This window comes from Anoplolepis gracilipes, chromosome 1, assembly GCF_047496725.1.
Source record: "Anoplolepis gracilipes chromosome 1, ASM4749672v1, whole genome shotgun sequence".
NCBI classification, from domain to species: Eukaryota; Metazoa; Arthropoda; class Insecta; order Hymenoptera; family Formicidae; genus Anoplolepis; species Anoplolepis gracilipes.
The window spans coordinates 4,516,939-4,661,117 of NC_132970.1; the positions used below are offsets into that span (position 1 = coordinate 4,516,939).

The 144,179-nt window shown below is 33.6% G+C and overlaps 6 protein-coding genes and 1 long non-coding RNA gene across 14 annotated transcripts; 4 read left to right on the forward strand and 3 right to left on the reverse strand.

Moving 5' to 3' along the window:
* The first annotated feature begins 308 nt into the window (after positions 1-308).
* Positions 309-21,484, forward strand: Tsl (membrane-attack complex domain containing protein torso-like). Of its 5 annotated transcripts, none has more exons than XM_072886641.1 (5): positions 309-1,117; positions 16,353-16,388; positions 18,070-18,400; positions 18,617-18,956; positions 20,505-21,484. In XM_072886641.1, exons 3-5 carry the CDS (start codon positions 18,099-18,101, stop codon positions 20,898-20,900), a joined length of 1,038 nt encoding a protein of 345 aa, XP_072742742.1. In that variant the 5' UTR covers positions 309-1,117; positions 16,353-16,388; positions 18,070-18,098; the 3' UTR covers positions 20,901-21,484. The 5 variants fall into 5 exon arrangements, with proteins under 5 accessions (XP_072742742.1, XP_072742771.1, XP_072742761.1 ...); XM_072886660.1 differs by lacking the exon at positions 16,353-16,388 and having other exon boundaries at positions 310-813; positions 949-1,117; XM_072886649.1 differs by lacking the exon at positions 16,353-16,388 and having other exon boundaries at positions 310-813; positions 958-1,117.
* Positions 21,485-28,800: 7,316 nt separating this feature from the next.
* Positions 28,801-33,284, forward strand: LOC140665899 (F-box only protein 21-like). Its single transcript, XM_072892490.1, has 8 exons — positions 28,801-29,099; positions 30,082-30,402; positions 30,482-30,932; positions 31,077-31,213; positions 31,312-31,423; positions 31,646-31,804; positions 31,999-32,281; positions 32,529-33,284. Exons 1-8 carry the CDS (start codon positions 28,942-28,944, stop codon positions 32,678-32,680), a joined length of 1,773 nt encoding a protein of 590 aa, XP_072748591.1. The 5' UTR covers positions 28,801-28,941; the 3' UTR covers positions 32,681-33,284.
* A 2,029-nt stretch (positions 33,285-35,313) lies between these two features.
* LOC140667773 (tetratricopeptide repeat protein 5) lies at positions 35,314-38,664 on the reverse strand. Its single transcript, XM_072896010.1, has 8 exons — positions 38,334-38,664; positions 37,893-38,243; positions 37,561-37,803; positions 37,386-37,439; positions 37,115-37,300; positions 36,844-37,016; positions 36,605-36,749; positions 35,314-36,529 (listed from the first exon to the last, which is right to left on the reverse strand). The coding sequence occupies exons 1-8, from the start codon at positions 38,415-38,417 to the stop codon at positions 36,410-36,412; spliced, it is 1,356 nt and encodes a 451-aa protein (XP_072752111.1). The 5' UTR covers positions 38,418-38,664; the 3' UTR covers positions 35,314-36,409.
* Positions 38,665-38,910: 246 nt separating this feature from the next.
* On the forward strand, positions 38,911-39,775 carry LOC140666000 (uncharacterized). Its single transcript, XR_012046687.1, has 2 exons — positions 38,911-38,990; positions 39,540-39,775. It is a non-coding gene; the product is annotated as an uncharacterized lncRNA (long non-coding RNA).
* Positions 39,776-40,352: 577 nt separating this feature from the next.
* LOC140665979 (A disintegrin and metalloproteinase with thrombospondin motifs 7) lies at positions 40,353-84,091 on the reverse strand. Of its 4 annotated transcripts, none has more exons than XM_072892670.1 (17): positions 83,547-84,091; positions 76,327-76,492; positions 63,255-63,589; positions 48,139-48,430; positions 46,730-47,031; positions 46,350-46,624; positions 45,995-46,141; positions 45,735-45,885; positions 45,547-45,636; positions 45,030-45,345; positions 44,578-44,705; positions 44,209-44,456; positions 43,832-43,949; positions 43,350-43,612; positions 42,564-43,078; positions 41,894-42,067; positions 40,353-40,884 (listed from the first exon to the last, which is right to left on the reverse strand). In XM_072892670.1, exons 2-17 carry the CDS (start codon positions 76,412-76,414, stop codon positions 40,739-40,741), a joined length of 3,588 nt encoding a protein of 1,195 aa, XP_072748771.1. In that variant the 5' UTR covers positions 76,415-76,492; positions 83,547-84,091; the 3' UTR covers positions 40,353-40,738. The 4 variants fall into 4 exon arrangements, with proteins under 4 accessions (XP_072748771.1, XP_072748745.1, XP_072748762.1 ...); XM_072892644.1 differs by having other exon boundaries at positions 46,730-47,049; XM_072892661.1 differs by lacking the exon at positions 83,547-84,091 and adding an exon at positions 79,285-79,335 and having other exon boundaries at positions 46,730-47,049.
* A 6,361-nt stretch (positions 84,092-90,452) lies between these two features.
* Positions 90,453-102,825, forward strand: LOC140666017 (A disintegrin and metalloproteinase with thrombospondin motifs 7). Its single transcript, XM_072892718.1, has 18 exons — positions 90,453-90,721; positions 90,921-91,296; positions 94,117-94,282; positions 94,536-94,840; positions 95,246-95,370; positions 95,438-95,584; positions 95,809-95,955; positions 96,378-96,525; positions 96,991-97,086; positions 97,665-97,874; positions 98,415-98,651; positions 99,379-99,502; positions 99,589-99,715; positions 99,949-100,069; positions 100,480-100,623; positions 100,712-100,830; positions 101,953-102,122; positions 102,219-102,825. Exons 1-18 carry the CDS (start codon positions 90,621-90,623, stop codon positions 102,806-102,808), a joined length of 3,453 nt encoding a protein of 1,150 aa, XP_072748819.1. The 5' UTR covers positions 90,453-90,620; the 3' UTR covers positions 102,809-102,825.
* Positions 102,826-104,065: 1,240 nt separating this feature from the next.
* Positions 104,066-117,516, reverse strand: LOC140669937 (A disintegrin and metalloproteinase with thrombospondin motifs 7). Its single transcript, XM_072900171.1, has 16 exons — positions 117,429-117,516; positions 114,109-114,476; positions 113,526-113,861; positions 113,364-113,453; positions 113,096-113,220; positions 112,863-113,009; positions 112,091-112,249; positions 111,491-111,635; positions 111,048-111,140; positions 107,979-108,188; positions 107,564-107,678; positions 107,254-107,514; positions 106,196-106,316; positions 105,867-105,981; positions 105,193-105,443; positions 104,066-104,828 (listed from the first exon to the last, which is right to left on the reverse strand). The coding sequence occupies exons 1-16, from the start codon at positions 117,514-117,516 to the stop codon at positions 104,066-104,068; spliced, it is 3,387 nt and encodes a 1,128-aa protein (XP_072756272.1).
* Positions 117,517-144,179: the final 26,663 nt, after the last annotated feature.

Here is a 144,179-nt window from a genome sequence, read left to right on the forward strand (position 1 = left end):
TGCAATTACTAGCTATAAAAAAATGTCAAAAATCATCAAGCAATGCTAATCAAATTTAGAGAGATGACACGCCAGTATTCGGGAGTCTGCAAGGCCCGCAGGAAGCGAGCTCCTTCTTATCTGATGTACCACCCACAGCGAAGTAAAATCGCTCCCCTCCATCGCCGGCTCACGCGTGCACACATTTGGCGCACGCACACGCACATGATGCGTGCGTATCTATATAGTGCATTAAGTCACGCTTGCACACGCCGTGCGCTCTCTCGCGGGCGCTCGCTCGCTCGCTCTTTTACTCGCTTGCCGCGAATAGGTTCGAGATTTCAGCCGCAGTCGCAGACGCTCGGTGCCCACGGCCAGATCGGGGGGCCCAGCGCGAGAAAGACTCTCGAGTAGAACACCGCGAGTCGATCGCGCTCGAGATCGATCGATCGGCGAGATTGCCAAAGTGTCCTCTTATCTCGTCAACCGAGAAAACCCCCTTCGGAGTGGATTCATGCCCAAAGCTAAGGACGGACGTGGTGGGTGTCCGTTGAGTCGATCGATCGAACGATCGATCGATCCACGATCTAACGCGTCGCCGCGCGCGAAACTTTGGCATCTGCCTCCTGCAAGAGAGAAAGAGAGAGAGAGAGAGAGAGAGAGAGAGAGAAATATTAAAAATCAGGGCGAGCGAGGGGGAAGAAAAACGCTTGATGCCCGGTTCGTGTTATCGATCGACCGAAAACTGACAGGTCGAGAGATGGATGCAGTCGTGAAAGATCACCGACAAGATTTCATCCCGGCATAGATCGATCGGTGTACGTGATCGATTTTGTGAGTAATGTAATATATTAACCGGATAATTATATATAGAACGATCGGGGTTATATTACGCGGTTTGGTTAATTTCAAAATGCAATGATGTTTTTGCCGATTGATGTTTATAAGTGTCGGATAACACATTAACAGTGATCGTAGGGAGAAATTGTTAAACTTGCAAACACGTCCGTGTTTGAAGAGCCAGTAATGATGATCATTGATGTTTCAAATTATTTCGCATGACACTTGACTGCTACAAAGTTCCGGATAAACAAATTCAAGTGACGGAGATGGGGAAAACTTAACTTAAAGAGCTTAGGTAAGATTCTGATTAATCACGATTTTATAATTAAATAAATGTTAAGATTATTAAATACATAGTTCCAAAATCATAATTTTAATTTATAGCGTAAATTTATTGGTTTTATTATTAATCCATAATTAAATTATTTACGATAATGAATATACATTTTTTTTGCAATAAGAGTAAAAGAATAAATTAATAAACTATATAAAACTATATAATTATAGTATAATATTAATTGTTTATAATGTATATTAATGAGATATTAATTGCTCTTTTACAATTGTCAATAATATTATGGCTATTTATGTAAATGACTATCTACGTAAAGAGACAATCGCAAAATAAGAATACGTAGAGAGACAATTGCGAAATAAGTAATCTTTATGTAAATAAGAATGTTTTTTGTTCCTTGGCCAAATCAACTTTTATTTTCTACTCACGTCTTGATTCTGAATCCCAAAACGTTTTCACTCTGATCATATTATACGAAACTTTAGATTCCCAGTCAAAGTAAATGCGTCAAAGTAAGAAATTTACTAATACAATTTTTTATTTTAAATCTTTTAAATTTTTTACACGTATAAAAATAAGAAATCTGTAAATTTTTTAAAAATAAGTTTTCTTTATATCACAATTGTGAAACGATGCGTATTGATAAAAGAAAACCGGATTTTATATAATATAGGTTAGTCAATTTACGTAAAAGATATAGTTTTGATAAATATTTACGATATTTCGTCGATAAAATGTTTTGAATTCGACATAAATTGTCATCGGGCGCCAATAGAGGTAGACTGATTTGTCACAAACTGGTATAGTAGGCTTCAGGAAGAGAACTTATCGTTGATAATAAATATGCATGTGTGTATGAGTGTGAACTCGCTGCTCCACATTGCATATCAACTTATTCAACGCGTTATTTAACATTGCATTCATTCAAACGCTTACATGGCACTCTAAAATTAATCGAAATTCTATCCGGATTATTTATACTAATCGCAATTTAATTCGCTCCGTTTGTTTCATCGGTCGATGAGCAGCTTGTTCGTATATTTGTGATTATGCGATTGTAACTCACTAAAACCTAATGCAATTTGTGTAATATATATACATATATATATATTTTAAAATGTACATAAAATATAAAAATTTATCAAAATGACATATTAAAAAATAAAAGTACAAATGATATAATTAAGTAGTTATAAAAAGAAGGTTTATAAAATGTTAAAAATGAAAACTTGAATGATTGTACTTATTGTTAGTTATGTTATGACTTTTCGCTTCGCAATTAACGTAGGAATTTAATAAAGATAAGTTGAAAATACGATGTAATGTGTGAAGAAGTCTCACGATGCAGCAAATTGCAATTTTAAGTGATGACTGTTTATCTATTTGCACAACCGTGTAATAAGTATGGCATATAAATTTAGGTCAACAGAGACTAGATTTTCTCGTGTATAATTTAATGATGATTTTTCTAAACAAGAAAACATAATTAATTATAAACATATCATATCGAGACATATAATCAATATAAAACATATAAATTATAGACAATACATTTTTTTCGATAAACAAATAGATATTTTTGTAATTGTTTTTATAATTTATAGTTATTTATTTATATAGAGATAAATTTGGAAGAAAAAAATGATATCAATATTATCTCTATTTTTATACATAACATTATTTCATTAATAAAAGAATATTTGAAAAAAAAATCATATTAAATTTTCATCGTAAAGTATACTGCGTTAGAGGAGAAATTGAAGCAAAAATATGAAGAAAATATTTAGCAATCAGTGTCTGACCGAAGAGGACAGGCAGTCTCGGCAGAAAGTTGGATTGCGGCATAGCAGCCTTGGACTCATTGTACTTAGGGAGTCGAAGAAGTTTGTCCTAGTCATCTGCATAATTTGCTTCGATCTCAAAAGAATTTTAATGCGTTACATCTTCGCACTATGTAAACATTGACCTTCGGTCAGTTGTTCAGTATTTTTTATCGAATTGCTTTTTATCAAACAATCTCAAGTAACAAGAACGTGCATCGTATTAATCACGATCGATGATTACAATAGACTCATCAAACCCGCTTTGAAAAACTTCAAAAGAACGATATATCGAACACAGAAATCAAGAAGTAAATAAAAATGCTAAACGGATTAGCGGCTCCATCTAATTATGAATACAACCTTCAACGTGAAAGCAGTACGATTATCTGCTACGGCGCACTCTCACACGCACATTTATGCGTCAGACTAATAAAATGATCCAGACAGGATTACTAAGCGATTTATTTATAAACTCGCGCAAAAAGCTTCGCGTCGTAGATTTTTATTGCAATCAATTACGACGAAGGGATATCCCCCTTATCGTTCAGCATATGCTGAACACATGTGAATGCTCGGGTTTTGATTTGTGATACGATACATAGTATATTCGAGTATATTCGAGTGAACACCCAAAGTAGACTTTATTGCTTACACATCGATGCGTATAATTAATTGGTTATGATTTAACAGCATCTTCTTCAAAAAGTAACATTATATAAATTACCGCGATATGGCATATTTTTGCTTGTATATTCGTCGCACATTTAATGTTAAATGCAGCTTTAATATGCATAATAGATTTGTATAATAAATAAAGAAAATTAATTTTATGTTATTATAAAGTAATATATAAACATTGTTTATTTGTTATACACAATATGCCGTTAGAATTACACAATAATCACTTTCAACTCTTTATGTTTTTGACTCTTGCTGCAATCAGTAATCTACATAGTAATGTGAAAAAGTATATGAAAAAGATCGATTTGTTGCACTTGATTCGCTTCAGAAGTTACTGAACTACTTTCGATGATGCCGAAACGAATGATTCATTTGCTCGCGTACAGTGAACGTCAAGAAATGAATTGCGTGTTAATAACTTTTGCCACGTGGTTAGTGTTCCATTTTATTACATAAATTCAATAAGAGTATCTTCTCAAACGATTACTTTTGATAAATGAGCTAATCGCTGATATCGTTGAACTACAGTTTAGTTATACCATCGAGGGTCGCGTTTCATTAGACTGATGTTCGCTATAATCGCATGAAATGATTTCATTTTGATGAACTTTCTATTACACATATAAAAAATATGTAAATAATATACATCATACCGTAGATAACGTAAATCATATCTTGCATAATTGATAATTGAAAAGATATAATAGAGTATTATGTGTTGTTCACATTTTATTATTAGAAAATTTGATTATTGTTAAATGTATATGTATAATCCTTTTATGTTATTTTTCACATTAACATTCTGCTATTGATTTCCATTGAATTTAATTAAACTCATTAAAACACTATTATTGAAATAACGTATCATAAAAATATAATATGATCGACTTGTTTTATACAGAATTTTTTAGATTTGATAAATGCTCAAATATTTTCAATAACCTGTAAAATAGTAGAAATTTGATCTTTTTTGCATTATATAAGTGTTAAAGGAATATTTAGGTCATGGTATTGATGCTGCTCACCTGATTACAGTCAATTAACAACAGCTCCGTTGAGTCCTTGATGATAACCTTCAGACATAAGGATGCATGTCACTAAAAAAAGTACATGAATTATTACTAAATTATAAAAAAAGGGTAATAAATTTACCTTATGTATTTTTAAATGTAAGTGATGTCATAGGTCTTTTTTCATTTTATAATAAAAGGACATTGAAGAATAAAATGGATAATAAATATATAAATGTGACAACTAAAAGCTGAAAGAATATTGAAACTTCTATTTCTTAACTCTTTTATTTTTAATAATATTAAGTTAATAACGAACATATTTACGATTATATTATACACTTAATTTTCCGTCCGATATAATCTACTGACAATGTAATGTGAAACCTAGATTAGATTAACGGTGAGATAGTTAACGGTAAGATATTATGTATACTCTTGCCTTTCTTTTATTTCGCATTAACTGTTTTTTTTTTATTTGTATTTTTTGTGTTGTTATTACTGAATTATACGTTGTTATTACTGAAATTACACTTAATATTAGAATGTATCTCACTACTTGCGCGAGAATTTCGAATAGCGTTTATTCATATGTACGATCGCGCAATCATATGCGTTATAATCACCTTCAATAATAGACTTCACCCAACGTTAAAAGTACAGTAATATTTCAGCTATTTATCAGATTGAAGTCAGTGAAAATTAGGACACCAGAAAACCATTGCTATTGATCATGATCTTTATGCTTTTTTGTAAATTATTCTTAATCAATTTTTTAAATGTTGTCTTTAATAACAAATTTAACATTCAAAATTCTCATTAGCATCTGAATCAAATCCTCCTTCAGCTGTACAATAACAAAGTATCGATGACGAATGACGAAACTGAGCTTGCTAAGAGTCCTATATCCAGTTATTATGAGCAATCTTATTATTCATAGGCTTAATCGATCATTTCGCAGGTGCGAGGAGTGAATTCTACGCGGACAAAAGCGCACGACCGAATACGTCATTTAGAGCCGTTGGTTTTCACCACGTTTATCACTCATATCATGCACACACTTTCACACTCTACCGAGGCCAAGCACGCGATATCATGCCAGTATACCCGGAATAAAAAGCGACTGTCAGACTCGCGGTTGTATCATAACACACGTGCGCGGGTGACCGTCCTTATGCCAGTTACCCATATTTTCCAGGAATAAGACTTATAATAGTATTATAAGTCTGATTGTGAGGGTTACAAGGCTTTGCAATCGGAATAACTGCCGTACATAAACTTTCAAGTTATTGAAGTAAATTATTCTTAGATTACACTTAACTTACTGACTGTAACGTGCAGCTCGCCTTCGTCTGTTCTGACTTTATCATTATTTTAATTACCCGGTATTAGGCACGCAATCTACACCGATATATAATCGCGATTATATTAAAATATTAAAAAGTCTCGTCAAAGAAATAAATATGTCTATTCTGATAGGTTGTCAGAGGTAAATCTACACTGGTACTGTATAATACGTGTGTATGTGATATATGTATGATATTATCTCAAGTATTAAAACGTTTGAGGGGAATAAAAAATGATTAGTTTTCAGGCCCGCTGAGCATGAATATTATCATTTTATATTGCGTCAGTTATAAATTATTTTGTTTCTACCTTAATGTTAAGGACATGCACGGACATATGGCACCGTGTAGGAAATGCAAAATAGTTAGCGTCCATCAAGGCAAATACGCTACTAAATATCTACCAGGAAATCGCGAATTACGTTATGCAGATTGCAGATATTTTTTATTAATCATAAAGATAATAAGAGATAATATGTGAATTGTCACCATGTTGAAGTGACATGTTACACTCGTGTGCACATTGTACTTTTCCTGTCACATTAACTGACCAAAGTCAAGATAATGGAATATTCATGAATATGATAATTATACTTTATAACATTTATATTTGCAGTGAAAGCGATTACTAACAAATATATCGTAATACTAACGGACAGGCAGATCTAAAAATATCTTATAGAAGAGTTTCTGCCATTCAAGTCTGGTCCATTTACTTTAAAAAGATTTAGCTATGTCATCGTGTTTTCCTATCAATGTGTCGCGCGTTATAGAGTACTATAAAATCTTAAAAGAGAAAGCATAAATCAAGCTATTGATATTTGTGACAACTTGCATCGCGTAATTGTATTAATTATACATTTTCTTAACAACTGGTCAGTAATATTATAATTAATTTTTTTTTAACATGATGAAATGGTTAAGAACAGTTCACATTTTTTGTAAGAATTAAATCGATATGTATAAAATATATTTCCAAGAAATACGAGTCTTTGTTTCTGTGAAAACTATTGCGATCTTATCAATATTATATATTGTAGCACAAACGTAACATTTCTTGAATAATAACAATAGAGAATTTTGATTTAAGCAAAATTTTAAGCCTTACTTCATCGAAAATAGTTGTTGATTTATGCCTGAACTATTCTGCATTGTCAGCGTTCGCGTTTTGGACGAATCAAGCAGTAAAATTGTTTCTCGTGACTTGAGGTTAATGTCTCAAAGATATTCTTGTCTCAAATTTCATAACATTCAAAAAGGAATGTAATTCTTATACTCTGGCAATATGATAAACCTATGGAAACGACAAGATTAGTTCAAGAATTTTCTTTCAGCAACTCGTCAACTGTTATCAGATCTGTTATCAAATAATTAAATTTATAATTACATATGATTACATTTTATTTGTGTATAATTATGAAAAAAATGATATATCTTTAATTTACATAAATTAATCTTTTCTTTCTTTTTTCTTTAAAAAACAATTAAAAATATTATTTATGATATTAATATATACATACTCGAGAGAAAGTGATATCGATGACATCCTTGCGAATAATTTTCTATGTTGTACAGAATCCTTTCGTTACCTTCTGATTTTGTGTCGTAACCAGAAGCATCGCTTGAGAAGATGCATTCCGCCAGTTGGTAGAACATTGTAACGCGAAGATGCAGTCGCCGTTTCTGGCATAAATGTCACGGGAAATTCTATGTAAGGTTAGGTATATGATTCGTTGGCGCGGTATAAACTCATAATATTTTTCTCTTGGGATAATAATAGATGGAAAGTATTCTTAGAGAAACATTTGTAATCAACTTAACATCTTGCGAACAATATACAAAAACAAAAAAATTTTAATGCTCGATACGTAAAATATAGTATAGTCATGGTAATTAAAAAAAGAGAGAAAGAGACAGAGAAAATATAAGAAAAATTTAAAAAAATAGAAGAAAACTCAGATAGAGAGAGATTTAAAAATATAACAAATATAAATCTTGAAATATTTATTTGCAATGCATTTGATTAACATTATAATTTTAAATTGTGATTAATATATAAGTTTGTAAATAATTTTATTAGTTAGCATCGTGAAGGAAAGATAAAAAATGTCCTTGCAAAAAAAAAAGAAAATGAATATGAATACATTTGTGCAAACGCATGTAGATGTAAAAAAAAAAAATATTTTATTTTGATAAAAAAAAATGTGGGAAGGTGAAAAACGAGTTATTTTGCAACATACAACAGATAGGGAGATAATAACAGTGCAAGTAATGTAGTCGATTTACATAAGAAGTATAATCTAAATATACAAATCACTTTTTTGATTGAGATATCGCGTGAAGGTGATTATTGTAGATTTCAATTCGTATTTTCTTGATATAAGGAACGTCTTTGTTTCAAGTTGTTGATAGATTCAATTTATGTATTATAATAATTCAGTCATTATCTACACTCGTTCTATACTCAAATCTTGCGCTTAAAGAGCAGTGTTTTACGGAAAAATATTATACAATTGTATAGTATTATTACCATCTCAGGTTCGTGAATATTCTCTATATTATATTTTATATATATATATATATATAGATGAGATATAGTCAGGTATATGAAGTCCACGGGAACGCAATGCTCTTAGTATCTCATCTACGTGCGATCCAACAGCGCATTTAACATACCTATGCAAATGTCAGGAGGAATCTTAAAAGAAAGGATATAAAAGAAAGACTTTTTCATATATTCGATGGTAATAACATCTCGTGGCGAGAAATAACAACCTTCGATCACGCAGGTTGTCATAAAAATCTGGTTTTACTCGTTCTGACTTTTTGTCAAAACAAAGAAAATGCAAGTTAGATGAAACGAAGTTTTGATATGACCAAATTCTTTAATCATACGATGTACGTTTACGCATACAAATCTGAAAATTAAAAATCCATCAATTTTTATCTCTCATGAATAATTTTGATAGAATAAAGAAAAATTGTTAATAGGAAATACGTTCACAGGATTTGAAGTGCAATTAATATCTTTTTTATACAGCTTACCATATTCACTATGTTGTTCACAATGATAGATTATAATTGTACAAAAATCTTAAAAATATTTAATAGTGTTTAAAAAAACTTTTTTTGATTAAATCATATTTTAAAAAGAGGATGATAATATTTATACCTGGAACAGGTATTAATGCTTTATATTGTATCTATTAATGCACTTTTAAGATAACGTTTGCTTTGAAGAACTATATGAGACAACGAGATTAATTTACATTCGTGCGTCAGTCGAGTGAATGACCTCGATCGCGACGGACACAGAATTGGTTTTGTGCAAAAAGAAGGCTAACGTACTTGCGTTAAAAGTCAGACTGTCGTTGACCGTGTAATTGACCGCATCCGCGAGTCAGACGATCATATTGCGTAATACATATTGATGATATGATAGTAAGACAGTAGCACGATATTTCCAGGTTTACTTGTACGAAGCAAATTTTCAATTACTGTTGCACTGCTTTTTAATTAAAAAAGGCATCAGAATTAAATAGCAATTATGTTCGTCAAATTCGAATATCATCGCTAATCATGATGTCATGTTAAACGCAAACAGGATACACGCTAAACCAGTTTATACATTCACGAATGGATAGTCACTTATATATAAGTCCAAAATAGTAATTATCAAGATTTCCGACTTGTATACACATTACTCGGTATAATAATAATTAAGCATGACACGCAGTTATTGTTTTTATTATGTTATGTTTGATGACTATGCAAGATAATATCTATGTAAAGATATGTAAATTAATGTGATCATACCTGTAAAATAACATCGATGATTTATAGCATAGGATTTACTTACATCCTGGTAATATTTTTTTCTGGAAATTCAATAATCGGAAACGCAATTTCATTAAATCTTATTCGCGGAAATGCTTACATGTACATACATCTACATTACAGATAAATTATAAATTGCGAAATGAGCTGCGTCGGGTAAATTGTTTTTGTTGACTGCAGCTCATGCGAGGATACTTATCGATATCACGTAGCAGCGAAAAATCATACGTTTGATTAAATTGAAGTTATTCTGTAAGCGTGGCAAAATTACACAAGTATAAAAATTTACGTTTGATAAAAGAGTCCACAAGCTGTGATTTACGACATTCGCATTTACTATATGCAAATCCTGTTATATTAAAATTATCGATTACGTGTTAACGTAAATTAAAAACGTAATCAGTTGTTCAAAAATCGTAAAAAATTTTTCGATTCTCTGTCAATCTTAATTTTTATACCAATTCAAAATAAAAAAAACAAGTATATAAAAAATTCAATTAATTAAAATGAAGAAATATGGTGCAATCAATGTATAATCGCAACAAGTGATGGAATGGCAACATTAAAAAGTGAAGTTATCTTCTAGTGTCTTGTAACAAGCATATAGTCAGTGACCCGTAACAATTAGCGTCATAGGGAGGGAACCTTTACTATATAGAGGGGAAAGCCGATCAGCGGAAATGGAATAAACTTATATAATCTAATAGGATATGTTGTTTACGTTTTGTTATTTCAGTATAGATTTTTTTCAATAACAAGCTTTCTAGAATTTTTTTTTTTGCTTTTGATCTTTATATATGTATATAGTACATAATATATATTTTCTACATTACACACGTCCATTAATTTTTAATATTTTATTAGTATGCAAAAGATGTACAACTATAGTTAAAATTAATAGTTGTAAAAAGATGTAAAAAGGGAAACTGGAAATAAATTTTTGAACTTTTTATATTATAATAAGCGATTAACAATGAATCCGTGAAAGTTCTGCGCAATTATAATTTGAATTCGTCGCAATGATCTTGTGATGGTTTTATCACAATATGTTTTTGAGATCTTGATTCACGTTCATATGTAAATGATAGTACTTAACAGAATTACGCAACTACGACGTGACTGCTTGCCAAAATATGATAAGTAAGAAACAACCTGATAACTACAAAATATCTGAAATAATATTTTATACAGAAGAATGCAGAAAATCAATACACAAATTCTACAAGTCACATACATGTTGCAGATTGAATTATATAAATTTCATTCTAAATAAAATCGACTCGATATAGTTTAGCTTTTGCATGAAGAAATTGCATATATATATATATATATATATATATTATGGTAAATAAATTTTAATATATTAAATTCAAAATCCAATTAAAAGTTAAATAAAAAAATAAATTTGCAATGATATTAATCATTTTATAAGAAATGTACATAAAAATTGTAAATTAAAATTGCAATTGAAATGAGAAGTTTCCTGATTTATTTAGCAAATAATGCGTTGTTCTGTTTGCATGCATTTCGCAATCGTATATTTTGATCTCATCAGTATTTTAAATGTAAAAATATTATTTCTGCTTCTCAAAATGGTATAGAACTGGTTTTGCTAACAAGCAAATGGACATATTTACTTCAGTATACGTGAAGTTTTCCAGTATTTGTAGTTTTACCATAACAGCTGCGCGAAATTAAATTCAGATTCTAAATTTTGCAATGTATTTTTTTGCTCAACGATGCTTTCTATCGTTGCATTCGATCGCTTTGAAATTTTCTGTTGCCACGTTAATCGTTGCTAGTTAGTCTATTTGTGTCGGTTTACTTCAATTAGATTCAAAGCGGTTCCTTGTGTACCATTCCGTGATCGCGTTTCCTGCGTTTAATAGGACGACGTAACGTGCCCCTTTTAAATTACGCACCGTGAGGCTACTTAAATAATTCTTCCCCATTGACTTCTGCACTGCTGTATATCACCGGACAAGCGAATGACAACCGGCCATACGCTCAATTATTATCTTCTAACCGAGATTTTTCTAGTCACAGCAATTCACTATGGACATAATGGTAGTAATAGTAATATGCTAATAAGAAACTTAGACAAGTGGACCATTTAACTCCTTATCGACCTCGTGTCTTCAGTCTGCATCTTGAGTTTTATCGATTTCTCGAAAAGGTACCGCAGTAGAAATTTTATACATATAGCTTCTTATTTCTCGTGAGAATTATATATAACCTCTTTGTTATATTATGATTAGATTTATCTTTTGCGTTTGCAATAACAGATGCAACGTTTATCTCATTACTATAAAGCTCTTTTCGTCAACGATGTGAATACATCATTGCAATATACGACTAAAGACGTATGTACATATGCACACGCAAACATGAACGTTTAGCATCAAAGAAAATATTCTTTGTTGCATAAATTTCTTGAGAGAATTATTCACTAGCTTGCTGATAATGTCAATTTTTATGTATCAATAAATCGCATGTTTCGTGGATGTATGTCTTATCATGAGATTAAAATCTGAATTTAATTTCGTGCAGCTGTTATGGTAAAACTACGAACACTGGAAAACTTCACGTATACTGAAGTAAATATGTTTATTTGCTTATTAGCAAAACCAGTTCTATACCATTTTAAGAGGCAGAAATCACATTTTTACATTTAAAGTACTGATGAGATCAATCTCATAATTTGCATTAAATGTTTTTAAATTAATAGTTTTCCTAATACTGTTGCATTGCGAGAATATATATATTTTAATATCTAATATATATATAAATTAATATATAGTAATATGATATATATTATGTAATTTATTTTAAAAAATATATTTTTTTAATATTAAAAAATAAATATATTTTTGTAAACATTTTATTTATATTAATTATTTTAATTAATATTTTGATTGTTGTATTAAAAATATTACATATATATAATTTTTATTATATTTCATTTATTTTATTTTATATATAAATACAGATTTTTTTTTAAGAGTTAAATTCTGTGGAAGCATGTCTTTATTACTTAAAAGATATAAGATATTGTCCACAAATCTTACAGGTACTCATGTATTGTATATTACACAATGCTTATTTACTATTCGATGCAGCAATTGATTGTACAGAACGCCATTTTACAATGATGAAGTCATATTAAATTTCATATAACTTTCTATTTAATACAATTAATAATAAGTATTCGTTACTGTAAAAACGTATTTTACTTTGAAACATATCTAAATGTAAAATAAATAATCGCCGTGATCTGCAACCAATAATGTTATAATTTACAACTATCGTTTAATTTTTATTTATTTTAATTCAGGTTAGCTAAAATTGTTGGTAATTATACAGAGATAAGGAGTCACTCCTGATTTCAATAATTTTCAAATATATTATCAAGATCACTCTGAGCAATTTTATATTTTCAGGTTAGCTAAAATCGTTGGTAATTATACAGAGATAAGGAATCACTCTCGATTTCAATAATTTTCAAATATATTATCGAGATTACTCTGAGCAATTTTGTATTTTAATCAGCCTCATGTTTCTTAAAAAATTATCAAAATGTACTTATTCATATTTGGAAAAGTCAAGTAATATTTTATAATATATGTATAATGATCCCACAGGAAACGCGTCAAAGGGGTCAAGAGGTTGTTTCTTCTCTTGCACCCCTATCTCAAAAAAATTTTAATCTCACAATCCAAATCTAATTTTAATTTAAAATTAGAAATCGGGAATGGCTTCCTATATCTGTATAATTATCAAATTGTTTTATATTGAAAGTAAAAGTATTTAAATTGAAAGTAGTTCATTATTAAGGAAATCTATTTCACACAAGTTCTATCATTGAGTTGATAAACCACTCTCACATACTTGAAAGTAACGGCGAAAGCGGAACTCATTTCTTCTGTTTTACTAATTTGGTAACTTAGTTTTTCTTAATGCCTTGTTATTGTAGACTTTTTCAAAATTGCTAGATGATATATTATTAGAGTGCTGATTTTTTTAAGATTTAAAATTGATATGCATAGTTTCTAAAATCTCTAGTATTACAAAAACCTCTAATAAAATACATTTAAATACATTTATCAAGACAAAGTATTGATCTGATAAATTATAATAAAAGAAAAACTGCATTTATGCATCGCATCAAAATGGTTCTTAAAAAACAAACATTCATAAAAGCACTTTTATATATTGTATAAAATATTTTATTATTATATTTAATTTAAGATCAAATTTGCCAAAAAATTGTTTTATTCACTACTTTTACAAACTTATGTCTTTAGTACAATAATTGACGAACACAATAATAGTAAATGAAACACTTAAAACATATTCTTTGTTTCGTTGCTTTTATCGTAATCTCATGAATATGTATGTGATTACTTTCATTCGTGGTTAGCAACACTTTGAATCTAGGTATATAGGGCGATCTTCCTTTGCGTTAAACCGATCTTCCTTTTGCGATAAACTGATAAACAACTTCCTATTACACATGAGTTACCGCAGATTTGTACATTTCATCTGGTGCCGATAGCATGAAATCATTTAAACTCGAAATAAAACTTCGCCTATTGTTACGGAAATAACACACAACAGGGATAATAGCTTCACGTTGGAATCGTGTTACTCCAATAATGGAACAAAATATGTGCGCTAAATAACTCACACACGTGACTTAGTTTCACTGTGTTGACCTAGAAAAGTTTAATCGTACAGAAAATACGCAGAAAAAATTGTGTAATTTAAAGAAATTGTGTAATTTGGAGGTCAGTAATACATATATCAAAAGCTATCAGATCTTATGCCTATAAAAATGTATATCTTTCAATGGAAACTTTACTATTTTTTACAAACATATTTATGATAAAGTCTATCTGTCAAGTAGCAATGAAAAATTTAATCAATACTTCTTAATAACATATCTCTACATTAAAAACATTTTGAAATAGAAAATAACATTTTTAAAAAAGTTATTGAAATGCCACTTATATGAAACTGGTATTTATAAGGAGCAATCAAAAATAAATTAGTTGAGAAATAATCATATAATTATAATATTTTGTATATTTAATTAAGTAAAAATTATTTTAAAAAATGTTTATAAATAATTATTATGTTAAATATTTTACGTTTATATATACTATATAAAATATAAATAATAATAAAATAATAAGCAGTAATTAAGATACTCGACTACATAAATAGTGCGCGCTTAGCATGCGCATATGTTAATATTGTTATAAAATTAATGAAATAATCAATCTTGGAGCACCCACGCAAAACTATTTTTTTCATGTGAAAATAAAAGTCACCTGAGCCCTATTATGTAATTATAACTTCATACTAAACGGTTCGATGGTATTCTCATAAGTTTCAAAGGCCACTGGGGACAAAGAAGACAGGAATGTATAGGAATGTCAAAGTTTACCAGAGTATGCGATTAAGCAGTTTGACAAACTGTAGAGCGAACGCAATAGAAATGCGATGTGATCCATTGACCATGGGGATTAATTTAAATCGAATTGCCGAGCGGCGCACATTGTGCAGAACTGCAATCGCTTCAATCCCTAGTAACAACGAGGAAGACGAATTGGGGCGTGTATGCGTGTCGTTTGAGAGATAAAAACCGCGGTTTAATCGGGCTATCGCGTACTCGTTATGTCAGTTAAACGTCGATGTAATGCGCGTTCAATTGCACGTGCTCGTGCAATCGCACGATAAACGTCATTTAACTTCACGGTTTCCGTTAATTATTACCGATGGTTGATTAATTTTATATATATATATATATATACACGTGTGTGTGTGTGTGTGTGTGTGTGTGTGTGTGCATATATATATATATATATATATATATAGTATATTATGCGCTCCCACGAAGCTTCATTAAACGTTAAATTAATTTCTATCACGATCATCTATTATATTTACTATACCGCATTTCACGATCCGTTACAAATACAACATTATTCACAAATAGACATTCATAAATGCAGCGCGTTGTCAAGGTTGAATAATTCTCATCACGAACAAATAATTTATAAATTATAGAGAAATATCACGTATTTTTCTGCTTGAAAAGTCGGAAAATGTTTCAATGTTCCTCAAAAATCTTTGATTGTTTGATAATATAGAAGCAATGTGATTGAGAGCTAACTTTGTTGCTTCTGCCAAACCTAATCCATCAGATTCGTTCCCTTTGCGGGGACAAGTAATTTCATCTCTTCGATTAAACGACAGAAAACTTAATTACTACCGCGTGTCGGCGTATCCCTGCGGGCAAAACAAGAGTTCTAACCGTCCCGAGAGTTCTGACCATCCTTGATAAGATTTCTAAAGCAAGTTACGCTTCTATTGAACCACATCATTCTCCTCTTCCGCTTCGATAAACATCGATAGCATACCACATGTTTATCTATTCTTATATTCTCTGCTATTAAGGGTTAGTTTTAATTTTTAATGCTTTTTGTAAGAAGAAGCACATTACGTCTGTAACTATATGAATTTCTTTTTTTAGAGTTGTATCTGCAAAGAAGAAGTATCCACTCGAATGGTAGGCGTTTAATTTTACTTTCACTCGCTTGCACTTTGGACGTTTGGCGACTGAAAACGCAAAGTGAATGTGTATGTGTGTGTGTGTGTGTGTGTCGATGCATCTCTCATATGTTACAAGTGAATATGCTAAATTGAGTGAAAATATTAAGAGACACGAATTAATACATTTGCCGTGAGAAGTACAGGAAGAAACCATTATTTGTCATTTCTCATCTAATAACTCTTTATTTGATATGTAATCTAACTTTCTCTAATTATAATATGTATTTTGCACCTTTATTAATAATAATAATATATCGAATATTCTTGAAAATAGAAGTTATTAAATTATCATATTTTAAAATATCAATACTTCATGCATTATTCAAACAGTTTGCGGTTCTTATTGATCAAAAAGCTATTCTCTTGAGACAAAAAGAGGTAATTTTTATATTCTCCAAAGATCCATATTATATCAAGTATAATATGCGATGTGGCTATAAAAGTTAGATTTTAATACATATATTATTTCGATGAAATTATATATATTTTTAAACTGTATTGTTGTTTTGTACGAATTAAAAATTCTGCTAAATTATACGCGCTGAGTTTTATCGCGTAAAAGTGCACTCTTGCAAAATTTGAAGCGCTTCATGGCGTTGTTGCTAATTATAACCGTCAGCGCGTTTTTACAATCCTCCAGGTATTATGTTACATTCATGAAACTCGTGCAACTCTGCACACACATTTTCTATTCAAATTTAAATTGCGGAGTAAGCAGTATTAGTCACGCAAATTCTAACTACAGAAAAATAAAATGCATCAATGCATCACTATTATAATAAGCATTATTTAATATGCGATACCACGTCATACAGCTGTCTTTATCTCTCTATTTGCTATTCATTCTAAAAGCTAATAATTCAAAATCGTTGACGTGTCAAGGTTTGGATATTCACAACAATTGTTCACATCATTATAATGTCAATGCAAAGCGTCCGTTTCCGTTGTGAGATACGATAAAGCGAAACGGATGCGGGATGATAGTCCGTTCGTTGTTGACTCCACGAAAGAAATTCACGTGCGTTCATCGTTCTGTTTGATTGGTGAGAAGAAGCAAATCATACGTGGAGGGTAGGAGAGAGAACGAGACGATTCAAAACACCGGTATACACGCAACACCGGTGTCAGGTAGACCAAGGTGCTCGTCCGGTATGAGCCAAGTGGGGATGAAGGCCATGGACTTCACTCGTGCAAGCACCTCGGTGACGCGTACCTAGACCTACATAGCAAGATAGCACGCTGCAACACGATTTCTTGCGTCGAGACGTGCACGTGCGGTCGGAAACCGGTAGTCGCAGCTTCCTCTCACAACTAAGATAGGCTTCTCAGTATCTCAGAGTTTGCAAGATACGGACGTTGTTTCATGGTGTAAGATTGAATAATTTAAAAGAAATTTCTCTGGTATATCTCTACGATATTGAATTGAAAATGAATACTATCGTTACAAAGAAATGTCTTCATTCATGGAGATACGGTACAAAGGTAACCAGTAAAATAAAATCAACTCTTCAGATATGAAACGAATGTCAAGAATATCATTTTTAAATATCTTATGAAAAGATAAATATTATACATTTTGCTCAATATTTGCTTATAATTTAATTACATTTTATATCTATTTGTGATCTATGTTTCAGGTATCACTGACCTAGGCAGCTGCCCAGAAATGTGGTCACGCACGCGGCTTTTTTTCTTGGCATCTTGGTTCGCGCTGCTGATCGGCCACCACGTTACCAGATCGCAGCGACCGCGGCTTGGTGGTGCTGTAAATGTTTTCAGCCGTTACGGCTACCTGAGTATTAGTATGCGAGTAGTACCGCGTAACGATTCTGAAACTTGGATATTCCGCGAGCCCACCCTCGACGTTTTCAAGAATGCTACGCCGTTGTCACCCAAGCAGCGTCAGGCAAAAATAAATACCGCCGTCTTCGACGGCGACTTCCACATGGAATTCTGCGATAATATCAGGCACGTGATTATATTCGATGTCCTTTTAAAAGAAGAGATAAGAGAGGAAGTTAGAGTTAATTATCAAATTAAAAACCAATTTTTTAAACTTTTATGACATCTACTTGCGATCTGTACAGCTAAATTAATATAAAAATTATTTTTAATATTCATCATTTATTTATTCTCTTTGAGCAGAAGATTGAAAGATTTGTATAAATGTATTTGTGTTTACAGACAACTTCTGCAGGCATACTTCCGTGACTTCACTTTCGAAAGACTGGAGAGGCCATGGCGCGCCTTCACTGGAAGCTGGTCGAAGGCGGCAATAGCCAGACACCTCGGCATAAACTCGTCCTTCATCACGGGCGATCACTGTTACGTTCTAGTGCGCGTCGCCAGATTCCGTGATAATCAACGACTCGCTGGCACCGCCGAGACCCTTGTCCTCGATGATTCCGTGTTGCGGCAGACAGAGAACGTCACGGTCGGTGACACTGCGAGTGTTGTGCGATTCATCAGAAACTTCGGTTCGCACTACATAGCTTCTTACATCACCGGCAATTCGCTCTATCAGGTAAAGCGATCAAACATATTAAAATGACAGATAAATAATATAATGATTAAAATTAAAACTTTCTGTTTTAAATAAAATAATACTATAATACAAAATAGGGCCTTATATGAACAAATAATACGTTAATAAAACTGGCAGATAAGAGCCAAGGATAAGAATTAAATAGCGTAAAAAAAGAGAAATCTTCATGTAATAATTAAAAACAATTTAATGTACGTTCAATCCCTTTTTGGATCATCAACACAAAAATACAAAATACAAATTATATGTCATACAGAACAAGTTCTAAGAAATTAAATTTTAAAAAATAGGAATACGCACAAAGATACTACACATATATCGCGCGTTATCTATCGACTCTCAAAAATATGTAAGATGGTAACTACCCAGATAGCATATGTCCCTAAAAGATAACTAAAAGACGACTTAAAGATGTCTCATTGTCTCTTTTTAGATATCTTTTGATCTTTCTGTGTTGTATGCATTCAAAATATGATACAACATTTTTGAATTTCTTTAGTGTTATGGATGTGTCCCTGCTTCTCCACCTTTATGTGGATTCCAAAGTGAGTATTATCGTAAATACGTACACAATACTCGATACGTATATGTTATTGTACTTTAAATAGCAACCGTTTTGACTTTGTTCAGTTCTCTTATCATGTGCGAGACGTTGGTGAGTCTTTAATTAATTTTCTTTTTCGTCGCATTCCTTTATTTTAATTTTCTATTTTATCTATGTTTAGTATCGGTATTTTACACGATACCATGCAGTTGTACTCGAAAGCACATTGGAATGTTTGCTCTGCCGTTTTATCTTTAACGGCTGATACCGTTAGAGAACTCATCATTGCGTTACATGTTTTTGAAAGTCAATGAGAGATAACGCATAGTAATGTTATATCTATTATATTCATATTTTTAATTTAATTTCTTAGAGCAAAAAACAGAATTAATAAATATTTTCACTAATATTAAAAAAATGTTTTTCTTTAAAAGTAAAAAGTCTCACTCTCTATCGTGTTACTCAGGCATTTATATAAAATTATTTAAATAAAATTACAATTAAACAATTCAACATTGCAATAATAATAAAAATGATATTTGTCTCTTTGCATCGATGCATCCTCCTTAATTATGCGGTCGGTTGATTGTTGTCGCAATCAGCTCGCCGTAAGAAGAATGCAGTCTCGGTTAGATAAAAGTGAAACAAACCTCATTTATCATACGCTCTCTCGCGCAATGGAAAGAGAAAGAGACGCGCGGCATTTTTATTTCCATTTAGGCGTAAAAACTGTACAGAAACGCCTCATTATGCCGAACCTAGTTCTCACTAGTAGACTTTACGTCATCGCGTCAATGTCAGTAAAAGTAAAATTACGAAATTTTCTGCTTGAAATACGCGATTCCGCAACCTGGAGATTCAATCTCTGATCTTCGTTAATTGGAAACGACCAAAATATGAATCATCTCGTTGTCGTAAATATATAAATGCGAAATGTCATTTGAGAAAAGTGACGAAATACCCAAAATATTTTTTTCTTTCAGGTTTTCGTGTACACTCCTCAGGTGTATTCGCGAATAAAGGAACGGCTGAAAACGCGAGGAGTTGGAGAATTGTCGGCTCTCGAGCTGAGTAACTATTTCTCGCCTTGGTACGCTGAGCACATGGGTTCCATACAATCGGCGAGTGGCAATCGTAGCGTAGAAGCATGGGCTGTGCAACGTCTTCGAGTGCAATATTATATCTTCACTTACGCCAGCTTGTTGAAATTGCATGGCGATACGACATTGCTTAGGCAACTGAACGGACTGTTGGGCGACGAGGCGCTGCTGCAATTGCAATTGCGGACATTAGCACCCGCTTTCAAAGATCCTAAAAGACGTGAATGGTTTATGGAAGTGATTGATAACTATTTCAAACTCTGGGAAGTGAATATGTGATAGTGTAATATGCGCCGATTTTGGCGGGTAAATTCATTTAGAAACATTTAGAATATTTGTCGCGCGCATGTCAAATGACACATCGGCGCAGCGTGAAAATATGAATAATATTGTTAATTTCAGCATGTAGAATCTACAATGTCTTTGGATCAGCTGAACCGATCGCAATGATTTAGCGGCCATGACTAATAAACAAAAACTTTATAGGTTTTTGTTGAACGGAGATTTATTTTTCCATATATATATTATACAATATAATGATATAAACTTGCGTAATTGTTATAAATAAGTATTTATTATTGTAATCCTATTAGAAAAAGTCTTTATATGCAAATATTTTTAATATAAACATTATTCGTACAATCTGACTGATAAATATTGTAAGTTCTTTACTCAAAATTAATCTATCGATATGTAAAACAATGTATTTTAGATATACAGATTTACGTGCGTTTTGTATTTGTTTAACGTGATATCTTTTTCAGATAAATTGATAAGGAACGACGAACAAATATATTTACAAACGAATTTATACTGTGACTGTGAATCAATATTATAAAAAAGATTATATATATTATAACAAATTCATCTATGGCATTACAAAATAGTTGATCGTACCATATTAACAATTCCTTTTCATTTCGTTTGTCTTTTTTTTTTTAAACTCATGATGTAAATAAAATTAAAACAAGCAAAACGCATAGACTCCAATGATATACATACATACATATAATCAAAATAATATGTAATCAAACAACTTATATAAGGGTGAGCAAGTATATATTTAAATTAAAAATCATATATATTACAATATAAAACGTTTTGATCTTTCGCTTTAGGATCTTTTTCAATAGTACGCAAACAAAATAATTAAAATATTACTAACAAAGTTTATATCATATCGGTGGAAAGTCAAAGTAAATAAAAATCAACATAATATAAAATTAAAAATGTAATAATAAAAATCGATTGTTAAAGTCATATCAATGGAAACCATGTACAATCTTATATCATTCTGTAGATTGAAGATTGAATCCATTATACTGCTGCCTAATATGAATCATCTATGAGATATTGCAACGAAGGCAAAAAGACTCTTTCATCCAAAATGCGTACATCTTTCCAATCAAAGTCATGGTTATAATTCGATGTTCTGAGTAGTAACCGAGTGCTAATTACTATTGTGTTTAATATGATAGCGATGTTTCGATATTCTTGTAAATAAGATTCTTTATTTTATAATTTTGCATAAAAAATTAATGTGAAATCTTTTAACATATTATTATTCAGTTATATCCAGATAAAATATCTTTTCTATGAATTTCAAAGATAAAACATCTTTTTATAATACAATCAATAAGATGCAAAATCGAATCTTATAAAATGCCATAATACTAATATATAAATTTTAATCTATTGAAATAGCATATGAACTTTTGATACACAACAATCTTTATTCTACTTTAAAGATCAGTAAAATTATGAAGACCTCCATCTATTGATTGTGAATTACAAATTCGTAATTTTATTATTAAGGTCAAAATACAAAGAAAATCGTATTAAGATTATCATATTAAATAGCATGATAATTAGTAAAATTGTGGGTTAGAACAATTTTTTGAAAAAAAATTAAAATAAAATTTTAGGTGCAGTTGGCCACGAAAGTGCGTTTTATTTAGGTATAATAAATTTTTAAAAGTAAATTACAAAATCCAATTTTATAGTGCAAAATCTAACTATAACTATACAAATATGTATATATGTATGTATGTGTATTACTCTGTTCGAGATTCGGTCCGAAAATGCTTTTAGCTTTATCTTATGTAAACTGATGGATTTTTTAATATTTTACATAAATAGTTCATTTTTTGTTTTTTTTCATTACTTAAAAACTAATTATATACATAATTTATTTATTTTTTTAAAGTATAATTTTTTAACGCATTCTTAATTTAAACTTCAATATTACATAAAATCACACCTACGAAAAATTTTTTTATATTAATGATTACATATTAATCAACACAATATGTATTTTTAACTTATTTTCCAAATAAATATTATCAGAATTCATCGAAACGGTGAGGTCTAAAATCCTTACAAAACGCAAAATACAAAGACGACCCGGGAAAAAATGAAAAAGATCTTATTATATATGCGTCGATAACATTATATCTATTTATATCTTATGAGATCTATTTTTATATCTTATCAGATCTTCAAAGATCTAGTGTTAATTTTGAATAATCAAAATTATATTCATTAAGATCCAACTAGATGACCTAAAATCTAATTGTTTATTTTATTAAATATAAAGAAACTAGATTTAAAATCTACAAAAATATAACTATATCTACGAACATCTACTTTGATATTAACAAAATTAAAATATTTAAATATTAGATCTACAGAGGTATAATAATGTAAAAATATATCTATATATACATATCAAAAAGTTTTTACTTAAATTGACTTGAGATCTATAGAGATATAATTATATCAAAATAGATCTACTAGAATAAAGTAATATGAAAAATTTTAATATTATGAACAAGACTTAAAAAAATGAGCTCAAAACGTTCGTTATTATAATTTTATTTTTATTTATAACTTGATTATTTATTTTATAAATTTGTAATAAATCACTTATATTACTATATTTAAACTTTTATATTCTTACAATTTATATTAGCTTCAGTTACGTCATAAATTTTTGCGATATATACTTTGCTCTCTACTGTCATTATTATTATTAGTTTATTAAAAAATTATAGTTATTTATAATTTAACTAGCTGTAATGTAATTTCCTACAAATGTTTATATAAGAATTACTTGACAAGAAATATCAATTAAAGCTGAAATATACATTTTTCAGTTCACCCTAAGCATAGTAAAATTTGAAATGCTAAATGCAAGATCAGAAGATGTAAAATTTGCAGTTGGAATGATCGTAACACATGGTGATCAATCTACAGACTGTCCTGCAGGCATAATAATTGGATGGCATCGATATAAAGATAGAAACTTTGTTAAAATCTCCGTAGGAGATAGAAGAGTTGATCCTCTTGCTATTCCATTAAAGATCTGTAGTGACATAAAGCAACAAACACATTACATAATTCTTACCGAAAATAATGAAATGTGTTATGTGGGAGAAGGTATGAATATAATTATTTTGACATACCTCTATATCTTAAATTACAATTTTTTCTTTATTTGTCTCATCTCTCTATACGTCTTGCAAAATAATATTTTATTTTATTTTAATTTTTCTTGTTCTCTTTTTTTTAAATTCAAATATTTAATTTATTTTTAGTATTATTTATTATCGTATTTCCTTAATTATTATTTAATTATACTTATCGGTAAATGATTTTTTCTCTGTGTTTTTTAATTTTTATTATAGACGCTATAACTTTAACAACGCCGAAATAGATAGAAAATAGTGAGATAGGTCATTACTTTAACAAATTCGGAGGCACTCATTACGTACCAAACAAAGCGTTGGAAAAATGTTACCCGCATGATGCCGCTGTAACTGCTTGAAAAACAATATCGGAGACTTTATACTATAAACTTAAATATAAATTATATAATGTAATATTAAAAATATCCCAAGCTTTAGTTAGAAAAATTTTAAATATATTATAAAATCTTTTTAAATATTATTTTATAAACTTTCATGTATTTGATAGATTGTAAAAACAATTAAATTAAGAAAAAGTTAAAAAGATGAAGTTAAACAAGGAAGAAAAAGAAATGTAGGACTAATAAAAGAAGATATGTTTACCATATACACATATACGTTGTACATGCTGTATATATATGTCTTCCGTATTATATTATATATTCAATGCGTAATTATTTATATCGAGAAAGAAGGAATAAAATAAAAGAAAATAAAGGAAATAATATAAAGTTATGTAAAAGTATTCTGAATTTATCATAGAATAATCGTTCCACAATTTTATTTATTAAATTGGTATTTGCAATCCAATTATGATTTTTTTTTCATAATAAAAGTAGCAATTTTTATTATTCTGAAAGAATAATATAATCAAAACCTAAGCGACAGTTTGCGAAATTTCTTTGCCCTCGAAGTAAAATTTTTCTATTTACTCGTAAAGAATTAAGATTTTTATATAAAAATTCCCAATCACACCAATAAAAATATTTACTTTTATATCATATTCTAATGCAATATTATATAATATTGCATATTTACCTATGATACTAATCAAAAATCACTTTCATGTATTTACCAAGTTATACTAACAAAGAAAGGTATAGAAGTGTTCCTTTCCGATTTTAATGCGCTTTGAATATGTTGTAGTGAAGGTCAAAATAGGAGGAAGGGTAAGGGTTAATTTTCGAAATTATTAAAAAAATATTTTTTTGTGTTTTTTGTTGATAAATGTTCAGAAAAAAATCGATATAGGATTATCTCAAATATTTATAAAAAAGAAAAATTAAAATTGAAAACGATATTTTTCTTGATAACTCAGGCAATAATAAAGTTAAGTAGCTGAAATTTTGAGGAAAATTCTTTTTTACAATGAGGAAATGACAGGCCAAGTATTATTTGAAAACTCGTCGGGGACACTTTTGATAGGCTTATCCGGCCTTTCTTGCACATAAATCTAAAGTTAATGATATCCTTAATATTGATGCTATTGTAACCAAGAATGATATCTTTTAAGATAAGCACATTATCAGATAAGCCATTATGAAAAAAATTTTGTAAAACACAAAAAATAATTTAATTTAAGAAGATCGGATCGAACTATTAGCGTATCATTAATTCCCTGTTTATGGTCATGACGATACGAAATCTATTGCGAAACTTATATTTTTATGTATATTCCAATTTCTTATGGCTAGAGTAAAAGTGCGTGTCTTATCCGCCATCGAAATTTTTTACTCTCTGGCCATCTTTATTTAGAATTATCTGTAATCCTAAAAAGTTTTCCTACTATATAGTTGTCACGTAACTGCACACAATAGGAAATGTTTTCTGTAGCTTGACGGGGTCTTTCAAATAATGTATACTTGTGAAAGACACTACTTCTTCAAGTTTTAAAAAGGTATTATTGTCTCTGAAAAAAAGAGAAAAGTCTTTTAATAGAATACAAATGCTTCTCTATCTTTTGTTACATATGCCCTTAGCAATGTAAAAATATCTTTTTATCATATTAAAAGAAACCTATTTAAAAAAAACCTATCTACGAGTATTTAAAACATAAATTTTTAATTTTTATTTAAAACTTTTATATTGTTACATCCAGACTCAGGAAAGGATGAGTTAGAAGGAAGGGCGTAACAGGTAGCTCTCGAAACCGTATGGATCAGGATGTAGGTCTTGAGTCAAACAAATTATCAGGTCCAAAATAGATTAACGATAATGAATATCGCTATTACTTGTTATTTCGAACATTCGTTCGAACGGTCCTTTTTTAGTAAAAGAAATTAATCCCTATTACGCGGGATAGGGCCAGGTAAATTTAAATTTAGTTTATTTTTAAGGATGTTATAGCTGGTTGAATTTTGACTATTTAAAAAAAAAAAAATTCAAATGTTCCTCTAATTGTTGCGAAGAGTTTATTTTAAAAAGTAAATATCATACTCTAACATATATATATATATATATATATATATATATATATATATATATATGTATACATATATATAATATTTATTTTTCCTTATATTATAAAAAGATAACAGGCTAATAAGAGTCAAGGCATAAGTTGATACCTTCAAAAATTTTTTCTTGTTATTAAAAGAAATACAACATAAATATTATATTTATTAATTAAAGAATAAATTTAATCCATTAAAAAATTTATTGAAGATAATTTGGAATTGCTCGAGGATAGACTTATTCGTGGCGTTGGCGTCGATTTCTGAAACAGTATAGAACTTGAACTTGTCTTATAGTATTCCTGTATATTATTTTTTCGGAACAAGATAATAATCTACTTCCGCCGTAGTTTCGTTAACATTACAGCGGGGCCCAGCTCAGACCAGAAATCCCATACTCTGAAAGATTGATTCTATATTATTATCGTGATCCTTTCTGTCAAAATTTGATTACCTTTTTTTAGTTTAAAATTCAATTTTTATATACTCGTTTATTGGGTTACTAATTGCAAAAAATTAACTAATTAACAAGTAGTTACGTCTGAAAAAGCTTTTTTTCTATAAACTTGCTCTATTTGGCTATACACATTGAAATTTCTCGCATATACGTCTGAAGTTAATGATATCCTCAATGCTGATATTATGGCAGCAAAGAATGTATTTATCATCTTCTCAGGTAAGCACAAAATATTGTAACCATTATGAAAAAATTTAGTAAAACACAACAAAAATAATTTCGTTAAGAAGATCGGATAAAACTATTCATATATCATTAATTCCTTGTTTACAGTTATACGAAATCTACTGAGAAATTTATATCTTTATATATTTTCCAATTTCCAATGCCAAATGCACACGTGCGTGTCATGTGCGTACACGAATTCTTTACACTCTCTGGCCATTTTTATATTAGAATTATCTGTAAATCTAAATGCTCGCCTACTATATAATTGTCGTGACTGCATACAAAAAGAATTATTTTCTGTAGCTTAAAGGAAGTTCTTTCAGGTAATACATACTTTTCTGATACATAAAACTGATAAAAGTTTAAAATTGATAGATTATTATTTATACTTACATTAATAGTATTATTTAAAAATTAATAAAGAAAATGACGAAATTATATTCTGCAATAAGTTTAAAAAATTTTGACATTAATTTATATATAATTATAATTTATGCTATATAAAGTTATACTCTAAAAATTAATCTTACTTTAAATACATTTTAAACTCGGAAATATTTATGAAAGTTTAGCCAATTTTTAAAAATTTCGAGAAAAAATATATAAACTTTAAATATTAAATTTACCAAATCCTGTAACTCAAGAAACAGCCATCGAGGTCACATAAAAATATAAATTTATTTCAGAACATATTAAAAAATGATTGCATTTGCCGAACATTTAATTTATATATTCTACAAATTAATGACAATTTTTCGTAAGTGTGTTTTTATCAAAAAATTTCTAATAATTATAAATTAATTAAAAATTATTATGTAAAATCACCTACAATGCCAAGATAAAAATAAATAAACATATTTTTTTAACATTTAAATCATTTATATATATTTTTTAGAAATTTCTATTAAAAATAATTAAAAACAAAAAAGAAAAAAAGTAGACAAAAGAAATAATGAGAATATAAATAAAAGAGGAATAAAAAGAGAAATAAAAATAGATTTATTTTACTGTGTAATAATAAGAATCTTTTTTACATAAATTTACAAAGACAAAATATTAATTAAACATGTTCATAATAGAGAACACAGCTTAACATTAAAAAATGAATATGAACATACATACGAGGAAACATGGGTGATGCGTGTGCGACGATTAGTTCACAAACATCACTATATATATATATATATATATATATATATATCTCATTATTTTTCTATTAATTTTATTCAAAATATTCGTAGAATATGCTGGAGATATAAAAAAATTGTCGTAAATAAAAATTGAAATCTATTTTTATGAATTCTTCTAAATATAAACTTTTTCTAAATATGTATTTCGCTATGCCAGGGACATGTGTAATGGAAGGCAGGCAATTCCTTTAAAATTCGAAACTTAAAAGATTTGTGACAAATATTATCTGAGAGATTCCAACAGAATTTTTCTATTGTGTGCAGTCACGTGACAACAATATGGTGGGAGAGCTTTTAGGTTCAGATTTCTCTAGAATAGGTATGAACAGAGAGTGTAAAGAACTTCTGTAGAGTATATGACATGTGCTTTTGGTAATTGGAAAATACATTAAAACATAGGTTTCCGCAATAGATTTCGTGTGACTACAAACAGAAAATTAGTGATACGCGGTCCGATGTTTTTAATTAAATTACTTTTTTGTGTTTTGCTAAATTTTTAATTAAACTTGTTTTATAAACGAAATAATGGCTACGATAACGAACTTACCTGAAGAATTGTTAGATACTATACTTGGCTACAACGATATTACTATTGAGGATATCATTAACTTCAGATGTGTGTGCAAAAAATTTCAACATGTAGTCAAACACAACAATTTTACGGAGAAAAAGTTTTTTCAAAGGTAATTACTTGTTAATTAACTAATTTTTGCAACTTAATTTTATTAATATATCACTTATATAATTAACTCTGAAAAAATATATTTTATAAAAATAATACATATAAAAAACATATAAAATATAATAAACAATATAAAAAGATTAAGAAACGGATCAATGAAAGTTAAATCACATAAAGAGAGTGAGCAATTATTTTCAATAAATTTATTCATCAATTATATTTAGCCTTTAATTAAAGAATAGTTAAATTTGGTATGTCCTTTATGAGCAAAAAATTTATGAAGATAGCTTATATCCATTTTTCTGTTTCTTCAATTTTATTAGCCAGTTTTAATAATTTAATTATTTTATTTAATTATGTTATTAAATAACTCATTAAACTGATGTTTAATAAATACACGGAATATAAAAGTTAATTTGTTATATTTATAGAATATGGCTGCCATGCTGTCCATAGTTTACATTTTACATAATTGTATATTGTTAGTGTGTAAATTTTAATTATAGTTTAATTTTAAGAACGATAAATAACAAACGGTCTTAGAGAGCAAACCTGTGTACTGATAAACGAGTAAGGTTAGGTTTGATAATTAACAAACCATATAATTAATCGACAAAGTAAAATGTATTATAATTAATATCAAAAACTTCAACTTTATCATACATATGTCGTGAAATCACCAATAATAAATCTATAATATCACAATTATATATCGCACTATCGCATCATTACCTAACCTTATATTAAACGATAAATGTTTAGAGAGATTAAATTAACAATTAAATATAATTCGAGTGCGCTTAATTTTAAGATTGTATACCTCACACTATATATTGTATTAAAATAAAACAAGAATGTCGATAATTTGATTAATTACGTATATTACACAATTTAAATGATATAATTCTTGGAAAACTCGTTACTAATGCAATAATTTAGCGTTTTTTATAAATTTACGATAATATTATTTATTTCAATTTTAGATGGCCTACAGCGAGAAAACTCTATAACAAGAAGCTTAAGGAAAATGAAGAGAAAGTGTCTGAAACGAATGAACAGAAATATAAAGAAAGTTTAAACTTTATAGAAATAGGGATGAATTCGGCGAGACGATTACGAAATTCCATGCTTCAAGAAATTCAAGAATATTATGAAGACGGTACATTAATAGAAAATTATCCTTGCAGGTTTCAGTTATTTGGAGATGGGTCGTATTTGGAAAGTCTATTTGAAAAGGATGAGGATTATATCCAAATTTCTTTCTATAATGATGAGATTAAAAATTTGCTCCTTGAATTTTCACGGTAAAATTATATTAATTAAAGTACAATTAACTTTACGGATTAACATATATATTACACAGTTAATATGTAATTTTTTCAGAAAAACTGTTTACGATCTAACAGAAAAATATTACTATGTACAAGTTTTGCACTATCTGAGGGATTATATGTGGGCGACAAAAATAGAAAAATTTGAAGCGCAACCTAACAAAGTGCAACTACTAGAACAAAGTGCTACTCTTATAGCAGAAAATTTACTTCAAAAAGAGATATTTTACTCGTCCGTAACAGCAATACTAGATAGTATGGCAGTAGAAGTATTGAATAGCCTCAGAAAGAAATATCCCAACCATTCAATATTCTCAACGTCTGCAGAAAATTTTTCATATTGGCTAGAGAACAATATCGACGATAATCATTGGAATGCAACCGAAGGAACTCAGATTATGAACACACTCGAGGAATATATATTCGGCAAATTAAACTTTCGACCAAACAAAGTGGAAAACAAAAATTGGAATACACAATTAAAATACAAATGTATAGATAATGTAAGTACTATTGATTATAATGTTATAGAATTGATTATAATATTATAGAAATATGACCAATTATGCTGTGAACATGGTCTTGTCGTTGTAATCTTAGAAATACTTTCCCTCTAATTAATTTCTGCATTGTAACTTTTGACATAGGTCTTAGAACATAAATATGGTCAAGAAATAATAATATATATAATATATCATAGCGTTGCCAGAAGACTTGGTCTACGTTGCGATATAGTAATAGGATATCCCGGTAACAACATCTGTCTATTTTGGAAACCAAGATAGTAAGTATAATATCAAATTTGAAATTATTTGAATCATTCGATATTTTTATTCTTGCCATACACACACGCATACAAATATTATTTTATATTGTTTACAGTGACACAAATAGTTCACAAAATGTAAGATGTTTTAGAATAAATTTTGGAAAATTTCCAGATTGTTTTATCAAGTACCATTTTAGAGAATTGGAAATAATAGAAGCTGAAAAGGTTGGTAATTACTCATACTTAATTTTTATCAATTTTAATATTAATTTACGTATTATTAAAATTAAACAGATAGACTAGTAGTAGTAGTAAGAGTCGAGCGGAAGGGGCTTGGACAGACCCATAAAGTCACCTAGATCTGAAACGGATAGACTTGCACAATATATAATTTTTTCGTTTGTAATCGAAACATTATTTATACATTTAAATTATTTTTTATTGTAGCTGCAAAGCATACTACTGTTTATGATCCAGTATAATGAAAATTTGTGGAAAGTGTTTGATACAGACTTATCACTAAAATATCACGATGATTATTTCAACTGGAATATGAATTTAAAAGATTGGAGTACGGATTTAGAAAAAATTGGACCACACTGTATTGTGCGTAAGCACTAAACATGCTATATATTAATTATAATAATAATAATCAAAAACCTTCTCTCTGATAACATACAATTACATAAAAATTATCGTTATTTATAATTTGACTAGCTGTAATTTAACTTCCCACAAATGTTTATATAAGAATTACTTAACAAGAAATATCAATTAAAGCTGGAATATACATTTTTCAGTTCGGCATATGGATATCAGAATTTGAAATGTTAAATGCAAGATCAGAAGATGTAAAATTTGCAGTTGGAATGATCGTAACACATGGTGATCAATCTGCAGACTGTCCTGCAGGCGTAATAATTGGATGGCATCGATATAAAAATAGAAATTTTGTTAATATCTCCGTAGAAGATAGAAGAGATGATGCTTCTGCTATTCCATTAAAGATCTGTAGTGACATAAAGGAACAAACACATTACATAATTCTTACCGAAAATAATGAAATGTGTTATGTGGGAGAAGGTATGAATATAATTATTTTGGCATATCTCTATATCTCAAATTACAATTTTTTCTTTATTTGTCTCATCTCTCTATACGTCTTGCAAAATAATATTTTATTTTATTTTAATTTTTCTTGTTCTCTTTTTTTTAATTTAGATATTTTATTTATTTTTAGTATTATTTATTATCGTATTTCCTTTATTATTATTTAATTATACTTATCGGTAAATGATTTTTCCTCTGTGTTTTTTAATTTTTATTATAGACGTTATAACTTTAACAACGCCGAAATGGATAGAAAATAGTGAGATAGGTCGTTACTTTAACAAATTCGGAGGCACTCATTACGTACCAAACAAAGCGCTGGAAAAATGTTACCCGCATGATGCCGCTGTAGCTGCCGCTGTAACTGCTTGAAAAACATAATCGGAGACTTTATACTATAAATTTAAATATAAATTATTGTGAGAAAAAGGTAAGTGGCGCTAGACAGAGAATCGATTCTCGATCCGCGGGTCGAGGAGATCCGAGAGACTGAAAGACAGACTAGGACAAAGACAACAACGAGAAGAATTAATTGTAATACACATGTGTGGAAAAAAAGCATTTTATTGTACTTTGTAATCCCTCCATTGTGACATGAGATATTTGTCTCTGTGGATGACGAATAGATTTCTAATGAAGATTAATTTCACTTCCGTTGGATATCGCCCATAAATGTATGATATATGTCTATTAGTCATCTATTATAGACATATAATATATATGTATACAAAATGCGATTTTTTTCTCACTTTATGCGTTTGTCACATTTTTAAAAAAATCAACAAAAATTTTAAACTTTTCAATGTAAACAATTAAAGCTTTCCTTAAAAATCGTGTTTTAAAAGCTTGTCTACAATTTTTTGTTACAAAGTAATTGCTGATTAAATAAAAAATGAATATAAGATTTCAGTAACGTTATTCTTGACCGCTGATGATCGTTATTTGTCCCAGTCAAGCGACGTCGGCATTAGATTTTTTGCACCACGTAGAATTAACCAAATTAATTAATTCTAGATCAAAATCATCTAGACCACCTAAAATCATGTAGAGTAAACTAAGATATGATGGCCATAGGTTGTAATTTTTTCAATAATCGCTACATAGTGCGCTTTTTTAGTCATTATATCACAGTCATGATATCATATAACTTTATATTATATTTTTACTTTTGACTACCTGCAAAGTTTTTCGTGGATCCACTAAAAATTGTTATAACGTCGAATAAATTACAGTTAAGCTGTCGTAATCGACGTTAGGCATATTATAAAGATACGTAAATTATTATATGACCTATAATTTTTGTTTTCGTTTTCACTACTTTTTTATAAATATTATAGTCATCTTTCCGTCACTATGGTTATCTTTTCCTTAAAAGTTGGGTAAGATGGCCAATATGCTTATGTTGTACTATTTTGATAGCATAAAATTTTTATTAAATATTTTTCTTTTAATTTCGATAATATTACGTAATTTAAACTTCAGTGAAGATAATATGCCAAACAGTATTGAAAAATGATAAAAATAAAATTAAGTTTTTTGCATTTTAAAAAACTATAGCCATCTTACTTGAGTTTACCCTAATATTTGTGTTTCAGTAGTATCAATAAGAATATGCAAATATAGGCGCATTTAAAGTTTATCTTCTTTATAAATTTTAATTAATATCTACAAATAATATCAATTTTCAATTATGTACACATATTTTAAAATATTAAAAATAAAGGAAAAATGTGAGAAGAAAAAAACATAAAAGCTGTTAATTGAAATAAAAATTTATAGATATAGAGATCTATAAAAAATATTTAAACTAATATAGAATAGCTGATAAAAGACAAAAATATTGCTAAAAATGCAAGTAGTTAAAGACGAAAGAAGCACACGTTACTATTACATAACGATAATTCCTAAATGCCGTCCAACTATTGTATTCTAAAATAGTTGCAGATACTTTTTTTCAACTATTTGTGTCTAATTATTGTTGAATATTCTTACATTTAATTCTAATCGTTTTATAAATAAATTGCGGCTTATCTTTAAATTATTTTTCTCATTTTTATTCATATACCATATAATGTATGCAGAAAACATCATACAAAAAATATTGGATTATATTTCAATACATATTTTCTTACACTATTTTAATATACATTTTGTTTCTCAATCTTAACTTCTATAGGCTCAAGAGAAAATGAAGCTATATCTGCATTTAAATTAACTTTCTTGAGTGGAATGTTTTTATCTAGTTTGAATATAAATATTTGTATCAAAGTTGCTAAAACAGGTTTTATTGAGATCTTTGTATATTTCATACCTGCAAAAGTTTGTCAATTACTTATATGCAAATCAATTTTATGATAACATTTAAATTGTGTTTACCTATACAATTCCTTGGTCCCCAAACGGCATATAGTAAGATGAATAGGACATTCCTAGCTCTTTTCTCAGGGAGAAATCTATTCGAGTCAAATACCAACGGATTGAACCAATACTTTTCATTTCGTAGAAGAATTATTAACAAAAAACATCAGTGCATTTTGGCAGAATAAATTCTCCTAAAACATATATTGCTAAAAAAAACGAATCCTGGCCCATTAACATACTTGATCTTTATATATGTTCTCAAATTGTTCTAAGTATTTATTCTGTAAAGTGCGATTATATCAACACTATTTTGGCTTAGGAGACTTAAATATATGTCTGTCCTTATTCCCGTGTAGAAAATCAAGTCATCAGTGTCCGGTGACTATCTAGTGATATTTTATAAAATATTATAAATTATTTACTTATTTTCTTCTTTAAATAACAATTATAGATAATGCAATAGAACCTAATACAACTTTATCTAGAAATGTATTAACTGTGGTACGAAAATTTTTTCACCGGGAAGTACGTACACTTGTGTAAAAAACATTAAAAATAAATAAACTTTAAAGCCAACACTATTTTATGACTGTATCAAGGGTACAATTTTATTATTAAATGTAATAATTTATCTGCTTCTTACATTTAATATAAAAAAATTTTCCGTAGGTGTGACTTTATGTAATATTGAAGTTTAAATTAAGAATGCGTTAAAAAATTATATTTTGAAAAAATAAATTATGTATATAATTAGTTTTTAATGAAAAAAAACAAAAAATGAATTATTTATATAAAATATTAAAAAATCCATCAGTTTACATAAGATAAAGCTAGAAGAGTTTGTGCATTTTAAAATTCCAGCCTTAAAGTCTGTGGCACATAAAAAAATTTAAGCAGTAAGATGTAAGCAGTAGCTAAATGAACCAATCCCATTTCGTACTGCTTACTGTTTACTCTGTACTCTGTACTGCTTGCTGCTATTGTAGACGACGCATTAATCTTATGGCTTAAGTTTTTTTATGTGCCACAGCCTTTGAGGAGATGACCACTCTCAGGCTTCTCTCTACAAGCACACATGATTCTGTGCAAAATACATTTTCTAATACATCATTTAATAAATATCAAAAATTGGATATAATTATGAAATTTATAACAAAAATACTTTTGCACTCTATATTTTATAGTATTTTTATAGTATTTTTAATTTAATTATGTTACACGTGATGAATTATTAAATATCAAACATATGTATAAAATATAATACGAATTAAAATATATAAATAAAATATTATATTTTTTGCTCCTTTCCTCTCTTTCTTTTCAGTCATAAACTTAAATATAAAACATATGAGTTTTATTGCTGTATAAATTGGCAGATGTTATTTGTGCGAATCATATTTATGCATAATTACTATAGATATATAAAAAAAAAATATGTTTATATCTTTTTTTTTTACAGTTCTTATGACATCAACCGCTTATAAAATATAAAATTGATATATTATATTTTAGATTATTAATTTTGATTATTGCTAATAATGTTTTAAAATATATTTGTTTAAAATTCATATATATTGAAATATACTGTAAAGGTTTAAGTATATTGATTAATTTCATTATTAGCTATTTGCGTGCTCTTATTCAAAAGTAAAAGTAAATTCGAAAATTATCTATTATTGAGAATCAATCATGTGATTCGATGTCCAATTAACTTATTATTATTCCAATAGTTCATTAAATTTAATCTGTCTTTTTATAACTATGCAAATTTGCGCTTGCTTGTTGTTCTCGGCCTAATTTTCTGCCATTAACTACGAGTACAATTGGGGTTTCAACGCGAATAGATTTATAGTCAAATTCCTAGAAATAAAAGAAAAATATATTATTGTAAATTCAATAAAATTCGATTTGTAAGCACGTGCTTACAATACTAACATTATTCATATAGGAGAATTTTTGATGTATGACAAAAGGCTCTGGTATACCAACAGAATCTCCGACCGTAACTCCTCGGCCTTTAGCTAGATTATACACCGTAACAACAATACATGTCTTCTGCTCATCCACAAGACAAAAACCACTAAATAAAAAAAGTTAAATAATTATTTGCTTTAGCAAGTAAATATTAAACAAAGAAATAATTTGTTTACTTTATATACAGTTTACATGCTTACAATGGAACACAATCCGAGTCTTGTATCCAACAAACTACTTTTCCAAATACAACTTTCTCAGGATTCAGTCCAAGAGCTAAATCTTTCAATGGAATTAAACCTAATTTTAAAGATTTTTCTCCAGATGTATATGATCCACCTTTGTATGGTCCTAAATGTTTAATATCCAATGCCTATATTTAATTATAAACCTATAAATATGTTTGTTATGCCGAAATTATATTAATACATATTAATTCTATTAATTATTCTTAATTTTTATCATAAATACCCGTATCAATTGGTATAATTTTTTTGGTTTTACATGTCCACTATAATTAATTGAATTTTGAATATCCTTAAGATATTTTAGTAATTCATCTCGTTTATTGCGTGGTGTTTCCCATAGTGGATCGAGTGCTATCGCATTTTCGAATGATTGTAAAGCTAAGTTATATTCTTCTTGATATTTTAGAGCCTAAAACAAATTTCAAATAGTTTTAAACATGTATAAAAAATTTTAAATATTAAAATAAAAATTATAAAATTTAATCAACACTTACTATTGCCTTATTATAAAATAAATCTGGATTACTTCTTGCAATAATATCTTTCTCCTAAAAAAAAAATAGTACAGCTTCTCAATTTTTAAATAACAATATGTATGTATTGTATATAATAATATAATAACATGTAATTAAATGAGAAAATATATATGAATATTCATTACTAATTTACCGCTTGTATGTATGCTGACATGCATAGACGTAAGGTAGTTGGATTTTGTGCAACTGTAAAGAAAGAAGACAAGTAAGAATTTCCTAATATGGCCCAAGAGATTCCATCGGTTGTATCAAGGCTTACAGCTTCTTTAGCATATTCAACTCCCTGTTGAATATTTTTTGTCCGTTGTTCAATAGATGAAGTTTGTTCTTGTCTAAGTACCATTGATAAATTTCGTAAAGATACTTTATTCCTATCCTGGAAAAAATAAAATGTATATTATACATAAAATAAATTTTTATACATAACCAGAAAATTTTTGGACATTGAGAAGAAAGAAACTGTACATGTTGCAGGGCACCAACAAAACAATTTTTTGCTTGTTTTATATCGTCATTCTTCCAATAACATTCCCCTAACTCATTCCACGCTTCTATTAATTTAGGTTCCAATTTCACAGCTTTACTTAAAAGTTCCTCTGCTTGTGGAATAAAACGATCCACTACATTCAGAGCTCTTCCTTTTAAATAATAATATTTTGCACGTGAGCCATCAATCTCGTATCCTTTACACTCATCAAACTTGCTCAGCGTGTCCTTCATCTCCTTTTCGACATCAGTATTTTTCTTTATTGCTTCATCAATAGAATGTGTTTCAAAATAGCGATCTCGAAAGAGATATAAGGCTTTTACTTTTTCCTGAAATAAATTATAATTAGCAGATATATATAACAATAGTAATATATGCTTTAAATTAAATAAAATAAATTATACAAATATATTTCATACCGTTAATGCTACAATCGGATCTTCCTTGATCGTATTTGAATTCTTTACACCTGCAACAACTTTGTCATCTATAATTGCAGACATTTTTCTTAAGCTATACTATATGATGTGCAGTAAGTAAACATTATATTAAACATTATTCCGTTATATATCACATGTCTTCCAGGTAACGGAAAGCTTTATTTATAATTTGTTGTAATTATACGAATTTTCTTGTGACATAAAAAATAATTCTCGAACTGTCAAAAGCGATAACTGTGCGTCATAGTGCCTAAAAATTGTTATAAATGAAAAATGTATTCTCACACATGAACATATGACATATATGGTTGGATTTCTCGAGTGCGTTCAGAAATCCTATCCATAGGTAGCATTTAATTGACCAATCAGGACAAAGGGAGCAAAAATTTTTCGTTCTGATTGGTCGATTAAACAATACTTTATTTTACAGAGAGAATTTCTGAACACACCCAGACGACAAAGATCATTTGTAGCGCCACTAGTGGTGGGTATATGCATTAAATTGTGCGCTTTCGTATTGCAAATGGCGATTCGAAACAAGTAACGCGTCTATGAACGCGTCGCGAGTGTGTGTGCAGATTGAGAATGAATACCAAAAATCTTGAACAAAAACAAGTTTTGACAAGTCACGTTTGTGTGAGTTCTTTTTCTCTTTCATTATTTAAGAAATGCAGATAGCCCAAATTGATGGTAAATTTTAAAATAAACCGACAGATAACGAATAAGATATAGCACATAAATAAAGCAACGAACCGCGGTAATTTCACTTAATGTTATAAATGTTTGAGTTTTACTTGATGATCACAACGTTCGTAAGATCATTTCTTGTTTACTAAAAGTTAAATAAAAATAGATAATGCTTGCGAATGTTGCAATTGAGTGGAATGTAACTCTAAAAGATAAAAAATCTTCGCCCTTTTTTTATCCTGATCCCTTTTAGTCAAACAGTAATGTTATTACGTTTATGTATATAGACGAGTACATAGATTAATCTATTATTAATCTAGGTAGTGTAATTCGTCTGTTTTACTTGTGTTATCTATATAAATTGAGCGAATTATAAGTATATATAATATATATGTATAAAGTGTATGCGTTAACAATGTATATTTTTCTTTGGAATTCTACATGCTTGCTGTAATCGATTTTATAATGTAAGTTATTTTATTAATTATTTATTTACAGATACTGACTGATGTTTGGACATTTAATAAGTGTTGTGGAAATTCGACGAAATTTGCAGAAATACGACAGCGCAGTGAGTACTAAACATTATTTTCAAAACTTATATTGTAAGTAGTTGCAACCTGCTTAAGTTGCAATGGCTATTAGTACAAAATATTTATATCTTTCCTTTCTAGGAAAATAGAGAATAGAGGAACTTTATTTATTTAGACAAATACAAAATAATTTAACAAAAATGGTAGTGAAAGATTTCGAAACATATTATAAAATATCTAATGTATCAATAAATTAATAGTTACTACAAATTTATTTTATTCTTGCTACGTGTGATTAAATCAGTATACATACAAAAAAACAGATTTTATATTATCATAATATAAACAAGCGCATATAAAAATTATATTATTTATAAATCCTATATAAACGTTTTTATACTAATTAAATATTTGAATAGCAAACTTTTATTGTATCAAATCGTCGGATATGATATGGCAATTGTATCCTTAAAATAATTGTACATCTCAAATTCTTTTTTCTGTGTTACATATTTGTGAAAATTCTTTAATTATAAAATTATTAAAACTATAGCTATTTTTTGTTATGTGATGATAATTAATCCATAGAAAAGCGTTGCAAACCATTAATTAAAATTATTTGCACATACTTAGAAAATTATTATTTATTTAACAAAATATTAAATAAATTAATAATATTAGACACAATAATAAAATTGATTAAAATTCACTAAAAAACATTTTTTACATAAAAAAAACTTTCTTATATGTAATAATTTTTTAATAATATTAATTTTCCTTTTTTATAATCGACTTTTTTCCTGTTAAGTATTACATCTAGTAAACATATATTTAGCGTTTGCAACATTTTTCAATTAGTATCTTAACACATCTAAAATGAATTGGTAGATGTAGGCATATCTACGTAGCATAAGTGTGATTACATCTTGATACAAAATATACATATACATACACACACGCAGTAATACAAAGTTACAAATATAATCTCGTAATATCACCTCATATGTTTTTTCTAATTTTTATTGCCATACGTTAAACGTGAAATTTTAATTTATATTCTTATCTTAATTTAAGTAATATGAATAATATCAAGCGGAAATGTGTCCGTTGTAAAAATTTGTTTTTAAAATACTTTTGCACTTGCAATTTCTCAGCTCTATTTTGTTATTTGGCAAATATGTGTCGTCTATTGTGGCGAACGTGTCGTCGTCGTTTCATGCACGTAGCACAACACTTTTCTCGCACGATCGATGATGTATCACACATACGTTTATAGTTTGCACACGATGGAACTATACTATCCTTACAATCTGAAAAGATAAAGTTACATATAAATAAATAAATATATATATTTATTTATTTATGTGATCACGTGTATAACATATATATATATATATATATATATATATATATATATTAGTCATACGTGATCACATAAATACAATAATTTATAACTTGAGAAGAGAAGGTACAATAAATAAATTTATATACAAGACATATACATTATTGTAGAAAAAAATAGACAATGTTTTAAACTTTTTTTTGCACGCCTTATAAAGAAGAAAACTGACATTATAAGTAAAAAAATTCAATTGGTTAAAATTTAGTACGTAAATCTCTAGAATTCATTGCATATGCTAATGGTACTTGTTATGGGAATTAGAGTACTTTATAATAAGTATTTATACGCGAGCGTGCGCGCGGGTTGGTTGCATCGTATGCACATGCAAATCGAGCGACGTAGCGTGTGATCTCATAAAGCAAGTAGTTATACGAACCGCGGTTTTCTCGTATAAATTCTAGTTTCCCGACGCCTTTGGATAAGGGCATATTCTGCAACTTTGGACAAACGCTCCGTAACGTAACTAGCATAACTTAGAATTACATACGGCTACGTGTTCTAATTCTCTCGACTCCATTACTATTCTGTTAGATTGCCTCAAACTTCCATTCAACATCAATTACTATGGCGCAATAAATGTGAGTTTAACTTTTAAATATCGCACACAAGAAATGTAATTATTAATATTAATAATGTTGCACGGTAATAGCAAAGCCTTTCGCGAAAACACCTGAAACTAATGTTGCAAATATTTTGCAAATATACATATATGCGTGTATACATATATATATTTATGTAATTGTAAATTATCTTGAATTTTTATCTTAATTTAAAACATTTTCATTAAGATTTCAAAAACGTACACTGCACTTACGAATTCGCAAGATACGACAATTTTCTCTATAAAAATATCAAATTTTCTAGAAAATACATGGTAGAAGACGTTTGAGAAAATTTAACTATGCAGCTGCAATTACCATTTTTCTCATTGTTGCATTGGCGTCGATAATAACAGCGCTTTGTATCAAACGGTCTTCTGTCGAGGTTACAATCATCGGATAGCAAATTTGTTACACGATCACGACATTGTACTTCTCTTCGTTTGATTCCAGACTTTACGAGACAGGTCGCGTTGCAACTTCCCCAATTTCCTGAAATTAAAATTAATAAAATTAATAAAATTAATAAATTAATAAATTTTACATAAAGCTTAACAAATATTTAACAAACTTGACAGAGAAATTTGTAATAAATGATTAATTCATAATATAGTCATCTTTCATAATTATTCAAAAATGCTATTAGCTCTCATCTGTAATATTATAATAATAGGTTTTCAATGAAAATTCTACAAACATACTTTATAAAAGATATATTTTATAATATTTTTAATAATATTTTCAATAATAATAATATTTTAATCATACTTTATAAAATGTATATATTTTATATTTTATAATAGTTTATAATATTTTTACAAAATTATAAAAAAATTTAGAAAATTTTAATTTTAAATAAATAAAATATTTGTTGGAAGTTTAACTTAATTTTAAAAGAAATTCTATTTAAATTTTATATTAAAAAAAGGTACACTTTGTACCCTCTGTACTATAATACTATATCTGCATCAATTGATCTGTAGCTTACCGCTGATCCATTTTCCACCATAACAGTCCTCGATACTGGTCGGCTTGTTATCCGGATTACAATCGCCTGGAACGGAGCAGGTAATTTTCCTGCTTCTCTTGCCATTCGAACAATGACTCCATTTCGATACCGTCCACTTTGACTTAGTGTTGTACATGGAATTATCCGGATTCTCATCGACGACGTTGTCGAACTCGAGGATCTCTGGCTCCTCGGTAGTGAGACTGTCGACTATCGTAATACCATCCTGCTCATTCAGGCTGATATTGTAGAATGACATGTCCTTGTTGTCGGCATATACAAATAGTGGTATCTCCGAAGTGGGTCCGCATGGCGGCAAATCGGGGCATGGTTCCACTTCTTCGGGTCGCATGTTCTTGTCGCAATCGCGATCGGGTAATGCCAAGTCTGATCGATCGGTACCGACACCGGAGAACACGCACATTACTGATCTCTTGCGTAGCGCACTATCACCGCATGTAACAGGGCACATTTGCCATGGGCCCACCCACCATCTAAAATGTTGCAAGATTCTTTTACACACTCCATATATAATGTAATATAGAAATCTCTGGATTGTTATTTTCAATTATAGTTATTCTATTGATTGAATTCATAGAGGGAATTTCTCTATCATTGAGTAAGTTTATAGAAAAGATGGCAGTCAAAAATTGAATAAAGTTTTATTCAACCGCTTCGAAAAATCCCGTTATGAGATAACAATGTCCTTCAAAGTTCTTCGAAATTTGTTACAATTGTCTTATCGGATTCAAAGTTAGAGTTTACCTTGCGGGGCATGGATTTGAATTGCATTCGCGCGACTTTGGTTCCGGCTTCTCTATACCGTCGCAAAAATAGTCCTCAACGGTACCGCTTTTCCTTTCGTGACAGATTGCGTGCGAAGTTTGAGTGCCACCACCGCAAGTGACTGTACAGAGAGTCCAATCGGAAAATATCCATGAATACTCTGGAGCTCGATCAGGCTTCTTCTTTGGTACAGTGTATTCGTAACGTAGTCCGAAATTCCGATAGTGACCTCTGTAAATTAACTGAAATAATAAAGTTTAATAATTATTAATAATGACAGCCAAAAAACGGAAGTTGTTTTTTAAAGTTCATCGAATCGCAAACTTAACATGTAATTTACATAGAAAAATTTCAATCACGGAAATTTGCGCGCCATAAATACATAAAATAATACATAAAATTTTTTTAATTTCTAATTATATATTGCGTTGTATACACTATTTATTGAAATAATATATTACATAGACTGCGATGTCTTCTTTGATAGGTCCTGGGATTCTAATCTTTTCTCTGTCTCGATCACGTTCATACAAAGCTGGTGTCCCGGCGACTTCGTACTCGCCCGCTAAAGTGATCTGCCTGTCCAATCAGAATTTCATAAGAGTTTAAGATTAAATTCATATTAATATTACAAAAATTTCTTTCATCAAAGTGTAATAGTGTCACTGTGTGATAACTTTTTGTTTAATAAAAATATACGTACAACTTAGGCAACCAAGAGACGATAAAAGCATAGATTATAGTGATATTAGCTTTTGAAATCTCAATTATATTTAAATTTCGCGATCAGCTGCCTATGTTGTTGCATAGTTTGAGATTTTGTTTGAGTTATACGCACCGTTTTCCATTTAGGAAATATTTGTCCGAATTCGGCACGCCGATGCCGATATAATTTTTACTGTTACCGATCTCCTCGATCTTAATATTTCGCGAACCGGACGGAATGACAATGACTTCTTTATAACCGGGACCATCGTTTTTATCATAAACGCCGCTGGTGGTCTCGCATTGAGTACCATCACCATGACAAATACCGCAGCGATCTTCCGTAGCATCGGAATCCACCATCCAATCACAACCGACTTTCTAAAAAAAATTTTAATTTTTTTGATGCTCAAAAATTTTTTTAAGCATTAAATAAGAAAGATCTAAATTTAAAAATATATTTAAAAATTTGTTTTAAATAATTTTTTTTAAGAACACTGACCCTGCATATGCCAGCGATACACATGTCCCTGGTACCGACGTTGCATGGTGTACCATCGAGAGCAGCCTCTCCCCAAGGAACGATTACGCTTTCCTCTGTATCAGTGCAATAAAGCTCGCAAGGCTCAGCTAAATGAAATGGTATAAATCAAACTTCGCGTAATTAAATGTTTAAATCATTACGTGATTTGGATATTTCTAATTCGTTGTGCAATTTGAATAAAATAATAAATATTATATAATTCGAATAATTATGTTTTTCACCACGTAAAACAATTTTATTTCTTTGTATATAATGCGTGCAGTTTGAGAAATAATTTTGATAGATAGCGCATATAGATAGGTAACGGGTGCATTTGAAAAACCGTAAAAATCCAGAATTTAAATTTCGAAATTTCCTTATAAGATCGTGGGAAAAAATTTCATGCATCAAAGCGTTTAAAAATTACTTACTTTGATCAAAATATGGCAGCCAGGTGTAATTCTTTCCTTTATATTCTGTGCCGTCGTAGTTGCTGCACTGAACCGCGCGAAAACTCGGCGTACCTTCCGGACAAGACTGCGTGTTGCAGATTTTATAGCGACGTCTCTCACCTATACAAAACTTTCCGCCGTGCGCGGGTTCCGGATGATCGCATTTCCTTTCGACTATCGAGACACCAGCGCCACAAGTTTTCGAGCACTCGCTCCATGATCCCCATTCGCCCCAACCGCCATCAATTTGTCGCGGTCGATCGACTATAGGCACGCATTCCTGATTTTGACACCACTATAAAATGCGACACAAAATATATTTGATTTTTAAAAATCTTAAATATAAGTAAAAATATATTTAAGATCTTAATATTTTCAAAGTTATGTTTTATATTTTTGCTAATTTATTTTCCTAAATAAATCTCAATATAGTGATTTAAATAATAGAAAATATATTTTAGGAAATCAGATTGTTATTTAAAAAATTTGAATTTACCATGTGTTTTCCACAATGTGTTCCTGGAGCTGCTGGATGCAACATAGTAGTACAGGAACCGTCCACGATGCACCATAGTTTCGAGCAAATCTGAAATCATAAGTGGTCATAAATTTTTAAATCATAATTATTTAATTCGAGCTGGTGAAGTTCAGATCTACAATTTATTATTGACGATCCTTGTTTACCTCCTGTAACGGAGAACAGACAGAAGCTTCTCTTACGCCGAACTGCAGCCTGCATTGATGCTCGGCATTATACATTGCACCGGGTGGTAAATCCGGATACGCGTAATCATTGCCTGCAGGCTCGTCTTCTAAGCAATCGCCTTTTCCTTGGCTAGAAAATTCGAGGACTCAAATATACATATATATTATATTTTCTTGTTTTTGTTAGAAAATACAGAGTTTGCAGAATCCTAAATAAAATAAATAAATTTGTTATTTACTCCAAAAAGTTTGTAATATCTCTTCTAGAGCATCTGGACCAAGCTACTCCAACAGCGTCCACCTCAAAAGTTGGCGTCATTACATGTAAAGTATCGCCTTCACGTTTACTGCAGCCGATTTTTTCCGTGTCGTGATACATTCCAAAACTAAACAGAATATGAGATAAATATTTAGAATTAACGCATGCTTAGATAGCACTGTGTTTGTTACATATTGCATTAAAAATTTTAAATGATTCTTACTAATTCTTCACATAAAATATTTAATTTATTATTTTATATGATAAAATAATAAATAATATTCGAAAACGTTCTTATCGATATCATATCGATATAATTTCCCACTCGTACTTACTTATGTCCCAATTCGTGCGTGATTGTATGCGCCAACGTGATGCCATTATCCTCGTTGACGCTGCAGCTACGATCCGGTTGGCACATACCAGCAACGTGAGCCACTCCCAAAGTGCTACAAGGGGTATTCGCACGTGAACAAATGTCCTCTCTCGTCACTAGAATTGCCACGTCGTGATGATTCGGATGCGAATCATCGGCGGGATTTAGTTTCTGCTGCCATTTGCAGAAATTGTATAGAGTTCTGTCCGCGTTTATCGCGATGTCTAGTCCTTGCTGGAGCAGAAAAGTTGATTTCGAGTAATCGCTTCATCTCGATACTATTATTGCACGTTTATCGCACTAATTAAAAGCGAGTAAAAGCGATCTTAACGTAGATACCTCTGCGTCTTCTTCCTCGACAAGAATAATTCTGACCACTACTATGTTGATGAAATTGCCGATGGTGGGATCGAGATAAAGCGCGGACACCATGTTCATGATTGTCAGGAGATAAGTTTCCACATCACCATCCTGATGAAAAGCCATCATCGTTGTGTCAGCGACGACAAGAACCTCGACATGACGCGGTGTACTGATCGATCTTTTGGAACGATGCCATCGTTTCGCTTGATGATGTTTCCTTCGCCCACGGCCTTGAACTTGGACAAGGCCTGGTTGAGTTTGCCATTCGAGCCGCGTCTCTGTCAATCGACGCGGTTCTGTCGGATATTTCACGTGTTGTCATGCTCAATGTAGTTGCTAAACTTTTTTTTTAATCTGTGTTTTTACCGTTAATTAGTTTATTTACTGCAGGATCGACGATCTTAAATGTTGCTAAAAATATGCAAAAATATACGCGTAATCCTTGTCAATCGATCGAAATAGATATTAGCTTCCACAAAGTGGAGCGCTTTAACACCGCGACTGATTTATGCAGATTGGCAGATTGTAGACCTGTAATTAAGATTTCATTTGGTCCATCCGATAGATCGGCAAGCTTACCGAAATGAATACTCATTGTAGTTAATTACGGGTTTGCAACGAATTGGATTATCCCCTCGTGGGTAACGCGCTTCATTATATAGAGGAACGTATCAACCGAGCGATCTTAGTTCTCTATATCGGCATAGTGCTCGTGCACGTTTCATCCACTGAAATGCGGGAACGTCAAAACGGGTGGCTAGATTGTATCTTGAAATTGTGCCAAAGACTACACGAGCCAGTAATTTCGGGATTCGTACGATTCAGGGGAATTAGGTCGGGTTAATCAACTCGTTTTGCAATATCGTTCAAATCATGAACAAATCGATTATCAATGCTTACGGCGCGTGTTACACGTATGCAGGGAATCTTACAACAAATTATAAAGTTAGTATTATTGTAGTCGAACGAGAGATACTTGAAATTAGTATTAGGATCATTGTAATCTTCTCTATTACTACTATATATTTCAATATTCCTGTACGAGACTATAATATACTCTTTCTTTCGCCCACCCTACCTTTCTTCCTGCTCGGATATTATCGTCGGTGAAAAATAAAGAACAGCCAAGGCGTCGATGACACGCCCACGTTCCGTACGTTTGTACGTTGCGTCCAATTACATTATACGCGCAGACACATAAATACATGCGATACATATTACAAGAGAGGGCGAGAGAGCAAGAGGTGTAGGATGGCGATGCGTTAGGTGCGGGGGAGCGCGCGAGGTGTAGGACGCGCGGGCGAAAGTCGAAATAGGAAGAAGAAGAAGAAGAAGAAGAAGAAGAAGAAGAAGAAGAAGAAGAAGAAGAAGGTGTCTGTTCTCACCGCGGGTGCCGCAGTTTCTCTCCTGTTTCCTCTTCTTTTTGCGCCGTCGCCTGCTGCGGCCGCCGGCGCCGATCTCGATCTGTTGTTGCTGCTGCTCGGCCGAGCGCCGAAAGATGAGGTGAGGCCGGCCCCCGGGGGCCGTCGGGCCTCCATAGACCGACGAGCGGGCACCACCGGCGCCTAAATCGTCGGTCGTCATTTCGTCGGCCGACGACGTGCCACGTTTTTCTTCCAGGGACACGGCGACTGGTTCCAGCCAGAACTCGCCGTGGTCGCCGCGTAGCATACCCGCCTGAAACACAAAACCGGGTCTCATGTTACTCAGACACACAGGAACCGGTGTATGTACACCGGCGAGAGATTCTCATCGTGAGTCTCACGTCTCCCGGCGATGCCGTATACGAATGGGCCGTTTAGCTCGAAAGTGGCGCGTATGTCATCCTGAAAAACTTGTTAACCCTTCACGGCGAGTGCGTTGTTTTGGTATTTTTACATTTCGCGCGTGTTATTTCGCGATTAAGTATTATTTTTGCATAATAAAGCACGCGCGCTTAACGTCGACTTTACTTTATATAAATGTACTTGGAAAATTTACATTACATCGGTCATCGTGAGCGTTTGGCGCGAAGCTAATTATCATAAAATGCAAGTATCGTGTATTTCAGAACATTTATACATCATATTTTATATATATTTAAAACGTTGTCAGACATTACTACTAATTTGGCGTGTAGTCACATTTACGTTTGCAATTAGAATGGAGCAAATCACGATTTTCAGTGTGGGTGTAGTTAAGACTGACGGGAACGAGAAATAACAGATTTGCGTATCTCTTTGCAGTTTTGCGCGAGGAATATCGCCTCAATGCAGTGACGATATGCGAAAATATTAATAAGATATACGAGATCATAAACGAAGTTATGAAAGCGAAGCGCTACTGGACTGGAGATAGTGCGTATTCAGCTCGAGCTAGCAGCTAGATATTAATATTATATAAGTATGCTTCTCTTCTTAAGCACTTGGAAATTGAGTTTCTACCGAGTTGGTTTATATCAGCGTACTTTGCCGAGTATATATTATGCTTAGTTCCCATGAAATGTAAGCACAGTTCCAACATGGAAAGGATACCGCTCGATATCGCTCGGTATCGCGAGAACAGAGAGACGTTAATGTAAAACTTATTGGAACTTGCCGCTCATTATTTCAACCATCAATCGCTATCTGACAGGAAACGGCGGGACTTGTCAGTGACCACGGGTGATTAATGCCATAGTGTAGCTGTGGGCATGCTAATCTGCAGCACGATCACATGGTTGGCATTATTCTATTTCTTGTTCTAAAGGTGTTAGAGCTCGGACCTCCGACGGCGCGCCAAGCGTCATGGAACAAGTATTTCGAAGGTTTGCGTGATCCTTACAAAAAGAAAAAAAAGAAGGTTTCGAAATTAAAAAAGATTTAAAAGTTTAAACGATATAACATTCACATATCGCGGCTAATTTTTGAAATAAGGCAAAGTTCTCATAATTACAAAATAATATATAAAGTAAATTTTTCTTCTACACACACACACACACACACACACACACACACATATACATATATATATATATATATATATATATAGAGAGAGAGAGAGAGAGAGAGAGAAATTTACTTTATATATTATTTTGTAATTATGAGAACTTTGTCGGAATATATATAATATATATTCGCTTATTTAATTCGCTTATTTCATTTTTTTAAATTTATTATATGTTAGTATTATTAAATATTAAAACAAAAGTTTACCCACAATATTATTTTATAAAAGCAAATTTTTTTCAACACGCTAATGTTGAAAATAGCATTTTTCTTTTGATTGTGGAGGTGATTTCTTTGTTAAGGAAATTTTATTAATAAAATCCATATTTAGAAAGCAAGTGCACTAAGATATAAATAATAAAATATAAAAAATAAAATATTATTAAAAATATTAAATATTAAAAAGTCTAGCTACATTGAGAGAATCGAATTTTATATACTATAACGCATATATTAATACTTAATCTGGATTGTTTTTGCCATATCATCATCATTGGTGTCACGAGAGGTAGATATTCCCGTGTCTCGGCGAAATAAAACGATCGACGAAGCGGAGCGAGAGAGGCGGTAAAAGGGCTAAATATAGCTGGGCCGAGGTGGCGCTCGCTATTTCGATTAGCCCTCGACGCAGACCGTGAAAAATCACGGCGCCAGTCTCACAAAGGCGAAGAAGAAGAAGAAGAAGAAGAAGAAGAAGCGGAGCCTCGTCGTCGAAGGATCTCAAAGCGAAAAGATCCGGCCGTGACTTGGCTCGGCATGGGGCCTCACGGCGATCTTGCCTCCTCCGCTTCTTCTTCGTCTTCTTTTCCTTTGTCGCGTCATCTTTGTTTTATTTTGCATCTTTCTTTCTTTCTCTTTTTTTTATATTCTCACGAACTTTGATCGCCTATATAAGGAGTGATTTGTTATCGCGATGGCTTTGACGATGGATAGGACATTTTGTTAATCCTTTTACGATCCAAAGAAATTTTAAAAAACGAATTAGCGTCAAATATCCATCTATTTTATTAGGTGTAACGATATAATTGTATTAATGTAATTATGTTTATTATTCTGAATGAATTTGGAGAGAAATCTATTTCGTCAAGATCTACAAGCAGTTAATAATTGCGATTCATTTTTTTTATTCGTTGAAAATACAGAGTACACACTCGAACAATGATAAATATAACATAGAACGTAGATGCTCTCAGCTGAAATAAAATAATTGGAAGTTATGACGCACATGTTAGCTACACCCATGCAATATTTCATTCTTTAGTCGAGAAGATCTCCGATTTACAAATATCCGTCGATTGGCACATTTAATTTAATCACTACTATTTCTATCCACTATCAGATTTTGCATTCGGAATATTTTATGTACTTAATTCAAGCGGTGTTTACTCTAAAAAATCAAACTATCGAAAAAAATCTCATAATTCGTTTATAGTGTGATAAAAATAACAAAGTAAAAATTTACAATTTCTCTCTAAATAATAATGTGTAATAAAATGATCACGTAATAATATTCAAACGTTTTCATCTTTAATGCACGACTAAATTGACCAGTCATGCTTTCGCGAATCACTGAATATTTCAGGATGCATATACATATATATATATATATATATATATATATATATGAATAATCGGTTGTACGATCTATTGCACGTTCTTTGGTATTACTATCTGAGAATTTGCTATCCTAGGTGAATACGGTTCTAATCTCTACAAGTAGATATATCTTTATGGTAACATGACATTTACCAGGAAGCTATTCGAACGTTTCTTTTAATTGAACCATATTGTATGGGCCAGCGGAGAATATATGCGATATATATCGTCGTATATTTGCGGGATTCGATTAATTCCGCATATCGACCGATAATTTACGACAGTTTACGACAGTTACAGCCGCGTCCTCGGCGGAGGAGAAATTTCTATTGCAATATTGTGCTGCAACAGAACCGTCCCGCGTTCGTATCTATTGCGCCTTTTCTACTTGCCATGACATTCAAGAATCGAGAAATAGCCCTATAAATTCGCCGTTTATTTCCCAAAATAAAATCAAGGAACGAGCACGTCAGGCTTGTCGATAGTGGCTTCCGATTTGCATAAAGCACGCTTATTAATTATGTACGTCGTTATAATTACGTTAAAATATTATAAAGCCGCGACACGGATATGTACTCTCCGCGCGACTGGATCGCGAGAGCAGATTAAATTATTAATCGGCGCGCAACTCGTTGCAAACGGTTGACATAAATTACCACGAGCCAGTTCGCTAATCGTGCGACGCACACCCGCACTATCGACGCAATCGATCGTGACGATTACACAAATGGCGATTCATGGGTAGGAGGTGTGCACAGTAGCCGCCACCGCGTACATCAAGAAAAAACCAACCGCGCGCGCGAAAGTTCCATCCATGCGTGTGACGCGGCCGCGATTGCGCGGTCTCGACGGAATCACACAAAGCAAATTTGATCAGTATAAAATCGCATGCGGAACCGTCGTCGATTATGACGATAGTCACGTATGAATGTACTCCGTCATATGTATCTCGTGGCGTCGTTCATTATGTTGCTTAGCTTGCTTAGGTGATCGCCGTCAAGGCGATTTTACCCCACAAACTGGACATACGCTCTGCTGTTGTGTATGCATAAATTATTATTGAGCGACCAACGGGAAATACCGATGGGCGGTCGCAACATTCAGACACGCCGACACCTCATGTTTAGCGACCGACGAAGCCTACGGCCCCGCTTTTACATTGCATATTTGTACCCATGTCTAAGCACGCATTGGCTCCTCCATCGACGATTGTTGCGTACACGTGAATAATCTACCGCGACTTGTCGCGCGAGTCGACCGCTGTGCTGACGTCCGTAAAAGACGATTAGAATTGCCTGGTTGGCAAAGCCGATACGATACGATCTGCCGTTATTACGGAGGCCTGTTGATTATCGCATTACCGTTAACCGCGGTGATCACCAAGGGAAATTAATTATCGAAATCCGTGAAAATGCTTGACTTCGGTGTCTGGATTAACACGGCGTTAATTATAGTTCGTGGCTATTGACCATAATTTTATTCCTTGAATGCATATAAAATTTATTAATTAAATTTTTGCAATCTCTGACGCATAGAATAGAGTGAAATTTCATATATTATTTTAATAAGAATAAATGTATACGATAAAAAAAATTAGAGCGAATGTTTTTTACAAATTTATTTTAATTTCTAAATATACATATATAATTAAAATTATTTAAACGGCAAAATTTTATTATTTACAAAATCCCTTTGAGTATTGTGTTAGGCAAAAATCAAAAGTTATATGAAGCAAAAATTCTACTTCATAAATTTATATAGAAATATGAAAACTTGTCTGCACTCTGCTACCTTTATCCATTTTATAATTTCAATTACGGCATCGATAATTGTCATTTACATTCACATTCAAGATATAAAAATTTCCATTGTTAGTAGATGCACGTTTGCAAATCTTTGATATTCTATGCCAGCGAATTCGAACGTTCCTTTTAAACGCAACATTGCGTGTCTGATGCATGTAGATTAAGTCCGAATATTATGATGGAAATTTCAATTAAATTACGCGTTATTTCGTTAATTTATTCGGTTGCAATGCACATCCCGGGCATTTGAGTTTATTTCGTAAATAGCAATTAATTCTGGAAAGTGCACCACTTCGTACAGGTTCTGGCATCGGTTCCAGAAATTTAAACGATTCTGCGTAAACGACGCGGTTATACGCGGCGCTTGCTTAATATGCACCTTGTTAGTACCGGGATTATGCCCTCCTGCCGCAACAGGGAATTTAATAACGCGCCGATAAATTATTGTAAATGTCAATTGCCGTCGCCATGTTACGACCATGTAACGAGTTATGCGCGCGGCAATCATGTACGCGAGATCGCCAATGACATCAGACTTTTTATTCAGCGAGTTATCTTCGTTCAATCGATGGTTGACTGCGAAAGACGCATAAGTTATCATGGGTGTGTTCCGCTGTCACAACACCATAATGCCGCGGGAGAGACGAGCAAGGTTGAATCGAGAACCCTGCAACGAAATTATACCTAGTAAAGCTATACACGATTCTTTTCTTGAGGTTTTTGGTGATTTCTTCGATTGCTGTTCCCAGCTAGTTTTCTTCTGTCGAGAGACGGCACTTTGCGTTCCGTCAATATGTCTGGAATCTGTTCCAAAAGGTGGATATTAACGACGAGATTAACGGACTTGAGAAAAATGTTCTCTCATGGAAACGGAATTTCATTTTTATTCCGTTTTTTTATCTATTTATTATTTTTTTTTGCCGTATGATGCTTCTCATCCCGTTTATATTTTGTGTCGGTAAAATTCCACGACAAGGACGATAATTTTCCCGTGAGAATATTTCAAACAAGATACACACGATACACTGCGTAATAATTTAGATGTGCTAATAGCTGTACACGTCAATTGCTGTTTTATGAGGGATGCGACAAAGATGCGGGAATAGCACATCGTGATTGCGTGATTATTGCGACACGTAGCGTTTTGCGTTGCACGATTTGATGGGCTTAAGCTCTTTGAGATATGTGATTCTGTCGGCTGCAAAAGTATTATCCCGGATTATGAATGTGCAGGGTGAACTAGGTAATGCGAAATAATGTCTTCCGTTACACGTCTGATGCCAATCCGACAGTTTATCATGGTAACGGATTTTCCAGACGACCGAGTCGAGAGACTAGATGTCGTGTTCCCTGGCATCTCGAGGATAAAACCGGATGTCCGCCCGAGAGATAAGAAAAAGAATTCGGTTGGGGAGAAAGACTATGATTCCGATGACGATAAATGCTTCCTGCGGAGAAACATGATTTATACCTTCATTAGAATAGTCGTCCTGGACTTCCCGCGTAGGTGGTACATAATGATGTTACCGCATATGTGTATATGTTTGTGCGCCGGTTCTGGTTCGTTTTCTATGGGGGACAGATTGAAGATGCCGACTATAAAAAAACGCCCCCGCGCGACGATTGCATCGTCCATAATCCTTAACAATTAATAGTGCATGTATCTTGGCGAAACCTGGTGAGTTTAGAGGGAGTTGAGTTTGCATCCTATTCACTTTAGTAACATCATGATACTCGATCGATTTACGAAGTCGAGTAATTTCGTCTTAATGCCGATTGAAGCATTGATCGTGAAAAGTGACTTGAATAAATATCTTACGCGAATTGATATATTAGCTTTTTTCTATTTTATCTTATACTAAAAGATACTGCGATCGATAGGCCGAGGATTCTGGAACGAAGTTGAGTTCCATTATACCGAAAGTCCGTTCAGCTCTCGTATATTCAGGAAGCGTGTTCACAAAGTGGTTGCACCATTTATCACGAGATCGAACTTCTTACCGGCTCCTTACACGGGGTGCCTCTTAAGTCTACGAGATATTATCTACAGATATTGCGGAATATATATTCTTTTGGGGCGAGATAAAATGTCCGTGATCTTAATTGCTCTATCATTTTTTTTCCTGCCACGTCTAAAGACACAAAAGTAAGTACGTCATTAAGTTCTAATTGTCGAAAGTAATAAGGACCACCCATCGTCTCGTTTAGATCCGGAGGAATAGATACGCATTAATTGGACGGAGAGGAACAACTCACCGTTGATTACCTATTACTGGTAATTATATGTTAACCGTGTATACGTGATGCTCGTATGCGCCGCGCATAGAGTCTGGAACCTGTTCCCCTACTGTCGAGCACACGATTCGAATCGGCTGCACATGCTCTTGCGTGGTACCAACCATATTTACGCCTTCTAAACTTTCGCTACTGGAGTGGATAGTTGATAGTTGTAGGAGCAATAGTCGTAAATATTTGCCGCGGTTTACAGTATTGCGTATTATGTCGGCCATGATTCCTTTTTTTTTTTTTCTTTTACCGAGCCTCCAATCGTATTTCAATTTTCCATTCCACGGGACATACTCATGCGCGAGAAAACGGCCGGAGGCCGTGGTGTATTCGCTTGGCATGGCGGGCCTTTCGTCGCATATATTGTACATACATATAGTGAATAATGCCGCGCGAAAGCCGATATCTCTCCCGGCCGCCTGTCATTGGCGCCGCAATAACGATCATTCTCATTTTTTGCTTGGTTCCCGATGACAAATCGCTCTTTGTTGCGAAAGCGGAATTAATTGACCTATTGATTTATATCGTCCCCTTTTGTGTCTCGGGTTTCACTTCTACGTACGAACTACGGCGAACTAGCTTGCGACGATATTTTGCTTTTTCGTATAGAGCATCAACGCCTTTAGTCGACAGGATTCATGATAAATCAACTGAACGTGTCGATTGCTATCGGCTCCGGTGTGGGACGGCACATGTATATATTAATTGCCGATATTAATAGCCATCTGTTAGAATGACGAACGGGGAGAAAATTGTTTTGATTTGATGAGGCGATCCTATCAAATAATTTATCCGATAAATCGATGCATATGTATAATATTTTCAGGTTGTAGCAAACTGATAAATTAAAGTGCGATATCGATAATGAGGGGGTCACACTGATCGTTTATACTCACGGTGCGCACATGTTGCGTCCATGTCGGTTGTAAAGAAGATATATGACAGCGATATATTACCACCGCACGAATTATTGACACGATAGCTGTTACTGTTGCTGATATAGTGACCGTCTTGCCAAATGCGGCAACGGGTGGCGATCCATTATTGTGTAGGATATCTCTATGCAAGCGCTAGAGAATACTATTCGTATGTAAGTAAAATTGGCTAAAATATTTCCTTCTGTAATAATAATTTGCCTATAAAATAATTCAACTTGCACAAAAATTGATGCAGTTTCTTCGTCAATTACCATTTCAATTATATCACATGCTGCTGCATCAGTTGATAAATTCGTGCGGAAAACAGCGTCGCTAAAGACTGAGTTTGTAATGTTTTTGCGATACCGCTTGTATTTCAATTCCCCATCCATTGGGACGCTTCTGGGTAACCGCGGAATAATTCATCGAGACAGTCTTCAAGGAGTTGTTTCGAACTCGGTCTCAGCGGATCGTGAGTAATGCGTGGCAGAAGCCGATATTTCTTGCCGCCGGCTGTGTCGCTGCGCTTCGCAATAACAATTATTTTCAACAATTCTTTTTTTATACAACTTGGTAATTCGTGGAAATGGAAAGCGCGGAAAAGCGGAATGATGAAGTATCCGGAAATGGCAATCATGCGCGTCGCGATTTATTTTGCATAACGAGCGAAAGATATTTGTTTATTAGCTGAAAATGTTTCCAAAATAGATAACAAGAATTGATATGTAGATTCATTATAAAACTCGCATATTATCATGTATATGCGATCAAAATATTTACATCAGATGTGTATTGCAGAATTATTTAAAAATAAAAATTGCAAAATTTTTCTAATTTAGATTTAGTGTTAACAAAATAAACATTGAAAATAGAAAGTTAAAAATTATATAAAAATTAAATAAGATAAAAAAAAATTAAAATTAAATTTGCTTTCTAAATAAATGTACTTTGAATAATATTATAACTATAGAGATAGAGAGAGAGAGAGAGAGAGGAAAACTTTAGATTATTTATATTAAAAATATTCTAAGACATACTTTTTAAGAATATTATAAAACAGTGCGTAATAATGTAACACAGTAACATAATTCCACGTTATAGTCATATCTTTATTCAACATCTAGTAAAAAAATATTACGAAACATACTTGCCAGAGAGATTCAACGGCAGTAGCAATTGTAAATCTTACGAGCAATTAATCGAGATATAAAATGCCATTATTACGTTTGTTTACGATATATTGGTTTACGATGAAACTAATTGCGCAAAGAGTGATCGTTTCCTTTGTTCTAGTAGAATAATGCTAATGACTTACACGTAGATAAATGCTGCTCGTTAAAGAAGAGTTATATGATATAAGATGCATGTCTACAGTGCATTTGCAGTCATCGTAACAGAGCTTATCGGTTCTCGCGATCATTCTTAGAAATTTAATAGACACGTCCCAACTTTGATACTCGCCCAATGATATTAGCTCGCGTTCTCGCGCCGATAAAGCGTTCGTGCACTTGCAGATAAGCGAGTTAAAGAATTCGCTTTTTGAAACGAGGGTGAAATTCGCCCCGATTTATCCTGCAGACTAGAAATCGTTGAAAAGAAAGCTCGATTATGCTTGATAAAATTTCCGTGTGAAAAACAATTTAGACAGTAGTTTGCGAGAGTATAGCTTGTGAGATTTATACAGAAGACGACGGTGACATTCGTGATTGTGATAAAAGATTGACCTAGGGCAGAGGGTAAAATTAATTACGATACACGTTTCACTCGCTTTGGTAGAAAGGGAAACATAGTATACGAGATACCACGAAAGCGATTGCTTTACAGATAACAAGGGTATCAGACGATAAATTTTGAACTCAACGCGAATTTAAATAAAGTTTCAATTTTGCCCTCTCTATTTCTCTCTTTCTTGCATTAATATATGTATGTACAATGTTAAAATAATGAAATTCAGTCTAAAAGAGAGAGAGAATTTAATTATTGTTTTAGACAATTTTAAATTTAATGATTAATTAAGAAAAATATATCAAATACGTATATAAATATTATAAAACGATTAATTTAATTTAATGATTAGCAATAATTAGGTTTAAAGTAAAAGATTATTAAATTAAATCCTTCGAAATAAAAAGAATGATACAATTTGAGATCTTCTGATTCAACTTCAATTACTATTCAATCAATATTAGAACAACAAAGGGATGATGATCAGCATTAGATCCAATTCTAACTTACAATTAGCGTTTCGCAACCAAAGTGAAGATTGCATCAGGAGGGGGGATTAACCCAGGGAATAAAGCCATTATCAAGCAAGCCTGAAATTACTGAATATTACGTATCAGCGCCAATTACATTTGGCCTCTCGAGTGCATACATAGTACGCACACGCGTGCAAGCACAGTAAAACAGCACTACGAATACGAGAGTCGAGATGATTGTTTCGTTTATACCACGTACAAATATCTGTAAAGCAGGTGACATCGATACGACGATTCGAGCAGATTATCACCAATTATGAAGATTGCCCACGGTATTGCGAATAGGTATTACACGTCCTATAATCAGTGCCAGTGAGGAGAGAAAAATTTGCTGTGCAAATAGCGTATCATTTACGATACCGTAATTCGAAAATTCGAGAATTAATGAGTTCGACATACAAAGCATGTTTTGTGTGTTGTGTGTGTCAAGAATTTTATTATGATAAATTAAATCTTGTTTTTACAAACATTTACATTTTTATTTTAACTCGTAAATTTCAAGTAAATACCAGCTTTATGACATATATATAAAATATGATTTAATTTTTTGCAATACAATATTTTACATTAATTTTATACTTCTAGAGAAATAATTTTATCTAATTATAAGATGAGCTAAACTCGCGGTGAAAGAATTAAAATTGTTCATAAAATGCTGTGAAGAATCGACTGTAAAGTCGACAATTTAATCTCGATTTTAAAAGTTAAAGGATATTTAATCGTGGTTTTAAGTCAATGTGGCTTATATGAGTCGCCGCTAAATAGGGCTTTAAGTCTCGCTTAAACCGAGCGTACATGGCACGAGTAGACTGGAGTTTTATAGCGGTTACGCGTCGAAATCACCTTCTCTCTTACAGGAGCATACTCGCGTGCCTCTGTGCTGCAGATTTTATGGCCAATAAAAACGAGTATCACCCGTGAGAGGTAGATACACTATGTAAGACCTTGGTAAACAAAGTTGCATGTATTAAGTACCTGTATATGTTGAAATCAACCATTTCATTATCGATGATAATGTAAATATTAATTAATTATTAATATAATTAATTATTTATTGCACAAAAATTTAAGCTAACTTTTGTTTCAAGCATTCGTCATATTTTGTCATAACAGCTATATGTATTCTGGTTTTATTGCAAAATTGTCTCTCTCTCTCTTTTTCTTCATTATTTTTAAATAAAGAAGAAAATCAAATTAATTTTTCCAGTGTCTATGTCTACTATTTTTAGCATAGGAAAGCAAATTTATCATATAGCCTGCGGCGTACAAGTACCTTGACTTGAACCTGCTCGATACAGGTCTACCTTGTGGCGTTATTACGAAGCGCCACGATTCGCGAAATTTCGTGTCTTTATAATATGCACGGTGGGATCGATTACCGCGGTCGAGATATGTAGTTCCGCAGGGTTCCTGCAGAAAATTGAGCAATTACACGGTATTGCGTGAGAACCGGGCGTTCATAAGGCGATTTCTTCTATAGCGGGTTTGCGCGCCGGACCGATGGGACATTTACAATTAGTATCGATGTTGGAGCAATCTTAAGTGCAAGAGTGTGCAATTTATAATGCGTACCCGGACAACGACTAGGTGCGCCGTCATAAATCTGCCAAGGCGTGACAAATTAAATCATTATCTGGAAGCTGCGAGGAAATTGCGCTGATGCTTGCTCACAAGCTCCTATCCATTCCCCGTTTCTCCGCGCACTGTGCTCCGATGGATTCTTTTTCCCGTCTTCGCATTCCTCTGCTCGGCCGTTTATACGCCGTTATCTCGATTTTATGTTCACGCGAGGGAAACTTTGCGCGAATTCCTCTTCTTGCGGCTCGCGCGGTCGGCGCGGCGGTTTGCACAATTATGGCGCGTAGACTAATACACATAAATTTCAATCCAAGATGATAAAAGGGTTGCAGCGGCTGCAGCTCGACGAGAGAACGTACGTTATTTTGCGCCCAGTTTCTGGAAAATTTTCAACTTTCACAACGGTGTAATCTTCGTTATAGCCGACACACCACTTTCGTTCTTCTCAAGTGTTTTAGAAACATGCACCGCATATGAAGAGCGTATATCTTACTTAAAAAGCGTCATATTGCCAAGAAAAGATTTCAAAGAAAATGAACAATTTAAACTTTAAAGTAATCATAAATTATTATATTCTATTTAATATAGAATATTTCAATAAGGAAATTGCATTTCCTGAGTCAAAATTTCTGTCCTATTTTCAACCTTAATGTTCAATCTAACATCTATTTTAACACTTTAAGTAATTAGATTATTCTTTTTTGAATAATTTCTATTTAATTTATAGTTTTACCGAAAGCTCCTCTTTTAAACCTTTAAAAAATTGTTTAATATCTATTTGAAGTATGTAAGTAGAAACATAATACACTTAAAATATAATTCTTAAATAATAAAACTCATGAAAATCTTTCAGAATCCAAATGTGAAAAATAAAAGTTGAAAATAGGAGTAAAATTTTAATATTTTTTTTATATTTTTCTACGCATTTTTCTACGTATACTTGCATAGTATTTACGCAGCAAATTCGAACCGACAATTAGTGATATGATCTGCTTTATAGATATGCTCTTTTTTAAAATGCGACATTCTCTATAAGTAATTATTAGTTTGTACAATTATATATACATATATAATTAACTCTAAAATTCATAATAACGTAATATATTTTGTAATTTATTTTAATTATAAGAAAATATTTTGTAATAGCAAAATTGGTGGCTATCGGTAACCGTTTTTTAGAGTATGTTTATATTGCATTTTTTGTTTGATGAAACTCTCCCAATGAGTATACTTTGACGTAAGTATTGTGTGTGTGTATGTGTGTGTGTATATATGTGGAAGGGCTTAGTATCTAGAAGCTTTATCCTGAAGGGAAAGTCAAGTATCCAAACAGTTTTTAACATTTCCGATCAATATCCATGCTTTTGCGCCTTAATTTGTTCGGGAATACCGTGCAAAATCGCGCATCCGAGTTCGAGAGTGTCGTAAAAATATTGCGTGTCTATTTTTATGCCGTGAGTGATTCATCTTAATTTTAATTTCAGGAATGCCATGCAAAGGCATTATTACATCACAAATCAATCTAGTCTACGTAATCAACTCCGTTGTTTTGCATTGATCAGTGAGTGACAAATTTTTATTTTATGACAAAAAACAACAAGTATATATATGAATGGTAGATTTTAATATGTAATATATTAAAAATTTTTTGTAATAACTTTTATTTGTTATATACAATAAAAATGGATAGTTTTTTAAGTGTACTTGGTATGAGTTTTTACTTTTTTTAAAAGATTTTTTTACATAGGTAAAATGCATTTTAATTCTTCGGTTCCTAAAAACATAAAGAGTACCAGTGGCAAGCAATTTTTGAAAAAAAAATTTGTCACGAGAGAGTTGTTCTTTTCCAATGAAATTGTCATTGACAGTTTCGGTTCACTTCGCAATTGATAAAAGAAATACATTTCAGATACGCAATAAATCACCTCTGAAAAATTGGCTCGTATGCTACAATCAGAGTATCCGACCTGATTTCGTTCGAGCTGTTGGCCGTGAGTTGTCGACCGGATCCATTAATTAATCTGCACGATAAACTGTTTTTTAAGCGCAGGAAAAAAAACGACACACTTTTGTTGCTTTCATCAGCGAGCGTTAAAGGCTGGAGGACACGAGATGTATTTTATTTTCTTGCTGTCTTGCAACTCGTATAGTTTGCAGCTCACTGTGACTCGCTACAGATTTGCTGTCATATGGTAGACAAGCGCGTATAATATGATTGATTTCAAATCACCGTGGAGATTGTAATGAAAAGACTTAACGAGCTAAAACATGTTTTGTATGCTGTTGATTTAAGGGTGCGAGTGCTTACAGTCGCTCGAAAGTAAGATAACGCTGATTATTTGCTTGACATATAGATTGTCATTCACTTATAGTCAAACAAACGCGTATGGATTTCTCCCTCTCTTCCTCTCTCTCTCTCTCTCTTTTTCATAGACAAAGAGATTTCGTCGAGCTGAGTTGTAAATCCGAAACTTTGTGTCCGGTCACCGACGTGAGCATAACCAAGCAGATACACAATGCTGATTGCGCCGCGCGCGTGTCCGACAGTTCATAATTTAACCGACAGGACCCTCGTGCTCGATTCTCATTCCTATGGACGGTTAATGCTCGACAGTCGTCGACAGTGCAGATTTTATCTTTCGTTATACTCTTCATGCGGTTCCGAGTCATGGCGAATGTATTAGATCGCCGGTAGTTGCAACAGGGGAAGTTGCCTTCCGTCTGCAAATTGCAGCTGACGATTCAATCGCACTTGCCACGTTATATCATTTCAAACTTTGCTCGTTCCGTTTAAGTTTCTAACGTGATTCGACACATTGCATCACATTGCATCACGAAACATGAGGATCAAACAAAGGATCTTCACGTACAATTTATCCACTTACTTATTTAGATAATTAGCTTTTTTCTTTGCAAATAAAAATTATAAAATTTATCTTAATTTTTTTTACAATTTGTTATAATTTTTCTTCTTTTTGCATAATTAAATTAGATCAGGATAATTCCTCATAAATTTTAGATTAGCAATTGCGAACGTGATGCGAATATTAGTCTGTGCAAACACACCGACTCGAAAAGTTGAAAGTGTAACTCACCAGACCGTCGCAGGCAGACAGGGCGACACGAGAATTCCGATGGCCCTTAATAAATCCCTGATAATGACATTTACTGCCGTGACTTTTCGCTGGGCTGCGGACGTGCAGATCCCGCTTCCGCCTTTCCACAACCATCGCTGGGCCAATGAAATTATCGGTAGCTGTCAGTTCGAGGTGGTACTCGTTACCAGCTACTGTCACTCGATAATGAACGATTGGTCCGTCCTCGTGATGATGATGCGTAACATTATGCGAAATTAAGTCGCCTCGGTGATTCACCTTCCGTGGTATTACAATCTCGTGTTCGTGTAAGTGTTGTTGTAAAGTATATAATCCTGAAAATAAAAGAATATAATCGATTATATATTAGAAAAATTAATATTACAAAAAGTGTCTCTGACTGAGTCGTGACTTCTGATTCTTTCTACAATTTTTAATAATTGAACGTTTACATATAAGTAAGCAACCGAATTTCTGTGATGCATTAAAATATAAAAAGTGTATTTGTCTTTAGTCTTACACATTTATTTAATATTATCCTTACAGTAAAACTTTGGTCAATTTGTCGTCGAATAATATTTCGTATTTATCGAATATTTATTGTTAATTTCACTCAGACAATAAAATGTTTATTATATTACATAAGTGATCAGGCTCATAAAAGTTGGATATTCGTTCGCCTTTATGAGATAGTGAAACTTTAACGAACTGGTTTTAGATCTATCGAAGAAGGTCTGCAAATGAAAAGCGATTGATCCTTTTAGCAACAACAAATTTAGTAATGAAACGTACGCACGACAGTTAAACACCGTAAACCTGGTGCAATAATTTGCGATAGATTTAGCATGCATTTAAGTGGTGGTTGCTTGCGTTCGATTAACGCCCTCGTTAAGCAGTGTCATCGCCAACGAGATAGATGACTGAATATAGAGTCGATTGGTCGAGTTTCTTTCTACATCTAATCTCTCATCGTGGGTCTGCAAGATCATTTTGGATAACAAATTTTCGAGCCAAAAGGAGGTAAGATCATCGCTAATGTCTCGGAAAGAATGGGTCTAAGCCTCTCGTGTAAATTACGTGCATGAGAGAACGGCTTTGTCATTTTACAGCTATAAAGTGACAAAGATCGACTGCCAATTGCATCCGTTCGTATTAAATTAATATTTTGCAATGAGTCTTTGAGTTTAATTTTCGAAAAGTTTATTTGCGTTAAGTGCTTTGAGCAGACGACACGATAAACATTGGTAGTGATAATATTACTGATCATATCTTATCGATTGATCGTTTCTATTCTTGACTATTGTTACTGATGATCTAACGCTTAATGGAATAATTGTAGTTAACCTCTGTTCATGGTGAATAAAAAAAGCACGCAGTTGAGTACGCAGACGCGATTCAACTGTGGCAATGTGTCTTCATATAAGAGCCGCTTGACAGCGTTGTTACGGCCCCGTCTGCGTGCCACGACGGGCATCGTCTGCGGAAGATGTCTGGTTTTTAACATTTTCCTTACTAAAGTCAACAATTCATTCAGATTAAATTCTATCGCCATAGCTAAAATTGGGAAATATATAATATTTCAATAAAACAATTTATAATTTATATAACTTATTAAGTTAAATTTATTTATTATAACTTAATATTATATATATATAAAGTTGTATGATATCGAGGGAGACATATTTTGATTAAAAAAAATTTGATATTAAGTGAAAGTTTCAAGGTCAAATAAAGGTCAACTTTATTTTTTAAAATAAAATGTAGGTTTTTAAACATCTAACATAATTTTTTTAAACACCTACATTTGTAGCTTTTTTTTATTATACCTTCAACGCACTGTTGTTCAAAGTCCTCAAATGATCAAATGCAAGCTTACAATATTATTGTTTTCGTACACGTTCAAACTGCCGTTCATGGCTATGAATGCAGAAGGCAATATGATCTTTAAATAATACTTTAAATAATACTCGTGATACATTCTATAGTGTTAGCGGCGAAATGTTTTGACAGACTGTTGTAATTCGCGTTTTCTACTCAGGATTATTTGATCTTTATATACCCGATATACGTAAAAACAATGATAAACGAGTGCAGGAAACACAGGAGAAATGCAGGAAACATAGAAAAGAATAGTCAAGAATGTAAACAATCTATTGCACAGAATTAAGAGCACTTAGCTTCAGTAAAGTTTTCTAAAATCATTGAAAAATGAAGTTTACGATTCTATACACCAAGTTTCCATAATATTGTAAGCTCACATTTGGTCATTTTGGCCTTCAATGACCTTGGACCATAGTATGTTGAACTCGTGAGAATGAAAAGGACTACAAACGTAGGTGTTTAAAAAATTATGTTGCCGTTAAAAAAATGAAATTGACCTTTATTTGACGTTGACGCTTCGCAAGTTCAAATTTTTTTTATTAAGATATGTCCTTCTCGATATCATAAAAACAAAAATTTTGTAAAAACAAAATTTCAATATCTCGCATGATTTTAGAAAAATTAAAATGCGTTGATTAAAATGGGAAAATTTATACAATACATATATGTATATACATAAAGAGAAACATTATTTCTCTGTACATAAAAGTTATAAGGGATGATTGAGAAAAGTAGAATTACCCTCCATATTGGTACGCAGCTAGCAGTTATTGCGTAGTTGAATAAATTAAAATCCAATGAAGCGTATATTTTTCTTGACATTAGATATGAGTTATTAATTTATTAAAGAGCAAAGTTACCGCGGGCGGAAAAAGGGACAGCTTCAAACATTTCCATATGTCTTGCGTAATTCTGTAAAACCTCGTAACATTACAACTGAAACGTAGGTGTACGTTATTGGCGTGTACTGCTCTCGGCAGTCTGTGTCTAATAGTTTCTGCGGTGTTAATGGTTTTCTCGCCGTCGCGTTCTAAAGTGATGAAATGTCGTGCGATGTTTTACGTGCACACACTCGACACGCATAAACGAGAACGCAGTGGATCGTTCTCTAATTTGGTGATTTACACCATTTATCGGTTAATTTAATCTCTACGTTAATATTAAACACAGTAATCAGCGTATTGGTTAGCCAGGCCTCCCCAATGTAATGCAATGGAATGCATTTGCCTGATATATACAGTCATAACGATGCATCGTTTATGTAACGCGGTTTATTATTGGCGGCATCTAAAATATCTATGAAATTCTGGCATTTGTTTAAGTAACTGATGTGATCTATATTTGACTATGATATATTGCCTCGTGATGCAAAGTCGTCAAGATGAACAAAAATACTTACGCGTTGCACTTTACTATGATATAAACCATTTCGAAAAAAAAACAGTGCGTAAGCTATTAATATCGTGTTTTAAAAAACAAATGCTGGTCATTTTATTAAAATGCATAACTCCTTAATCGCATTCTATAATCGTAGATATTAAATTTTATCTTGTTGCGTCTCTCGAAGCAGTTCTCAGGCTAGTTCGAGATGAAATGCGAGGCTTTAAGTCGCCTTGACAAGACACAGAGATCAATCTATCCGCGCTTTCTTGACGGCGATTGCTAGGAGGTGGTTAGATAGGTAGATGGACAAGACGAGAGAGACGGAAAAGAGAGAGAGAGAGAGAGAGAGAGAGAGAGAGGAGGAAAAAGAGAAAGAGAGAGAGAGAGAGAGAGAGAGAAAGAGAGGTGCCGTCTAGTGCAGGTAGTTGAACGATGTAATCATCATTATCCTATTATCATTAAAGTCTGAAAAATGGTGGGGCGACCAATGAGTACGCTTCTCAAGCTGGTCGGGGTTAACTGCAGGTGGGGATGTCGGATGGAGATACTCGGACCTCCCATACAGGCTGTACCTACTGTAAACGTCTCGGTGCACGCACGATCGTGGCTGTCTTACGCCAGATATATATGTATATGACACACTATGCTGCCACTACCACGGCTTTAAATTGCGTATAATTGATGATGCACGCTGTCTTGGGTTAACGTAATTATAACGCGACTTATGCAGCAAATTATTAATCGGCCACTCTTACCTGCCAACAGTTAACTTTCCGGTGATCGCGTCTTGTAAAGAGAATAGAGTAATAAGAATATTTAATAACACTCCATCACATAATTAAAATTGAGATATATTTGTACTTCTAAAATATACGAATGCAAGATATAAAAAAGCGATTGTCAAATGATTAACCAATGTAAGGTATTTGTGTGTGATCTCTCGATTCTCAAGAAGAAACCGTTTCGCTGCGCATAAGAATTCTGACAGATCTAGAGGTAACTGAAAGATCGACCCTCTTGTAGAATTTATGGGAATCCGCGAGTATGGAAATTCCGTATTGCAGATCGACACGATAATTCAGGAGCCGATGGCACGGCTGATACGTAAAGCATTTCGTATGTCCGATATAACGTAATTTATCGTTGCACTGCTTGTCCGCCTACCGTCCGTTGATCCGAACCGGTGTCCTGTACTTCGTCAGTATCGTCGGCTTACTTTACGTTCGCGCAAAGATTGACGTTGCTACGATCTAATCGATAAAACATTTGTCTTCCTCTGTTCTCCTCGTAGCTGCGAATCAATAAGGAAGTATGATCGACGCACGCGCGTTCCGTTCTTGTAATATAATCTAAAACTTAAATTTGAGAAAACAAAATTCTATCAGATATATATAGACATAAGTTAACAGACATTAGATATATATATATATATATACAGATATAGATATGCAGACACACACACAGAATCAGACATCTTTCTATTTAGATGACAAGATTATTATATCTGTATAAAAAGTTACATATATGTATATTTATTTATTTTTAAATTATTCTGTGTCACAGGAGATTTTTGTATCTGCGGTGCAATAAAAGTTTATCATTTTGCTTTCCCACGTGGGAAAGATGCGGGTGACTACAATTTTGATTCTGGTTTCATGGTTTTACGGATTGTCATGATCGAATCGCGGAGGCGCAGCAGCCAAAGTTATTAGGCGTCGGAATGATTCTTTATCGGCGATACCTGGGTATTACGGTAGAAACCAGTTCCTTCGAGATGACTCACTCTCAGGCCCATCTCGCAGGCCATCGGCAGTCCCGCAAGAATGGGTCTCCTCTCCCTGCCGCCCTCTCGCGCGTCTGCTCCCATTAGCATATACCTACTTATCGAATTCATTAAAGCCGTTACAATACACGTAAATACAGAGTTACACAGTAAGAGATAATATTTCTACGAATTTCTCGTTTTCATCAGCTTGAATCATCGTCGCCTCATGAATTTCTCGTATTTATCGGTCTGAATCATCTAGCTTCTAGTCTGGTCGACCTAATCGCTGATTTTACGACGCCGAAACTTGACATCGCTTTCACGGTGACATTTATTTAAAATTCGGTATAAGTAATGCTGAGTAAATTTACTTGTACGCTGAGGACGAACCGTTTTTCGCGAAGAAAGAATAAATTATCGATGTTACTGGTTGAAGATTTTGTTTTCGTGAAATATTATATATAGTTTGCTATTTTTTTATTTTAGTTTCTAAATATCTTTTTACAAGTGTTCTTAAAATTCCAAATGCTCTGCCAGCAACATAAATAAGAACTGTAATGACTATTAAATATTGAAATTAAAAAAAAAAATTTATAATAATTAATTTATATTAAACTTGATAGAAATTCGACTCTCTTTTCCTTTAGAAATATTAAATTAATTTCATACGATATCATAGGCATTGTGTAAAATGTTAAATGGACCATAAAGAAAGGGGATTTTAGATTTAAAAAGTAATAAAAATAATGTATAAATCTGCTAGCTATTGCGATATTGCTTTGCAGAAATCTGGAACACAAATCTGGTAATTAAATTCGTTTATCAGATCTGGAAAATTTAACGTCCAACATGTCTTACTTCGGCGAATTACTTGAAGAGTTAGCGATATATGGCATTTCACGCGCAGTCAATCAAAATGGTTCTTGAACAACAGTGTATCTCGAAAATCCGAGGTGTAGAGTACATCGCTGTCCGATTTTATACAAACGTTGCACTGTCTCGAAACTCGTCGCGCTTGCCATACTATCGAGCTACAACAGCTGGTCTCGCTTTTACGGCGAACAAGATAGCTTTGATTAAACAAGCCGCGCCCAAGGTTTCCGCGGATGCGGTTAATGCGGCACTTGTGGTTTATCCTCACAATCAAATGAGATCAATAGGGGTCATTAAAGAATTTACCTGAACCGGCTGACAAATCGTCTAGACATTATCTCGCTTAATTTTCATGGAAACACGATGAATCGTTTGAATGCAATCTTCAAACTAAGATATTTTATTTCATTGAAATTTGTTTGATTAATGTAATCCGGTGTGTAAATCATAACAAATATCAGTATTTTGAAATAATGTTTCTGCGTTAAATATACATTCTAATATTATTGCAATTAATTATGGGTATCTCTAATATTATACCAATTAATTATAATTGTAATTATTGTGAAAATTATATATTCCAATCGACATCTGGCTTAAAACAACTTTAATAAATAATGTCGATAAAGCGAATAACGAGTAATAGCAAAGTTTGTGTTACGTGCCAGATACTATCGCAATAAATATGCCGTCGATACTAATTCGCCAAAAGTATATAAAAGCGATCGTACCGATCGTTACTATTGTAACGAGAGGTCGTTAGACGCAATATCCGAAGCACATTTGTGGTATGATCATTCGAAAAATGGCCGCGTCGTTTGTACGATAATTTCTCTCATCTCCTTGCGTTCGTGACGACTCTGCGTTTAATTTCCTCGATTGCTGTATAATGAAACATGCGCTCGCGCGCGCGTATGCGCGAAACATATTACATACATACATCGTACGATGATATTCGTCGCGCGGTCTGGCTTGGGATGAAATGTAGTTAGGTCAACCGGAGACGACGATTAATCACCAGCGGTACAACTTAATTATTATCCGTGCCCCCGTTAATTTAGCCGCGCGCATTGCACTCTCGCGCGCAAATTTGCTCGCGTCGCAATGCGTGTTTCATCGCGCGGCTCGGTCGCACTCGAGTAGATACACCGATCGGTCTTCGAGGAATCCGTGATAAAGCAGGCTCGTAATTAATCGAATTTAATTTTTGCGGATTGGTAGTCTCACCCGGAGATTGGACGCGAGTTGTCTGTATCGCCGGACAGGATTATTCTTCAATATCGCCGTCATTGCTGGATCGATGAGTACGTGTAGGCGGATACAGATTAAGTACAAGCACTGCGTGCACCATACTTTTAATGTTTTAAGTGAATAAGAACATTGACCAGTGAATTGTTGCGCTACGCTAATAATTATAAAAATTATCTCAAATTGATGAAATTTAAAGCGATAATATTTTAGGCAATTCAACGTTAAAATACAACAAATATATATTTGTAAATGAGAAAAGTGTATCTCACGAATATGCGAATATTTCAAAGTGATTGGCTGACAGTATCGCATTTGTGGAGACGAATGGATTAATTCCTTTTGTAATAACATGTAATTCACGAAACGCAGTTTCGATTATCGGTATAATTCAAAATTTCACTGCGAGAGAAAAGTAGCTTGCAGAAGAGAGGAAAAGTAGCACTTTGCCAATATTTTCGTTCAACTTTCCAAACAATGTTTTCTCATAATTTATGCGCGCAGCCAACTATATAAAGTCGCAAACATGAAATGATTTCCTCGCGTAACCACCGCCACAGGCAGCTATTATTATTTCGCCACTTAGCGAGAGTGACGTATACTTTATGAGAAAAGAGCGACTGATTCGCACCTGCGGGGGCAGACAGGACGAAGATGCTGTCGAGAGCGTGGGCCGTGGCCGATCAGTAATAACGAATAAAACCCACGCGGCCGCTGTGGAGCATGTTGCAGGAGTGATCTTTTTCGAGAGCTCCTCACCCACGGGTACTCGCATGTTCTATGGATATTCGTCCGTTGATGAAGCGCCACGATTTCGACTCTGGAAAGCGAGTTGCTTATTCATATCGCGGACAAATACAATGCAGCTCATTCGCCTCGCATAACTCGTACCGCTACGCTGGCCGCAGTAATATACAAAGTTGATCAAAGCGTACGACGCGTCGTCTTCGAGCCTCCGCGAGGAGTTCATCGTTTCTATCGTGAGAGATATCGTAACTCGGGAAGCCCCAGGGAAATCCGTTGAAGTCCGTTATTGCACTGTCCCGGCTGGAAGACACAGTGGCAGGTAGTTTACACGTTCGATAAGTGACGGCGATGTCAAGTCGGATGACGTGGGAAAATTTCTCACGTGCCGATGGAACACTCGAGTTTACTCGACGACGTTCTCCTGCGTGCTCCGCGGGGAATAGAGATCGTATAGTGCAAACTGAGGCGTCGTATTTCGTCCTCCGCGGATATGCAGAGATGAATTAACAGCCGCGCTTGCGATTTTACGCATAACAGATTTAATTCGGGACTTTAGAGGGTCCTTGAACGTGACGTGAATGAAATTTCGTCGGAAACGCAGTGTTGAACGAGCCAGAGTTCCTCAAGGTTTCTCCTTCTCTTTTCCTCTTTAAAGCATTTTCGTTTCTATTTATAAAATCATCAAATATCGCAAATGGATTCCGCATTGTGCTCGAAATAAATCGTAAATCGCTACTTACTCCAGTTTCTTAAAACTAGCATATAAAGTTTTATTCCTTCAATAAACAAGATCTTTGTTGTTACGCTGTTGCTCGTGACTCGTGGATTTAGATAGAGAACAACAAATATAAGTAAGTTACAGGAAATATCTGAATTCTTGCGATGCACCAGCACTGTATCAGAATCGTGACGGTTCTTGAGAAAAATATCTCCGGGGTTCTTGTTCCGCAGAAATGATTACCGAGATAAGACGGCACGTTCATGTAACATGCGACCACAGGGAATAAGTGTACTAAAGTAAATGGTTGGTTATGTTGGCAATTTATTATCTCGCAGAGAGATAGATGCACCTAACGCATCTGCGCACAATATCGCGTTAAGTCGCAAGCAGGGTCGTCGCTGTACCTGTCATAATGGTCGGTTACGAGGCAATGTTTGCATTACGTATCGCCCATTGAATCTTTCTCTTGTGTCGGTATACATGCACGATTCTCTTATGATTTATATTATGAGCGTTAAACGGAGGTAAAAGGGATACACGCAGAGTACTATAGCTATAGATTCGATGCAGTTGACCTTTTTCATATATTTTATTTATAATAGACATTATATAGTTAATAAGAATAAAAAACTAGCCGTGAAATTATAATAGTAAAACTTGAGTGTTTTGTGTTGAATTAAATTTTACTTTGATGTTAATGAAGAGTAAAGGAGACTTTTAGTTTTGCAAGTGATTTAACACAAAGTTTATATTTGAATCAAAAACATCATTATCATAAATGTCTGATAGAAGATACGATATTTTCACATTTTCATGTTTCCATTTGCCTTTTAGCTCTTTTTTTTTAATTTATATCAATATTATCATACTTCTTCGACGCAAATTATGCAAATCCACGATCAACTATTAAAGACAACCAGGACACCCAGATAACCAAATCGAACAACTTCGCAATATTCAAACCAAAGACAAATCGTGGTGATGTTCCCAAACATCGAAGATCGTTGTCACCGACGTGCCTACACGACGCCACGTGATGTGACTTACATTGCAGCATGTCGAATTTAACATGTTTTCATGTGTGTACGTGAGTTACTTTTCATCTCTACTATCGCACACTGCGTCATATTGCTCCACATCAATTACCTGCCGAAGAGAAAACAAAGAGAAAAAGAAATCTAGCGCGAAAGAGTGACGAGGTCCATTGACAGCGTTTGCCCACGCGATAGCTCATGCGCGCAAGTACACCCGCGTGTCTCTATACAGGTGCGTTTGGATGTATCGCCGCTGTACTCGCACTCTTGTGCGCATATACTATGATATCCTGTCACAGATACATACATACGACGCCCACGCCGTTCGGCCAAGCCATGCGCATTTATGCGGCGAGCGAACGGGCGATTTTTCAACGTGTTCAGGCTATGAATGGGCGCCTCGTCGTGTTGGTTTTACTCAGGCGCTCTTCGTCTCCTCGTGGTCGATTTTGCGGACGTTTGGCGCCATCGCAGGTCCACAATTCCCGTCGAAAGATAAAAAAAAAAGTAAGCGAGTTTCTTGATGGTCGAATGTTTCGGAATTATATTTTGTTTGGTTTTAAGAATTTTATTTTACATATCAAAAAGGTTTAAATTCTTTACTTTTTTTTTAATTTTCGAGCATATATTTATTTATTCATTTTTCCAATTTGCTTTATCAGAATAATGCGCTAGGCTCTTTTGCATTGTTTTTTTATCTGGCAAAAATTCATGTACCATTTGTTCAATACACAAAATGTTAGGATTTGCAATAAGCGTAGCTGACATTTAAATTGGATTACTCTAAACAATAATATTTTGTTTGGTCTTAAGCATTTTATTTTACGTTTCAAAAACGTAATTAAAATTTTTTTCTTTTTTTTTAATTTTCGAGCATATATTTATTTATTCATTTTCCAATTTGCTTTATCACGATATTGCACTAGGCTATTTTACATTGTTATTTTATCTGGCAAAAGTTCACGTACTATTTGTTCAATATATAAAATGTTAGGATTTATAACGAGCGTAGCTGACATTTAAATTGGGTTACTCTGTACAATTATATGTATTCCAATCGGTCTGTGTCTAAACGATTTTATGATTCCATATTCAATCCCGAGGAAACCAATTTCAAACAGTGCATACTGGTCTAAATCGGAGATAGAAGTAGGATCGAATATGTTTTCAATCGAAAAATTGATTGCATACGGTGGCCACAACTTGACGTGTATAGACAAAGATAAAAGTAGCAAAGATGTACATATGTAATTTTTGTGAGTGATTTTTATAGGGTTGATAAACGTATTTATGATACTTTGAAAGAAAACTTTAAAGTCGATTACTTCTTTACGATTCACAATGAAACACTTTCGTTTTATTGTAACAATATATGCCCGACCATTTACCTCGATTCGACAAAATTCCTTGTCAATTCTGGGACTTTTCGCTTTATTGGGAACAATCACGAATAAAGTGATAATTTCTCTTTTTTTACACCGATATGACAGTTAATTTCCAAATTGAGAAGAGATAAAGAGAAAAGAGAAAGAAAGAGAAAGGTAATGGACGCGATGAGGCGCAAACCGCACTAATGTCTCGTCATTACGTTACCGCCGGCGAGTTAATAATTCCACAATCACCAAAGAGAGACGCCGGTGGTTATTGCGAGCCGGACAAATTACCCTTGTCAGTTACTCGGCCCAGAGTTTCAGGCCATGGTGTTCAGTAAACAAGTCCTCCGCGCGCGTGGCATGTAATTTTCCCTGATCATAATAACTACCCCCTAACGAGAAGGTAATTTCGAAACGGCACGTCCGGTACGTTTTTCTCCTTCTTTTTTTCTTTTTCTTTCTCAGCCTTATAATTCGACATCTCGCGCATTGTTTTCCTCGCCTAACGAATAAATATTTACCAGTGACTGGCCTCATTAGGAGATGCTACCGACGACAATCTACATTGAAAAGGACTTGAAATTTTCAATGCAAAGTCAACTGCTCGGTATGACATCGAGCTGAGATCACTTCTCTCCTTAGTATTGTCTTTTGGAGCTCGCCGACGTTTTTGTATTTAGTAGCTTTGTCCGTCTTTTTTGTTTATTTTCTTACTCGTGACATTCGTCTTCGTGCGTCACCACGTCGGAGGACTTTTGTCTCCGAGTAAGCGCTCAATATTAACGAAGTAGCTCACAGTAAAAGGGTTTCGTCTATCGGTCGAACGTACGTTCAAAACGACCAGGGAAGAAAGAACGCATCCATCACTCTGACATGTCGTGCTCCTGGATACACGGTTGACAAACGATTCGACGTAAGTAGATCGCGTAAATGGCGCTTAAGACATTCCAGACTATGACAAAGACCATAAATTCCGAGTTGCAACATTTAATATTTTAATATATTCGATTTTTGATGTTATGCAGATATGAAGAAATTCATTTTATCTGTACAACAAACATTGCGCTTCCATTATTGCGTGAATAAATATATCTTTTTTTATTAACGTAACCTGCATCGAAATCCGAATTTATCGGCCATGTTATATTGATTTCTATACAAATTTAAGTTTTGCAGTTTTAAATTGTTTTAAGCTAGTGGACTTTACGAACATCGACGTTGCAGCTTCGCAGAATCAGCATTTCTCGCATGGTGCAGCACGTCAGAAGCAGCGCTAAAAGTTATGTCGATTGGCTGTATGCCAGCCGATGGCTTTGCGTTTGGCCGATATTCTCCGATAAGATCAGCGAAATCGCGTATATAGCGACGTCGAAACCGAGTACAATATTCCTGTCGCATCTCGGACATTACCGAATGACGATCAATTTACGGAGTCGAATAACGGCCTAAGCCACTACCGTACAACACACGGTTGAAATATATTTATCGACATAATTAAAAATCAGCATGCGCCTTTAACAGCCATTAAGATGTCCCGACGTATAAATAAGTCGCGAATTAGCATTTTACGGCACAACCCGCCGATCGCTCGGAGGAACTGCGCGTCCGATTCTGTCTGCTATTCCATTTCTTCCTTCTCCACTTTGTCGCTTGCAAAATCCAGCATCGCGCTTATATTGTACGACTCGCTCCTACTCTTAATAGGATCGCGTCCCGCAAAGGTAAGGCTTCTGCTCGAGAACTCGCCGCGGCCAGTTTTCATGCGAAGTCGAAGAAACTCGAGAAAGTGGACGTGAGACTGCATGTGAATCGAGTTTGTTTGACGGAATCGTCGTCTCTTTCGATTTAGATCAAATTTCTTATCAAACTAAACTTACGGGAGGAGTTTCTCAATATTAAAAAGATAATAAATCTCGAGCTCACCATCATTTTTTTATATCGTTGTAGTTAAATCAAAATGGGATAAAGCAACAATATCATCGTTTGATTAATTTGGCATTTGACAAGGCAATAATAAGTAAGACTATATATTTCATATAAAACTCACCTCTGACGTTAGGTATACGTTGTCGAGCTTCGAGATTGGGTTGCACCAAGACGATTAGAACCTGGAGTATGGATAATAGATACCGCATGATTGGCACTGAATCGAACGTATTCCTTGCTAAAACGAAACGCGATCTTCTTGATGTCTATCGATGTTCCCCTTTATTCTGGAACACGCACATGTGATCGCAACATGAATTTCTCATTAAATTTTCTCATTACATAGCAAATCAGTTACTTCCGCGGTTTAAGTTACAAATGAAAGCTTTGTTAAGTTTAACGGATGTTCCGGCTACGTTACGCGTGGAAATCGTAGAAAGATAATCCATAAAAAAGTACTTAATTAAACTCTCTTTAATCGTATTCCGGCAGAAAAATCTTATAGATCGAAAGAGAGATGCGAAATGAGAATTTTATCACATTCTTTCTACAAGAGTAAAAAGAGAGATATTTCTTTATTCTTTGTTCATTGTTCTGAATAAAAAATTTCACGAATAAGAGAATGAAAATGAAATAAGTAATCAGTTGTCTTATATTTTCCATGCGCGAGGTTTATTGTTAAATATAATACTTCTCGCATGATTTCTCGGGCATATTAGCTACCGAACTGTTTCAGGGTCATTTTGTGGCGACGCTACGTAGTTACAATAATTGGAATTCGTTCAACCATACTATGCCGACGATCGAGCCCAACAAACCACTGAATTCTTTTATCCGTGCTAAAACCAGAGCTCGACTCTGAACATGACTCTTATATTTCTCGCCGATAATAGAATCATAGTCCCCATAAAAAATGCAACTTAAATAATGACGATGTCGATGGATGCTTATTAAAAATTTTTAAAATATGCTAAATCGCCTAAAATAGCTATCATAATTTTGACCACGTGCGGAGAACGTCAAGATTTGCATTTATGCCGGTATAACTCCATTTTCGCGACAAGGACAACTTATAATTTGTAGTATAGTTTTTTAATAACTGGTTAATTATAATATCAACTTTAAAGTTCAGATTTTATATTCGATAAAGTGGTAGTATTGTGTCGCATAAGTTATTTAATCCACATGAGTAGTTTATGTTTTTTTCAAAAGACACTGCCACTTAAAACCAAACTAGATGTTCCGTGAAAGCACAGGAAAGATTTGCAACCGAGATAATAGGTGGGGGAAAGTCAAAACAAGTTCATTAATGTGATGCGGAATTGGTAATTAGCCTCACGGGAGTATCTGTCAACTCGAACGCAAATAGGCTTCGTATATAATGGAAGCATGGGAATAAACATCTATCAATGAATATTTTTCGACACCTTCTTTGATCCATTGAATGGGATAAAAACATATGTTGTAATAATCGAACAGTTGAAAAGAAAATTATAAAAGTCGGGTCAAATTTGGTTTTTAAGAAAAAAATTGTTCGCACATGTAAATAATTAAAAGGTTTGTACATGTAATTAATTTAATATTTAACGTTTTGATCGTAGTATTTTCTGTAGTATTAGTACGAAAAGCAAAATTTAAAGTTTGATGTTATTTAAAATTAGTACACGCAACAATATTGTAACATTGTCCTAGAAATAGAAGCACAATATTATGTCAACAATCAAAAACATTACACGTTATAAACAACATTATAAATTGTATTTCAAAGTTTAGCATCGAACGTTAGTTAAAGCGTTAGGTAATTGACGCTATGGTGAATTTGCCCTTATTTTCAAAGTAAACGTGAACGTTGCGACGGGTAAATTATCCATAGCCGTGTACTTGATGATTGTATGCCGTGTCAGTAACAGACGTAATCACTTACAGTACAACACCGCGGAATATTAATAAGCGTGGCGTACGTTTTAAAGTGTTTCGCGTCATCTCGATTGAGTTGTCGCGCCTGTGAAATATCACACGAGATGAGGACACCAATGTTAAATTAATAGCACGAATGTCATAAAGGATGGTGAGAGTTTATGGCAAATAAGTATGCACTCGACGCCCAACTCGGAATATATGTCTCTAATTGACATTTGGAAGTGGACAATTTTGCTATGTGTCTTGAATAAATATTTATTTCTTCGTAGAAAAAAAATTTAAAAAGAAATTACAATTAAAAAAATAAATGGGGAAATAACAATCACAGGAAATTTCGGTTATTGTTAGGAAAATTAATAAAATTTAGCATTGATAAAATTATATGTAAAAATATCGAAATTCACAACAAAAAAAGAACGAGAAAGAAAAATTAATTTTCAAGTTTTTAACGAGAGTTGAGAATTCATTTGTATTCATTTGTATTCAACGCTTGCTGCTGTCCAAGTTTTAAATTGACATATTTAAATTAATACGAGAACCTATTCAGAGCTTGAAATTTTGTGATATGATCGTGATATATCGTGATATATCGTGTGAGTTCACAATTATGATACGAGTTTTTATGCTTTTTTAATAACTGTAACATGGAACTGTAATAGAACACGCGAAGATTCGTTTTAATTATTAACTCATATTACTCGGAAAACGCATATGATTTTTGGAAGAGATATGTATAAATATACAAATCAGCAGACGCACAGGCTCAACTGATATTCGTAGATATGTTACATATAAATAGTTCTTTGTCTCACTGCTGCTTTAGATTTAAATCCTTATTATGTGCCAAAGATAAATAACATATAGATACATAAATAACGCCTGCCTTGCGCATGTGCACTCATACAATTCTCTTAACGATTGCATGATTGCATAAGCGCGAGGGAGGAAAATGTACCCTCTTTATTTCACTTATTTTGATATGCAGTAGATAAAGCTCTGTCTATATGTAATTTATACAAATACAAATTACAAGAAAAAACAGATGCAAGAAATTATTTATAATAAAGAACTACAATTAACGCTTGTCATAAGCTTATCTCTCTTTTATAACGAATAAATTTACGATTTCATTTGTTTACCTATCTGACACTTTACTCACGTGCGCGCACGTTGTTTGTCCGTATGTAAGTAACTTTCATCTCCATATTCGAAATCTATACTGTTTACTTTTTGTGTCTATATCCTACTTTTATATTTTCGTTTTTTTTTAAATACTGTGTTTGTTTCATTGTTTTCATGAAATAGACATCAAAGCATTTGTTATATTATACATGATTTATGTTGTTTAAATGATAGATTCTTCAAATATAAAACAAACAAAAAATATTTGAGTTAATTTATCGTTTAACGTTTAGAAAAATGTTGTCAAATAAAATTGTTAATACTCCGTAAATAGTAATAAAATTTCCACACGATTTAATTTCCCAATTCAATTTTGAAAAAAAAAATATTTTTGGGATTTTTTCTCTTTTATCAATATCGAATATAACATATTTGCATATTTCAAATTATCAAGTTATCAAGTAAATTTGTAATATCTTTTTTTCATGATTTTCATCGTGTAGCTCTGACAAATGAAGCAACCATAAATAAAATTTTTACTCGTAATAAATTTTTATATATGTAACAGCTATCATGTATGCTTTGCATTGCGATATTTTACTTATATTTGCAGAGTAAGAATACATGATAGTATTTATGTGTTTAACACTGCGGTCTAGTGGTTTCACGCGAATGTAAACGAGCGATTACATTCCTATATTAGAGATCTATGCCATATAAGTTTTAATAATGTTTTGATCGTGAGATTATCGGCGTATTGTCGATATATAAATATTTATGTTATTTTTTTATGCAAATATATAAAAGTAAAACGAATATCAGGATATATCATTGTTTATCGGGTGATAGATTGAGAAGTAATATAAAAAAATATTTATATATATTTTTTTTAATTAATCACATTTATTCTTATCGTTCTTATGCGGGCTCAGACATCACATGTTTTTAAGAAAATAAGATTACATATCTTTCTTTCGCTCTCTTTCTCTCTTAAAAATACAAAGAAAAAGAGATTTATTAAAATATTGAAGGCTTTTAATGTGTGAAATAATATTAACTACATCTTTTATAATAATTTAGCAGTCTATATTAAAAAATTAGAGAATTTTATATATCGATGTGTATAATTTTATACACCACAAGATTTTAAATAAAATATTTAAAAATATGACTAACTAAAAATTTCATTTCGTTGACTTTATAAGCAAGTTTTGAAATATTTCTATAAAAAATTTCCATTTAAATTTAAATGTTTATAAAATAGAATTGTTTTCATATAAATCTCTCGCAAATGAAAAATATGCTTGAATGATAAACAACAAAATTATTATACTTAAAATTAATATGCGTGTGACTCTTAATTAAAAGTGCAAATAAAGCGGCCAAGAAAATACGAAAATGGAGGAACTGCGAAAAATTTATAGTGCAGTAACTTTATATTAGTTTATTTAAACGCAAAATGCCAGAAATTTTTATAGTACTTGCGCGCGCGTCTTGCGTAGTTAAATAAATAAATAAAATAAAATTATTATATTTATTTACGTTACTTCTTCAACGTTATGAGTTGCTCTCATTTATTTACGCAAATAATATGATTTATATTTTTTATTCATTTATGCGACAATGATAAAAAGATTTCTACCCTTAAATTATCGAATAGCTCGAAAATTTACAAAGTATTATAAAATCATGTATAAACGGTTTTTTTGTTAAAATTTCATATAAATCAAGCGAAACTTCTTTTATGATCACAGAATATAATTTTATATTTTTATATTTTTTATGAAGGTTTAACATTATAAAAAATTATTCTTTAAATATAAAAATACAAAATTTGTTGGAATGTGTTTTATTGCAAATAATTTATAAGTAAGATTTCATGATTAAACAAAGACTTTTAAAAATTATTTTCTATTATTTTCTATTAATTGCAATTAGATATGAATATGCAAAATTTCTTTAATATGATTATATGCATTTTTTTTAAACATTGTGTCTCAAAGCATATTGTTTATATTTTTTAACGCTGCCAAAAGTGCAAAGTTTTATTCTGATCGATGCTCACCCAGAAACACAAACGATTATTGCTATTATCGTTGATGCGACCAACTATTATCGCGTTTCATTGAGCTCGGTGTTAACGATAATTTGAACATCAGAAAATTATCCTCATGCGAGATCGCGAGAAGCGATGTATCTGTGTACGGCCCTCCTTAACGATTTAATAATTACGTGGCTTTCTTCGAAGTCGAAACAAGTCTCTCATTAACTGCAGCATAATTTGTTGACTTTCGATTTGATATGCAACTCCTTGAACGCGCTGACGTACCGTCGTTGTCGGGTTATCATTATCGTGATACGTGTAACAACATAATGACGTAAGAGTAAGACCATTTTTCTGCATCCGGCACTGTAAGAAAGGTATATGATGTGCAAATAGCGGGTTTTCATTCAGCAAATAATGCTGACCCATTTTGATTAATTAATACGCTCTCTCCCGCGCCAGAGTGGATGATCGAGAATTACACATACGAGTAGTAAATTTAATTCTGGGTGGCTATAAAATCTTAAGAATCAGTTTACTTAAGAACAACAGTGATTTTTAAAGTGGAAATTTTATTACATGTAGAAAGAATACCTACTGATTTTTGGCAATCGCGTTTAATCTCGATACTTATATCTACTGTTTACTATTGGGAACACTGCTATATAACTTGTAACTTGTAACTACGACCGATTAAGATTGCGTGATTATTCAGCGGGCGTGCCGTTTGATGAATACACGATATTCGCTCCATTAAACGTACATATCAATGTAAAATCGCAGATGATCCGTAACGCGCGATATATTTCCTCGAGCGATGCTTTCTGCAGTTCAGAAAAACAAGCCGAACGACTCGCAAATACTTGCCGCCAATATGAGAATCTAAACATCTTTGTCATTCGTGGAAAATTATTAATTCGATGAAAAATAGAAGTTGGTCCAAGGACATGAATGATTTCCATATATTGTTAATATCAAATATGAAATCATTCCATCGGTTTTTTAACGATACCAAGCAAAGCATCAATACATGCGACTAATCACCGGTGATTTTATACACAAGCGTTCACTAATATCTGTTATTTCCCATAAAATACGATCAGGAGGACTTTGAGTTACCAGACTGATAAAATGCTCCGAATTATAAAAGTTAAAAAGTTGGAGCGTACGCACAGTAACATCGGTGTGTTTTACACGCATTTTGCATAAGAAAAATGCTCGGATGTATTGTGAATAAATCAGCGAGTCACTTGAGACGTCGTCTAATAAAAGGCCTGCTGTACAATAAATATAATTCGCGGATTTTCCCGTCGGAAAATTTGCAGCCGTTTATTATGAACGGACGTGTAAACGTGATTTAAGATAGACATCGTTTACGTAATTTCTTGTCGAGATTTATAGACAGCATTATTTTTTCGCGTAGTACTTTGATGTGTCGCGATGAAATTCACGACCGGAAGAAAGGCCCTCCATCTACCAAGAAAGGCTCGTCGTCTATGGCGCCGCACAATTTTTATTCTCTCGTCTGGCATGAGATGAACGAGGCCGTTGACAACGCTGACATTTTTCCGCATAGCAAATTATGTGGTCTCGTAAAAAAGCGAAATTGAGAATCTGTTACTTTTTGAATGGATTTGCTCGAGCATCTGTATTGTTCACGGTTTTTATTGTTATCGTATCTTTTAAACGTTTATGCCTTCAGAAGCAAGAGAAAATAGATCGTTTATTGCCATGCATTTTCACGAGACAAATTTTACTTTTATTCATTTGAAATAAATTATTACAACGATGACGATTTTTAATCGTTAATTTACATTGGTGAAAAAAGTTGTTGTCACAAATCAAGCATATTTTAAGAGCAAAAAAGTATATACTCATTTCTCTCTTATAAATTAATCAATAAGAGTATGCAGTAACTATAAAGAAACAGAAATTTTTACGCGGCTATTTTAATATGAAACCTCAAAGACGTCAGCCTGACGTGATTTAGCACCTTTATCGGCGACTCGCGTTTCTGCATCGACAATCCAATACCCGCTCTGGATATGACACGAATCGCGAAGATAAACTTAGGAATTCCACGCGCGAAACGGATGCGCAAACACGTGGCTACGTTGTAACTCGGCTCATCAGCCGAAGTCGTAAGGTCCACATATGTAATACGTCATTTGCAAAAGATTTTGCGTCGTGCGGTTGACGCTTGCCGCTCGTAAAAATGATGGAAATCTCGTCATACCGCGATGCAAGTCACATACCCATTGGCGATGACATCGCTGTAGCACGTGGCGTGTGTTTCCGGAGCACCTGCACTTGTACGCGCGTGGACACCAAGCTTGATCACGCGCGCACTTTACGACGACACCGGTATACCTCCAACCGCGACGAAGTCTGCACTGGCTCGCTTCTGAGCCTTCACTTTTCGGCCGGAAGTAGAGGCGCGTGTCGCAGAATCGCACTGCGGACGGAGAAGAGAAAGGAAATGGGACAGAGAGGAGTCTCTAAAGCAAAGAGAAGAAAAGAGATTGAGAGTAGGAGGAATCACTCCCAACGAGAAACAAGACACCAGGGGGCTTTCAGAGGGTGAGAAGGGAACTCGACGTGACGCCGGAGATCACGGGGGGGTCACGAAGAAGAGGAAGATAGACGGATAGAACGCGGATACCGGCCCGCGCGGAGAAGTCGTGGGCACGATCGCCGTCACAACACTAGTAGCCTCGTACACTCTTCTGGTGGTACATACACACGATTCGTCTCTCTGCCTCCCTCGCTTCTCTCTTTCTCACTTCATCTCCGTCTCTCCCCCGTTGTCCTCTCTCTCTCTCTCTCTCTCTCTCTCTCTCTCTCTCTCTCTCTCTCTCTCTCTTTTTCTCTTTCTCGACTTCTTCTGCACGTACGTGCGTTTCCTCCTGTTGCGCACACATATGTGCAACGATCATGTGCATATACTCGAAGACGCATACATTGGTGGCCGCGTGTATCCTTGTGCGTACGTGTGCGTGTGCTCTCTCGCCTCTCTTTTTTTCCGCCTCCTCTCTCTCGCGTTGCGTAGAAGGGAACTCACGGTCCCTCCTTCTACTCTCGTTCGCGTCTGTCGGCCGCCCGCGAAAGCACACACCGCGACAGGGCGATCTACTAGGTGAGACTAGTTCCTCCACCCAGCCGTGGACCCGTTTTCTGTACGCCTCTCTCCTTCGGTCGCCTTCTGTCCGCCTTGCCATCTCCCTCTACTTCTCTCGCTCGTTCTAGCGGCTCCTTCTCCGTTTTGCGACTCTTCTCGCGCGCGCCTCCGAGAGGATTCTTCCTGATTTTACGAGAGCCTACAAAGTGGTACGTTCTTGTTCTCGAATCCATAATTCTCCGACTAGTCACAGAATAGACTGCGCAGAATGGATGAAAATATGCTAATCTTTTCAAGCGAGTATAGAGCAGGAGAAATAGAATTATAATAGAATTTATTGAATGGCTTATATTCTGCATCATTCATGAGTGTCTTTTCATCATATTACTCGAATAAAGAACTTGCGTTACGCTTCGATTTCGGCGTTCGTCAAGATCAATCACTTTGACTAGTGGCCTAACAACGCAATTTCTTTTCATATCTTTTTTATTAGTGCTTCATTCTTACGTCAGAAGACACGCGAGAAAATGCTTCCTGGGTTTACGAGCTCTTATGACACGCTCCGCCGATCCTTTCGGATTAATTGCACGATATACCGTTTTATCCTCTCGACGGAACCATTAAGCCGATACTGCCGGTAATACTTTTTCCAGACGCCGACGATAAAGGAAAAAAGTGCAGCAGCCAGAGCACGCGGTTGTGAAAGATAGAGATCTCAGTGAAATTAATTTCACCATCGGCTCGCAAATCCAACTTTGCTGCAGTTTTCGGAAGAAAAATGCCCGGATTAATTTTTTTTTTCTCCAGTAAAAATCGATCTAACACGGGAATTAATGGAGTAGAAAGATAAGAAATATGTAATATGGATAATTGATGTCTATAAAAAAAATGTTCAAACACGTGTGAAAAGATACCTACTCTTTGTTTTCATCTCTTTTTCATGTCGCTATCGATCTACGTCTTTCACAAAATTATTTCGACCCGTATTCAATTTTGTTCTTACATCCTGTATATTTAATCGACGGATCGAGATTGAGGCAGAGCAGAGCATGAAGAAAAGACACGAAGCATGATATCGCAAAATCGCGTCTATCTTACTTGACAGGCATTTCCATTCCCGATCCGATACTCTAATATGTATGCAGTGTCGGCTATTCCTTTCTTCCTCAGACAGTGATAAATTTATCGTTACGTTCATTCTTAATCCTTTCGATCTACCGTCCCCCTTCGTACTCTCGTCTCGTTCCCGTCTCGTTCTCGCGGAGGTATTCGTTTCGATTTCGCAAACGGTCCCAAGATACTTCGGCGCTCTCCGGTGGATTGTATCTCTCCTCATTGAGTTTGCTCGACCGAAATCGAGCCCATCGGCATCCCACGCGCAAAGGAGCTCCGACGTGTAATGCCGAAATGGGAAGCGAGGTGGGATCGCACGTGTACAGCATCGAAGAGAGACCGGTGATGTCGGCGGGATTATATACGAAAGCGTTGCCAAAGAGCAATCTCCCGCTAAAGAATGCCGAAATGCGCAACAAACTGTTCCTTTGCTTCAAAGAGATAGTTCCTTTACATGAGCATTCAATGAATACGATAGGCAGACTGTAAGATAATTTATAGAGCGCAGAAACTGTCAAAGAAAATATGTTTAGTTAATACATCTAGAACATTTTAATATGGATAAATCGATTCAAAAATATGCATCACGTTAATAATTAATTATATCTTATATGATTATGTGTTTGAACACGATTGGCAAGGATAATCTTAAGTAATTGACGCAATTTCTTGTGGACTTTATAAAAAAAAAGAAAAAAAGCATGGTATATTACGAATAGGATATTACGAAAGTCAATTTTAAGAATTCTTATCTTCTACTTTGAAGTTGTTTAATGTACTTAACGAGCTACGATGGAAAGTGCTATTACTACTTTAACAGCTCTTTTATGCACGCATGGTATAATTATCAATTTACACGCATAGATATCGCATTATTATAATATAGGCGTTTGATTTTGCCCAGCAGCTGCCAATTACTGCCGAAGGTCGTATCGATTCTAAAATCCACGAATGGTCGGCCTACGCGAGTTCGTAGGACGTGCGAATAGCTACTAGCTACCTGCTTATTATCAAGAAAGTCGTTGCCGAAGTCATATATCTTTCGCGAACAATTAATTGTCAGTCCGGGATCTCGACAATGACGACGAGATGCAAACTTGTGCTAACTCATTGTCATCGTCACGAAATTGTGTCACAAAATGGATTTTCAGCAGTACATTGGGTGATTTTGATAGAATTGCGACGGCTTTATTAGCGCATACTATACAGGCTACAAATGTAACTTTGACGGCGATATCATTTTAATAATGAATACGCAATTATCGTGTGGAAATCTATTGACGATTCGCAAACAAAGCGGTGATTCAACTTTGCGGATAAGTAATAAATCTTAGTTGGTCCCGCGAAACCATTACCGTGCCAGATTAATTAGCACCGTCGCGTTGCCGTGCCTGCGACTCCCACGGCGTTTATACCGGGTGGTTCGATGGTATCATGACTTCATCGTATATTCATGAAGTTATGGTCGAGATAGGAGGAGGGAGGCGTGTTTTGCGATTCTGATTTTGTTGCTCGCATTTTAGGTACTATCTACTACTCTATATTCGCGACAGATATAGCATTTTTGTCTATTTCGATAAAACTTAGCGCTGCATATTAGAGCCTTCATTCCTTCGTGTATGACAAATGATCGGCCATAACGTTGAATTAACTCTCGACCGATCAATGTACATTTGATTAAATCTGTCGTAGAGAAAGCGTATCGGGCAAGATGTATCGAGCGATTCATTCATGTGCATCACGTACAGAATATTCTCCGATATTTAACATATGTGGCATAATATAAAACGCTATATGAACGTGTATGTAATAATTTTAATTGTAATAATTTAAATTTGATGAAAGTTCGTAAAACACGCGAGCAAAAAACATGTCAAAAAAAGCGTAAAGAATAATTTTCGAAATTAATGCAAAATTAATTAATATAGTTAATCACAATAAAAACAACAATTGCAACAATAATTGAATAAATAAACAGATACGGATTTCTTGTTACGCGAACGCCATTTAAATCGTCTATAAGAAAACTAGAGCGACTCTCTCTCCAACTCCCTTTCCATGTCACGCTCGACCGCGCCCCGATGTCATATAAACAGGAATTAGGCGGGATTCTGAGGAAGGAAGCTCTCGTCGTCGGGACACCCTAATCTCTCTCTTTCTCGCTCGACGAGCCGCTTATGCAAAATCCACGAGTGACGACCGTAAATAACGGTGAGACAAGTTTCTTCTGTCTTCCTCTCTCATCCGTTTACGCTTCGCGCGCGTTTGCCGTCGATCGTTTTTAACGTCGCCGATATGTGGTACGCGCTAAAACGAATAACCGGCCGTGACTCTCGATACGCCGATGCGTGTTTTCCGTTTCACCGCCATCAGCTATGACATCGCGTCGACGGAGCCCGTCGCGTCGCCTCAGGGTGCCATGCATGCCTTCGCATGGCATCATCCCTAGACACCGTGCCCCGGCAATTTAGCACGTCCCCTTTCCCCCTTCCGGCGCTCGCAGGTAGGTCTTTAATTATCCAGCCGGCCAACGACCGGTTGTCATCGACAAGCCGGAATGATGAGCGCGAAAAGACCACCCGCAACTTTCCATCCGCACCTCTCATCGCTGAACGAATATATCTGCAGGGTTGACATAGTGAAATGACGAAGAAGGAAAGAGAAATACTGTAATTATATTCCAAGCTCGGTTTAACTCTTATTAAGATTTACGTAATGGCAATATCTATAATATAATCAATACTAATGAAAAATAAAAGATGAAAGAAGAAAAAATTATAACGATTAGAAATTAATATAAAAAACTGATATTATATACAATTCAATTATATGTGTAATATACTGTATATATAATTGTAACTTTTTGTATAATATATAGCTGTTTTTGTACATTACATGAAAAAATCTTAATGTAAAGAATAAGTTTTACAAATGTTAATCCTAATGTAAATCCTAAATTTTGCAAACGCCGGCCGCTATATACAACCGATTGATTGATCCGACGGATTTTTAGCGTTCACGTTAATAGATGCTGTTGATTGTAGGATATCATCCTGTAATTTATTCATTGTCTTCACTGGAAAGCTGTTGCGATCGTTGATCGATGGCGCCGCTGATTCTAGCTGGTCGACATCGCGATGTTTAATTTATTCATCGAACTTACTCTCTCTTTGGCCCGGAAATTTATGATGTTATGTTTTATATGCAAAGTCATCGATTATCTATGCACCATTATTGCCGATTCTTGCACACGTAGAAGAGCGGTGGCCGTAGAAGCCGTTTTGATTTACTATCCTCGAGCTTTAACGTACATATATGGTACATTCAACTGAAATGTGGACTAAGGTCGTTTTCCATAAAACCCTCAGTCTATGTTTCATTTGAATGTACTTAATATAACAAAGCATCAATTATTCTTGTTTGACGTAACCAAAAAATAAATTAAGATTAAACTATAGGCTTATCCCGAAGGCCGATTCAGTCCATATTTGGCTCAATTGAGCATAGCCATACGTAGACTTGCATGTATTCATTGAATCGAGTGGGCGGGTTGAGAAATAAAACTTACAATCTTTATAATAATTTTTTAAAATATATTCTTGTCATTATAAAAATAATTTTTTAAGTATTGTAATATTTATTCGTAATACAAGTTTGGGCATATATGAATGATAATAATCTAACTTCAAACTTACTTGAAAAAAAACTGTGAAAAAATATTGATGTTAAAAGTGTAACTGAAATTATATATGATGCTGAAATTTATTTATTTATTTTTACCGGTATTTTTACATCATCGATATTTTTACACTATTTCATCATGTATTTTTTATTTAACACTTTTTAAATAAACTGTTTTTTGTGTGATATTAATAAGTTATTTTTTTTTTCTTATTATAGGCATTGAATCATGTGCAACAAGTGTATGCAAAACGCTGTTACTGCAAGCTAAGCGCAAAATTGAGTGAACGTCATTGTCGATAATACGAATGATAACATCTGCACATGATATGTCGCTCCTAACTTTAAATGCGGCTCACCCTTCTGTGAAATCTAAACGTCGCGCGTCGTACGAAGTCATTCGCACGAATTTTCAGGTTTCAGGTCGTCTATTGCTTTATGTTCCGTTTCCCGATAACGCCTTCCAGGAATGTATTATATAAAGAAATTTATTAAATAAGGCCTAGATGGATGACGTAACGAAAAGTAATATGTAATATCGAATTTGTATCGGAAAATAAAATATTGCTTTCTTGATGCCTAAACGGAAAATAAGAAACAATATTATAATATATTAATATATTTGCACGCTATTAAAAGCTTAATTTTTTATTAATCTTATCTATTTCTATGAATTTTATCCTTACGTCATAACAATATCCAGAGTTGCGATAATAATAAATGTTTGTAAATTTAATAAGATTCATATTATGTTTAATTAAAATTATTATTTTAATTAATGTTCTATTATATTTTAATATTATTTTTAACTTATTATTCAATAAATTTGATTTGAACAACATACATTTATAATGCAAATTATGATACCTATTATATCTTTTTCTTTATATATAGACTTTAATGAAATAATTATTTTTACCATGAAATAATATCTCATTTAGCACGCAATATACATTCATAAATTCTCTCTCTCTCTCTCTCTCTCTCTTTCTCTCTCTCTTTCTCTTTTAGGTCATTTACAATGGCCGTAGAACATAAGGTCGCAAGCAAATTGACCAATGACAGTCAAGCATTTTCGACCTTACGTTCTACGGCTATTGTAGACGAGGCTTTTCTCTTATTTTCTCTTAAATTACGTTATTGTAACAATTATTTACGTGACAGTATTCTATCAAAATAATAAATAATTGCGAATATTTTATTTACAATGTTTCCAATTGTATCATTGCTTTTTGTGTTATTGATGCCGCTAGCTACATCAGTATATAAACCAATTATTTGAGTTTTCGGTGCATTATATGCAATTTAATTGGATATATAATATGTTTATGTTTATTCGAAATAATTTCGTTCCTACGCTGTTTATGATACCCGGCAACTTCACGTGTTGAGGCTGATTTAGCGCAAGCCAGCCATAATGATTGTACTCCTGACATTTCTAACGCTTTTCACCGTGATTGCCGATGGCGACATACTTGAAAAATATGCCAACGTGCCTGGAAATGTATACCATGGTAGGTAAGTGTTGACATTTCATAATCGCCATCAATTTGGTCGTAATAAAATCTCATATCAATACTGTCATCAGATCTAAAATGACAGTTATGATAAAAAATGAGTATCTGACAATCTTTTAAAATAGAAAGAAATATTTATATATATTTTTAACGTTCTTACATCATTGTCAGTGACTATTTCTTTTAAATGAATAACTTAGATACACTCGAGACATTCACGGACCGGAACTTTTGATACCGAGACGAGTGTCTAACGATGGTAGCTTCAGCACCTATTCCCTGCCGAATTTCTATAATCGCCGAGATATCAGCGAGCGGGACAAGCGATCCTTCGGGGCGATCGATAAACTGCACCTGGTGCTACCCTTCAACGGGATCGATCACCATGTGGAACTCAGCCCGTACCATGAATTCATCTCGCCTGACATGGTGGTAGAAACACGGGGAGCCGGAATCAGCACTAATCTCGATGAGGGCTTAAGATTCAGAAGGGCATCCGATCGGCAGTGTCACTATCGTGGCATTATTCGAGGGCACGACAATTCCAGAGCAGCCCTGTCTCTGTGCGACGGCGTGGTTAGTATAATATATATCCACGCTTTGCGTGTAACTCCCTTTCCAGAATCTCAGTGTTAACGAACCGAGGGAAGAATTTCAAGCACGTTTGTGCTTAGTCACCGTACAATACGGTGGTAGAATACGGTATAGGAGTATTTTTTTTCATATAAAGAGACTTTTGATTTATTAAGGAATTATGCCTGTAAATAACGCCATAATTAATTAGCTTATATAGGTACGTATATTCGTTATATATATATATATATATATATATATATATGTAATAATAATAAAATAATATATATTTTATCTGATATATTTTTCTATTGTCATCTGTGGATACGTAATGCAATGATTATATATATATATATATACAAGATGTAACTGAAAAAACATATATGTCATGTAATGCCAGATTCTCTGGTCAATTTGGAGATGTTTTTTCTTAGTAAAAATGTCGAGAGAGATCATCAATTTTTAACAACCTTCCAACAAATTTTTGCCATTTTATATCTTTGTAATTAAGCCTTAAATAAACATTTTATTAAAGTAAACTCCACCTGAAATTAACTGAAGTATTTAATTGTGTTAAATCTTTAAAATTCCCAATTTAATTTGTAAAAAAATCTTTCTTTTTCAAAATCGCTTATAACTCAAAAATTATTGATACTTTAACATTTTTACTGAAGAAATACTGAAGAAATAAGATATTTGCCATTATATGTCGTACATGTTTTTTCAGCTAGACATTGTATATAAAATTAATTATTTATATTTTTAAATATAAATTAATTAATATGAGTACGTGATTGATCATTTGTTTTTTTACGGGAAAAGTTGATCAGTTTAATTAAGAAATGTTAACGTGATATCTGATAATACTACGAGTTGGATTTTAATCTTTATGCGCATGGGTTGTACGGATTATGATTAATTTTAATGAGTGTGCTACTGGAGATAGAACAGAATTTCGAAGTGACTGCAAGCGTGTGGTTGGTGCACATAATGCATTCCACGGATTCCTTCGGGAGATTAACGTTAACGAAGCGAGAGGAGAATTGCGATTGTAGTCGAATTAGATATTGCAGAAGGTTTGCACTGGAAAATCTCTAAATCCCATCGAAATTTAATGTACCTATACACAATATATATATATATATATATATATATATATATATATATATATATTTATATACATATATTATATATTACAAATTTTTTAGGGTTACAACAAACTCTTACATTTTATTAGGTCTGCGAATCTTACCATAGTAATATATGACAGAATAAAATGTTTACGAGTTAGAGAGAGTTCGTGATGTAATTTCAATTTATATATATATAACAAAACCTCTCAGTAGACGATGCTAAAAGCTATTTTGGTAACACGCCATATCTTTAAACATTTAGAGCGTTAGACGTTTATATGAGGTCGACGCAGTATTATTTTGGTGAGATTTTGAAATTGGAACATAAGACGCACATTTTTCTGTATTTATATTGTTGCTAATACATTATGTGGACCAATTTTGCAAATTTTGATTTTCTTGAATTTTGCGATTATGTTTCGTCCGGTTAATAAAAATATAAACGGATCGATATTTACAATGAATGATTACAGGGTAACACAATTTTTTTATACGCATTAACTATATCAATGTATCTGATTTTAAGTGTAATAAAAAACTCTATCAGACTTGTAAGTGCGCTGTGTATAACACGCCGTCACTCAATCGACGCAACAGAAACGCAATATTGTGGCGCACTTCAACCAGATTGCATCGCCAGTTTGACTACGTGACGTAGCTTTTCCCGGATAGTAGTAAAAATAGAACGAACAATTTGGTAAGAATTACGTGACAGCTATAAGTATATACTATCGATTCTTTGTTCTGTAAAGTATACTTTTTTATGAATTACGAGATCAATGACGATATGAAAAAAATTGAATTTATTAAAATTATTATTGTACGCAAATTTAATAATTATCTCAATATATATTTGAAACGATGAACATATTATGTTGCGATACTCTTAAGACTCTTAAAAGTAGTTTTCTGCCACGATTTATTATTTTCAATAAATAAACTGCAAGCTGGATGAAACGAGTCGAGTGCCTAATTAAACCATTAAATGTAAAGTCGCGATGCACGTTTTTTCGTCGATGTAAATTTGCATCCGTAGATGATCTGATAAATATAGGATTTTTTTGTAAACATTTAAGCAGGACAGATGAAATGTCACGTAAAAAGCAATTTGTTCGACCTTTTTCATTATGACATTCACAATGTCGACAATATTGGCATCATCGATTTTATTAATCTCTATATAACATCTTTGATATATTATAACGTACATATATAATATGAAGATATTATTGCTGTTCGTTAGATTCAAAATTCTAATCTAATATAATTTTTTATCTAATTTGATATAAATTATCTACATCGAAATGTCGAAAATTAATCCGATCAAATAAAAATCTTTATTAATTCAATTATTTATAAATTTTAATGTGCAATATCTAATACAAAATATTGAAAATTAACTTGATCAAATAGAACTTTTTATTAATTCAATTATTTATAAAGTTTAATGTATAGTATGCGGGAAGAAAATATTGTTTACAACATATTAGACACATAGAATTTTATACATTAATATAATAATAAAAATGCGCTAATCTTTAATGTACCTTTAGCATTTAGAATCTTGCAATATAGCAACTTTATATCAATCAACTAAAATGCTATATTGTAATCATTTACAACATCATTGTCGATATTTTATTTTCTACCGCTATTATTATCGGCAATGTGACACACCTCTCACGCGCAGGCTGGTTACGTGCAAACTAATCACGGACGGTACTTCATCGAGCCAGTGTATCAGGCGGAACCCGACGTGGACGGCCAGCACGTTCACGTAGCTTACAAACGGAATGCACCACACGAGAGAAAAGGACAAACCAATGTTATAGCGAAAAGACATTGTGGAACGAGCGGTTAGTATTTTTACAGACGTTATCTTTATTCTTAATGTTCATCTTTTTTGTTGTTCCTAAAAGTAATTTTTTGAACGAGACTAGACATTGTTAAGTATATCTCATTTTTTATTTTAACTTGAGATGATATAATTCCAAAACCATGTCACGTAGATATTTATTATGTAGCGTAACACGAGAGGATTTCGCATAGTTACGAACAAGTGACAAATAATGGCGTGTAGTTTGTGAAAGCTCATTCCCGCTTTAATAGACAACTGGGAGTCGGCGTGGGCGGAACAGTTGGCTAAAAGGCAAATGCAGCTAATGGAAAATAATTCTCTCGGTGCGAAGCGCGACGCCACAATATCCGCCGGTACGCACAGCGTACACCGTTACATAGAAATTGGATTAATCGCCGATCGGAGATTTCTTGATTTTCATAATAACACTGATTACGAGCAATATCTCTTGACGATCATGAATATGGTATCCGATTTTTATCATGACAATTCTGTGGGAAATCAAATAGATGCCGTCTTAGTACGCATGATATATTTGGAGAAGGAGAAGGAGGAGGTAACTGTATAAAATAAAGATAATATAAGATAACAATTAAAAGATGCGAATAAATAAAATATGCGATAATATAAGATGAAAATGAAAAAAGGTGTTTAATAAGAAAAGGAGAAAGAAAGAAAGCGAAAGAGAAAAAAGAAAAGAGAGAAAGAGAAAGAGAAAATTGCAGCACAGTAAATATTATTGATAATATAATAAATATAAATATTATTGTTTTATTTACTTGTGCGAAATTACTTGGGCTAGCATCAATGTATGGTCGTATAGACATCAGAAATGGTCCATTTAATTTCTTTAATTAAAAAAATGTGTATATAGCTCCTTTTAATCAAATTAAAAGCACTATTTGTTCATGTGTGACGTTGATATTCGAATTTATCGAAACTCGATGCTATGTGCTTGTAGATAGATTTGCTCATTAGTCCAGATGCCGAGAAAACGTTGGAAAGTTTCGCGAAATGGGCGGAGAAAATGAATCCGAAGGATGAAACGCATCCCAATCATTATGATATCGCAGTATTGGTTACAAGGTAATTTTTCCAGCCATCGATTTAATCGCCGTACGCGCATCGCATTTTAACTCGCGTGTATTCTCAGATACGATATTTGCTCAGAGGGAACCAATTGTGATTTAATGGGTCTCGCTTATGTCGCTGCGGCCTGCGATCCACCAAAGGCTGCTTGCATCAATGAAGACAGTGGACTTTTGCTTGGCATCGTGGTTGCTCATGAAATTGGTCACGTGTACTGTATCCATCATGCATTTCATTCAAAATTATGTGTATAAAGTGTCTTTAATAAAGAAATGATAGAAAGAGTGAAATTTTTAAAGGTATTGTGAAAGATATAGAAAAAATTTCCAATAAAATAAAAATGCAAAATTTAAACATTCTGTGCTTTAACACGAAAACTTCTAATCTAATATTCTAGTTATAAAAACGTATTTTATAGAGTATTTAAATTTATAGAATGGGTTGTTCTCACGACGAGCCACAGACTAGCGGATGCCCCTCAATGGACACAGATGACAGCTACTTTATTATGTCTCCTATTGTCTTCCTATATACTATTAGATGGTCGAGTTGCAGTAAGAAATTTATAACAGCTTTTTTCGAGTAAATGAAATTTATATATACTGTCCGTTTTTAATTATACAATGATATACAGTTTTATGCAAATGTATCGTACAACATCATGAGGCACATAACATAATTTTGTGAAAATATTTTTTCATTATGAACGTATAATACATATTCTGATTAATTAAAATATATTATTTCTCTTTTCCGAACTTGCATATTTCTTTAGATTTTTTAAATTATCTTATAACATTATTATTAAATTGTAATATAATTAATTTTATTTAAAAAAATGGTGTTCCATTTTACGTTCTTTATTAATAACAATAATAAAGTACAAAAATTTTAAGATTTGTTTATAAAAACGGTCATTACATGTAGTACATACTAATATAATACTTAATTTTGCAAATATAATTGGTAATATAATAATTTTATGACATTTTTCTATAAATAAGGAGCGGATTAGGCGAATGTTTAATCAACAATCCAAGAAATCCCCCGGAAAAACTAAAATATCCGAACATGTTGCCGGGTGCTATGTACGACGCTACCTTCCAATGTGACATGTTATTTCCTGGCTCGAAAGTGTGCCCGCAATCTCATGTAATATTTTAGATTTTATATGACTTCCTAGCGTTTTCGATCTAATAAACACAAGTTACAAATTACTATTCATCGAGATTGAAGTTTCTCCTTATTAAAGTCAATTTTACCGTCATATATCAACTACTTACGGTCGGTGTTTCAGTTGGTTGTCGAAAATAAAGTGACTTTTATTAATCATTCATCGTTTACTTGAATAATTTAATTTAATTGTTATAATAACTCTATCTTTTACATTTAATCGTACCGAAGAAATATTAATTATTTAAGCAAATTGGACAAAAGTTATGTTTACGCACATTTATCTCTATTGATATTAGTGTAGTTAAGTTTTAGTATTGTAACATTTCCAAAGAGTATGATACTGTCAAAGATTGCGCTCGAGTTGCTCTGTCTCATTCTACTCCTTTAAGACTAATCTCATTAGGCAAGGCTCTTTGCTCATGTACTATGTGTATATTTCAGACAACCGGCTGCGAGACTCTGTGGTGCTTGACCAACACGAGCTGCTACTCCTTAGGGACACCAAAGGCTGACGGTACGAAATGCGGTGAGAACAAGGTGCGCGCAGCTTACGTAGAACCTGTTTCCTCGGCGAAATATATTCCCAGCGCGGATTATTTAGCAGTCGCTTAGCGTCGTTGTTTATGCATCCGCAGATATTGCCGGCGACATAAATAATACGTCGCTGCGAGGTGACATCAATTATTAAACGAACGCGAGCGTAAATGGCGATTGCGTCGAAAGCTATTTGCGAGGCGCGATCCGCGTCCCGAAACGCCGTCGGAAACATGTAGCGAAATAAAAGGGACGTTTTCTCTGTCCCTCTCCCTGCATCGGGAGATTTATTAAACGGCGCACCTTTCTCGCGCGCGTCGCTCCTCGCGGATGTAGATTTCGTTGCCTTCGGCGCGCTCGCGAGAGCGGCGGACGTAGATTTAATCGCGCCAGGGAAATAAATTGAAGTGTCAGGAAACTTCGCGCGACTCACCGCGCTGGAAATTGGTATTCGCGCGAGGCGGAGAGTAGCCCGCGAGACATATTGCATTCTTCTAACCCGCGGAACAAAGGGTAATATAAAGAGTGTGCTGTGTGTGCGTATGTGTATGTGGCCGCGCGCGCGCGCGCGCGAAATCCAGTGGTGCGTGCATAAGAAATGCGTGGACATGGGCACTCGACCGGCCGCGGTTCACGGCGGATGGGGCGATTGGGGTCCCATGGGTCCTTGCAGTAGAACTTGCGGCGGTGGCCTGAAATATTCCGAGAGAGAATGCGACAGACCGATACCGGCCAACAGCGGTAGATACTGCATCGGCGAGAGAAAGAGACTTTTCACTTGCAACACTACGGTAAATTGCATCTGCCTTTCGTTGCTCCTCGTGAGCCATTATCTCTAGCGAGCGAGCGCTTCAATAGTCGGGTTTCGCCCTCTCCGCGATACTCCGACATTGTCCGCATGATTATTCCAGCCGACACTTTGCCGGTTGAATTACAAATTCCATGCTACACACGCGCGTGGATGCTGGTGGTGTGTCCCTGTTTTATTCAGATTATCGCGGTGAGGTGGCTGACAGCGTTGCGTCGTCACACGCGTATGGGATTTTTATGTTTCCTAACAGTGAGATATACGAAAGGTAATGCGAATAATACAACATGCTGTCACAAATTCAATTTAGAAAGAGATAGAGAAAGGGAAAAGGGAAGAAAAGGAAAGAAAAAGTATCATTATCGCGAGCTTCCCCGCAACGAAGTTTGCCAAAATGTTTTAATTCTTTTTATACACGCGCGACGATTCTCTACGCTGTCGCAATTTTCCCGTATGCTGTTCCATACGGGATGGAATTCCGTCACATATTCGCCGTAACATTTCTGTGCACTAAATTACACAGCCCTGCGACCCGACGAAACCACCGTACCGCGCGGTGCAGTGCTCGGAACACGACAACGAAGAGATACTGACGGACGGGCTTCATCAATGGAAACCGTACATGGACGCGAAATTAGAACCCTGTGCGCTCTACTGTATCAACGAGAAGAACACATACGTGAAGATCTCGCCAACGGCGAACGATTCGACGCCCTGCAAAGCTGGGACCAATTATATGTGCATTTCCGGAACGTGCAGGGTGTGAAATCGTAACTTGCTATCGCACTGAAATTACCGCGCTATTCTGATCAAAATCTTCCGCTAAAAATCGTCCAATTCTCTCGACCTCTTTTTTTATACTTTTTCACAATTTTTCTAAGACTACATTAATTTATATTATTATCTTCAAGTTTTTATGATAATTTCGTACATATTTATGATTTTTTATGTCTTTAAATATCTTCACAAATTCAAAATTTTTACTTAACAGAAATTGTTTTCAAATATTACATGTTTGCAATACAGAGGATAAACATGTTCTTGTAATCAAATTAACAATGTACATGCGATAACTAATAGCAGGCATGTTAAATACTTCCATGACAACCTTTGCGTTGTTCCAACATAATTAAATTTAGTGGTAAGCCTCTTGGTATTTATTACATGCACGTTTGTAATTGTTTTGTTCATGGTTAGAGTAATCTACCATTAATTAACGATATAAATTCTCCAGAACTACGTGTAATATATCACAATAGACTCGAATAATCAAAGACTTAATACCAAAAAAGTAGATAATAGTGTATTAAGAATAAAATTTCGATATTATTCGAGCATTACATTTTTATATAAAAAAAAGAAAAATAATCTTTATAAATATCTCTTTAAAGAGAATAGATTATTTTACAATTCCACCCATATCAAGTGGTATGATATGACATTTTTTAACATTTTAAATATTTCTAACACAAGTTTTCGCCTTGCAGAAAGTCGGATGCAATTGGGTGATAGGCTCGGACGCGATTGAGGATAAATGCGGCATCTGTAAAGGTGATGGAACGAAGTGCAGACCGGTGGAGGGCGAATTCATTGAAACAGTGTTGCAAAGCGGTAAATTTTTAGATTGTGCGCGCAGTTTGCCATGTGGGATTGGCTCACTTTCTTTTTCACGATACATCGTACGTCTCTCTTTGTAGCGTACACGAAGATTGTAACAATACCGAAGGGAGCTCGCAGTATACAAGTTTCTGAGAGAAAACCTAGCGAGAATATACTGGCCGTGAAACTTGAAAAGGATAAAACATATTGTATCAATGGAGACAAGTAAGCTTTTGTAAACTTTTTGCGCGAGAAAGTTGCTCCTTTTTTTTTCTTTCGTTTTTTCCGTTTCCTTTTTAATTTATAGTGTTTATAGCACACATACACAAACACATACACACACACAAACATCCGGGAAATTGATACGCACAGATATATTTTGCAATAATGATAAACGCGTAGCATGTTTTTCATGCGCGTGTTTACTGCATATTTTTATGACGTCGTCGTTCACGTAGCCGTGAGTTTAAAAGCGGAGATTATGAATGCGCTGGAACGATGATTATCTACACGCATCCGGAGCCGGACAAGGAAGTAGTGGAAATGAAAGGTCCGATATCCGAAGATATTGAGATACAAGTATGTTATGTTTATTTTTCAACGAATATCTCAATATCACGATGTAATGACCAGTTTTGCGCAAACATCGTCTGATGAAAATTAAATACCGTTAGCTCATCTTTTTATAATAAATTTATATATCGTAAAATATTTTCTGGTTCATAAAGACTTTATATTAAACATTTTATATTATTTTTTCATTTCCCTTGATTGATATGTGAATTAATCATGAAATATTATATGTATTTAATATTCAAATAATACATAGGTCAGAAAAGATTATCGTTGCACGAATAATAATTATTTAATTAAAATTCTGTAATTTTTATCATAATATTGCATAATGCTATGATAAAAATTAAATTAAAAAATAGTTAAATAGTAAATGTTTATAATTTTTATTTATCCAACGGCTACAACTTTTTTAGTATGTATTCTTCAATCCTCAAGACAATCCCGGAATAGATTATAAATATTACGTAAAATCGATAAATGTATCGTACACACCCAAATATATGTGGGATTTCGTCGAGTGGTCAGAGTGCAGTGCTAAATGCGACGGTGGTACGATGGTAATTAACATGACAACATTAAATGCGCGCGCGTTTGACGCGACCGCGAATGTGACCGCTTTTATGTGACGTACATGTTATCGATTAGATATCCGAACCCTCCTGCATTGAAGAACAAGGTGGGCGGGTAACGCCCAACTTCTGTGACGGAATACCGCGTCCTGAAGCAAAAAGTCGCGTTTGCAATCAAACCCCTTGTCCCGCAAAGTAAGTTGCAAGTTTCAGACATCATGAGTTTCGCGTCTATAAGTATCGATCAAAATATAGACGTTTTGTAGACTTTTATTTGGTAAAATAATTTGCTAAACGAAGCAGCAATTAAGTTATTAAGATAGTAAGAAATATATTTTAAATAAAAATATATTTATAAAAATATTTTAGATTTTACACACAATACATATAAGTATATACATATACAATTGAACACTTACCAATACGATGCATAATAGTTGATGAGCGTGTGATGATTTCTGTAAAACAGAAATATATCCAAATTTTATATAAAGCAAAGAAAGAGATTTATTCGAAATAATTATATTCAAAAAAATGATTTTTACGTGGATTTATTTTAATTTTATTTAAAATTTTTATAAATATTTACCGAGGTGATGGTGATTTATCTGCTATTATTTATATACTGTTGCTTGTCATTTGATGAAACTCGAACGAGTAACAAAGCAAGCTGTTCTCTACCATTGAATTATCTCACAAAATGCATTAGTGATAAGGAGATATCAAGTAGTTATGAATTTTAATGGTTCACGTCTATCATGTCTAACTGTTAATTTAATTTGCATAGTATTGTGCGAACCAGAGAAAAGAGTAAAGTTATTATTAACAATTTAGAATTTTTCGATTTTTAATAAAAAATATTATTTTTAAAATATTAATTATATATTATTTTATATAAACTTTGGATCTATCAATATTTTACAAATCACAATTTCGTCAATCCGCTATTGCGTATTATTTCGGTGAATTATAATTATTTTTTCTTTTATTATTTTAAAAGATTTTATGAAAATTATATAATATATATTTTATATATATATAATATCTTTTTTGTTCAATGGTTAAAATAGTGACTATACTGCGATAAAGATTTCTCCGCATTATTGGCTTCCATTCACTTGATCATAATTCTTTTTTTTAATGCGATGTTATCATAATATTTACACCTAATGTCCGCATACGTTTACCAATAAATGAAACGTTAACTCACAATCAGTATCACATAAACATCGATTTAGCGTTTTGCATACACACATTAGCGTTCGTTTAACAAATTTGAATATAAAGCAAATAGATTGTTATTTATCAATGATATAGATGGCGAGTAAGTCAATGGAGTAAATGTAACGCCTGTGATGGAAAGAAGGGTCTGAGACGTCGCAAGGTTCAATGCGTAAGACCTGGTGCGCGACCTGGAGAGGACGATAAGCAGGCAAATTTAGACGCGTGCAAAGGTCGCGTGCCGAGACAGAAACAAGAATGCATAGGTATACCAACATGACTTTTCGTGTTCACGATATATTTAGGATGATATGATTCGCAATTAAAGTTCAAAATTTTGAAAGTATACACAATGAACCCAGGTACAAGACCTTGCAGAACTATGTGTCCCAAGAAAACTCGACAATCCAATGAGCATGAACTTGTAAATATAAAGGAGAAAGCAAACTTATCACCGGATGATCAGCGGAGAATGATTGACAGATTTGTTGATCTCGGTCTGGTCCATTATTTGGAAAAGAGCCGTGACAAGTTGCATAATGATGACAAGCTTGAAGGGACGAGCGCCGCTCAGGACTTTCGACATCTCCTTTACGATTGGGCGATGACAAATGAGGACAAGCGTAAACGTACCTGCGAGACGGAGGAGAAATTCACTACACTTAAACCGGGATCCATCATCAAGGATTCGATACCTATCGAGAAGATTATATTACTGCAGGCGCCGTACATGGACGAGTCCCTTCAATCTAATCTGTCAGACAAGGCGTTCCAGGAAGCTGGCGATCTCGTCGGCATTGGCATTGACACGAGCCAGCAGAAAGTTTACAAGGGCTCACAAGCGGTCAAACTTATCGAGCAGTTAGTTCATCATAATCTGACAGTGAATCCGCGCGCCGTTTCTTCTACAGAGACTGAAGATCTATCAGTGGCATCGGAAAAGAGGCGTTAAATGATAGAAAATTAAACGTTCACGTAGCAAACTCGTGTTATCTTTATATATAGGTGTCGTAGATGTATAAGTTTCAGAAATATACAAACACGTATGTATTAAATAGATTCCATTAGGACTTTGAACATCTTAGTATTATAACTGGTGCTCTTATAAAACTCTTGCTCTTTGCTGATTCACGTCGTCATCATGATACGATTGATTAACATGATTGTATGAAGTCCGTCAAATCAAATAAAAAATAGAATATGAAAAGAATCGTATAATGAACGCAAGATATTATTAACAATAAGCGGCATGCGATATCAGTCAGATGGACACATAGTTTATTTTATATATTAGATGTATGTGAAATAAGTATAAACTCAAGATTAATGATTCGCACGTTTTTTGTCACTCTTTATTGATACAAGAAATTGTTGCGCGCCAGACATTTTCCAATGATATCACCAGGATATTAAGAGGGGAGAATATTTGCAATCGGATCACTGCATATCGGATCATTATAATCATTTCCGCCATAAATTACACAAATGATGAATCTGAAAGATCAATGCTCAATGGTGAAACTGGTTAGTGGGTCGCGGGAAGGTATCCTCTTCTCGTCGATTCAGATGTAATTTATGTTGCCCGTCATCCGCAACGCATATATCGTCGTATATTGAGAGATTATCTTCGGATTCTAACAGATCTATCGCTGCTTTACCGTCAATTACGGTCGTGTTAGCCGGACTTAAACAACGTCGCTGATTTAATCGAACGATTCATCTTGCGACTCTTTACAATCGTCATTCAGCGTGGGCTGAGATTGTGATCGTTAAAATCCGATACGCCTATATAAAAGCACGCGCCATAAGCATAATTCGGTCGTATAACGTAACGATTGTTTTTATCGCTTTGAGTATCAGTAATCTCCACGTGTGTGCACGTCCCGCTTTGAAAAGCAACACGCTGATGCCGTGATTCTATTGAATGACTCGTAAAAGTCTCTTTGATGGATCACATAACCATCGTTCGAATCGACACAAATTCGTCTTCTAAACACACCTTCTCTGTCTGTTTATGCCGAAGACGCCGTTTCGAAGAAGCAAACGTTTCGCACAAGGATAATCGATATATTCACACATATGGATATCTTGCACGATAATAAATTATTCTCTCTTTCATAGCCCAAAGAACGCCCAAATTTTTTTCCTCAATCATTCGTTTTCATTGAATTTATTGCATATGTTTTTTTTTTTCGCAAAAAATCGAGATTCAGAAAGAAGCACGACCTTCCTCCTGAATTCTTTGTATGTATCTGAGAGCATCCATTCCGATCAAAGTAAATTCCGTGCTGTTTTCCGGCGGATGAGGCTCAAAATTCTTTGGAAAATTCGTGATAACGTTCCTCTCATCGCGTTCCAAAATAATCGTAAGCGTCAGGTTTTGTATGTCCTCTTTATCGATCACTACCTCATTCTTCTTGATTTTACTTACATTAGTCTGTTCTTTCTTACGGTTCGGTTTATTCTTTGATCTTTTATCAACCTGAAAGCGATCTTGATACGCCTTAGTCGAATTTCGAATCGAGCCGTCTAGTGGAATTAAATTCGTCGTCTTACTCGGAAGTGCATTAACATATCCGGTGCTGATCAAACAAGAGAGATTGGTTGGATTCCCAGTTCGTCTTGCCGACACGGACAAGTCATTCGGGTGTCGGTCCTTTACTATGACGCCGTTTAAAGGCAGCGTCTTAGCAAGCTCTCGAGCGGCTTTAATGAAGTCGTTTTGTCGCGTTAGCGTGCTCGAGCGAGCGGAAGAGGGTCCATATTTGCCGTCGGCACTTCTGTCTTCTCGTCTTCGTCGGTCGACTTTGCAAGACTCCGACTCCCTCGGCTTCGGTCCTTGGCAGTAGCTGTCCTCGATCACGTCGGCATCCTGCTCACCACGGCCGACGGGTCGCATACATTTGACAGCGCGCCTTCTCTTGCAGCCTGGCGTGCATGGCATACAACCTTGCCAGTCGCCAATGATCCACCTGGAATCAGGACGATAAGAGCAAGATCTTAATTAGTCCGCAACGGCGGAGCAATTAACGTATAGTGTCACGTCCATTCGTTAGTTTCTTTAGATTAAAGTGACTATTCTGTCCAACACGTGATATGATCAACGAAATATGATGGTGATATGAGAACGATATATATGTATGAACGTTATTATTACTGTTTACATTGAAGCATATATAATATATACAGTGTACATATACTCTTCTGCATTTCACCTCTTTAACTTGTATGAGAAAGTAAAAAAAAGAGAGAGAGATTGTAGATGTTTTTTTTATATAATTAGATATATTTAAAAATATTTTAAGCGTAGAGAAAGTCGTAAACAAGTAGACTCACCGCGGTATGCAGGGAGCTTGATTGCATGGTTTGACCTTTGCATCTGGTTTAGTGATGTTTGCGCAAAATTTATCGTCTACTAGTCCACCGATCTTTTCTATGCAACGAGGTTTCGATATCTGCTCCCCCGGACCGCAACCTGCCGAACATTTTTCCCAGTCGATGAAGTCCCAAGAAAACTCAGCTTTGCGAGGAGTTCGTTGCTTTAATCCTAATGAGTATTTCAACGTGACGTTCTCTTTTGGAAAAACCTGTCAGATTTACTGGCTGTTAAGAAGATATTAAGAAAGGATAAAAAAAAAACTAGATTTCTCTTGAATATAGTTTTCTAAAATAATTTAGTTGTTACTTCAATTTGAAGAGAAAAATAGATCACATTTTCAAAATTAAACTGATCTTTTAGTCGTTTCTTAAAATATTGTAAATTTTATTATTTCTTACATCGAGAAAAACTAAGTAAAAATAACATTGGAAAAGAATTCAATTTGAAACTCGTATAAAAAATTGTAACAGGTAATTGCTATATTATAATTATAAATGTTCCTTAGAAGTCGCGTTTCTCTTTACCCGTTCTTGCCGATAGCACATGTTTACGTTCGAACACCCTGTCCAAGATATGTTATCAATTTGCCGAGAAAAATGACTAATTAACGGAATACATTCATTATGTTTACCAATATAACCAAGTCTTCGGTGACAGGTCCTGGTATATTTAAAGCTTCTTGCCTTGGCCTTATCATTCCTAGCCACGCCTTAGAGCCTGGCACATCGAACATTCCTAAGTGATTACTGAAATAATTACGTTGTGGCACGAATTAAATTAGTTAATTTAGTGGTATCTATTCTTGTGGCGTAAAATTGATTAAAAACAAGTTGAAAAATAGTATTAGAAATGCTGTTTAAGACATTTGATTGTAAATTTTGTGTAAAGATAACCAGCGTCAGTTTCTCTAAAATATTAACAGAAATAAATATTAGCAAAATGAAGAAAAAATTTAGTTACCCGTCAATTAACACGGTTTTCGTGTTCTTGGTGCGCACTACGAACCTAGATTTCGTCGGTTCTGCCTCCTCGACGTGGATATTTCTGGCGCCGGTCGGTATGTCCGTTACCTTCTTGAGTCCTTAACGTGAAAGTTCGCACTCGAGAGATTATTGCGAAAAGCTACCTCGCAGTATTATTCGTCAAGATTCCAATTTCGGAGCAATGTCGCTTTGCCATGCAGTACGGAAAGATTTATTTGGCTGTCGCGGTGCTCAAAGAGCCGCTCAGAATTCCTCTGGGAGAGAAGACTGAACGTGCGCCTTATGCTACTGCTCTCGCGGAATTTTAATTCATGAAAGAGGTTCCGTTCCCCGTATTTCTCTATTCACCGTGCTGTGCCGATGACGTGAAGTTTATCGATATTTTTGCCAAGTTGCGAGATTTGATATGGAATAGTAAAAGAAAAAGAGAGCGAGCGAGCAAGCAAGAAGAGAGAGAAAGTTATTAAGAATATTATTATAAAAAATTCCTGAGAGGAATTGGTAAAAAGATTCGCAAAATTTTCACTGAAAATGATATTGATATAAAATTCAATTATCATTTTTGAAGTTTTCTAAATATTATAAAAGTGTTTTAATAATTAAAAAAAATTCTCTTTAATATTTAATAAAGGTTTATTTTTACTATTCCATATCAAATCTCGCAACTTGGCAAAAATCTTGTGCAGGAAAGAAATTTTAATATATGAAGGTAAAGAAAATGAAATCTATATATATATATATATATATATATATTTATATATATGTGTGTGTGTGTGTATAATAATAATATTATAATAATATATAATATAATAATAACAATAAAATACAATAATATTATTATTATATTATATTATATAAAAAATATATTATATTATATTATATAACAATAAAATAATATAATAATAATAAATATATATATGTATATATATTTGTTATTAAATAACTAGTATTTTATACTCCTATTATATGATATAATATTATTTATTCTGACAAGACATACGCTAATATTAGTTTTGATATTACGTTGTTTCTTACGTGTTTGAGCCATGAATGATAATGTTCCTTGTTTTAAAGTACACGATGTGCTGTTGCCTCTACAAACTCCGCAAACGTCTTCGACGGCGGTTGATTCCATTTGTAGATCACAGGGTATCTCCCTGCACACACCCCCGATACAAATGTCTCGAATGCCTCTGTAGCACGTAGTACCATCTATTACTTTTGGTCTCAGTGAGGTCACCAAATTAGTTTCGCTCATGCAATAAAGAGCACAGGGATTTTCAGACATCTTCAAATCTAGAAAGATAAGTTGATAGAAAGCTGGCAAGATTGCTCATGACTTTACTTTCCGGTAAATTATACGCTATCCATTGATGAACTTTTCCATCTTCCGGAAATACCCAGTCGTTGAATTCAGCGCATTGCACATCACGAAACGATGATGCGCCGATTTCACAAGGCTGTAAAGAATTATTCAATATCACTTTGTGTATTAAAAAACCTTTTACTCTTTCACAGCTCTACAATGCGTTTGAAACTTTCATTCGGCTTTTGTCAATCTTACAATAGCATAGTATCATGGTACTTTTTTGTATTTTAACGCGTAAACATTGTCATTTGTTCGTCAAATTCTTTATACGAAGAAAACATTTTCGATTTCTGTGACAATCAAATGGAAGATGCGATTGTCGTGTTGAATGTTTGCATAAATTGACGATATGCTTGCTCAAAAGTTGTTTGCGAGCACTCTCGAAACTAACATTCGTGGAGCAGATTTTGTGACGTTTCCTGTCGCCGATGCAATAAGAACCACCTCTGGATGGGGACGGTTGGTTGCATTTTCTTATGGCGTATGCTACACCGGAGCCACAGGTACGGGAACACTTGCTCCAGGAGGACCAGGCGCCCCAACTGCCGTCTCTTACTCCAGGCCGTTCTCCCACCATCAGACATTTCATTTGGTAACACCACTGTAACAGTCACGGCACTAGAAGTAACTTACGTCATAGAGAACGAAAGGGCATGGAGGAGTGTATTATGCACGAAACTAAATAATGTACGTCTTTTAAAAGCGCGACGTGAAAATTTATTATGCTGTGCGAGAGATATTCTCGCGCTCTTCGAAATTTCCGTCTTGTTTCATTAGAATCACTAACGTTATTCTCAGAATAATTATCGAGTCTCTTTCTACAATTTTAAGTATACTTAAACTGCTTAAACTTGTCGGGTACAATAATATTTTCGTCTTTCATCGCGTCGCGATGTAACAGCTTTGCAATTTAAAAATGATTATGCCCGCATATTTGTGCTCTTGATTTTCTGAATTATTTCTTATGAATAATAAATCGTAAAAATACGCGTTATACTTTTTCCGCAAATGTAAATAGTTTAATATTTAATATATTCAGATAAATGTTTTTCATGCAATATAATATTTTAATTTTTTCTTCTTTTTCTTTCTCTCACTACGTTATACAAATTCTCGAGAATATTTTCTCGTTTCATTGAAATAACTATTTAAATTTAACTATCTAACGTTTCCTTTTAAAACATTCACATTAAAGTATGCGGTTGATTCCGCAATAACATGCTAACTCATCAAATTTACTGTCGACCGGCAACAAGATAATTGTTCTTCATTTTACGAACTACATTTATGCATCTATTTGTCTATTTCATTCCACGATGATTGCATCGGATGTTGCGAATCAGACAACATACAAACAAACTGAATTTTTACGCATATAGGTAGATCAATCTATTTTTGTAGTCGATGTTATCACTCCAATTTCAATTTTTTTAAACTTTGCAATCCTCTATCCTTCGTTCAATTTTACTCACTAAATTTCATCGGACCAAAATTTCTTTCTTTTTTTACGTCGAATCATCCAAATGAAATATATCAAATATATTTATTTTAAATAAAATATTATCTTTTTTTCTAACAGATCATATTTTAAAGAGCTACATATATGTCTTTAATTTTATCAGTACATTAAAAACATTTTATCACTTAAATTAATATGTTTGTTAAATTAATATATTTATTTAAAATACCTATTTTCAAAACTAAATATTTTTGTTCCATTGGTTTATTTATTCGTATATTTGCTAAATATGTAATGAAAATACGAGTCATCGCTTGTTTTGACGTTTGGGTTGATCTGTTGCGCGCGCGTGTCGACCATTTGACTTTGTTCAGGGCTCGCCCGGGTAATTAGAGATTACTCGCCGACTGGATTTATGATGAGCTTCATTTCTCAATGGTGATGTTCGACCTCACCGACATCCCGAAACGATAGTCGACCGGCGCTAATGACTCCCGTCTGCGCGATTCGACGTTTCGGCACGCCCGACTATTAATATTGTCACCCAAATCTAATATCTCGTTGATGTCTGATATTTCGACTCCGTTCGTCGCCTCGCCATTATGGCTCATCTACATTTTATCACGCTTCGTGGAGTTTTTGGTAAAACCCTTTTACAGCATCACGTATCTCTCACCAGTCGCAAAAAAACATTTCGACCTTGTTCCGATTTCCGAAATATTCGTGACGCGACTTGAAACGAGTTTTATCTGGCAATATATATATGAATTTTTATAAAAAATAATACGTTAATAAAATTGCAAATAAGAGGAGTGCGCCACGTGCAGGAATTGTAGCGCAAAAAAATCATAGAGTTTGTAATATTATTTTATAAGAAATATGTCAAGTTTTTTACGAATATTCTGTTTTATATCGAATTATTTCAGCAAATTTGTTGTTAAATTTGTTTACTTTCTAAAAATTATGAACCTTAGGCATATTGGAGCAAATTCTTTTATTCTTGAAATAATTTACGCATCGATTATTTGTATTCTGCTAAGTTTCAAACAAATCTTTTGAGATGTATTTTAACGTTCTATAATAGTTTTCTACTCATTAAATAGGAAAACAACAGACTGGAGCTCCATAAAGTTCGTTATTTTTTGCAAACTCATGAAAGCGTTATTATGAAAGAGCTTACAATGCATTTACGCAATGTTAACATACCTCAAATATATTTTAACCGAATAGCTCATTGTCAGTGAATTTGCAGTCTTTAACATTGCCATATTTTGTTGCTTTAAGAGTAAATAAAACTCAATTAGAGACTAAGCTTGATTTTAATTTTACAATACATAATTTATATATAATTGATGATAAATATAGATAGACTTTTTACTTTTTTACTATGTGTATATTTTCGTCGTATTTCGTTCATGAGATATCTAAACTTTTTTGATGCTTGTCGGTGAAAGATTTTCGAAAACTCTGATTAACTTATTAATATGTAATTCTTCTTTGAATTTGCGCTTTAATACACTTTTAAGTCTCTCGGAAGCGAGTAAAAACTTATTTATTAATTAAAAAGGAATATTCTTTCTGACGGATAATATTTTGAAGAAACTACAATGATTAATATACATATGCAAAAGCTATGTATTAATTATAAATTTTTAACAACTTTGAAATAAATTAACTTTCTTAGCATGAAGAAGGCATTCAACTATGTTTCTAAAGTAAAATTTTCAAAATTTGGGAAAAGTTATCCATGCTTCTTTAACGATACATTACATAATATTATAATATTATAGTCTAGAAATAAAGTTATATTAGAATTATTGAAGAAAAGAATATAAAGAAAAAAAGAAAATAAATTTGAAAATTTTGCAAAACAGTTTTTATCATGAAAAATAGGCCAAGAATTGCCGAACTATTACTTTCTCGTTTTATCACAGCTCTCACGATACCGGTATCATTATTTGTGTCTTACTTTACACTTTATTCGTAAATGATAATATTTACCCTTTTCTCACCGCACGACGTGCCCTCCGCAGGTGGTTTCCTGCTAGACACGCAACCTCTACCCGGAATAGCGCACCTGAGAGTTTCGCAAGTCTGAAAACGAGAACGAGATCGTTTCGCTTTAGTTTAGTAAATGCGTGCCGATCACGATATCTTGGCGCGATATCGCGACTCCTCCAGTCTCTTATCTAACGCCGTGTGCAATCGGCGCGCGTATTTTCCTAAACGGATAAGGTAGGCCGCAAAGGCAAAGACTTGTAGATGCGAACAGCAGATGGTGCCTCTTTACGGGCGACCTGCGTCCACAAATCACTGTGATAGGATAACATAAACATTATCGGATTCGTTAACGGTTGATTATACTAATTTGTTTTACCATCAACGATGATTGACGTGATATTACTTTTTACCAAGGTTGCGTTCGTAATCTACGCTTGACTTACGATCCCCATATCACATTGCCGAACATCCGATCGATATTGTAACCGGCATTGATCGTCACCGTTATACATCACTCCCGGCAACATTTCCGCGGCGGGAAAATGATGATCCTGAGGCTCGTCCTCCAAGCAGAATGCCAAACCTTGTCTGAAATTAATGACCACTCTAAAAAGTCTTATCATTTGAATGTCGTATGTTATACGTCACAATATAAAGTTGACAATTCCTCATCTGCTAAAGCGATTTCAGTCTTTATTTCCTTAAAGAGGCAGAGATCTATGGTTTTTAATACATTTTAAAAAGAGAGTTAGTAATTAAATAAGTTTGAAAATTAAAACATAAAACTTATAACTTTCACAAAAATTAATAATAATTTTTTTAGTTTGCGTTTACTTTTGCACATTATTATCGTACTACCATCGAGCTTTATGAAGGAAAACAACAGAGATACTGTTAATTTAATTTAAAATTTACGGCCATAGATGAGGCATTTTGTACTTCTCCATTTCTAGAAAATACGTGGAGTAGATGAGGAAAGCAGCTTTGTTGCCGGCGAACTTTAATAAAGCCGCCAGCGAAAAAACAACAAGCATTAAGCTCACTCGATGTACGAGCGTAGGTAGTGCCGAGAGCACTCGGACCATTTTTTCGTGATGTACATGTCGCCGGGATGCATAACGGTGGTCTCCGCGTATCCGTTCCCGTGATAAACTATACCGGGGCAGCCGTTCTCCCGTTGCACGTCGTGGGACATACCCAGGCTGGTAATGAGAAAAAGAAAATCGGCTTTTCGGAGTAGAATATTTATTGGGGCACGCGCGTCGTCCGGACTCGCTCTTAAAAGGCATTCCGGAGTACACGACAAGGAGCCGCTTCATACATTAAACAACGACCTCGACCGTGACTTATTTACGACGACGCCACGGCATACCATTATTTCCACTCTCAGGCAAAGAAATGGTCTTTAGGAATTTATTTCAAGTTTTTTTCCCTCTCCGGCTGCAAAAAGGGACCAATCGATGGTGTAACCAACCGAAGGGGAACGACTATCGCGGAACGATATCCGTTCTGGAATATTTTCTCGGTCAAAATGAAGGTATATGAAACATCCGTTATGGTGAAAACGGAAACTGTTTGCCGCGTTAATGTTACGTATACACACGTGCGTACATTATACCGCAAGTATATATATCGGGTCAATATTATAAAATTAATGTAGCTGCTTAATATGATATTTTGTATGAGAATGACGACAGTATATATGTACGTTGCAAAAGTGCATTTACAATGTTTTTACGATATAGTGTAATTACTCGAACTTCTTTCCATCGCGTCTAATCAGGTCGGAGCGGATAATATTAATTACACGCTTACGTGTGGCCAATCTGATGAGCTATGTGATAACCAGTTGGCAGACCGGCATCTGTCACAATGGCTGCGCCTCTCAAAGGATCACACGTACCAGCAATTGTGGATGTTCCGGTGAAACCACAGAGATTTCTCGAGACACAGATATTCAACCTAGCAAGTCATCGTCAAAAGGATGAATATCTGTAAATCTCGAAATTAGATTGAATTTCCGACATGATTGCCTGTACTTCGCATACTTGCTAATGAGAATCGCACAATCGTGATGATTTGGATGGGAATCGTCGCCAGGATTCATGGTATATTGCCACTCTTGGAAACGCTTCAATGTCGCATCAGCGTCTTGATTTATCGACAAATTCATCTGTAATATATTTAACAAAGTAACAGAATTTTCAACATGATTTTAAACATAAATCATTGGCAAAATAATCTAAACATTTTTTATTTATATGAGCATATAAAGAAAAATTATATAACAGAGAAAACTTTTGTTGATTACTTTACCTCATTTTCTTCCACTTCTAATCGTATAATTCTGACTATAGTCAATTGCATATGCACACCTAAACTGACGTCATGAAACAATCCTGCAGCCTGAGAAAAAAAGATTTTATAAATCTCTATTAATAATAAATTTGTAAAAAATTTTGAAAATTTTTAACTTGCCATGTTAAAGAGCGTTAGTATATAATTTTCAACATCAAACGACATTTCTCTATAATAATCAAGCAAAGATTTGTCCAATACAATCAGCAATTCTAGCGTATACGACTTAGTCTCGATCGATTCTGCGAGCGCTTTCTTCTGCGAATTCAAAGCACGCTTGGTAATGATCTTGGATGTGTTGTTAATGACGTTGCAGAGATCCTTTATAGCAGAAGTCTGAAAGTCATCCAAACTCCTTTTATACACAATATGTGGCTGTTCTATTTCTTTAGTAAAATCATGTCCCGCTACTGGCTCGATCATGTACCACGCACGTTTCGTTTTGATGTATCCAACCTAAAAATTAAATGCAATTAGTGGATTGTTCAAACTTCTCACAGATTATTTGTATCAAAAGTTACAAATTTTCGTTACTTTTTGTCACTTAACTTTTTCCATTCTGTATATTCATACAACATTTCTGTATATTTCATACAACAATATAGATGCGAATGGAGTTTAATCAATTAAACCTGACATGCTTTATAGTCGCAATCGTACAATACTTCAACTGATCAATTAAAAAAATTGATATTCAACTAACGAGTCCATAACAAGTGGATAGAGCGCTATCTTCCAATTGGTTGCGCACACGAGCCCGATAGTGGCATTGTGTGTCTCGTAAACGCTTCAATCGTATGTTATTCAAAAAATCCTGTGATCCTCGACGTTCTTCGACTATTGCTCCTGGTCCAAGCAGTTGATAATTTGGATATAGCTCGATGTGATGCTCTTCGTGACCAATACGTAAACGATAATGAACGATGCCATCGGATGTAGCTCGATTTCGATAAAAAGAACGTTCGTAATGATGAGGTATTTGATGAGTTATAAAACTTCCATTCGAACTGACCTTCCATGGTACTACTACTTCGTGTTCGTCTGGTAAATTAGCAGCACGTGTAAAACGTCCTTAAGAAAAAAGTTTAGTTGTCATTATTGATATTGACATTTTTCAATAATATATAAAAAAATATATTGTATAATTACATATATAATTGTATAATTAAAATGTACACATACATGCACACACATGTATATAAAAAGATTATTTAACAATATATAATTAGATCAAATTTATCATTAATTTATCATTAATTGAAATTTATGAGGTTTATACAAGTTCTGTATAATAAAAATCAGCTAGAAATTAAACACATAAGTTAACTTAATGTCAATAGTATTATTGTCATATTTAATATTTTAAAATAGTTTTATTGATTTCTTATTTATTTATGATCGAATTTATTGCAAAATGTATTGTACACATATTTGAATTTGAAAATGTATTTTTCATTTATCAATAGTGCACATTATACATTTTGTTTTGTTACAATGTTGTTATACAAATTTTCTTTGTATGAGAAATTTGCATAGTAAGTGAATAAAACATTTCTAAATAACAATCACGTACATTTATATACAATACCGATGATATTTCATTAATTATTTTTTTTCATTATTGATTTTATTTTTCTTATTTAAGAAGAAACTAGACAGATCAACTATCAAAAGTTAATAAATTTAATACATTTTTTATTATTGATTGTTTTTTATTATTTAAAAAAGAAATAGACGGATCAACTACATTAAAAGTTAATCTGATACATTTCGAGATTCATGAATTTGACATTGCGCAAAGCTCTCTTAGCTTTTTAAAATATAAAGTTAATAATTAAATTACGAGTTAAAATAAAAATTTGTGCTATTAAATTAAAATTTTTATTTTCATGAATTTTTGTGTGCAGTTATTAACAAATTTTTGTAATACACTCACTATAAAAAAGAGTTACATAAAGTAGATTTAAAATATTTTTTATATAAAATAATATTTACGATTTTAGGGTTAAATTATATTCTATAGGGTAAATTTTTTTTACTTTACTTTAACTAAAAAAATTATTATAATTATATATTATTAATCAATTTTATATTTTATATTTTATAATAAAAACTAAAAGTGCTTTACGCAATCAAATTTATGATCTTAAAATGTATTATAAGTTTATTATTTTTGACGTAGCTGATTCGTCCAGTTCCTAAATGTAAGATCTTTAATATATTACATAATTGTAATAACGGCTATTCCATAATATCACGAAATATCTATTCAAATTACGGCCTTCTCTATACGGTTCTATTAATGAACGTACAATTAAGCAGCGATCGATTAATTATTATGTAGGCACTCGTACATACACATACACGCATGCACGCACATACGCACTCACGCACGCACGCATGCATTTGATTTGTACATATTATATTTAAAAATAGACAAAAGATATGCAGAATCAATTTTTCATTCTGCAAATTTAAAAAAATGTTATATTTAAAAATCAATTTATAGATAATAAGAACAAATACGTTTTACATAACAGAAGAAACCGAATAAATAGACATCGTTATTGTTAGCAAAGTCGAGAATATTTTCAATAAAGTCACAATTTTTTCATTTTTGTCTTTCCCGACATCATTCTGTTGTAAAAATATAGGAAGAAGCTTTTTCGTATAGATGAAAATGTTACAAACAGCGAGGTTTCTCAATATCAGGTATCAATTTCGATGTTGTATGCCGCGAAACAGTACGGTAAGTCAGTAAAGGTAAAGGGAGAGAGAGAAGAAGACAAAAAGAAAGATGAAGCCACGACAAGCACGTACAATAGATCATCATTTTATGATATAAGCGCAGGCGTTTTCCTGAAGTACTACATCATAGAGAAATGTCATTTGCACATATAACATTTAATCTTAAAAATTGTTTATCCTGTTTCAAACTGTTGAGCACTCTGTTAACAATTGTATATTCAATTAACTGCTTAATCAATGTGTTTAATTAAACATTTTAATCTAATTCTCAAACTGTTAAAGTTACGTAAAATGTTTAATTTTCTGAGAAAAAACAAGCATTTTGCAAATACAATTTCTTCTCTTTTTTTATATCTTAAATTATCTTAAGAGATCTGTTATTTTTTCTTGAAGACGTAAAATGAAAGAGTGATAGTTTAAAAGATGCCATGCTATCATGCTACAGCGTCCAGAAGAATCCTCTTAAATAGAGCTCGTAACGAAAAGAAAGCATGTTTTCGATGCTGCGGCAACGACTGCAATGCAGACAAGGAAGGTCTGCATAAAGATGTGATGTACAATGGGTCATCTTCTCGTACCGCGACCCGCTACTCTTTTCTCTGCTGCTCGCGAAACCGCGAAAAATAGCTCTCGCGTGCGCGCTGTGCTCGACAAGAGAAAAGCTCTGGTCTGATAGATGGCAATGACTTTCTCGAAATAACACAGGTTGATAGGATACGGAAAAATATTGGACTAAAAAGGTTAACGTAAACATTTTTTCAGTAAGAAATTATAAAAATACAACATCTCGATTTATACAGCATTTTTATGGTTTATATTTTATTTGTTATTTTTTTATGTTTTTCCTATATTTTTTGCGTTTTAAACTTTTAATATTTTAAAATTTATATCAATATGCATATTTTTCTGAAAATTATTTTTTTTAGTTATATGTACTTTGTACAATATATATATATATATATATATAAACTTGTAATATTAATCATGTATAAATGTGATTAATATTATTTTTAAAAGAAAAAAAGAGGATGAAAGGATGAAAGATTATAAAAGTTTAATAAAGCAATTCATCACATACATATGACAAATTTTTAAAATAAGTTTTAAATAAGTTTAAATAAGTTTTGAATTTTAATTTTTATTTATATTAACACAACATAGAGTTGAAGCAAATTTCATTAAAATATTTTTTAAAATTTATAAAAATTAAATTAAATAAAATCATACATAGCAGTACAGAGAAAATTTACTGAGTTAAATATACAAATTGCATACCATGATAACCAGTATGAATTTGCTGACTGTGAAATGTCACGAGCACGAACAGGCAAATGGATGAATAAGGCGACAAGCGTTTCATCATAATATCGTACGATCTTATCGCGATGTGCATCCGTCTCTAGCAAACATTGGAAATGCCAATTTGGTTGATAAAATTAAAGGAGTCTGTTTGACGTAACATATGTCATATACTATATATATTCTGTAGACTGTAGAGCGTCGTATCGATCTCGAAACAAAGGTCGACGACCACATGTATTGCCTATCAAATCAGTCTTTTTCCGCAATATTTTTTATATGCAATTTCAAAATATTGTCTATTTACAGATACTTTGTTTTGTAAAATTTGTTAATATATTTCAACAAAATATAACGTCGAAACATCATTCAAAAAATTTCATTTTCATTTTGCTGTAAAGATTAAAGAGTAAAGAGTTTCATTCTCAAAATTTAAAACGATGTTTAAAAGTGCAACATGCTATTTTCAGAGAGTAAATAAATAATAATATTTTTTGATTGCAAGAAAAAAGTTACATATTATCAATGGTATACAGGAATCAATAGATATATAGAAAAAAGGCCTATAATTCCACTGTTAGAAGGATCACATATGCATAATTACAATGAGAAATACGTATAATGTCTTATGAAGATATTAAATTATTAAAATGTTATACATATTTTTCTCATTCTCATTCTCTCTTTTTCCTTCTTTTGACATTAAATAAACTGTTTAATAAACAATAATCTATTGTAAACTTTTAATTGCAAGTTTGCTGGTCAAATTTAATATTGTTAATCACGGTAATACATGCTATGCGTTTAATTCAATTTTCGTGCGCACATGTGCATTCGCGATAGGCGAACGAAGAAGTTGCTCCTTAATCGTCTGCAGTAAAGGCCATTCTCGGTCGTAGTGGTGACTTATAACAGGTCGTTCGATGCAATCTCTTTATCGTAAAGCTCCGGATTAAAAGGGACAAAAAGCTTGGCTATGCTTGACCTGAAAACTTGGCCTTGCCGCGTAATTTCGGTTTTTCCACGTGAATTGCAGGCGATCTTGAAAAAAAAAGTGATTATTCGTGAGACGGCGTGCGATTAATCGAGCGAGTGGAAGTTCGATGGGCGGATTGTACGTTGCTCAGTGTTTTGTGTTCTTTCGAAAAGAGTGTTTATTAAATCGTTGCACGCACGGTTGACTACTTCAATTTCATATGTATATTATTTTTATAAATAATTTTATCGATCTTTCTCATTTATTTATCAATAATCATTAAATTAATGAAAAAATGTATCTTTAGCATAAAAATAAGATTTTTATAGTTTACCTGATAATATTGAATGTATAAAATTAAATTCAAATTAAAAGGCTATATTTAAGTGTGAAATGTAAATATGGTTCTTTTATCATTTTGCATGACAATTAAAGCAAATATACATACATATGTATGTTTATTTATGGTGAGTATATCATTATTAAAGCGTTCTCCATTTTAGAACGCTATATATTTTATCATGAAGTAAGAATAAATAAATAATCAATAATAATAAATATTCAAGATGACGATAAAAGATTGCAGGTTAATCCATTTGGCTGTCACTATGCGGAACGTTTTTAGTGAGCAATTTTTTTCTCGCTACGCTATGAAGTTTAGTCTCCTTATTCTTACTTCATGGATTTCATGAAGCTGTTTACCTGAAATACGAGCTTCATTGTAAACATTACAAATTTTTTATTCCGAATTATTTCTCGATACAATTTTACTAGAATGCAATAAATATAATTGCATATAAATAGTTTTATACATATACCTAGTCGCACGCTTTTTTACACTCAATATTATATACATATAGTATATGAAATTCAATATTATATCGGAAAATCATATTTTATAAGAAGTTATTTCTAATAGTCGAGAAAATCTAGATTTTATTTTTTTTTTCAAAAATATCTATAATCTAACAGATAATCTTCAAATTTCAAATCTAAAAACAGCGTGGCAGATTGTGTATACAACGATTTCAAATAATATTTTTAAATAATAATTTTAAAATAACACTATTTAAAAATATACTTTCAAAAATATGAATAATATCATACGCGACTATTTTGAAACCTGCTTGCTGCTATTTTTATTATTAAAAGTTTTCTTTAATTCAATAAGCGGCTCAAGTTCTTTGACCGAATACATATTTTTATCTGATACACATATGGTAGCCTTTATCGATTCGGTTCCTTTTTATCGTTTTAAAACGAACATTGCTTGCAAGAAGCTATTTGATAAATGGCGTATGGTATTGTTTTAGCTACTAAATCGATCGTACAATTTCAAATATAGATCATTCTGTGTGTTGTCCAATACAGCGCATGTCTTCACGAAAAATGATCAACATTCGTAAATATAAGCGAAACGCAATTTATTTGTAAAATTCACTGAAGAAAAACTATCAATTCTAGTCGAGTACATTTTAAACAAAATTTCTTAGATCTATGATATATAAAGCACTAAATATTAAATTAAAAAATTTAAGAATTATTCTTAATAAAGTCTATTATATTTAATTATTATATTATAAATATCTCTACGTTATGAGGCAAATTATTTTGTAACCAAAATTTGGAGATAGTGTCATTAAGCTAGATTTAAGTATTTAGCAATGTTAAGTAATCAAATTATGTATCAGAGCGACAAAAATCAATTGTCAAACGGCGTACATTACGTCGATTTTCTGCAGAGTTATTGCTGACCATAACATTACATGGCTGCATGACGGTGAGGAGAGTGAAATAGATGGCAGGTACTATGCGCGTTGTAGCGTGTATGTACAGCTGATTCGTTCAGTCACGTGAATCATTCAGACACATCGTGTGACTCGCGTGTTTACGCGTCTCCGTTATAGATTCACGTGACTGAGCTTATCAACTGCTTGTCGACGCGATTGCGCATCTCGGTCTGTAGATTGCCGTATTACTGATCAAAAGAGTCATAGTGAATAGAAACGAATCACATATAAAAACTGAGAGCATAGCGCGATAATGATCTACTTTACATATTATACATATAATATAATGCATATGTAATATTTTAGATTTAACTTTACAAAACCTTTTAAATATTTGATAGAATAATAATAAAATTTGTATAAAAAATACATATAAAATATATATTAATATTGTGTTAAACAAAATATATATGCATTATATATTTATTTATTTATAATATTAAATATTAAATATTATTATAATATAATTTAAATTTATACATATATTTTATAGAAATTAATATGTGTGTAAACAAATTCCTTTTTGTAAGCATTGTATTTTTTTAAATTTAGATAAAATAGATAGATAGAGATAGAGAGAGGGAGGGAGGGAGAGAGGGAGAGGGAAAGAAGGAAAGAGGGAAAGAGGGAAAGAGGGAGGGAGGAAAAGAGGGAGGTAAGAATGGAGGGAAAGAGGGAAAGAGGGAAAGAGGGAAAAAGGGAGGGAGGGAAAGAGGGAGGTAAGGATGGAGGGAAAGAGGGAAAGAGGGAAAGAGAGAGGGAGGGAAAGAGGGAGGTAAGGATAGAGGGAAAGAGGGAAAGAGGGAAAGAGGGAAAGAGGGAAAGAGGGAAAGAGGGAAAGAGGGAAAGAGGGAAAGAGGGAAAGAGGGAGAGAGGGAGAAGGAAAGAGAGAGAGGGAGAGAGGGAGAGGGAGAGAGGGAGAGGGAGAGAGAAGAGGGAGAGAGGGAGAGAGAGAGAGAGAGAGAGAGAGAGAGAGAGAGAGAGAGAGAGAGAGAGAGACATGTTTTAATTTTATTTTCTAATAGTAAAAAATAAAAATCTTATATATGATGTAATCAGTTAGGCATATAGATTATAAATAAAAGTATATGATATAATATATGTATAATGTTACTTAATTCTTATTTACACGAAATATATGTTTTTTTTTTATAAGAAGTAAAATATACGAGTAAAATATCTATATATTATATATAAAATAGAACTTCTGTTTGTATTTTCGTTAAGAATTTCTAAACCCTTTGCTCTAATGACCCTCTTGATCAAATTTTGCATAGTTACTTTTTAGAAAGACCTTGCAGGAAGTATAAACTATAAAGTTTAGACACCTCTCTTTAACTTCATCAACTTGACATTTTGTGATAATTTAAGAAAGCTTATGTTTTTCTCATGATTACATTGAACTATATGTAGGTTTGGATAGAAACTAGTTAAAAAACTAAGTAAAAAGTTAAAAATTAAGTTGAACAATTAAAAAGTTAATGATTTTTAACTTAATTTAGTTAATTTTAAATGTGTTACCTTTTAATTTAAACCTTACTTTACAGTTACTTTAAAATGCATTAACATTAACTTATTAATTTTTTTTACTAGTTTTATACTAGTAAAATAATTTATCAATAATAAAGTCGTATGAAAATAATTCATTGCAATATATAAAAAAATATGTGTTAAAGCTAATATTTCATTGTCGGATATATTGACTTGCTATTAGATAAAGAATTTTTATTGTTTTAACGTGTGAGAGGAAAAATAAAAAAAATACATTATCTTTTTCATATACCTAAATTTAATTATATCTAAATTTAAAATGTATAATTAAAAGATTGATTATGTAAAAAACGTATAGTTTTATATAATTAACTTTTAACTTTAATAAGTTAATTTATTGTAATTTATTGTAATTTTTTAATTTAACTTTTAATTGAATTAGTTTTTGTTTTAACTTTTAGTGTAAACTTAATTTATATGTTTAACTTTAAATTTAACTTAGTTTAAAAAAAAATTATTTACCCAATCCTTACTATGTGTTGTTTGCTTTAGAGTGGTGATGCCAAAATATTTATAAATTTTCGCTTTAAAGAAGAAAACCGAAGATATTGTGTGTTGCAAAACATTAAAGTAATCCTGTATATAGACATAAATCAGCCGTATTGCAATAATACATATATGTACTTACAATTAGTATAGCAAAAGAACAAAGTGATACACTAAATGAATTTGTTTGAGATTTTAAATTAAGTTTAAATACGTGAGATTTGGAATTAATTATATTAAATAAATAATATATTTATAAAAGATAATGAAATATATTGAGATTTCAAATTATATTACTAAGAATTAATTTTAATGTTATTGTTTCATTTTCATATTTTCCAAATACTGAAAATGAAATATAAGAAGCCTGGATCACGCTGGATATAGTTAATCTATACATGAGTAATATATAAGATATAACAATGAAAGTTAGTATTTAAAATTAAAATATAGTGAAAAATTTGTCGATTAATTTTATTTTTTGCTTTTGGTAGTAAAAGTAGTAAAGTCAGAAGCATGATTTATTGCTATTTATGCTATTGTCTACTTTTGTTATTCTTTTCGTGTAATAAATTAAATTTTAATTTTGCCATCATATTGCGAACTCGTTAACGGTTTCGTAAAGATAATGTTTTTCAGGACAACTCGCTGAAGATTATCTCGCGTATCGAAATATTACGTGCTGTTATTTCGAACTTGTTCGATATTCCATTACGTGCCAACCATCGAGTCGGCTCCTCTTGGGTGTACGTCCATGTATTTCTGAAAACTCGTTTACAGTTACTTACGACGATGGATGAGTCGCGCACTCAAGGCAGAACGCTATCCATACGTCCTCTATAAACGTATTTCACGCGAGAAAAATAAAAATGAACGAGACTGAAAGTCGACAATGTTGTGCTGTTGCTCCACGCAGTAGTAGTGCAAGGCTATCGTTGATCAGACACTGATAGAATAGGGAGTATAAATGTTGACGGTAAACTGACATAATTTTTACTTTTCAAGAAGGAACATATTTATTGTATAATATAATACTTGAAAATTATAGCTTTTAGTACATTTTTCTATATGTAATGATGTAAGATGTACTTACATAAGACAGTGTTTAACAATCGAATATTTTTAAATTTTAATCTCAAGTTGTAATTACACAATAGATTTTCAAGATCAAAAATTAGATTATTGTAAGTAATGATGCTCGAAATTCGAATAATTTGTGAATTTCACAGCACTATTAATAAGACTTATTAATAAGACTGAGATTATAAGATTACAACCGTAATAACTATTAAGTCTTATCGTTCTGCGCTTAACAGATTACTTGGAAGATAGCACAAACATATTTCATCTCTCGGGATAGACGTGCAGTGCTCTACTAGCGTTCTTGATCAATCAAGAGTCCGGCAAATCCAGCGCGAGTACCATTGACCTCTCGGGGTTTTACGTCACGACAGTAAGATCATTTTAGAAGATGAATCTCGGAAATAGTTTCTTCGAACATGAACGCGTAACAAAGTGCTTTTGAAAAAGAAGTTTGCCAATTTATGCATTACTTTCGAGTATATTAAAAAACGTTAAAATCTATTTTTTTTTAAACTTGATAATTGATGAAAATTCGAACATATACTCCGTATCTCTTATAGGTATGTTGAACAATGAATGATATTAATCATTTTCGTTTGTGAATATTTAAATAATATATTACTAATATAGGATTAAGTACACGTCATTGGTCACCACGTGTTACACAAAGAAAACTGTCAAAACGGGGACACGTAGAACGTCGATTTCCAATCGATGAATCATTCATGCCGGGATCTGGTAACGCGGCGCATTTAAAATTCTCATATTCGATCCATCCGTTACTGATATAATTCCCTTCTTCCTGCGATCCTTCTTGTCGCTCTCTATCTACCTACCGGGTGTGGGCACATTCGCGCGCGTGCATACGCTGCAGATAAGAACGATTATAAGGTCGCTCATTACCATTTTCCCTCGCACCGGGGGTGGCCGTTTATGCCGAGAGAATAATAGTGCAATCAAAGTCAACGACAGGAGGATCTTATCGGCGCACGAGGAGCATTTAAATATACCTTCGTTTCGTTTTCACAGGATCTTCGCATTCGATCGTGCCCGCCGATTCTCGAATTAACCTTCATTGGACATGGATTTAACTCGGATTTGTACACATAATGCTGCCAATGAACAACGCGAAATCGAAACCGATAATAAAACTGTCATTCCACATCTTGTCGTCGATGCGGAAATCAGTCTACGACAAAAACCTCGCGTGTGCGTTACTAAGCTCTATATTTAAATAACCTCCGTCGTATCAAGACGTAGCAAAGGCATTTTAATTCATCACGATAAATTCTACAATAAACGGGCAGCGCTAAATAATCGCCACTAAATTCGCGATTCGCGGCACGTGAGACTTAAAAAATATAGTCCTTGCCGGAGCGACGAATTGCGGCCTCTCTCTGTTCGAAGGAACGTTGAGAACAGCCGCTACGGGAAACGAACCGGTGATTTTTCGCACGAAAACGAAGCCATTTAGCGGACCATAAAAAGCTCGGTCGAATCGAGGTGTTAAAACATCTTGAATTGCCGGCGACGCGGAAGGTGGCACAAGAACAGCGCGCCGGAGTTACAAGAAAGAAAAGGAAGAAAAGAGCGAGAAGGCAATGAATGCCAGGAAGCAAAAAGAAAAGGAGGGAGTTGGCGCGACTCGACATAATACGTCTCAAGAGAGTTCGCGCGAGCAGGAAACGAAGTTGCATCGCGAGATGCAGAGCCGAGCGATCAAAAGGAGCGAAAAGATCTCGACGTCGGACACCCGGTAGAAACGGGCGATAAGCGTTATCCTAGTTAAAGCTAACTTGCCTGAAGGTAATTACCCGAGTGTCGGCGAGACTTGTGGTTTCGAAGGACGCGCGCGTCGCGATGCGAGCGAAAGGCGATGAGATAGATTGCGCCGAGTAATCAAAAGCGATCCGTCATCATCAGATACGACCATGGGGGTGGATGCGACCACTAGCATTCTTGTCTTGGCCGCATCGTTCGCGTTAAGCGTGTGCATATCACTAGACGGTCGGAACGAAAGGCGTCCTTATCGCCTTTCGTAGATAAGAGCCGGCTCGTACATATACCTCTTATATTGCGGTGGTCTGACACATATACACACGCTAATGTGTTAGTTGAATACATAGTTTTAATTTCATAGGGTATAGACGAAAATACCAGTCGTGCCGCTCTAAAACTTAATGGCGTCACTGAGGATAATACCAACATTGTTAAGCTAACCACATAATTAACCACACATTATTTCGGTTATATCATCGACAAAAAATTATAATTTATAGATTTTTTTATTTACCTAATTGTTTAGCTCAATAGTAAAAATGTCAGTTTGATAACAATAATGAAACATGAAATATTCAACAATTTCAAAATCCATAAACAATATGAGCTCATCCTTGTTCGTTGCGAGAACGCGTCAATCCCTCGATACACCGTTCGCATTTTTCTATAGATTGTACGAACAATGCGGAAACTGGAGCGCGAGATGAAGAAAAATCAGGTTGGTGTTCGCGCTTGGCACGTCTGCTATAAAAACGAGGCGCGGGCGTCGGGATGAATTAACAATCAACGTGTGGGAGAGTACGTAGCGCGCTACTTAGTGTTATTCGCCGAGCATCGAGAGGCAATCAGTCGCGGATCAGAGTCGGTTCTTTTCCCGGTCGCATGTCTTCATTACCCGCGTACCGCACTGAAAACCGTGGGAGAATAGAAGAGGCAGATCTCCAGAGGTGCATCGAGGAGGAGTCGTCACGTAAAGCGGGCGCGTGACCGGACTCGCGAAACGATCAACGTGCAGCGAAGCGAAGCACCTAACGGACCGTCATTCGCGGCGCGATCGGTAAACCGGTACGGATGCAAAATGTTACGGGCGATCTATTTGCTCCGTGTCCTCTCCTCCCCTTTCCCCTCCCCGTCGTTACGCGAACGTGGTAGATCGGCGCTCGTTAAAATCCCGAACGATTCTCGCAGACCCGAGGGAAGCTCTCTCTAGAACGAGCAAGGGTGTGCGACGATTCCCGTCCCTGGAAATTGTTCCCGTCGGCGAACTATTCCCGCGATTATTTCTGCATGTCAGGTTACCATTCCGTTCTTATCCGTCTTAGATGTCTTAGACCCATTGAGATCGAAATTGAGTTTAACGCTAACATTAAGCAGATATTTGCTCCTAAATTGCCAAATTTTTCTTACAATCATAAAAGGAATTCATTTATTCATTGTTAGATAAACGAATGCTACTTATTTAAATTAATTAATTTTCATAGTGGTTAGTAAATGAAAACGTTATTAAGCAGTCACATTAAGCTGAGATTTTTTCAATTTGATATAATTAAAATACGAGATTACATAAGAAAAATTGTTTTACATTTTATAAATATGAAAAAAAATCGTTTTAATAAATTTCCTTTACTTCGTGTTTCAAAGAGATCAATAATTCGTCTTCTTTGTTCTCTTTGTTTCTCTTTTCGTAGACAATTTGAACCTACCGTGCTTATCCGACAGAATGAAATTTCTACTAATGACTCGATTGTAGCAATATGGCAATTCGCTGTTCAAAGTGCGAGCGAGGAAAACATCGCGATCGTCGATGTGCTAGATGTACGTAATTGAATGCTTAAGTTGCGGGTCGAAGCCAATTTAAATGCATTAGAGTTTAGGAAACTTTTTTATTAACCGAAGCATTCGTGATCGAGTTCAGAGTACCATTTGTATTCTGAATATTTTATGCTACATTCGTCAACCACGCGGAATAAAGTGCGCCAGATGTACCTTTTTTTAACTGTAACTTCGGAAATGTCTCTTTTGTAATCGCTACGGGGGATGACGGCTTCGAAAGAAAAAGGACATAAAAATACGGTTGTATTTTTGCCGGCACTTGTTGCCGTAGAACTATCTATCTGAACTTAAATCGTTGCCTATCAGTGTGAGACACCCTCCGCCTGGCTCGAAATAAATTTTGTCACGCACAAAACTGCGTGAAATTTATCTTCCGAGGGGAACGATGACACACGAGAGGGAGATCAGCTGGTCATCCGAAAGCCACGTAATAGGGGTTAAACGAAATGAAATATCATTTTTCTTTCAACATTGTACGAGGGTCGTATTATTTAACGTTTAAAAAGGATGTAACGATATCATATCCTATATTTCAACGCAAATGTCTGCGAATATATATCAGAATTTTAAATATGTACTCATTGCAGTTCCTTTTTCTATCTATTCTATTTCTATAAAGATCAAAGATTGCCGCTAAAAGTAGCGGAACCTGCCGCTCAAACTACCTCACAAAAATGTCACATGATCGCCGGATATTAAATGTCAACGATATCATATGAATGATAAAACGAAATATTCAACAATAATATTGTTCTTACAATAAATTTTTCCAATTTTACGAGTTCATCGCGACGAAGATAAGAAATTTATTTCCATTTTATCTCATAAAAGAAATTATATGAAAAAGTAATTTAAAGCAATTAACAATCAAAATTCATTATTATTCATTGAGCGGAATTAAAGCTGCAGAGGTAATATCAAGTATTACTTACTCAAACGGCTCTATCTCGGTCGGCAAACATCAATCTGGCCATAATCTAAATTTGCCTCAGTAATCTGAATTATACTTTTATTCGCTACATACGATGAGTTTTCTGAACATAAAACGATATCGCTTCACATAATGTACCAAAGCTACATTTTTTACGATCCAATATTACGATCATAAGCGCATCACCGATCGGAATATAATCAACTATAAAGAATTTATTATACTCGTTGCGCTACCGTTGATTACAATCATGGCCCATCGACCATCTATCGGCGATTCCAGCGACGTCAAAAATCCATTGCAGCCAACACATTTCGGCTTTGGACCGCTGAATCTGAATTCACGCAGTATCGACTGGCGCGAAGCGTCGTAGTGATTTTATCCCACTCACGTAGCCGCTAGCTCGGAATGTAAACCCGCTTTGACATAACGGCCGTATTCCCTGTCGATATACAAAGGTGCATCTAAATCCCTTTGCTCCTATGGACGCCCCAAGTTCGTAATGGAAACTCGGCATCGGATAGAAGGCTCAAGACACCCGTTGTTGACGACGCTCGAGGAGATTTGCCTTCCTTGTACATTCAGACATTCCTTGTAGACGAATGGCAATTTCGACGAACGTGTTGTTATCTGCATTTTAAAATTTACAGAGAGTTGCGATAGATCTGCCACAAAAATAACTGAAAAAAAAAAACATGTAAGCCGATATTCGTAGTCTGTTCTTATATTTAAGATTGTCTTAAGTAAGGTATTCGGCCATTTGATTGACTGAACAGTTTTAAGACGATCCAGATTTCAGATAATCTTAAGTATCTATGAATTTGGAATACCTAGAGATTACATATAGTTATTTTCTTTAGATTGAAAACTAAAACGGTTTAAAGCTGATATAATTTGTGCAATTATATTATACGTTAATAAATTTAATTCGGAAAATTTGATTTTGTGCTAAACCACGTAAAATTTTTTCCAATCAATCGCGCAATGAAAGATTTTATAGCTCGCAATAACTTAACAAGTATAAAAATATACGATGATGCTTGTCCGTAAAAATTAGCCTTAGCAAGCATCAAATTGACATCACCATAATTAGAATGTTATGCGATGAACTTGGTGAAAATACATTGTAGCAAATAAGAAATAGTGCACAATATCAAGCCGGAATAACTCACTTTACACAAATTTGACAGGAATCGCGCGCAGCTTTCGAGCTTTAGAAATATAGCGGGCACGAAAACGATAGATTCAATTATTCCTTTCCCGTGACTGCGATTGCGCACGCGAATGCAAAAACGACCACCCACGATGATCGGGGACAACGTAAAAATTGAATCGGTCGACATGCGACCGAGGTGAATATCGTTATACGCTTGGCGTTACGCGATACGCCGTATGTGTTGACAGAAACGGCTTGCTCGGAATCGAGCTTGAACGATGTAACGAGCGTCGTTGCCGGAACGTCGAGTCATGCAGCGTGAACGTAACGTGTCGCTAATGCATTTACATGCAAACGACGGTGCATTTTTCTCTCCGCGTTTACGGCGAAAGATACCGATCCTCTTTCAGAATTATACGAGAGGAATCATATACGCAAAGGCGTATTATTTAGGCTCCAAACTGCGTAAGAAAGTATTAACACAGTCGCCGTCACTGCCGTGTTGTAGCTACAATGCGTTGTAATTTAGATGCAATTGCGGAAATCGCCGGTTCCGCAGGCTACGATGGCGAAAGGACTATGAACTTGTGCTTTATGTAAATTCGACATCTTCGTGTAAATTCGAGCAAACTCCCGTCGCGCTGTATGATATATTCGAACACTATCGTTATACTAGGTACGATGTACCTAGTACAAGTACCTGCACATGCCCGGACACGCGCCACTCGAAAATGCAAAGAGGATTTAATTATTCCTCCGCGTTGTAAGAGCGCTCACGCAAACGAAAGGGCGAACCTCATCCCCAACAGAGTTATTACGGCAACGAAAATAAAAGTGAAAGAGATAGTATGTTGCAGAACGCCTAGAAAAAAGTGATCTGATAAAATAATTTTTCGTCAATTCAAATAGTCATATTCACAGCAATGAATGCAGTGTACTACCATGTAACTATCGTGTAAAACCAGAACAAAGCTTCAGATATATCCCGCAAAATATTTGTTATGCCATTGTGTAACTACAGGTGCGATAAATGTTCGATCTGATGTTTATTCTTTGTCGTTATGTTTAAACCGAGCCTGATATTGCCGTTATAAGAGATAAAAAACAGTGATGATATTGTTTACACATAAATTCCACTCAAAAACTTTTATTTTGAATTAATAAAATAATTCACACGTTTCTAATAATTCATATTCTTCTTATTTCAAAATTATTATTTTAAAATTAGTTCACAATTAAGCTCTTTCATTTACTAATTAAAACATACGTTTCTCACGTATACGATAAATTTTGACGAACTTTTCAAAGTTTTAATTAAAATATTCAATACAAGGCAACACGAAAATAGCTCGCTTCCCGACGAGGCGCTACCAAATGGCTGCTACGTAATAAAGTAAAATGCGGCCGGATATACCGCTCGATTTCACGAGCAGTGTGTTTTGAGGAAGACAGAAACGGGCGCCATAATACACCGGGAATTTTACGAGGTCGACGGGATCGATAGAGAAAATAAAAGGAAGGGTGGAAAATAAAAGGGTAAGAAAACCGTGCGATAAACGAATGAAACGTTACAAGAGCAACAAAAGAGTGAGGGTATTTTAGGTAGTTTTACGCTTTTCCGGTATTTATTGTTTCCGACACTGCCAACGCAGTAAGCATGATTTGATTATGTTGGCATCATATTTTTATGATTCCAGGAATTATTATTTTCGTTTTGAAGATACATTTTCATCAGATGAAAAATCATTGATCGCATCGATTTCGAGAGTTTGTTCTATTATATTAATGGCTCGAGATTTTATTATCGGAACGTCAGACACATGTGCTCATCTCAATTTAGAAAACGTAGACGGACATAATTCAACTACGAGATATATATAACCGTGGAATGTTTGGTTCTACCACAATTATATTATAATATGATACCACCGATATATATATATATATATATATATATATATATATATATATAAATAAATCACAGAGTATTATAACAAAATAAAGCTTTGATTATTTACATATGAGGTGTATATATATATATATATATATACACCTCATATGTAAATAATCAAAACTTTATTTTGTTATAATACTCTGTGATTTATTTTTTTCCCACACCTTTTAACGTTGAATTAAAAACCTTATTCGTGCGTAACACTTCTTGCGTTGTCGCTTACTATTTCGTGAGAAAGCAATAAATGCTCTTTGGTATTATCCACCCACATTTGCGATTCAGAGCACATATACACACATATACACGTGGCGATTTACTTAGCTGATTTACAAATGTGTTTTACTAATTGCCGCTTCGTGCTGCGTGGCCGCAATATTTGCACGCACGTTGCGGGTACGTACGTGTACTCACATAAGTTTGTTCGTGGAATAGTACGTGCTGAATTTATCTCGCGGAAGCATATATGTATATTATTTCCGTTAATAATTTAGCTGAGAAATATATATTTGAGATATTTCACATAAATATCCAGGGTTCTCATATTTTTGAAATGTCATCCGTAATTATATCATTTTCCATTTAAACTAAAAATAATATTTTATTTATTTTAATATCTTTTCAATAATCTTAAATATTTAAAATATTTAATCAATTTACTCATTAAACGTAATAAAAAATTCAAATAAACTTAATGAACCTGAATTATACCGCACGACAATTATTAATATTTAATTTTATCTTATTGTAATAAATCCCAATATAATATTTTTAATTAATGTTACACAAATTAACCAAGTTCACGAGCAATTTAAAGTTCAGAAAAGTGTGACAAATCAACTGGATCGTATGTCGGTTCACGCGTCACAATATTTCCCGAGCGACGTTTGCATGCTTGTGGCGATATATCCAATGCGATCGCTTATAAATACGCTTATAAATACATTCGCGACGTTATTAATCATACGGACCGACGGACGAGCGCTAATTGAACGGATCGTCGTTTATTCAATCGCGTTAATCTAACGATGGCTAATACGTAATAACTAACAAATGTGTATTTAAATTCGTATTCACGCGACCTTTATAACAAGGATTAACTATCCGCTGCAAACCCACCGAATCCCTTTAAAGCCGCCCTACGAAACACCAGGCTGTTACGTGTTGGAACGGTTAAAATAGAGACTGTCCGGCTCTCTCGCCAGTCCACATCGTCGCGTACACGATCGATGACATTATGGCATTTTAATGAGCGTCACGTGTTAACCGACGAGTGACATTCGGATGCAATTATGCGCGCGTTGTTTGATATTTGCAACGAAGGATGCAGTGAAGCACCGGCCGACGACACGACAATCAGTACATCGGGGAAGAGAATCGCTTTGAAACAAGCTATTTGAAACGATATCGGCAACGGTTTATTTTCATGTGCCCGACTATTCAACGCATACTGACATACGTCGAAATCGAGGGAGAAACGGTTGGCATGATAGATAAAGTTCGGTAAAATATGACTTTACTAGTTTGCATCGCTACAATTGTCAACTATATATTTAACATAAAGTTATATTTGGTATTGTGGACGTTAAAACAGTGGACGTTTACCCGTGGATTTATATAATATGCTTATATTTATATAGCTTGTAATTATAGCTGTATATAAATAATTAAAAATGTTTTTCAAATGTATATACATATTTCAAGATATGCAATGCGAATGGCGAGAACCAGTTGACTGATTGTAATATTAAAAACACAAACATCTAATTTTGCATTCACGCAATACGCGACAAATTGTAATATTTGTAAGAGGAATTAAGGATTTTAAAGCGAAAGTAAAATACCTTTAAAACAATCGCGAAGATGTGGTCATCAACCTTTTGATACAATTATAACTCCTGTGGAAGAAAATTACTACCCTTTCACCTGCACCCTCGCCTATCACGGATCGTGTAGTCCAAGACATAATGCAACAAACAGACAAGGTAAACGGAATGCGGACAGTGAAATTCGTCGAGTTTACGGAGCATACACAAGGAATGCACACATGCCATGCGGTATAGAAACTGTGAAGGAGATGGATAGACGGATAAAGGAAGAGTGTGTGTGAGTATGTGTGAATCAGGAGAGAGGAGAGCAAACTAGAGACGAGGGGTGAATGCGAGAAGAGAGTACGAAACGGAGAGGTGAGGGAAAACAGTATAGTCGGTGTTTACACAGCGTTTACCGACCAGGTAATTACCCGCAATGCTTCGCGCGCGCTTTCTCTCTCTCTCTCTCTCTCTCTCTCTCTCTTTCTCTCGTTTGGTCTGCGCACTACGCGAAACGCCTTCAACATCAATCACTTACGGACGCGATACGGAACTCTGAGTTACGGCCTACCGCCACGCAAATAGCCCCTGCACAATGAAAAGAAATAGTGGACAGATGCAACAATCGAGGCGCATAGCATGCGCTGCGTGCACTTGGCCTGCGTGTCATTCGGGGATCGTTCGAGTTTTTAGCAACGTGGAGAAATGCAAATAAAGCAACGTCATATTGCGTTCAAGATCATCGCTTTAGAGTGGATCTTGTAGCATTAAGCTTAAAAGTAATCCTATACTCGTTTGCAATAAGAGATTCTTGATAATAACATTGTATGAGATCCGCACGATTACTACGTGATTAATTGAATATTCCTTCTCTTTCGCTCTCGATTATAATTTAGAAAAAAGTAGAAAAAATTAAGTACTATACTGTTGGAAATTTTATGCGACGAGAGAGATATCATCGAAAAAACAATCATCAAGTAAGAGATTAAAACGTTACACACGCAGCAATTTCGGCAATTTCGCCGACGCGAGAGCTGTCTGCAGATGTCGCAAGATTTACCGAATACACGTTGGTATTCTGTAAGATATAGGATAAAGGAATCCCGTCGAGTTAGACGGCGCCCAAGGAGCTTTTCTCGTTCACGTTCCGACATAGCGACATAGAACGACATAGCCAATTGAATTTTGAAAAAAAAACAATGATATGATATATACGCGGTTCTTTTATTTATAAACGCTACTTTGTGCATATTTCACACTTGCGCTTTGTATGTCTCCGGTTGTGTATAACTAGTGTTTTCCGTTATCTAAATAAAATTATCTAGATTTTTATCTAGATGTCTTTATTGTTTATTTTATCTTTTATCTATATAATTAAAGTATATGACATCTTAAAAAAAATAGTATCTTTTATAAAATATCTAAGATAATGTAATCAGTGCCATTTTTCTCATTCTGCGTTCGATCATATTATATCTACAAAATATAACACATATATAACACTATATATATATATATATATATATATATATATATATATATATATATCATATATCTATAAAATATAACACAACATTACCATCATCCGCCCCAGTGGAGCGTCTTTTCAGTTGCGGGCAACAGATATTGGTACCTCGAACAAATCGTTTATCTGATAATATGTTCGAAAAACTATTATTTTTAAAAAATAAAAATTTGTAATTTAACTCTAAACCTTTAATGTATTAAGCTAAAATATATGCTTATATTTTTTAATATAGTTTTATAGTTTTCTGAAATATATTATTTTTATATAAATTGTAATTTTGAATATTATCTTAAAAGTATTTAGATAAAACATTCAATTAATTTATCTTTTATTTAGATATATTTAAATTAAGATTATCTTTATCTTATCTCAGATACAAACGCATATATTTTATTTTATCTACATCTAGATTATTTTAAATTATCTAAGCGCAACACTGTGTATAACGAATCATTCGCGAGCATTTCTCTTATAGTTCATTAAGTCTTTAATATACAACAAGGGTATAACAGTAAAGGCAATGGGATATTACGTTACAATGCACGGCAGCTTAATCTTGTTGATACCACCAAGTATATATCGCGAGCGAATGACAATATACGTTGTCGTAAAAGTCCGTTACGCCGAGTAATAAACCTTTTTGTATCGAAACGCGACGGAGTATTTACAAAGAGAAACTTGAAAATACTTATCTTTTGATTACGACCGGTTTTATAACGCCGACGCGTTATAGATGCGGAGCGTTAATGAGTTTAATCGATGATCGTTTTATATTTTTACGATGACTTTAATACCTTGTGCTCGTATAACGCAAGCAAATTGTAATAATGCCGCGCGAGGGCATTGCGCGTTGAAACGTCAGGATTAAAATCTAATCAAGTTTACTGCGGTACCATTGCAACGTGAATTTAATGCGCTACCGGCATACTCGAAATCCCTATCGGGGCGCTCGTTTCGGTTGACTGAAGAAATCGATATCCCCGATTGTAAATGAGCTATTTTGAAGCTATGTTACACCTATGGTCGATTACGACAGATTTGATAATTCTGCAAGATTAGTTTACAAACTGTGTATTATAAATAACAAATATTAGAACAGAGAGAGATAAATATATATATATATATATACTATAATTTGAAAAGCGCAAGGAATAAAAAAAGAACATTAATTCTTTACGAACGGAGAGAGATCATATATATCCGTGGTCATCTGTCAGTGTCATGTGCGTTGCAGATAAGCTAAAAAAGCTGCGCAAGGATACAATATACTATAGTAACTACGGTACAGTGCGACAAGATATATATCAGTATAAATGCTAGTATATACTATAGAGTTTTTAAATTAAAGTGTTCGCGATAAGTTGGCCGTAATGGATTCAACCTAATAATACCTATTTCAGTTGGATCAGTATTATGTCGTACAATCACGTTAACGTAAAATTTGTCTCTCTGGTATCGATCGTTTGTTAGAATTCAGTAGCAAGCAAAACTCGACTTTTGGTTTAATCGACAAAGCAGACACGGTAACGGTGGAATTACGGGTCGAACTTCTTACAGAAGAGTTGAACAAACTTTAATGGCGGTACAAATCTCAGTGAAATGGAGCTATTTCCTGCGAAATCCTGTCGTGTCCGCCCTTATCCATCTTCCGGTCCACTCACATGCACCTACACATCACCCACTGGACAATCATCCTTCTCGCCGCGTTTGGCGACCCCGTGCCTCACGTGGGAAAAGAACAACTTGGATTAACGTCCGGTTTGTTTAATGGAAGAGAGCCTCTCCATTACTGTGGAGACACTTGAAACGCTTGACCCTTCGAGAGCAGCTCCGCTCTCGAAATTTCGCGTAATGCGATGAAACCCCGGAATCCTTACCTAATTAAATTTCCACCGATTAACCCGATATCTCAACTCAATATCGTTGAGTGTCCGCGAAATATAGGGCAACGTCTTTCTTTTTTCACGCTTAGCAGTTGCACTATTCTCTCTCTCTCTCTCTCTCTCTCTCTTTTTTTTTCTTTCTGTCTCATTCAATTCGGGTCAAACGATGCTGTTTAATCTACGTGAATATTTTCATCTCCTTTATTATCTCTCTGCTCACACAAAATTCATATGATTATATTTTTTGTACATAATATATGCTGATGCACGTATATATTAACAGTTAATACTTCGTAGTATGTTATGTTAAATATATTTTAACCTTTATTTCATATTGATGGGCTATTTTTGTATGTGATTTTTCTAATAGCGTCAATTTCTTTAAAAGGAATGATCGTAAAACAATATATTTAAGCAAATTATTTTTCAAATGTATTACTTAAATTTTTTGAGATTTTTACAGATTTTTAAAAATACTTTCACACATTAATAAACTTATCGAAAATACACTGATCTACCTGTACGGTTAGGGGGTGCAAAAAACAACAGTATGGAGTAAAAGCTAAATTAAGCAACGTAATATTTTAGTTTTCATTTTAAAGAAAAAATGTTTTGATATCAGTTATATTGATTTAATACTTTTGCTTTAATTTTATAATTGAGACAGAAGCGTGTGTGTGTACATATATACATATATATTATAACGGTAAAACAGAAAAAACATGTCATACCATGTCATGCGCTTTATTAATTAGTTATTTTTCGCTAATTCTGCTCAAAATGAGTCTCCATACAGAACAACTGTTCACACGCGACTAAATATATTTATATTTATCTACGAACAATAAATCTCCATCGATAATATATATCTACATATATATATATATATATATATATATATATATATATATATATATATATATTATCAATTGAGATTTATTATTTGTAGGCAAATGTAAATATATTTAGTCGCGTATGAAAAGTTGTTCTGTACGGAGACTCATTTTGAGTAGAATTAGCGAAAAATGACTAATTAATGAAGCGCGCGACATGGGATGACGTTTTTTCTGTTTTACCGTTCCGAGAAATGTGACAATAAAAACGCAAAATACACCGCGGCATTTTCCGTTGTTAATTTCACTGCATATGCAACGTACGCGCGCACTTTACGCTAACAAAGTTGAATGAGACGTACAATAATTAACGAAGTCTCAGTTTATTAGAAATTTGTGCTCAGGATTACTAACGATTAATTTCTGAAACAAAATTCTCAACAAAAAAAAATAATAACAACAATTTTTTAAAACTCGCTGACTAATTGTCCTAATTATGCAGAAAGAACGCATTCCCTCTGTGCAAACTAACAAAAGCTACTCCATCTTGGAGTTAAAATTAATTAAAACTGTTTGACTTTTATGGAATAAATTATGATTAAGTTTCTAATGAGAATTTTTACTGAAATATCGCGATGATAAAAGCGCTTCAATTTTTTATGCCTTACTATAATAACTACATTCAACTAACAGTGCGCTGGAGTTGATCGTCCGTTTTGGTAGACAAATAAAACCGCATGTTTACAACGGCAGTTTACAATGCAGAAACCATATAAAAACAAAGCTTACAAATTTTGCGAGTTATAGCGTACTATTTAGTGTCGGTCAAACGTTTCCTACATAACTGCATAAATTCAAAAATGCACAAGTGCAATGACGACCGCAGACTTTTGCGTCGCGTATGTTAACACCGAGCTGCATTAACGTTCCTATAAAATGTAACACGACGTTATCCAATTCGGTAGCGTAATATCCAATAATGCATACAACTTCGACCGCTTAAATGGTTGCATTTCTACACCGATTCCGTACTATAACCGTCACCAAGAGAGCGAATTACAACTGCGGCTGACCAAGAGCGTAAATTTATCAGATTAACTGCATTCACATCAATTATAAATGACAAATAGTGCATGATAAATAGACCAATTTAGCGGAGAAATCTGTCGGTTAATAAACTATAAGCGCTGTAATATAATTTTTAATATTATAATAATTCAATACGAAATTAATAATGCTGAGAAAAAATTATGCAGAAGATAATGAATTATATATATATATATATATATATATATATATATATATATATATATATATGTTCTTGTGTACGACCAATAAATTAAATTGTTGCAACACGACAGGTAACGTATTATTTCAAAATAAATTATTACTTATACATATAGGAAATTATCATTATGTGCAATATATAATGTGTTATTATTGACACCTCTTGATGAATTTAATTTAAGTTTAAAATAATAATATAACTTGTATGTGTAATCATGCGAATGGCATTAAATTTTTCGCATACACTACTTGAGAATATTCTGTTTAAAAAATTGCGAATTAACTACGAGTGTAATTACGTAATTCGTATCAACGTTTAAAAATAAACTTTTATTTTTGTCGTTTTTTACATATTCGAAAACTCGAAAAATTAATTTTATTAATACGATACATGATGGCGTGTCACTCGATTATTTAGCTTGCATAATTGGACTGTTCTCGATGCTGTCATTAATAATGAGTAAACGCGGTATGAGTAATAATCCGACGTACTGATGTTTTGCAGCAAGTGTGGTTCACGATCGTTCCCAAATTAATTCGCTCAGGAACATGCACGAGCCTCCACATCCGACCGAATATTCACATGGCTTTATTTCACACCGTATAATACAAATACGCGTAGAGCACAACTCGATGAGATCGAGTTCATCGTCATGCATATTATAATATCATCGGTGCATACCGACAAACTCAATGAGTTCGAAACGATCCAACAAACTCTCTTGATGTTTACTTGAATAACATGTTAATATTCAGATTATTCTGTTCAAAAAGAAAACACAATACTAGAGAGATATATTTGTCAATTCTTGACTTACATATTTTTAAAATAATTGTTGTTCAAAATATAATTTTTTCTCACTTAATTCCAAAAAAATTTTACATATTTTGCAAAGATGCATGTATTACAAGAAACAAAGGTTTATCTTTATAAAATTTATAGCTACTATGTTATCTCTCTCTCTCTCTCTCTCTCTCTCTCTCTCTCTCTCTCTCTCTCTCTTTTAATGATTTGTAATACTTTTCTAACATCAAACACATTACCTTACGAAGAAAATAATGGAAGCACCGCGTAGTCGGAATTTCGATTTTACATGAAAAAGCATTCAAGATGAACATGCTCGATCAAGTATGGACTCTCGCACTATGCAATATTAAATTGTACCGTTGTTGCGCGTTGTTGGCGAACTTCGCCGTTTGATATGCTCTCCTATCTGCCGATACGTAGACACATGCGGCGATTGCTCGGGACAGCCGGGTATGCAGCTCAGTGAATTGCATCTGCAGCTGACGGCACAGATTTACATTTGTCGCATCCCCACGCGAGATGTTTGCTCTCATAATAAATTTTTGCGAGTATCGCTCGTTGTGCGATATAGCTGCAGCTGCTATCCTGAACAATCGTCCGCATTTTGACAGGTCCGTGTTGCACGTGGCAGTTCGACGAACGCGTGCACTTGCCCGTCGATGATCCATGAGCGATCCATTTCAATTGATCTCGTGACAGATGAGACCGTAATTATTCTTTCTTTATGTGCCGCTTTTACTTTGTCCGGATGCAGCATTCGTATATATACATATGCATATATAAATTTTAAACGAGATTAACGAGCGATAATTATAATTTCAAGAAGAATTTTTTTGCAGACTGAGATTTTATGAGAGGTAATATTGACGTTTTCAATAAAATCTAATTGAATCTAGTTGAAGCTTGTTAATAATAATAAGAATAATAAGATATATATTTTCAAATTATTAAGAATAATAAGAATAATATATAATACCACATCAAAGGAAGTTTCGCGAAGAAAGCGAAACTTCCTTTGATGTGGTATTATATATTATTCTTATTATTCTTATTATTCTTATTATTATTAACAAGCTTCAACTAGATTTGAATTAAGAAAATATTTTATTTTATGAGATCAATAATTGTTTAAATAAATAAATGATGTATAATAAAAACAATCAAAGAGAGTGACATATCACATGTGTTGTCACTATTAGTGAATCTTGACGTCGATAATGGAGAGGGGGGGGGGGGGGTTTGACGAAAAAATACTTGGTTTTATCATGTTTTTTTAAACAAAATTCATCAAAATTGATTTCTTTTCATTTTGAGGGAGAGGTTTACCCCTCCCCCCCTCCCAGGATCCGCTAGTGGTTGTCACATAAAGATTAAAAGTTTATAAGCAACCAAAAATCATATGTATATATATATATATATATGAATGTAAATAATTGTTATATAAAGAATCTAGAATTTTTTTTATTGAGCACACATTATGATGAGCACGGGTTAATGATCCGTTTGAAAATTTTTTAAAATATTGATATTAATTATTAAGCTCAACGCTAGTAAGTTCGTAACGGTTTTGATAATCTATTATAAAAATTTCTTTGTCTTTTTCATGTGTTATTACTTCGCACTTTCATATTAAATTTTAACCTTTAGGTCATATATTTTTTTGCTCTGTTCCTGGTATATATTCTGGTATATATGGTCATATATGTGTCACAATATCTTGTAGCAGTTTTAGCTGTCTCAAAGTGTTTAAAAATAAATCTACAAAAATTTATATATATTCCTTGACATCTGCAGAAAATGATAAACAACAAAAGTCAAAAAATAAATTTTTAACATTTTTTTTATTGATTAAAACCTTCGGGATATTTTAAGTATTGATAGGGTTAAATGACCTACATGTGACCTTTAAAGATACATAAGTTGACATAACATATATAAGTTGACATAAAAAAAGAGAAAAAAGATGACGGTGATTTCGTTTAAATCCACGTAATGATGGATGTAATGTCATTTGAAAAATGCTGGAAGTTCATTGATTGTGATTCTAATTTCATTTGGTGATGCAATTTTCAATAAGTTCTTTCGCCGTGTCGAACAGAAAGTCTCGGAACTGAATCTCTCGCGGTTTCTTCCTTCGAGCAAAAAAACGTAGCGTCTCTCACGTTTGTCCTAAAGGAAGGAGCTATGATTTAATTCAATCTTTAGAAAGCTGTCAGGCTAAAGCGCTTATGATAATGACAGCAGCTTCACGATTATTTTCTTGATAAATGGATATCTGATATAGCGAAATTTCTTTTTCACCGTCCACTGAAAGTGTGCCATGTAGCATCGAAAAATGTCATCTGTTGAAGGGAATCTCTAGTATTTATATCAAAGTAATAATTTATCAATCTTTTGCAAATAACTGTTATAAAACGTAATTTCTCACGTTGAGAAAATATGATAACAGTTACTTCAAATGTTGGTAATACATATAAATGTTAAAACAAATTAACAAATTAATGACGATATTAATAATATAATCATGCAAATCACTTATACACAATTAATAGATGTGTTTTGTATCGGAATATATAGCTTCTATAAAAATCATTATGTGAAATAAATTCGATGTAGGTCATGACTTAAGATACGAGAGCTGGAAATTTGCCACAGGATACGCTTTTTTTAAAGTATAAACATGCACATGCCACAACATCTACGGTTACGATTCATCAAAGAAACAGGTTGGACAATGTAGGAAAAAGAAAGAATAAAGGGAGAAAAATGAGAACATGTCAGAAATCCAGAGTCATATTTACATACTTATTAAGTCTAATAATTAGTAGGATGACACGATAGAAATAATAAAATTTAAATAAAAATCAAATTATTATAATAAAAATTATAATAAATAATTATGTACCTATAATAAGAATAAAATAAAATTATCAGAATGTATATTGATTATCGACAAAAAAAGCTAAAGGAAAAAGAAAAAAAGCAAAACAAGACACAAATTTATAAAATATTGAAGCAAGAAAAGAATTGTATTTCTCAAAAATGTAAAAATATTGTATGTATGATGAATAACGATCTATGTATTATATGCTGGTGTCACTGGTATGCACGTAAAATTGGAGAGAACAGCAAAATCAGCATACCCAGAGGCGGTCAAGAGACCCAAATCCACTTCTGTTGAAAATGTTTTCCGCGTCCGTGTCCCTCGCGATTCTCTATCTCCGGATATGCCTCCTTCTGCAGCATTCATCCGTGCAGCTTCATGGAGTCTACGTTGAATATATTTTAAATATGAAACGTCAAAGTGGAAAGAGAAACAAGAGAGAAAGAGGCCTCGCGGCTATGCAGACCGCTACCGAAATTCTAGGGCGGCGCATTTCGACGCCACTTCCAGCCTCGCAACCGGGAAAAACACGAAGTCCAAACGATAGTTTGAATTGCTAAAGGCACTCGCAACGGTTGTCTGCGCTCCCTTATTATTATTCGGAATATAATAAGTCGGTTGTTGATACGGCCGCTGATTCTGGCCGTTTGATATTTGCATACGATTCGGACGGCGCGTCATTTTGCGGTTTTCATTACCTTTCTCTTATTCTGCTACTCGAAAGGCAGCTATCGAAAGAAATTTCCTGCATTTATAATAGACTTTTGCGAATCATTTGTTGCATACAAATATACGATTAACAAACTTGATTCTTGAACTTGACTCTGATAAAAGATTCAAAGAAAGGGAAATAGTAAACACACATGGGATGCATTTTAATAGGAATTAATATCTCGTAAGAATGTTATATATGTGTGTGTGTGTGTTTTTAAACTAGAAAAATGAGAAAGAAAAGATAGATAGAGACATAATTTTGAAAAAAAAAAAAGAAAATTTATGTTAAATACAAAAACTGTCTACCAGCCCCTTCTCTCCCCATCAGGTTTTCGCCAAAGAAAAATTGTCTCCGACTTCCTGAAGCAATATATCAAACTGATACACGAAAGTATCATACACTCTCTTTCTGACTTCGTAATGGAATTTAAATAGCTGCGGCGATGACACGTCACGGTAGTCATCTTATGTCCTTGCGGACAGTTATAGCTGAGAGAGTTAGTTGAAAAAGAAGAGCTCGCGGTATACGTATCGTCTGAACGTGTGGAATTAAAGGGCCATTTCGTCGCGGTATCCCGTCGCGTTGCTTCCGCCGCCGCATCGCATACCCTACACCAGAACGTTACAAGGCGCGTTACGAACAAACGAATGGTCCAACTCTCGAGGAAACAAAGAGTTTGTACGTGCGCTAAATATAATGGCGAACCGCACTGCCGCCGCCCGCGGGTGCTTAAAGTGCTCCTCGTTCGTTCTCCCTCTCTCGCTTGACAATTTTATCTCGTCGAGGGAGCGCGTCCCTATCGCGCGCCTCTTCCATCCCGCAAGTTTTAAGGGTGGAGAAGAGTGTGCGACTGCAATGACTCGTGAAGAAATATTCCCTTGTGCAGCGCACTCGTCCAGGCTTCCCTTCTTAATTAAAACACCGTCAGCCGGTCCAGCGCCTGCGGGCGAAATATGCCTCTAATTCCGATGCGACGTTACAAAGTCGACTCCAGCCATATTCCGCCGTCGAGTGACGGCGAGTAGCGAACGTCGCGCGATTTTCGCACGATTACGCAAGGGCGACAAAACCGGAACGAGAGGACGAGAAGAATATTTGGGGACTTTCGAGCGACAAATATATTCTTTTTTAAAAATACTTTGCACCTTAAATTACTTTAATTATTACGAAAATATTTTTGCGATTAAATTATTCATTATTTTCTAACTTTTTTATTAAAACGTATACATTTGAAAAATTTAATATTGAAGAAACAAAGTTATTTAAGTATTAGTTAAAAGATGTGAAGAAAAATTAATTTAGTTTTATATCTCTCTTAATCTGTAATTAAATATATTATTTCTTATTATAATCTTCTAGTATAATTGAAATAATCGAAATTAAGATAGTACATAATTGTTTTTATTTATGATACAAAGATCACATTTTTAACAATAGTTCAG

Excerpts from the sequence above, each read along its gene's own strand:
- Tsl (XM_072886641.1), top strand. The coding sequence starts at position 18,099 with ATGTGGTCACGCACGCGGCTTTTTTTCTTGGCATCTTGGTTCGCGCTG. Across the intron at positions 18,401-18,616 it reads GAATTCTGCGATAATATCAG|ACAACTTCTGCAGGCATACT; the intron begins GCACGTGATTAT and ends TTGTGTTTACAG. Across the intron at positions 18,957-20,504 it reads CCGGCAATTCGCTCTATCAG|GTTTTCGTGTACACTCCTCA; the intron begins GTAAAGCGATCA and ends TTTTTCTTTCAG.
- LOC140665899 (XM_072892490.1), top strand. The coding sequence starts at position 28,942 with ATGGCTACGATAACGAACTTACCTGAAGAATTGTTAGATACTATACTT. Across the intron at positions 30,933-31,076 it reads AATACAAATGTATAGATAAT|GTCTTAGAACATAAATATGG; the intron begins GTAAGTACTATT and ends CTTTTGACATAG. Across the intron at positions 31,214-31,311 it reads CTATTTTGGAAACCAAGATA|TGACACAAATAGTTCACAAA; the intron begins GTAAGTATAATA and ends TATTGTTTACAG.
- LOC140667773 (XM_072896010.1), bottom strand. The coding sequence starts at position 38,417 with ATGTCTGCAATTATAGATGACAAAGTTGTTGCAGGTGTAAAGAATTCA. Across the intron at positions 37,804-37,892 it reads TTGTTGGTGCCCTGCAACAT|GATAGGAATAAAGTATCTTT; the intron begins GTACAGTTTCTT and ends TATTTTTTCCAG. Across the intron at positions 36,750-36,843 it reads GACTCGGATTGTGTTCCATT|TGGTTTTTGTCTTGTGGATG; the intron begins GTAAGCATGTAA and ends TTTTTTATTTAG.
- LOC140665979 (XM_072892644.1), bottom strand. The coding sequence starts at position 76,414 with ATGCGGTATCTATTATCCATACTCCAGGTTCTAATCGTCTTGGTGCAA. Across the intron at positions 46,625-46,729 it reads TCGAGGAAGAAGACGCAGAG|CAAGGACTAGACATCGCGAT; the intron begins GTATCTACGTTA and ends TTTCTGCTCCAG. Across the intron at positions 44,706-45,029 it reads GCTGCCATATTTTGATCAAA|CTGAGCCTTGCGAGCTTTAT; the intron begins GTAAGTAATTTT and ends CATTTCATTTAG.
- LOC140666017 (XM_072892718.1), top strand. The coding sequence starts at position 90,621 with ATGATTGTACTCCTGACATTTCTAACGCTTTTCACCGTGATTGCCGAT. Across the intron at positions 96,526-96,990 it reads AAGTGTGCCCGCAATCTCAT|ACAACCGGCTGCGAGACTCT; the intron begins GTAATATTTTAG and ends TGTATATTTCAG. Across the intron at positions 99,503-99,588 it reads TGAAACAGTGTTGCAAAGCG|CGTACACGAAGATTGTAACA; the intron begins GTAAATTTTTAG and ends CTCTCTTTGTAG.
- LOC140669937 (XM_072900171.1), bottom strand. The coding sequence starts at position 117,516 with ATGATGAAACGCTTGTCGCCTTATTCATCCATTTGCCTGTTCGTGCTC. Across the intron at positions 113,454-113,525 it reads TACTAACGCTCTTTAACATG|GCTGCAGGATTGTTTCATGA; the intron begins GCAAGTTAAAAA and ends TTTTTTTCTCAG. Across the intron at positions 105,982-106,195 it reads AAAACCGTGTTAATTGACGG|TAATCACTTAGGAATGTTCG; the intron begins GTAACTAAATTT and ends TAATTATTTCAG.